Genomic DNA, 144,179 nt, shown 5'->3' on the forward strand with positions numbered 1-144,179 from the left:
CTTGGGTTAGATTTTTCCATGTTTCCCCAGCCCTTTTCCTTCTCTTCAGCCTTGGCAGTGGATTATTTCTGCCCATAGTGGGTGGTGCCTAGGCTACAACAGAGTCCCAAAGGTGGAAAGGATCTCAGAGGTCAGCTAGGCCGACCTTCTCCCTGAATAGGAATTCCTTTATAGCCTCCCCAAGTGGTTACCTAGTCTCCACTTTAATACCTCCAGCAGTGGGGAAATAACTCCCGGACCTTCTGAGGCAATCCGTTACATTGTTGGAGGTTCTCCACATTTTAGAAAGTTTTCCCTTCCAATGGATCCATTTGCCTCCCAGTAACTCCCACCCATTGTTCTTAGTTCTGTCCTCCTGGTCAAGCAGAATCAATCTAATGCTTCCCCTGTATAACTATCCTTCAATTACTTGAAAAGAGCATGTTATTTTTCCTCTTCAGGCTGAACATTCCCAGTTCAATGTATGGCTTGGTCACCAGGCCTTCCACCCTGGTTGCTCCGCTCTGGACACATAGTTTAATTGATCTTGTCCTCCTTTAAATGTGAAGCTCAGAACTGAACACAGTACACCAGTGTGATCTAGGGCCTAAGCTGGCATTTGCTCTCTTGACTGCCCTGTCACACTGGTGTTCCTATTGCTGCTAATAGTTGTTTGGACCTCAGGCCTCCAAGGCTTCTTGGGTAACAGGGTACTTTGCTAGAAACTTCTATGTCAACACTACACAGAGAATTGGGGCTCAGACTTACAAAGCCCCATCAAAAATAGAAAAAAAGCCAGGAGCCAAGGTTCTACGGAGGTTAGGAAGTCAGGGGATTGTTGTTTGATAAACTCTAACCTAGAAAAGATACCAAAGCTCAGTTGCAGTGAGTATTTTCAATAGTTTAACAACCATTCCCTTGTCATAATACCAGTATCAAATTATGGGCGACAATACAGATAAAGAATGCTCACCTTCCCTAGTTTGACGAAAGAATGCCCTCTGGTGGCCAGGCTCTTAATAACTCTTAGTCGGGGAGGGAAATAAGAGACACTGGCCAAACCTATCATTGACCTTTTGGAAGTAGGCTATGTGGGAGGTGATCATGACTACCAATAAGCCATTAGAGCCTCAAAACTGGAATTAACTTTGCCAAGTCCTCACCCCATTCATTATTCTCTTACAGCATCCCTGATGGGGAGGGGGTCATTCAGCCTCTGCTCCCCCCACCTCCAGTAGGGAGCAGACATCTCTAGGGAGCTCATTATTGGATAACGCTAAGCATTAGAAAGGTCTTCCTTTTGAATTGAAGTAGTCTTCTTGTATCTTCTGTTCATCGATTCTTATTGTTTTCTGGGGCCAAGCAGGAGAATAATTCCTGAAACAGGAAAAGTTGGGGAGTGGGATGAATTACTAGGAGAGGGTGGAAGTGCTGGTGGGAAGGATCAGGGCACACAGGAAGTAGATGGTGATTGTAAGGTGTGGGGAAGGGTAGTAGGGGCTGGAATGGTAGTAAAAGGCAGAATCACCCCAAGCGCCCTCTGAGGGCAATACAGCAACCAGAATCACAGATTCACCCAGTCACATCGGCCTTGAAGGCTGCCTTTTGCTTCAGTGGCTCCCAAAAAAGGCTGCACGTACCACTTCTGACTCCAGAAAGCCAGCATTCTCACCTTCTTCCCCATGGCTTAGCACAGAAAACTCCCTGGGACCTACTGTAAAAAGTTTGGTGGGTATGATTGCTGTGATAAGGATAGAGGGCCTTTCCCAGTCACCCTTAATGCCAGTTCTATCTCTGAAGTTACCTCCAATTTATCCTATCTGTATCTTCTTTGTATGTAGTTGTTTGCATGTTGTTTCTTTCCACCATTAGATTGTAAGCTCTCTGAGGGCAAGGACTCCTTTTGCCCCCTCCCTTTTTTGTATCTCCAGCACTTGGTACAATGCCCGGCACATAGTAGGTGCATAGTAAATGCAGGAAATGTTGATTTGTCTTTTCTCCTTGTTCAAGATTCCTATAAATGTTGCCTACAGTTGTCTTGGGTTGGAGAGTCATATAAAGTGGGGCAAGGGGAGGAAGGGAGAGACTGACTATGCCAGTTTGAACATTTTTCTCTCCAAGATGCAAATGTCTTGGGTGTAGGTTAATAATAAATTAAGTTGTTTCTGGCAGACTAGCTCAAATTGCAGAATATAGTAATAGTATTAACACTTTTTCCTCAACATTTCCATTGCTACGAACCCTCCACTCCAGCAAGATCAACCTCCTTCCTCTTGTCCATACTCCTGCCTATATTCCCTGAAGCTCATTCACATATCTCCAGACCTGCTCCAGGGAAATGTTCCATCATTCTGTTCCCTTCTGCCAAAGTCTTCCCCCGCCCAAATCCTGCCTAAAGCTCACATTTCTATAGCACTTTAAGGTTTATGAAACTCTTTCCTCACGACCCTGTGATATAGTTAAGTATTGTTACCCCCATTTTATAGATGAAGGAACTGAGGCTCAGAAAAGGGACTCATCTGAGCCATACAGTGTAGATATAGGACCTTCTTTAGCCTTCCTTGCCCTAGCCCTCACACATCACTCCTCTGATCCATAGGCTTTTAGATTTAGAACTTGAAGGGATCTGAGAGGCCATCTAGTCTGATTCCCCCATTTCACAGGTGAAGAAACTGAGGCACAGAGAAGTTAAAAATGACATGCTCTATTTCACACTGGTGCAAAGTGGGCAGAGCCAGGATTCTAACTCCAAAGCCAGCATCCTCTCTACCCTGCTTCTCAGCCTTGGTCATTGGGCACTACCAGATACTGTTCTTTTCCTATTCATGATTTTATGCACTTGTATCCCTAGTGAGACTGTAGGCTCCCTGATCCTACAGACTGTCTTTTCCTTTTGCCTTCCTCATGGAGGGCAGCTAGGTGGTGCAGAGGATAGAACTTTGGGGTCTGGAGTCAGGAAGACTCATCTTCCTGAGTTCAAATCTAGCCTCGGACACTCACTAGCTGTGTGAGGCTGGCCGTGTCACTTCACCGTTTGCCTCAGTTTCCTCATCTATAAAATGAGCTGAAGAAAGAAATGCCAAACCGCTCCAGTATCTTTGCTAAGGAGACTCCAAATGACGTCACAAAGAGTCAAACATGACTGAAATGACTGAAGAACAACAAATCCCCCATGGAACCTGGCACAAGGTTGGGCCCACAAAAAGATTAAATGGATACTTATCAGACTGAAGGCAGACAGTGATGGTCCGGTGGAATCCACAGCATAAACCTTGTAGTCAACCAAGGAAGTTACATCATACTTGCCAGATCCCTCCCCATATACCCTCCCACCAGCACAACTCAAGACAGGCAGGAAAAGTCAAGAAATTCCAGAAAGTAAAATAAAAGTTCTCTTTTATTGTAAAAAAAAAAAAATCCATTCACACATGTCAACATCCACACTTCCACACGCCACATCCATTCCACTCAAGGTAGACTTCCACAGCTACACAGCAGCCAGTGCAAGATGCTCTGTGGAAGTCCCCAATTTTCTTCAACTCCAGAGACGACATAGGAAAAGGCAGTGGACCCTAGCAAGGGAGGGGACGGTGGGGGGCAGCCAGGGGCCTGAGTCCCCATCCCCACTCCCTCTCCCAGCTATATACATTTACTAGACACATATGAACACGTGTAAGCATACACACCCACACTGACACCTCCATGCATGGGTGTGGCATCACCTCACAGAATACTGGGATTGGCAGGCCTGGAGGAGGGGTTTGGGAACGGCGGGCAACTCTGGAGAGCCATCTGAGGCCTCAGAGCGGTGGGCGGATGGTGCAAACTACTGGCAGATCCCATGTGGCCATTCCTGTCCCAAGTGGGTGTCCTAGACCCTGTCTTCATGAATGGGGCAGGCCCCGGAAACTAAGGGCAGAGAAATATGACTCAATATGAAAGACTCTCTTTCTGGCTTCATGGCCCTCCTGAAGAAATGGACCTGCCTACTCACTCACCCCCAAGCCAGAAGGATGGTAGGCCTGTGGGCCCCTAGGCCATCTAGGCCCCCGAGCAGCTGTTGCCAGGCTCCACAGGGCCAACCCTGTCCTTGGAGAGTAGTATTTTCAGGCCTCTAAGGGCCCTGCTTTCTCAATGCCCTGCACCATGGCCCCAGAGGAATGATATTATTAGGGCCATGGACCTTCTAAAAATGTAGCCCTCGTTGAGCTAAACTGGAGACTCGGGGCCAGTCCTGTCTGCCTTAAGTTCTGAGGAGAAAAGCCTCATCTCCTCAGCTTGAATTCAAGACCAGTTTCTCCAACCCAGGCAAAGTCTTCCTGGGCAGCTGGTCCATGCTCTCCTGGTTAGCCAGGGGCTGGGGGCCGTCTCTGGAGCTGTAAAACATAGTACCCACAGTGCCACCCACACTTCCAGGAGAAATGCTGTGGCACCTGAAGTGCTGTCTGGGTGTCATCAGGAGGAGGAGGGGCATGGTTACTTCTCTGCCATGAGCCCCCTTGAGAAGAAGGAAGGGGTCCGAAGGGCCAAGTCCCTTTCTCTCTTCCTGTCCTGCTCTTGTCCTCCCCTGTGGCCCTGAGACTAAAACATGACCTCCTCACAGCTGCCGTAGTCGCTCTCCACCATGTCAGACCCCTCGTAATGCAGCGGGCGACCTGGTGGGCAGGGGACCCCCTCACAGTCTGCGTAGGAGGGTTGGGCCACGCTGAGCCTTACACTCACCCGTTTGTAGGCCCCCTCGGTGGGGTAGAGGGGGGCCCCGGGCTGCAGCAGGTGAGAGGGGTAGTAGCTAATGGCCGTGTACTCATTGGGGCAGGGACTGTGTGCACGTTCCCGCGGGTCTGGGCTGGGGGGTGGCAGGGGCAGGAAGTCCTCCAGGTTCTGGTTGCTGTATCGGGGCGGGATGGGGGCCCGCTTGTTGCTTGACTCTAGTGGGAAGGGGAACCCTCCATATAGGGTGGATGGCTCAGGTTCCACAGGAGGAGGTGGACCACGGTGGGACGAAGCTGGCAGTGGGGCCTGGATCACCTCATAACGGGGATACTCCTGAAGCTCAGCTGGCGCGTACGTAGGGGCCCAGAAGGTGGCTTCTGCTGGGTACACTGGAAGGGAAGGACAAGATAATCAGTTCAGGTCTCCCCCCACCCCCACAACCGTCCCCAAAAGAACTTTGGTGTGGTTAGCATGCTCTGGCCGCCGCAGAGAAAGGATACAAGATGCTGAGAGTGTGCATTGGGCCTGGCAGGGGTCCAGGGGAGCAGAGTGCTGAACAGACAGGTGGGCCAGACAGCTTCATGTCAATGAATCCACTTAGGAAACCAGGGTTTGGAACCAGAAAGAACCACAGAACTACAAGAGACCCACATCTTACAGACGAGGAAACTGAAGCCCAGAGAGACTTCTCTAAGTCGCTGTGGTAGTAAGGAAGAGACAGGATTCAAACTTTTTTTTTTTCCTGACTCTCATTGAAATGCCTTTCTTTCTTTCTTTCTTTCTTTCTTTCTTTCTTTCTTTCTTTCTTTCTTTCTTTCCTTTCCTTTCGTTTCCGTGCCTTTCCTTTCCTTTGCTTTTCCTTCCGTCCTGCGTTCATTCCTTCCTTCCTTCCTTCCTTCCTTCCTTCCTTCCTTCCTTCCTTCCTTCCTTCCTTCCTTCCTTCCTTCCTTCCTTTGTGACTCTCATTGAAATGCCCTTTCTTTCTTTCTTTTCTTTTCTTTCTTTTCTTTCTTCTTTCCTTTCCTTCCTTCCTTCCTTCCTTCCTTCCTTCCTTCCTTCCTTCCTTCCTTCCTTCCTTCCTTCCTTCCTTTGTGACTCTCATTGAAATGCCCTTTCTTTCTTTCTTTCTTTCTTTCTTTCTTTCTTTCTTTCTTTCTTTTCTTTCTTCTTTCCTTCCTTCCTTCCTTTCTGACTCTCATTGAAATGCACTTTCTTTCTTTTCTCTTTCTTTTTTTCTTTTTTTCTTTCTTTCTTTCTTTCTTTCTTTCTTTCTTTCTTTCTTTCTTTCTTTCTTTTCTTTCCTTCCTTCCTTCCTTTCTTCCTTCCTTCCTTCCTTCCTTCCTTCCTTCCTTCCTTCCTTCCTTCCTGACTCTCATTGAAATGCACTTTCTTTTCTTTCTTTCTTTTCTTTCTTTCTTTCTTTCTTTCTTTCTTTCTTTCTTTCTTTCTTTCTTCCTTCCTTCCTTCCTTCTTTCCTTCCTTCCTTCCTTTCTGACTCTCATTGAAATGCCCTTTCTTTCTTTTCTCTTTCTTTTCTTTTCTTTCTTTCTTTTCTTTCTTCTTTGCTTCCTTCCTTCCTTCCTTCCTTCCTTCCTTCCTTCCTTCCTTCCTTCCTTCCTTCCTTCCTTCCCTCCTTCCTTCTTTCCTTTCTGACTCTCATTGAAATGCACTTTTCTCTTTCTTTTCTTTCTTTCTTTCTTTCTTTCTTTCTTTCTCTTTCTTCCTTCCTTCCTTCCTTCTTTCCTTTCCTTCTTTCTTTCTTCCTTTCTCTCTTTCTTTCTTTCTTTCTTTCTTTCTTTCTTTCTTTCTTTCTTTCTCTTTCTTTCTTTCTTTCTTCCTTTCTTTCCCTCTTTACTTCTTTCTCTTTCTTTTCTTTTCTTTTTTTTTTTATTGTGGGCAATGAGGGTGAAGTGACTTGCTCAGGGTCACAGAGCTAGTAAGTGTCAAGTGTCTGAGCCCGGATTTGAACTCAGGTCCTCCTGAATCCAGGGCCAGTGCTTTATCCACTCCACAACCTAGTTGCCCCTGAAATTCCTTTTCAGCTATATGAGATGCTGCTTCTGCATCTGTCCTTGTCCCAGTCTAGGCTCCTATACCCAAGACCAAGGGGACAGGGGGATGAGGAGGGTGGGCCTTGTCATAGCCTATCCCCCTTGGTGATGTCTGAGACACTGGCTTTTCTGGTCAAAATGACTCTACCTTGGCCAGAGACCTAGGGCTGGCTGAAGCTTCGATGCCACAGAGGTCAGGCTGGAGCAGCTAGGACAAACATGAGGTGGGCAGGGCTGGAAGTAAGAAAGATCCAGACTACATTCCCTGGAGGACCAGGACCAACCCAAAGTCTCCTGGCAGAGTTCCCTTTCTCTTCCCTGCAGGAGTAAAGGCCTCTAGGAGGCATGGGAGCTAACTCTGGAGCAAAGGGCAGGAGAGGAGGGGGAAGCCTGCTGTCCTTCCCCTAGGCAGGGCAGGTGAGTGCCAGGCTAGAAGGAGAAGTAATAGGGGAGGAAAACCACCATCACCACCATAAGAAAGTCGAGCAGGGAAAGCCAAGAACTTTTCACTAGGCTTCTAGTGAAAAAGAATGAGACCGCCGCCCCCTGCCCACCGAACTCGTAGATTATCATCCCATTTTGTCCAGGAAATAGAGAATGAGGGGACCAGCCTGCAGAGGAGTCCTCCTCCAAGCAAACAAAGCTGTCAAACCCTTGCATCGCTCCCCCCTACGACTTCTGAGTCATAGATGTCCCCAACTCTACCATCTTCCCTCTCCCCCAGCCCCTCCTAACCAAACTGTGCTTGGCGGTTCCCTCCCACTTGCAGACTCCTCTGACCCAGACAATGAGTTAAGGTAGGACAAGCTACTAACCCATCTCTTCTCCAGCCCAGGTGTTCTTAATGACCGACTCGTTGTCTGAGTTGGAAGGGGGTGCGGCAGGCGGGAGGTTGGGAGCCACACTGCACACTATCATGCTGCGTGGCCTCTGGCCAGGGCCAGGACCAAAGGTGAGGAACTCGGGCGTCACCGAAGCCTTGTGTGACTCAGGTCCCACACAGTCCAGGTTGTTATGGGAGCCAGTGTCCAGAGGGTTGAGCTCAATGGGCATGGTCTGAGTGTCCACCCCAACACTCTTGGCAAAGAGGTCAGGATCATCCTTGGCCACAGGCCTGTGGGTCTTATCCAGGTGGCAGTGGTAGCAAAGGACCATGACGACGATGATGACGAACAAGAGGCACGCTGCCCCACCTGCTATCATCTTAATCTCTTGCTGCCCATAGCCCCACTCTTGGTGGGCTGTGGTCTGGGTTGTGGTCTCACAGGGCCCGTTTGGGCACTCAGTCATCTCCTCACACCTTGGGAAAAAGGAAAAGTTAGATCACTTCCCTTTAGTGGACTTCACGTACTACATCCTGTGCTCTTGAAAAGAGAGGTTACCTCCTCCATGAAGCCTACCCTGATCATTCCCAGAGTGAAGTGATCTCTCCTTCATCTGATCTCCTTACACTTTATGACCTTTTTTATGAATAGAAATGGGGTATGGACTTGTGATTTCATTGTTATAGAGAATTTCTAAGAGGAAACCCTCTACTAATATAGGTTGTCACCTTCTCTGCACTTTGTGGTCTTAGATTGCCTAAAGCATGGAGTAAGGTTAAGTGACCTCTCCAGGGTCACACAGACATTATGTGTCAGAAATAGGTCTTGGAGGGGCAGCTAGGTGGCACAGTGGATAAAGTATTGGCCCTGGATTCAGGAGTACCTGAGTTCAAATCCGGCCTCAGACACTTGACACTTACTAGCTTTGTGACCCTGGGCAAGTCACTTAACCCTCATTGCCCAGCAAAAAAAAAAAAAAAAACAACAACAACAAAAAACAAAGAAATAGGTCTTGGAGGGGCAGCTAGGTGGCACAGTAGATAAAGCACTGGTCCTGAATTCAGGAGGACCTGAGTTCAAATTGGGCCTTAGACACTTGACATTTACTATGTGACCCTGAGCAAGTCACTTAACCCTCATTGCCCCACCAAAAAAAAGAAAGAAAGAAAAGAAATAGGTCTTGGACCCTTCTTATTGTTGTTCAGTTGTTTTAGTTTTGTCTGACTCTTCATAAGCCAATTTGGGGTTTTCTCAGCAAAGATATTAGAGTTGGTTTGCCATTTTCCTTCTCCAGCTCATTTTACAGGTAAGGAAACTGGGGCAAACCAGGTGAAGTGACTTGCCCAGAGTCACACAGCTAATAAGTGTCTGAGGTCAGACTGAACTCAGGAAGATGAGTCTTCCTAACTCCAGACTCCTGGCACTCTATTCACTGCACAACCAAGGTGACCCTTCCTCATCTTTAAGGGACTTGAACCCAGGTCTTCTTCATTTCGAGACCAGCTTTATCCACTCCATCATGCAGTCTCTTTACATACTCACTGTAGTTGGCTTTATATTTCTCTGCTGGAGCTCTGACATATACTGGCTGTGTGTGACTGTAGGCACTTAACCACTCGATGGTCTAGGTGATTATCCCAGACTCCAAGCTTAGAGAAGATGACGACAGGTACTGATACTGGAAGCTCCTTGCTGGGAAGAAATCCCAGATCTGGTCCCTACCACAATCTGTATACTTGTCTGCCTACTAGATTGTGAGACCCTCAAAGGCAGCAGCTATGTTATTTATCTCTTCCTCCCCTTCCACTGCTTTGCACCTATAGTGAGCACTTACTATTTGCTGAATAGTTTATTGAATGAATGAACAAACGAATAGCCAACCATATTCCAAAAATGAAGACATAGTTTTCCTAGAGAACTGGGATTTGAGCCCTTATTTCCTGATTCCAAAGCTCTGTCCCCTAAACTCTACCCTTCCCTCTCTTCTGGGCAGCTGATGAGTGTCCCCTCCAGTAGGATGGGACTGGGACTAGGGGGGAGTCCTTGGTAAATTTCAGTGGAATAGTGTCTGGCTCTATCTAGTGTCAAGTCAGGAAAATAAAAAAGCATCAGTGAAAGAAGGTTAGTCATGAGAAGCAGATACCCCTGTTCTGCCAGTGCCTCATTATGTGACCTAAAGACTTCAGTTTTCCCATCTGTAAGCTGAGAGGGTTGGACTAAATTAGATCTGAGGTCCCTTCCAGCTCTGATGTTCTATATTCTAAGGACGCTTTCATCTTTTTTTTTTTTTAATCCTATGTTCTAAAGTCCTCTCATGTCATCGAGTAGTTTCAATTGTCTGACCCCATTTGGGGCTTTCTTAGCAAAGATACTAGAGTGGTTTGCCATTTTCTTCTCCAGATCATTTTACAGATAAGGAACTAAGGCAAAAGGGGTTCAGTGACTCGCCCAGGGTCATCTAGCTAGTAAGTGTCCGAGGCCAGATTTGAACTCAGGAAGATGAGTCTTCCTGATTCCAAGTCCAGTGCTTCATCCGTTGCTCCACTTAGTTGTCCTCTACAGCTTTAATAGTCTATATTTTTGCTTTCTTGTTTTCCCAATCCCAGCACAATGCTAAATAGGCACATGGTAGATGCTCAGTGACTCTTTGTACCGAGAGTACCAGGGACCACCCCCTCTGTTGTTGTTGTTTGTCCTTCGTTCCTAGAGAGGACCATGACATTGGGGTGATGTCATGACTTGCAGTGAACTGGATTTAAGTGAGGGAGGGCTGTGCAAGGTCACCAACCTCACTCTCTCTTCTAGAGCCATCTGGGTCCAGTGGCAAAATATATATCAGGACGACTGGAGACGGCCCTGGATGTTTTTTAAGGCAATTGGGGGTTAAGTGACTTGCCCAGGGTCACTTAGCCAGTAAGTGTCTGAGGTGAGATTTGAACTGAGGTCCTCCTGACTCCAGGGCCAGTCCTCTATCCACTGAGCCACCTAGCTGTCCCTCTAGATTGACAGGAATGCTAGTGTTAGAGTTAGAAGCACCTCCCCCAAGAAGACCAGCCCCAGGAGCAGTAGCAAGGGCTCAGCAAAGAGCTACTGCCATTCCATAAGGATTGGCCAATACAACAGGTTGGCCTCATGTGTCTGACCTCGCAGCAGATTCTCTCAACCCTCCAAGCTGCCCCTGCTCCCAGCCAAGGGACTGGCACTGATTCCCCCTTTCCCTGGGGAGTTAAGGGGGAAAGAGGGTGTCTGACTCCACTGGCCTTACCTGTCTCCTGTATATGGATAGAGACAACTGCAGGAGGCTCCTCCAGGCTTGGGGAGACAGTTTCCCCCATTCAGACAGGGTCTGGACTCACAGCTGCCTCCACTCAGCTCACAGTGAGCCCCAGAGAAAGCTGCTGGACACATGCACTTGTAGCCTGGATGAAAAGAGAAACGGTTCAATGGTCAAGAAGCCCAAGGCTGTGGACCTTCTAGGAACCCTCTATCTTGTCCATTCTAGTCAGGCCTCCCTCTGCATTTGATTCATGTACCCATGTCCAGATGTAGAGAGCTCGTCCCCTTCCTTTCCTGTCCCTGTCTCCTCCCCATACCTATACAAAATGATCTCTTTACTCCTACATTTCTCCTGAGGCACCTGGAGTCAGGAAGACTCATCTTCCTGGGTTCAAATTTGGCCTCAGACACTTAATAGCTGTGTGACCCTGGGAAAGTCATGTAACCCTATTTGCCTCTTTTTCCTCATCTGTAAAATGAGCTGGAGAAGGAAATGTCAAACCATTCCAATATCTCTACCAAGAAAACCCCAAATGGGGTCATGAAGAGTCAGACACGACTGAAAAATGACTCACCACCACCAAGAAAATTCCTAATTAGAACATTAGGGTTCTTGTTCCAAATCTACCACTTGTTAGCTGTACAGCACTGAGTGTATCACTTCCCCTCTCCAGGCCTCAGTTTCTTCATTTGTACCATAAGATGGTCTGACTAGACCATAGGCCCATATATTTTTATATATGGAAGGGAAGTGAGAGTCCACTGCGTCTAGCCCTCTTGTTTTACAAATGAGGAAACTGAGACTTGAGAGTGTTTGGGTGCCCTGCCCAGGGTCACACAGCTAGTAACTGTCAGAGGGGGGATTCAAATCCAGGTCTTTGTGACTCCTAGTCCAGCATTCCACTACACCAGGTCTCTAACATTCTATGTTTTATTTTCCAAGGTCCCTTCCAGATTTTCTATTCTATATTTGGAGGTCTCTTACAGTTCTAACATTCTATGTTCTGTAGTCTATGGGGAGGCCTTCAAGCACAGGTCTTTTCTGTGTCATGGACCCCTTTGGCAGTCTGGTGAAGCCCCTTCTTAGGATGATGTTTTTAAAAGCACAAAATAAAATGCACCGAATTACAAAGGAAACCCTTTATATTCTAATCCTATTACCAACTTTTTCTTACCTTCTCTGGAGGTCTCTGAGCATTGGCCACCATTAAGGCAGGGGTTCTGGCTACATTCACTACTCTGGGAGCAGCACTGGGTGAGAGCTACCCCCTTCAGAAAGCCTGCTCTCTTCTGGTTACTGGACAGCAGCTCCAAGTCTTCTCCATTGACTGTGACATCTTTCATACACCCTCGAAAGGCTCTGGAGGTCTGCTGAGGCAGGTGAGAGCCAATATGGCCACCCAGAAAAAGGTCCCCCCCGGCCCAAGGGTTCCTACAATGCTCTGGGAGTACAGTGGAGGCATTGCCCTTGTCATCAATCTGCAGACGGATGAACGTCCCTGTCACCACCAACAGGACTAAATGCCACTCTTGGTCGCTCACAAAGTATGTGGAGGAGAGGTTCCCTTGGAAATCACCCGGACAGTGGTACTCCAGATGCGGCATCCCATCAGTCAGCTACAAAGTAAACCCAGAGAGCCATGAGTGGGGGATCACAACAGCTGGCTCCATTGTCCAGCTTTGTAAATAGCTACCAGTCATCCAGTCAGAAGAGAGCAGCCTGTATGATGGGCCTTCTATACTCCCCTTGGATTGCAAATAGGAGCTGAAAGGAAGATGGTGCATAGTAGGTGCTTAATGCTTTCGAATTGATCAAGGCCTTAGAGTAAGTGTACACAGCTGATTTTCCTAACTGGTTCTCAGAGGTATTTTATATTTTGAATTTGTATGTAACAAGAAGGAGGGTTTGTTTTTATAATCTTGTCTGTTTCAGTGCTTTCATGTATATTTCATATTCACAGATGATATTGTATTGATTTCAGAGTTCCAGAAAACTAAAATCTTGGTAGTAAACTAATTAATTATTGGAAAAACTTTTCTCCATTCACACGGACAAAAAATGAAGCATATTTTTTTAGTTTTTTATATGCAAATGAACATATCCATAGAGTTGGTCTACCAATCTAATATCTTAGAGGAGTGAGGCCTACAAGAAGGCTTGAACCACATTTGAGAAATTATACATCAGTGGCCACAAGGACTCTGCTGCTGCACATGCCCAACCCTTTAAGCCCAGTGGTCTCCTGCTGGCATTATCTATAAGGCTGTGAATCACAGAAGACTGCAATTTCTGAAGCATCAAAATTACAAGTAACCCAGAGGGTTTTGGAATGATGCATGGTGCGTGTGAACAGGCCATGGTATATCACACATAAAGGACAGTCAAAAAAAAAAAGATATCATTATCCAGGACATGTGTAATCAGAAAAGGAGGTAGGTTAGTTATATAACAAAAATGAGTCAAAAAGAGTTGGACAGCCCAAGTTCCTGGCTTCACAGAGGAACCAGAAAAGGGCTTCTAATATAATAAGTGGATTTTCTGGGGAAGATTTTATGGAAAGATATAGACAAGAACTAAACAGGATGAGAAGAGTGTAGCAATTTGCAATCTGTACTGGTGTAGGCAGTAACCACACATTGGAAGTCATGGATTTCTTCAAAGTAATAATAAAAGTATAATACTTAATACTTTTCAAAACACTCACACATGTCATCTCCTTTGATCCATATAACAGTTTGGGGAGAGAATCAGGGCAGTGATTATTACACCCATTTTACAGATGGGAAATCTGAGGCCCAGAGAGAAATGACAGGCCCAAAGTCACACATCAAATGAGTAGCAGAACAAGAGGTAGAACTCAGGTTTCCTGATTCTAATCCAGGCCTCCTTCCACTGTACCACATTTCTTCCTGACATAGTGCAATCCTCAAAGGGTACAGTAAATGGTGGTTGTTTTCCTTTGTGCTGGAAGAGGACCAACAGTAAATGGTAAGGGGCTATCTATGTAAGTGTGAACTCTTTTGAATGCTTGAAGCCCCAAGTTAGTCTTTGTGGAGGATTTATGGGAAGAACACGGACACAGATCATGCAAGATAAGGAAGGTGGGAAGGTGGGTTGGTTGGGATCTATGTTGGTGGAAAGAGGGGGTATCTTCAGGAGCTTTCATCTTTGGTGAGACAAGAATGTCACACATGAGACCATGAGAGAACTAGGTAAAATGGCATGGAATAGAGGGAGACAGAAAGAGCTCAAGGAGTTGGAGGGGAGTGGCGGGAGTTTTCTTGGATTGGGAAGTCTTCCTGGAGGAAGTGGCTCTGGAACCAAGCCTTAAAGGATAGATAGAATTTGAATTGGTAGAAAGAAGGATCAAGAATATATCCAATAAGAAATATAAGAAACAATATGAACAAAAAAGTTACCATCAGGCAGGGAGCTATATTGCCCATAGCCAGCAATGCCTTAATATGAAACCATTCGTTGGCTTCAGGTACCTTGAAGCATCCTGAGAGGCTAGGTCCCAGAACCCTGTGAGATACCTTGCTTGGTGGGGAGAAATGAGACAATACAAAAGATGTTCAGAAGACAGACATGGATAGGAAGTTCAAGAAAGAAGGTCTGGACTTGAGCTCTGGGCACCTAGGTTAGTCAGTAGGGGACATGGGCTCTGCCAACTCTACCTGTTTACTTAGGGCAAACCATAACCATATACTCTTTGAGGGTAAAACTGAGGTTGTTTACTGTTCCCTGTAACCAAGATACATGCCTAAGACCTCACCAGGTGCCCTGTGCAGGGTCAATAATTATTTATGGTATGAGTATCTGAGAGACAGCTAGGGGTGGACAGTAGATAGGTGCTGGGGCTGACATTAGGAAGACTTGAGTTCAAATCCAGCCTCAGACACTTAGTAGCTATATGATCCTGGGCAAATGATTTAACTCCGTTTACCTCAATTTCCTCATCTGTAAAATGAGCTGGGAAAGGAAATGGCAAACCACTCCAATATCTTTGCCAAGAAAACCCCATGAGGTCACAAAGAGTTCAGGCATGACTGAAACAACTTAATAACAACAACAAAATAATTATCTCAACTTATTTCTCCTGAGTAGGTATACAGCACAACATTATTGTTGTTGTTTGTCCTTTGTTCTTGAAGAGGACTATGACATTGGGGTGATGTCATGACTTGCAGTGATTGGATGGCTGTGCAACTTCTCCTCCAGAGCCATCTGGATCCAGTGGCAAGATATAGATCAGGACTACTGGAGATGGCCCCAAATGTTTAAGTAAATTGGGTTAAGTGACTTGCTCAGGGTCACATCTGAGGTAAAATTTGAACTCAGGTCCTCCCAACTTCAGGGCCAGTACTCCATCCACTGTGCCACCTAGCTGCCCCACAGTACAAAGTAGGTACAGCACAAAGAACCCTATACTGGGAGATAGACGATCTCTGTTCAAGTCTTAGCTCTGTGACCCTCTGGCAGTCCCTGGACATGTCACTTAATTTCTCTGGGCCTCAGTTTCCTTCTCCGCATGATAAGTTGTTGAACAAGATAATGTTGGGGCCACCTGCCAGCCCTGTTACTGTAATCTGAATCCCTTCCACTTTCCATTCTAAAGTTCCCTCTAACGCTCACATCCTATCCAGCTCTAAAAACCTTCATAAGGCTCTCTTCCCCAGGAAGCAGATAGCCAGGAAGGACAGGCCCCTCCTCCCCCTACCTCCAGGAAGATCAGCCCTTACCTGCAGGAAGGCCACTGTGGACCAGTTGAGGAAGAGCAATGAAGTATGAGGCTGCTGGGTTTTCAGCTGGAGACGGATGCGCCAGTCCTGGGCAAAACGGTGTTGGTAGCGCACAGAGCTCTGACTGCCAAACCTGGTGGCCGTGTCTGCAACAACAAGTTTTATTACCTTAATCCCAGTCGAGTGAGTCAGGACTTCTTCTCTCTCCTCAGGGAAGTAGGGACCCCTGGTAGCTCAAGGCTTTCTCTGGGCCAGAGTTAGAGCTCCCACTAGAGCCAGGGTTAAGCAAAGACATGGACCAATGCTCAATGAGGGGCTGTTTGAGGGGCATTTCTTAGCAAGTCTTCAGGACAAGGGATGGGGGTCAGTCAGGGTCCATGGTTAGAGAGAAGTAACTATTCCATACTGGCATTAAACTGGCCTTTTCTACCGAGAAAAATGTGTCTACTTGCTGCCTCCACTGCCTTATCCCTCTATCCTTCCTCAGTCTCCTGCAAGTTGGCTTCCACTGCTACCACTGAACTAAAATTGCTGTCACCTATGTCCTAATCAGCAGATCCAAAGATGTTTTCTGTCCTCATCCTTCTTAACCTCTCTGTAGCCATTGGACATGATTTCCTTCCCCCCTTCTAGAAACATCACATTCTCCTGGCTCTCCTTTTGCTTCATTAACCACTCCCTCTATTTCCTTTGCTGGTTCCTCATCTCCTTCCCAACCCTTTGGAGAGGGGTCTTCTCTAATGTTCTATCCTTGGTCGTCTTCTCTTTCTCTCCACTCTCCCTGTGTGATTTCACTCCCATGGATTCAATTTCATATAGATGGAGATAATTCCTAAAGCTATATCTTCACCCTCTCCCCAGAGCTCCAGGACCATATTTCCAATTACCCACTAGATATCTTCATTGGCACTTAAACCTCAACATGTCCCAAATGGAACTATTCATCTTTCCCCATTCACAACACCTACCCTTCCTCCTAACTTCTCTATTTTTGCTTATGTCACCATCATCTTCCCAGTCACCCAGATTTATAATTTTGGATCCATCACTGACCCCTTTCTCTTCCTCACACCCCTTCCCTCATGTCCCATTCAATCTGTTACCATTTCTACCCCTGGCACAATATCTCTTCATGCTAGGAATAGGGGAAGCAAAGATGTTTTTGGACATGATGAGTTTGAAATGTCAATGGGATATATCCAGCAAGGTTTTTAGCTGTTAATGGGGTGGGGGAGAGTAGAGTTCAGGAAAGAAATTAGGACTGAATATGTTGATTTGGAAATTATCTGCGTAGAGTTCATTAAACCCATGGGGGCACCAAGGAAAAGAGTGAGAAGTAGGAGGTCTGAGACACAGCTTCGGGGACGTCCAAAGAGGGAGACTGATGATTCAGCAAAGGAAACTGAGGGGGAATGGTCAGAGAAGTAGGGGAGGAGGGAACCAGGAGAAAGGAGTGTCATGGAAGCTGAGGGGAGGAAAGAGTATCTAGGAAGGAGTGGGTGACAATGTCAGAAGTTGCAGAGGTCAAGAGGGATGGGGGATGATGAGCTTGAGCACTGAAGAAACAATTGGCAGCCTTGGTGAGGACAGTTTGAGTAGAGTACCAGACGGTCATGCTTTCTATCCATCCCCCAAATTCCCCACGTCCATGCCTTTCCTCACACTGCTCCCTCTCCCTGGAATGCCCTTTGCCCCATTCTTTGCTTTTTCAGTTTCTATCCATCCTTAAAAGCCCCCCTTTAGCAAAGTGGCCTAATGGTAACAGCCTTTCCCTTCTTAGTCTAGACCTCACATAGTGCCATGATCTCACTTTTCTAATATAATTGTTTCATTATCCTCTTTGTGTGTATCATAGCCACCAACCAGAACTTAAACTTGCATTAGGGCAGGGACTCTAAGCTTTGTCTCTCTTCCAGTATCCATCTCAGTGCTTTACCTGTAAGAGGAATTAAATAAATATCTATCCAGTTGACATGGATTCAATTCAATTAACACTGTTGTCTAGGGGCAGCTAGGCGGTGCAGTTGATAAAGCACCAGCCCTGGATTCAGGAGGACCTGAGTTCAAATCTGACCTCAGACACTTGACACTTACTAGCTGTGTGACCTTGGGCAAGTCACTTAATCCTCATAGCCCCATTTAAAAAAAAGTATCTGAGACAAAAAAAGTTTAAGACCTCCTAGTCTAGTAAAATTATTAAAATTACCCATAGAACACTGTTGTCTAACCGCTACAATGTAGGTGCAACAACCAGAATGTCATGGGATTAATATTAATGACTGACTGGGATTTAATCCTGGGAAATTAGGCCAGCTCCAGCCTTGCCCCAAGGACAAGGTGGTTTTCTCACCATTGCAAGAGCAGTTCAGTCTCAGGCTGTACTTAGGAGTCAGGATACTAATTCTGGCGGTGCTGTAGGTGGACATGGCTCCCGAATCCAGTTGAAGAGTCTCTGTGCAGATGTGTTCCTGGCAGCCTGGGCCCTGGCAAAGCACCACAGGAGTCACTTTGGTCATGTGGATTCCCACAGAGTGCTCCATCTCTTTGGCCCGGCGGGCAATGGAATCTGCAAGGCTTCGGGGTTCATGGAAAAAGCCAGGGGCCTCCTCAAAAGCGAGGAGAAGGTCTATTCCCACTGCATCTTCTGTAGGCTGCAGGCTGACAAGGTAGATGTGCTGACGCTCAAAACCCAGGGTGCTGCCCAGGAACCTCTGGAGGTTGCGCCAATGGTCACCCACAAACTCCTCTGGAGAGAGTTGATGAAACTGCAGTAGAATAGTCTGTGCCTGGGCTTCTGGAGATGCATGCCACACATAGACTTGGACTCCAGTCAAGGCCACAAAGGTCCCATCACTGACATTGATGTTGAGAATATAGTGGCCATGGGGCAGCCCCTCACTGGCAATGATCTTGCCATCAGCAATACCCACTGAAAAGTAGCCACGGGTGGGCTTTTTCTCCATTAACCTGTACGTTAGAATGTCACGGGGATCCCGGTCAGTGGCATGGATCTTCCCTACCACGCCTCCCTGAAATGTCTGCTCCCCTGTAGTGATGAAGATCTCTAGGGGAAGGGCAGAAGGTGGGTACTGGCTCTGCTCTGTGACTTGGGCATTGACAAAAGCTGAAGAAGAGAGGGGAGGAACTCCACTGTCTGATACCTGTCAAGGAAGACCAACCACACTCATTAGGAATGAATCTGATGGATGCAATGGATACAGAGAAGCATGGGAAGACTTATATGAAAGGATGCAAAACGGTGTAACCAGAGCCAAGTAACAATATGCACGATGCCTACAGGGATGTAAATGGAGAGAACAGCAGCAAAACTGAAACTGGAAGCTATTAAATGATCAAGTTTGTCCAAAAAGAAGAGACATAGGAAGACAGCTCTCTCCTTTCTTTGGAGAGATGGAAAACTCTGCAGAATACCAGACTTTTTGAAGTGTTGATTCATTTTGCTGAACTGTTGGAGTTCTTTTTCCCCCTCTTTTTAAATTCTTTTTTATGAGATGGTTCTCTTAGAAGGAAAAAGACAATGGGAAATATGAGTTGTGTCAATAGAAAATATATGAATACAATTTTATTTACCATTTCAAGAAAACAGCCAATACTTCCTGAATATCCAAGTACTTTTGTTCTATGCTAGCACAGACACAACGATAAAAATGTAGTCCCTGCTCTCACACAATCCCTCAATGTCTTCTACTGAGGTGATTTCCTTCTCCATCCATTTCTGCAATGTAGGAGCATGGATCCAACTTTGATCTCATCATCTCTTAGAACTGTATATGCCTCTTCCCAGATACAGAAGTTTAGATCTCTTGCCACAACTTCCTTTCTATCCATCTACTTAATTCACTTGTCTCCCTATTCATTCCTGGCCCCATGGTCCACCTAGTCTCACTAGTGACTACAATCCCATGTCTTCTGTCTTCTGTCTTCTGTGACTCCTCATTTCTGAGTATCCCCCTCTTCACACACCAATGTCCATTTCTCTTCTCCTGCTCACATGCTACTGAACATTGATGTATCCATCAATGAAAAATGCCTTCCCTTGATTCTTCTGTTTCATCTAACTACTATACCATCATCTCCCACTTTACTTCTTGAAAATATTATCTATGCCTTTCTTTCCATACCACCCACTCCTGCCTCAGTTCTTATAACCTAGCTCCCTTTAATTAGATATCCCTCTGTGACATCAGATATTGCTGACTACCTCTCCTATTGACTTCTCTCTTGTCTTCAAAGATACCACCACACTCTCCTGATTATCCACATATCCCTAAATGCTCCTTTAATTTTCTTTTCTTGGCTCCTTCTATTCTTAATCTCTTAATGTGAGTGCTTCTCAAAGTTCTATCCTTGCCCCCCTTCTTCTCCCCTCTGCGCTCTCTCTTCTATATGGAGTCTTGACCCCATGATCTGCCTCTTTGATCTCACTTTGCAGCTTCTGTAGCTACTACCCTAGAATCCTTTCCTTCCTTGACCTCCTTTCATCTACCACCACCACCCCTCGCCGCTTCCCCCACCCAGATTCAACTACAACTATTGTGCAGGTGACTCATAAAATCTAGATCCCTGGCTAAGACCTCTCTTTCTCAGCTCTGGACCTACATCTCCAGTTCCCTACAAGTCATCCCTACTTGAATATTTCACCAGCACCTCAATTCAATGTCTAGCAGCAGGCTTACTCCCTCCCCACAAAACCTGCTCTTGCTTCAAACTTTACTACATCTGCAAGTGTAACCACCCTTACTGTTCATAGCCTTGGGTTATCTTTGTCTCTTCCTTCTCCTTTATCATATGCTGTCAGTTACCATAGCCAGTCATTTCTGTATAGAATCTATCTCCTCCTAAACTATTGCATTAGATTCCTAACATTTTTTAATTCCTTAAATGTTTTTATTATGAATTTAATGAATAATATAAAGGAAATATTTTTCCTATACAAAGGCAAACAGAAAAGAGGATTATCTGTCATTTACAACTTGATTTTTTGAGTATATAATACATTTAACATACTACGTTTTTTGCAGGGCAATGAGGGTTAAATGACTTACCCAGGGTCACACTGCTAGTAAGTGTCAAGTGTCTGATGTTGGATTTGAACTCAGGTCCTCCTGAATCCAGGTCCAGAGTTTTATCCACTGTGCCATCTAGCCGCCCCCTATTTAACATACTACTTTCAAAGCTGTCCTGCTTATTTGTGTTTCGATAACCCTTTTTCTTTCTTTCTTTTTCTTTCTTTCTTTTTTTGGAGGGGACGGAGAGAAACATGATTATCCTTAGCTCCCCTTTTCCCTCCCAAATCTTTTCTCTCTCCCCAACAGTAACAAATACAATTCTTGTAAGAAAAAAGAAACAAAACAAAACAAGAAAACAAGTATAGTCAGGCAAAACAAATCCACATATTTGGCTTGGCCTAAAATGTATGTCTCATTGTGGATTTGAGTCCAGCAACTCTGTGTTTGGAGATGGGGAGCATGCTTCATCATCACTCCTCTGGAGCTGGGGTTCATCATTGCATTGAGCAAAGGTCTTATGTCTTTCAAAGTTTTTTACCTTACATTGTTATTGCCTAGTCCTTTTCATTTCCACACTCTCTCCAGTCCAATTTATTTCACAGCATGATCAGACTAATCTATCTTGTGCCATTTCTTGGCTCAAAAAAATTCAATGGCTTCCTATTCCTACCAAATAAAAGCTCTCAAACTGCTTTGCCTGGCATTGGAAGACATTCACAATTGAGAGTCACCCTCCCTTTTAGCCTTATCTCTACCTTTAAGTGATAGTCTTGTTTTTACCTTTCAAACATTCTACAATCAAGCCGAACTACTTTCTGTCCCTTGACCATCTCTCCTCAATTTTTGCTCATGCTATACCCCAAACCTGGAGTTTCTTCCCTGTCCCTCTTTTTAAAAAAATTTAACCTAATTTTATTCATGCTTGCTTTGAGATGGGAACTAGATAATTCAGTAAAAACAAGCAGTAAAAAACAAAAATGTCTTACCATATACAACATTTAACCTACAATAATGATATACCTTAATTATATCCACGCACACAAGTCTAACATTTCAATTTCTAAAAATAATAAACACAAGAAGACTTCTAGAAGCATTTTATAATAAAATAATTTCTAATTTTTTGTAGCACCCCCAAAAATACAAATTCCTATACAGTGTCCCTCTTTTTTTTGTTGAATTCCTACCCATTCTTTAAAGCCCAACTCAAAAGCCACCTCCTTTACAAAGCCTTCTTTGATTCCCCTGATCCATGATGTCCCTTCATATTTGAGTCTCTGATAGCACTTTATTTTGTTCCTCTCAAATAAATTTATCATGTATTAATATATTAGGTTTACCTGTATCTTTACTCATCTTTCCCTACTTTCTCCTTCCCTTGTGTCCAAAGAGAAGAAGGCATTATTGTGGACCTCCAGGTAAGGGAGGGGCTTTGGATCCTTGAGCACATGGGCCTGTTTTTGCTTTTCTTCTTGTGGTGTCTATCCTTTCCTACCCTTAGGTGGAGTATTGGAAATAGAATAGCCTCGTGAGATTTAAAAAGTCGGCAGTCCAGGGGTCTGAAAACAGGAGTCCATGATAAAGCAGCCTCACCAACACAGCCGCAAAGACCCAGCCCGGCATTTGATGGACCCCACAGCCAAGATGCCTGGTTCTAGAAGAGGAAGCAGCTCTTCCTTAGCATCTGATAAAATGCAGCATCCAGAAATGAACTGTGTGGGGGTGTGTTCGATAGAGTATCTGCCTATTCTTCACAGGGACTGGGGTGCTAGGGGGAGGGAATATTGGTGCTTCTGTTCTTGCTATATCTTCTTTTTAAATTTTTTTTTTAAGTGAAGCAATTGGGGTTAAGTGACTTGCCCAGGGTCACACAGCTAGTAAGTGTTAAGTGTCTGAGGCCAGATTTGAACTCAGGTACTCCTGACTCCAGGGCTGGTGCTCTATCCACTGCACCACCTAGCTGCCCCGCTATATCTTCTTAATAAATATCCTTTTTTAATAGCCAAAAATAAGTCCTCTTCTGGAATCTCATGCTGTGGACATAACCCTGGGCTCTCAAAGGTTATGCTCTCAATGCAAACTATGGAAGTTAAACTGGAAAAGCTTTGGTTATGGTCTATTGCCTGACTACATCTTTGTTTTCTTAGTCTAGCTAAATTTGGAGGCTACAGAATAGCAAATTCTTCAACCCTAACAATGCCTGAAGACTATTGTAGTTGTAGTGGGTTTACAATCGGCCTTGGTATACCTTCATCAACAAACTCACAGATCTCTTAAGTACTGACATTAAAATACAGTTTCTATGTATGTCTTATCCCATTACTAGACTGGAAATTCTGAGATGATGGGCTTGGCCTAGATGATACCTAAAGCCTCTTCTAAGTCTAAATCCTAAATCCTTCTACATGTGGGGAGGACACAACTGGATGACTGTATCCAGTTCTGAGGAATACATTTCACCAGCAAACTGGGATATGTCAAGAGAGTTGCCAGGATGATGAAGGGATACAGCACCACACTCTATGAGGGAAGGAGGGATTTCATTTATTCAGACCACAGCAGGCAAAAAATAGGAGCAAGGAGGGAGAATGCAGGGAGGAAGAATTCCGCTTCGTGTACTAACCATTAGATCTGTCCAAAAGAGGGATGGGCTCCATTACGACATTAAGAAACTGTAAGGACTGTTCTCACGGACACAGACAGACATACAGACAGACACAGATCTAAGGGGACTCTCACCTGGATCTGAAGCAGATACTGCTCTTTGAATCTTCGGTTCAAAGCTGCTGCTGTCACTAGCCAACCATCCTCTGTGACCCGGAAGGCAGAACCGTCATTGCCCTCAATGATATGGAATGAGTATGGTGGCCCATTCTTTGGGGAGTCTCGGTCACTTAGGATCAGCTCCAGAACTCTGCTGCCAAGTGGAACATTCTCCTGAGATAGTAGAAGACATTCAGTTAAGAGAGTGGGGCTTCTTTGTAAAGGAGCCTTCCCTTTTTGAGCCCCAGTTTCCACTTAGACACTAAGCCCTACCCCCTGACTGCCCCCATCACAAGGATCCTGAAAGGGACAATGAGTTTATGACTACTAGAAGCTCAAAGAGTATTTTTAAATAAAATAAGATAAAATCAACCAATATTTATATGATGCTTATTGTATGTACAGTTCAAGCTGTTGGGGAGACTTGGAAATTTAAGGTATAAGGAAGACTTGGGGACATGATCATTATATTCTTAAAGAATGGCCAATAGAATTAATAATACTTTGTACCTATCATAGAAACTTGAAGGTGTCTTAGAAGTCAAAAAGAATCTGCTTCCTTATTTTACAAGGAAGGTCCAGAGAGGGAGGTGACTTACCAGAGATAGTACAAAGATTAATTGGGTTGGTGGGGGTAGGGGGAGGTTTACACCAAGTCTCATCTCCCTAGTCAGGGCTCTTCCCGTTGTCCCACCCCACCTCTTTATAACTCTTTGTTTTACAATTTGAAAGTACAAAGTACTTGCACATTCATTATTTCATTTGATCATCATATTAGTTCTTAGTTTTTAATCAACATTTTCTAGATAAGAAAACTTAGACCCAGAGAGGGTCTCACAGTTATTAATTATCATGTATGAGTTATTACATAGTAATTACTGGCTGTGTGATCATGGGCAAGTCACTTAACCCTCTTTATCTCAGTTTCCTCTTCTGTAAAATGAGCTGGAGAAGACAATGACAGACCACTCTAGATCTTTTCCAAGAAAACCCCAAATGGGGTCACAGAGAGTCAGATATGACTGAACAAACACATTTGGGCAGGCCACATCTGGATGATTGTATCCAGTTCTAAGGACCACATTTCACTGACAAACTGGGATATGTAGAGAGAAGGATGGCTGGGATGATGAAGGGGTGTGACACCAACCAGCTGAAGGAACTGAGTTACCCTTAAGAGAAGAAAACTCAAGGGGAACATTATCCCTGCCTTAAGTTATCTAAAGACCTGTCATGTGAAGGAAGGATTCCATTTATTCTAATCCCAGAAGACAAAAAGTAGAAGCAATAGGTGAGAATGCAGAGAGGCAGAATTCAGCTTCTTATACTAACAACTGTTGTTCGTGTTTTTCCTTCATTCTCGAAGAGGACCATGACATCAGAGAGGTGATGTCATGACCTGCAGTGAACTGGATTTAAGTGAGGCAGGGCTGTGCAAAATCACCAACCTCACTCTCTCCTCCAGAGCCATCTAGATCCTGTGGCAAGATATATGTTAGGATGACTGGAGATGGCTCCAGATGTTTGAGGCAAGTGGGATCAAGTGACTTGCCCAGGGTCACATAGCTAGTGTCTGAGGTGAGATTTGAACTCAGATTCTTCCAACTTCAGGGCCAAGTGCTCTATCCACTGCACCATCTAGCTGCCCCATACTAACAATTAGATCTGTCCAAAAGAGGATTGGGACATGAGGAAGCAATAGTAAACTCCCACTTCTGGAAGTCTTATAGGAAGACCTGGACATACTGGAGAAACTCTAAGGGATTGATTCCTGCTTCAGGTCAGGAAGGGTTAGAAGAGATGACCTCAGAGAAACCTTCTAGCTCTGAGATCACAGGAGATGAGGTGAGTGGGGCCCTGGGCTCGGGGTAACCCAGAAGCTCATCCTTACCTGCACCACGATGCTATAGTTGAGTTGGAAGAAGCGCGGGGGGTTATCATTGACATCCACCACTTGTATGTCCACTTCCACATCCTGGTACAGTGCCGGCTGCCCGCTGTCAGTGGCCCGAAGTGTCAGGGAGTAGCTAGAAGTCTGGCCCAATGCAGGTATGGGTAGGGGACATTAGCCGGGGGATATAAGCCCTGCTAAGTGCTCTTTGTTTTTTAAAAAAAAAAAGGATATAACTGTCTACAGTGGGGATCAGCTTCTGGGACGTTAGTGCTGGGCGGACTCCCAGAACCAAAACCCAGAGCACTTGGTGTGTGGGGCTTCCTTAGGCCCATTTGGTGATTCCACCAAAGGACAGAACTCCCTAGAGATCATTTAGCCTATCTCCCTGCATCCACATCAGCATTGCTAACAGGCATGATGATGAATTGAGAATGGCCATGATGTTACCCTCTGGTCAAGGAACAGAGGCATTGGCCTTGCTCCAGATATTTGTATGGCCCAGCCCGGAATGTGTGATGTTAATTTCTCTTTGTCAGTTTCCCCAAAGGGTTCATTGCATTTGTGTGACTCACCTCCTCCCAGTCCAGATGCTTGGCAATTTGGAGCTCGCCCTTGTCAGGATGGACAGTGAAGTGGCCCGATAGATCCCCTGCCACCAGACTGTAGGTAATGGCGCTGTTTAGGGGTCCATCCCCATCAGTTGCTGACACCTGTAAGAAGGAAATGACTTCTTGGGAGGGAAGAGACTGACCACTTTCCACTTCCTCAGTTTCCTCACCTGTAAAATGGGGATCACAACAGTACCTACCTCATAGAGTTGTGAGGGTAGAATAAACAAATATTTGTAAAGCACTTAAGAGCTCCTGGCAGATAACGCAAGAATATTTATTCCTTCCCCTTCTCCCTTCCCAAGCCTGCCATGGAAACTAGGCTAGTTCTTCCCTCAAAGGCAGTAAAGCTGTTTCTGAAACTCAATTGGTTTGGTGTTCTAGGGCTCAAGCCCGTCACATCGCTTCCCAGCTACACCGGGCATCAAAAGTCTATCCCAGAGAAGTTAATGTCCTTCAGGTCTGATGGATGTTTTCATGGCTGTGTGAGTCAGTATGACTTTCTAACCAAACAAGTTTCCATATGGAGATGAGTAGGGTTGAGTATCCTTGGTGGGGACCCTCTCCATTCGATGGATAGATAAACACCTTTTTTTTTTTTTTTACCAGTCACACGGTCTATAAATGGTTCATTTCATTCCAGTCCCTGAACCTCAAGTACTAAATAGGCCTGAGACAGGCACAGCCTAAAAAAACAAGTGAGTCTTCCCAGCATGGTGAAGCTCAGGGCTAGACTGGGCTCCATTCTTTCGTTATAAGGGAGAGTTTTATTGGGAGGAGAAGCAGTTAATAGAACATGTCATCAATGTTTAAAAAGCATTGATAAACCATTTTTATTATCTCATTTTTAATTTTTTTTGGCAGGGAAATGAGGGTTAAGTGACTTGCTCAGGGTTACACATAGGAAGTGTCAAGTGTCTGAGGTTGGATTTAAACTCAGGTCCTCCTGAATCCAAGGCCAGTGCTTTATCCACTGCGCCACCTAGCTGCCTCTGATAAACCATTTTTAAAGAAAGAAACGTTCATACAATATCAATTTCTTTTCCTTTAAGAAAATGAAAATGATAGACATAATTTATGCTTTGTGTGTATACCATTCTTTACCTGGCCACATGTGTTCAAACACAGACACATTCAAGAAAACATCTGGTGTTCAAATATTACAATTATTATTTTTTTTTAATTTAATTTAATTTTTTTTTTAGTGCGGCAATTGGGGTTAAGTGACTTGCCCATGGTCACACAGCTAGTAAGTGTTAAGTGTCTGAGGCCGGATTTGAACTCAGGTACTCCTGACTTCAGGGCCGGTGCTCTATCCACTGTGCCACCTAGCTGCCCCTACAATTATTTTTAAAAGAATAATTGAAGAGTGTTTTGTGGTCCCTAGGCACTGAAACTATTGAATAACATAGACATGGTACAGTAGGAAGAGACTCCTAGACAATGAGACAGAAGGCCCGGGTTCAAGCCCAGAGTCCTTTACTTGCTGGCCTTGGACTATGGGCAAGTCACATTTAACTTCCTGCAGCCTCTCCTCTTTGTCTCTCTCTCTCTCTCTCTCTCTCTCTCTCTCTCTCTCTCTCTCTCTCTCTGTCTCTGTGTCTCTCTGTGTCTCTCTGTGTCTCTGTCTCTCTCTGTCTCTCTGTGTCTCTCTGTCTCTGTCTCTGTCTCTCTCTGTCTCTCTTTGTCTCTCTCTTGTTTTTCCCCTTCCTCCAGAGAGCATCACCACTCTTGGACTCTTAGCTTACTTCTTGATGCTTTGCACTACAAAGGCAGTTGGGTGTTGGCTGGCCTATAACAAAGAAGGTACCAGACATTACCCAACTAATACACTAGGACCTGCCACTCATACCGGCGCCATCTACCTTCTCCTAATCAAACTTTACAATTTCTTTGGCTCTTCTTGTCCTCTGATCTGCTAATCTACCTGGAGGTGTTAATGGCTAACCCAATGAGGGAATCTGGCTCCAAGCCTATGTACCCTAGGTCAGAGGTCAGGAGTAAAGGGTAAAGGGTAAAGGTAGGCTTACCGTGAGAATGGTCTCGCCCACAGCAGCATCTTCCTTAACTTCTATGCTATACAGATCCTGGGGAAACTTGGGTGAATGATCATTGACATCAGTAATGTTAATTATAACCATGGTCTCATCATTGAGGGAAGGAGAACCTTTTCGGATACACTCTATGGACAGGTAGTATTCTTGACCGGTTTCAAAGTCCAGACTCCCATTCACATACAGGATCCCTGTTAGGGGCAAGGGGAGACAAGGGTGATGAGACAAATGGAATCACGCAGAAGCAAGAGAGTGATTCCCCTCTGAAGACCAGACCAGCAACCTATAGATGCAAAGGGCCTTCCGGAGGTCCTTCTAGCTATTCCTCAGCTGGCTTCAGTTAAGCTGGTCTAAATATAGGTGTGCCTATCCCAACTTAGAAGACCTTCAGAGGGTGTTTCCCCATTTTACCAGATGAGGCAGCTGCGAGGCTCATATCTACATCCTTCCCTAAGTCCTCCAAAGGGAGGGATTTCCTCCAAGTTCTTTAAAATGATGTGGGCTGCAGTGAAGCGTGCAATCTGTCCATCTGTTATCCTCCACTTACACATGACTGACCCACCTCTTTTCCACCAATAAGCCACAGTCTCTTTACATCTCCCATATATCTCTCCATTGTCTTTGGTTACTTGATCTAGGGCACAAAAAATGTTCACTATGTCTGCATCAAATCTCTCCTGCTCCAATTTAAACTTTACAGGGAATGGACAACGGGCAAGGCAGTACATGATAATGGAGAAAGACTGAGACATAGAATTTAAGGACCTGGGTTCAAGTCCCAGCTCTTTCACTGACTAGCTATGAGATCTTGAGCAAGTCCTTGTTTCTTTATCTAGAAAATGTAGAAAATAATGCCTACACTACTTCCATCTCAAGCTATACTGAGGACAATTCCACATGAACATTAAAATGCTTTCTTCTGTGTTCTCTGTCCACCATGCCACCCCTCTGACACATGCTGGCTTAAAGAAACTTTCTAAGAATATAAATGGTGAAGAAGTTGGGGAAGGGAATTTCCTCACCAAGAATTCTCTAAACCAATGAAATCACAGGGCCTGTGATTCACTCTTTAACATTTCTTCTGGGAACTAAGCTAGGTGGTGCAGTGCATAAGAGCACCAGGCCTGGAGGCAAAAAGACCTGAGTTCAAGGGCAGCTAGGTGGCACAGTGGATAAAGCACTGGCCCTGGATTCAGGAGGACCTGAGTTCAAATCCGGCCTCAGACACTTGACACTCACTAGCTGTGTGACCTCGGGCAAGTCATTTAACCCTCATTGCCCCACCAAAAAAAAAAAAATCCCCAAAAAACAAACAAAAAAAAAGACCTGAGTTCAAATCCAGTCTCTGATATCTGCTAACTGGGTAATCCTGAGCAAGCCCTGTTTGCCTCAGTTTCCTCAACTGCGAAATGGGGATGATAAAAACATCTACCTCTCAAGGTTTTTGTGAGGATCAAATGAAATAATAATTACAAAGTGCTTAGCACCATGTCTGAAACATAATGAGAGCTATATAAATGTTAGCTAATTATTATTATTATTTTAAAATAACTCTCACTCTAGGGCAATGAAAAGCTGAGGTAATTATATAATAACGAATTTCCTTGTAGACAGGAGTCAATTCATTTGACTAGTTCAGTTTGGGTTGAGTTCAGTGTGCAGACTAATAGAACCATTAAGTTACATCCAGATCAAGAGAGGCAACAGTCCTATTGTCACCTGTCCTGTTCAAACACCATCCAGATGATTACATTCAAATCTGGGTACCACATTTCAGGAAGGACATTGGCAAACTGGAGAGTTCATCAAGAGGAAGACTCAGGTGGTGAAGGGCCTCACATTGGCCATTTATCTTCTGGTTCAGTAAGAGCTGTGAGGCTGAAGTGAAAGAAGAAAACAAGCCACCTCCTACCCTGAACTCTTCTGCCTTGGCCTCCCACAGGCCCAGAATTTCAGCCTTCCCAATGTGCTTAGGAGTGTGGGTAGGCTGAGGAGCAGCTGAAAGCCGCAGATGTGGCCACTATTTATTGTAGTATTTATGTATTCCTTTTTTTTGCGGGGCAATGAGGATTAAGTGACTTGCCCAGAGTCACACAGTATCAAGTGTCTGAGGCCAGATTTGAACTCAGGTCTTCCTGACTCCAGGGCCGGTGCTCTATCCACTGAGCTACCTAGCTGCCCTTATTTATTTATTTCTTAACCATTTAACATGTATAAAAACTGTGTTGCCATTTTTATTAAGTTCTTTCTTATCTTTTTCTAAATGTGTCACTAATACATTGTGTCCCAATTCCATTTTTCCCATCATTCCTGTGGTTTTTATTAGATGATTTTGCATAATGCACTCCTTTTGGGGAACACGTATGTTGTGTTATAGCAGAACTGACTATACCTTGAGAATACTCTTCATGTTAATGGGGAATCTAAACTCTAAATGGTTAGCTGAGAGGACAGAGGAGATAGGCTGTGTTCCCCAGGAAGCAGTATAAAGAAGAAAAAACCCCTAATCTCTCAGATGTGATGATGTGGTGACATCACCATCAATAATAATAATAATTAATAATAATAATAAATAGTGATGGTAATAATAATAACCACAACAATAATAATAATCAGCCCACATACACATATGTGCATTCTTCTTTTTTTGGTTTGTTTTTTGGTGGGGGGGGTTGGGGTTTTTTTGCGGGGCAATGGGGGTTAAGTGACTTGCCCAGGGTCACACAGCTAGTAAGTGTCAAGTGTCTGAGGCTGGATTTGAATCCAGGGCCGGTGCTTTATTCACTGCACTACCTAGCCGTCCCCACATATGTGCATTCTGTATGTGGCCACGCATATATGTACATGTATGTGAGACATATACCTCTATGTTATACATATATATATGCATTTTATCATGCACACAAATACATACCCTGTATATCCACATATATATGTATTTACCCCCTAAAGTTTATGAAGTGCTTTATATATCTTATCCCATTTGATATGCATTGGTGAATATGGGAACCTTCTATTTGAGGGTGCTCAGAGTGGCCTTCCTGCCTCACATAGAGAGGACATTTGTGGCCAAATCTGTCCTAGAGCTCTAGAATGTTAATTCCATACCCTTAAGAATCACAGAATAAGTGGATAGAGCACTGGCCCTGGATTCAGGAGGACCTGAGTTCAAATCCAGCCTCAGATACATAACACTTACTTGCTGTGTGACCCTGGGCAAGTCACTTAACCCCAATTGCCTCACCAAAAAAAAAAAAAAAATCACAGAATAGTAGAATGGTAGGTTCTATAAAGAACCTTCCATTCCAACTTTCTCTCTTGACAGTGGAGGAAACGTGGGCCCAAAGAGATCCAGTGACTTGCCCAAGTTGGCACAGCAGAGTTGGGACTAGAACCCAGATCTTGCATTCCCAGATCTTTCATTCTTCCCTGTACTTTCCAGACTGCCTCCTCCAGCAGGCGTAAAGAGGTGAAAGGTCCAGTGGGGTTGGAGGCTGTCTGGGTAACCTTCATATAGAAAGATGAACATGTCCCCTACCAGGGGAATGATTTCAGTAGCTTAGCCTAAAAAAGGGGGTGGGGGCTAAGATAGAGTAGATTGTGAGGTCCTTCAGGGAGGGACTATTTAATTTATCTGTGTGTCTGTCACACAACTTTACACAAAAGTAGATTCTTCCTAAGTGCTGGTTGACTCAGCAGACTGTGTTTAGTGCAGGGTGTGGAGCAGGGTGGAGTAGAGCACAGAAAGGAGCTCCTAGCTTTCTCTCTTTTTTTTTTTTTTAAGTGAGACAATTAGGGTTAAGTGACTTGCCCAGGGTCACACAGCTAGTAAGTGTTAAGTGTCTGAACTCAGGTACTCCTGACTCCAGGGCCGGTGCTCTATCCGCTGCACCACCTAGCTGCCCCCGAGCTCCTAGCTTTCAACAGTCAGTGTTGAGGGGTGAGGAGAGGCCCCAGCTTCAGGCTGCAGAAGAGGAGCAAGAGTCTTGCCCAAAGCAGGAGCACAGGAAGAAACCAAGAGGCCTGACTTCAGTGATGTGCTGCTAGATGCTAGTATTTCCTTTTCCTCATCCTTGGCCCCTGGACTCTGTTACTCTGAGGGGGGACTAACAGGAAAGAGTTAATAGACCATTGTACCCATTCCCTTCCCCCCTCCAAATGTAGGCTTAAGGCTTCTCAGTTACTTTCCTGTTCTAACTTGCTTCTCCATGCTCTGGGCTCTGTTCCCAGAAGATCTTGTAGTTAAGAAGGCAGCCAGGGCTGCCAAGAGGATGCCCCAAGTCTACAAGAGATCTGCCTCCTTTTCTCTTCTCTCAAGGTCCCAGGAATCTCTTCCCCCTCTCCCCACACCCCAAGCCTTCCCTTCACCCTCTTCAGGATAAGAAAACATAATATGAAGTCAAGGGGCCCCCTATTTTCTTAGGGAGCCGGTCAGGACTTCTCTGGCCTGGGGCACAGCCTCTCTATGCTCCACAAAATAGCTTCTTGCCTTTCTCCCAGGGGGATAGGGATAAATGATGGCTGTGGCACCAGGGGAGCACGGTACAGTAGCATGAGCACTAGATTTAAAGAAAAGAGCACCTGGGTTTGAATCCTGACTCCGTCACTTACTACCTGTGTGAGACTGGGCGAGCCACTTACCTCTCAGAGACTCATTTGCTCATCAATGAAATGAGGGGGTTGGAATAAATGATCTCTAAGGTCTCTTCCTGTTCCTATAAATAAGGGGACCCCTTCCCCACTCCCTGCTGTGCCCAATCCTTGCCTGAATGACACCTGCAGAGGCCTGCATTTGTTGTGAAATGCTCTGTGCTCTGAAATTTCTCTTCAGTTACTTGCCGATTTCTATCTCCCATCTCCTTTTCCCCAATCTACCTCTTATTTCTACCTTTCTCCCAACCAAATGCATTTGCCCCCACATCCTTATTTATACTCACTTCCTTGTGTTCTGACTACAGTCATATTAGTGCTGGGAATAGCTCGGGGTGGGGTTGTCCCTGGCTTATGAATTACCACCCACAGGTCACATACACCCCACCCCACCCTAGACCACCATTAAGGAAAACGAAAACCAAGCAAGATACTCTCTCATCAGCAGAGAAGATGATCAGTGAAATAGGAAGGCTGAGAAGCACTGAGTTAGGGCTGGAGAAGGGGCCTGATCCCGTTCCACCACCCAAGGCTTATTGGCCCTATGATACCTGTGGCTGGGACTTCACTTTTCTTCCCCTCAGCCCTCCTTTGACCCTCTCCTCTTCTCTTTCCTATTCTGTCTCCACTGCCTCTGATCTTCCTTTTCCCATCCTCCTCTCCAGTTCCCTCTCTTCTGCCTTTTTTTCATCCCTCCTCTTTCCCACCTTCCCTTCTCCCTTTCTTTCTCCTTCTTCTCTCCTCCTCCTCCTCTCTCCAGGCCAGTGGGTAACAAGGACCATGAGACCGAGAGAAGACATATATCATCTAATACAAACCTGCTGATTTGCAGGGGGAAGAAAATTGATCAAGGTCCACACTGAGTTAGAGGCAGAGTCCAGGCTAGAAGTCAAACCTCTAGACTCCCACTGTCTGTTTCCTTTCATGTCCCTGTCATAGAGAATCGAGCCCCCAATGGGACAGATCTCCAGGTCTCTATAAAGTGCTCCCATCCTATATTCTCACCAGTGTGGTAATCCAGCCGGAATTTCTCCTGCTCGTTTCCACTGACAATCTGGTAACCTGTTTTCTCAGCACCTTCGCGAGTGAGCGGACCCAACCGGACGACCTCAGTGCCTGGGCGGGCATCTTCAGGGACCTGCACGTTGTGCTCGGTGCTCAAGAACACAGGCAGGTAGTCAGCCAGGTCCACTACAGAGACTGTGACTGTGCCCAGTGTGGACAGTGGGTTTGGTGTCCCCTGGTCTGATGCCCTGACTGTCAGTTCCAGGACCTCCTGCTGCTTCGCACGCAGTGGCTTCTCCAGACGGATCACCCCTGTGGCAGCCTCTATGGAAAAGTGACCATCAGCTGAGCCCACCAGGGAATAGGACACCTGGGCATTAACACCTGTTGGGAGGGAAATAATATTTAAATCAAACGTCTAGGCTTGGCCTTCAAGACCTCTGTGAAAAAGAAAATTAGTTTTTCCAGATGTGGGGGATGGGGGATTCTTATTTATGTAGTGATTATATGAATGATAGAATCTTAGAGTTGAAAGTGACCTCAAAGGTAATTTGGCTCAATTCCTGTTTGAAGCATAAATCCCCTCTAAAAGATCCCCAGTAAGTGATCATCGAGCCTCTATTTTAAGACATCCAGTGTTGGGGAATTCAGTGAGAATTGTTAGGAAGTTTTTCCTATATTGAGCCCCGCCCCCCAATCATTCTTCTTTTGACTTTTACCCAGTGGTCCTATTTCTGCAGCTAGGGGCTTGAGCCAAACAAGTTTAATACCTTTCTGGAATGAAAGCCTTTTAAATACCCCCAATAGTCACATGGCAGGTATGTATCAGAAGCAGGATTTGAACCCAGGTTTTCCTGACTCTGAGGCTGGCTCTCTATTCATTATTCCACACTAATTCTCTGGTGTAGGCAATTATTGTTGTTCAGTTGTTTCAGTAATTTCTGACTTTTTGTGACCCCATTTGGGGCTTTCTGGGCAAAGATACTAGGGTGGTTTGCCATTTCCTTCTCCAACTTCATAAATGAGGGAACTAAGGCAAACAGGTTTAAGTGACTTGCCCAGGGTCACACAGATAGTAAGTATCTGAGGCCAGATTTAAATTCAGGATGATGAGTCTTCCTGACTTCAGTAACAACTCTATTCACTGAACCACCTATCTGCCCTGGTATAGGCATCCTGGGGAATAAAGAAAATCTCATCAAGATGGTCTGGGATTCAGCTATGAGAACCATTTCTTTTTACTTTCAGATCATTTCTCCATATAATCAAGGCTCTCCTAATTCTGCTCCCTCCCCCCCCCCGCCCGCCCAAGATGACTCCCATCTCATCTCTTCCTTCTTCCTCACTAAGGTCCCTCTATTCCAAACCAATCTGCTTGGCATCTCCCATACAAATTTTTTTTTCCATCCCATTTCCTTTGCACTAACCAGGTACCCTATTACAAGGCTTTTACCCCTTTACTCATGGCCCTCCCCAAAACCTAGCTCAATTGCCTCCTCTGGGAAGCCTTCCTAGAGTAATTCTACCTACTTCCTCTATCATTCCCTTACTCTGCAGCCCATTAACAATATGTCCTCAGGTTGTAGAACACAGTTTTCCATGTGTGAGTAATTTGTTAAGGCAGTGTGTGTGTGTGTGTGTGTGTGTGTGTGTGTGTGTGTGTGCGCGCGCGCGCGCACACGCGCACACGCACCTATATCTGTGTCTCCTCAAATATACTGTAACCCTCTTGAGATCAGGGCATCTGCCTAGCACAGTGCTAAGTACACAACTTCTGGCTTTTCTCTCCAGCTGTCCAGATCCTTAATAATCCAATTAGTTCCAAAGCTATTACTGCTTCTTTCAAATAAGGAATAAAGATGCTACTTGTCTATGTTGTGTATAAGTTGTCTGAACATGGGCATTTGGTTGTTCTCAATGGTTGGGATTGATGGTCTGCCCAAAAGGAGTGGCACTCTCCCCAACCCCCCTGCCCCCAGTCCTATTTATTTTAACTCACCTTCATCTGGATCCCGGGCAAAAACCACAGCCACCGGCGTCTTCACAGTGGTGTTGTCAAAGACAGCCACAGAGCAGTGATTTGGGAAGAACCTGGGTGCATTGTCATTCACATCCTCTACCTGGATGGTCACATCTGCTTGACACGACCGTCCCCCTCCATCTGTGGCCTTGGCCACCAGATGGTACACATCCTTCTCCTCTCGGTCCAGAGGCATTAGGGTGCTCAGCTCCCCTAGCAGGCAAAATTAGAACTGGTGAGCTTTCCCAGTGGTCCACAAAAAATCTGGGGAAGGAGGGGAAATGGCAACCAGCCCTACTGGTCTTTGTTCACGGTGAGACTGGCTGAAAGGCCAGGTACATTGTCTTTTGGGGAATGGGCCTAGATAATTTTGAGAAGAGCATTCTCCTTCCACTTGCCATCTCAAGACTCTGCTGGCCCACCTTAGCACTATCATCAACATTATTACACCAATAACTATAATAAAAGTAATACAAAATAAGTATATGAAGCATGAAAGCATGAATTGTTGCCTTAATTAGAAAAATGAGAACATCTGTAAGAGAAGATGAGAAAATATGCACTCGGCATAGAATGAGAATTTTTAAATTTTATTTTTGGACATGGCCAATTCAAGAATTACTTGACTATATCTATATCTATACATATATACATTTATATGTGTATATATATATTTGTTACAAGGGTTTTGTTTCCCTTTTTTTGAAAAAAGGGGTGAGAGAGAGAATATTTTGTTATTAAAAAACTAAATTGGGGGCAGTTAGGTGGCACAGTGGATAAAGCACTGGCCCTGGATTCAGGAGGACCTGAGTTCAAATCCAGCCTCAGACACTTGATACTTACTAGCTGTGTGACCCTGAGCAAGTCACTTAACCCTCATTGCCCCGCAAGGAAAAAAAAACTAAATTAAAATTTGAAAAATTTTAAAAAATAAACACTCCAGCTGGGGAAATAGTAGCACAGCAAGGATAACTTATTTAGACTAGCTAGCAAGCCCACACATTTGTTACAGGGGAAAGGACAAGGGGAAGAATTATGGTGTGAGATTAAAATTTCTGCAAAAATATTATTTGTTTGTTTATTCATTCATTCATTCATCCATTTATTTGTTTATTTGTTTCTTTGCTTATCCGTTTGTTGGTTTTGGTGAGGCAATTGGGGTTGTGACTTGTCTAGGGTCACACAGCTAGTAAGTGTCAAGTGTCTGAGGCCCGATTTGAACTCAGGTCCTCCTGACTCCGGGGCCAGTGCTCTATGCATTGCATCACCTAGCTGTCCCATTCATTCATAAATTCATTCATTTATTTAGGTGCTCCAGTGTCTTTGCCAAGAAAACTCCAAATGGGGTCGAGAAAAGTGAGACATAACTGAAATGACTTAACTACAACCAAACCACTGAACTCCTACTGGACATAAAATCTGTACCATCCAGCACTTAATAATATTTTGTCTTTGTGCTGTCTTGTACCATTAGGCAGCTAGGTGGCTCAGTGGATAGAATATTAAGCCTGAAGTCATGAAAACTTGAATTCAAATCTGGCCTCAGACACTTCCTGGCTGCGTGACCCTAAGCAAGTCGTTTCCCCTCTGTTTGCCTCAGTTTCCTCATCTATAATTGTTGTGAGGATCAAATGAGATATTTGTAAAAAGTGTTTAGCACAGTGCCCAACACATAGCAGATGCCATATAAATGCTGTTTATTATTGTTGTTGTTGTTGTTGTTATTGTTAATCTTTAACACATTCTTGTCTCATGTGTATTTCTCATCTGTCCAATTCAACAAATATTTATTAAGCAACTACCATATGACTCTGCATTGTTTTGGTTGCTAGGCTTGGGCTGAGGGTAGAGAACCAAAGGTTAGATAAAACATAGTCTCTGTCCTCAAGGAGCTCACAGTCTAACTAAAGAATAAAAGACAATGCACAGAAATAGACAATGTGCAAATCTTAAAATACTAAAGAAATATCAGCTACAATTATCCTTATCCTTATCATTACATCTGCATCAGTGGATGGAGTTTCTATAATAGCAGTTCCCTACAATGATAAAATCATAGGTCTGGAGAAAAAAATCTTTTTATAAATAATTGTCATGAAAAAGAATATATAGTGAATATATGGCAGCAATGACATAGGTCTGGATAAAAATATTTTTACAAATAATTATAATGAAAAATAGTATATGGTAAATGTATAAGGTAGCAAGGCAGCATAGTGGATAGAGTGCTAGAATTAAAGTCAAGAAGGCTTAAGTTTGAACCTATGCTCAGATATTGTTTAGTCGTGTGATCCTATAGAAGTCACTTAGCCATTCTCAACCTCATTTTTCCCCATCTGTGAAATGAGGATAATCATAGCACCTACCTCACAGAGCTGCAGGGATCAAATGAGATAATATATGGAAAGTTCTTTGCAAATTTTAAAGAGCCATATATATATATGTGTGTGTGTGTGTGTGTGTGTATGTGTGTTAGCTATTCTTTGTACAATTGTTAATCAAAGAAAAGTAGAAGCAAAGAAAGGTTGTGACTGACTAGGCAGTAAGTGGGGTTGAGGGGTAGCCACAAACAAGAGATAACATTTGAGCTGAGCTTTAGAAGGATGGATAGAATATCAAGAGACTGGGGAAAGAGGGAAGGTTATTAAGCATTCTATATAAGCATTCTAGGGATAAGGTCTAGGGTGAGAAAAGGCATAAAGGTGAGAAATAAGGGGAATTTATTAGGAAAATGAGTCATTTGGTTTGCCAGGAACATAGACAGATGGAGTTATGAGATAAGGCTAGAAAGATAGGGTAGTAACAGATATGAAGAACCTTGAATGCCGAGCAAAAGACTCTGAACTTTACTTGGTAGACAACAGGAAACTACTGAGCAGAGGAGTAACACGATGAAATCTGGGCATATAGCCAGGCCCCAACCACTCAAAGGCAGTGAACCTGTCTTATCCCCCTTTTCTGTTTTCCATGCAAAGTCTTGAATGGTTCTAAATACACGGCATGTGTTCAGTAAGTATTGATTCCGATCACTTCCCTCTAACACAGGGATCCCACCTGTATAAGGATCCAGCTTGAACTCATCAGCACCAGGCCCATGAAGAGAGTATGTGACCTGGGCATTGACACCAGCATCCAGGTCTGTCGCAGTAACTTGCAAAATAAAGCGTCCCGGGAGCATGTCTTCTGGAACTTTGCTAGAGTAGAGAATCTGAGATGAAGATAGAGAAAATGAAAGAGAAAAAGGAAGTGAAAGAGGAGGAGGAGGAAGAAGAGAAGAATGAGGAAAAAGAAGCAAAAGAAGGAGAAGAAGAAGAGAAGGAGGAAGACCATGATGATGAGAAAGAGGAGAAAAAAAGAGAAGGAAAAAGGAGAGAGAAAATGAGAGAGGAGAAAAAAGCAAGGAGAGAGAAGAGATTTTAAAAAGGAGAGAGAAGAGAAAAATTTTAAAGTAGAGAAAGAAAAGGAGTAAGAAAAGAAAGGAGAAGTGAGAAAAGAAGGGGAGGGGAGAGAAAGAGGAGAAAGAAGAAAATAGAGAAGATAATGGAGGAATGAAGAGAAAAGAGGAGAAAGCAAAAGACAGGAGATTACAAAGAAGAGAAGAAAGAGAAAGAGAGGAGAAAGAAAAGGGAGAGAAAAAGAAAGAAAGGAGAGAAGAGTCAGAATTGAGAGAAACAGTACAGAGAAAGAAGAAGGAGGAATGAGAGAGGGCAGACAAAGACAGAGAAGATGAGAGATTCAGAGGAGGAGGAGGAGAAATAGAGAATAAGAATAGAATCAGAGAATAGAGAAGGTAAAGATAAAGAAAGAGAGGAGAATAGAAGGAGATAGAAAGGCATTCATTACTGGCCCAGCCAACATGTCATGATGAACACATGACAGAATGCTCTGTCCAAGCGTGGGAGAAACACCCTCCAACCTACCCCACAAAAGGCCCTTTGAGAGTTGGGGAGAGGAGAGGGGAATGTAGGCAGTACCTCTAAGGTAGAGATGGAAATGATATGGAACTATACCTCATGGGAATGGGGACGAAGAAATTCCAAACCAAGCAACGCCCTTTCTCCAAGTCTCCAAGTCTCTCTCCCCACCCCATCCTCACTACCTCAGAATCTCAGCTGCTCAGGTCTACACCTTTCTCCAGGTCTGGTCCTTAGCAGTACCTATATGACAAAGCCAAATACTTGGCTAGCTGGCCCTGAGTTCCCACTCAGTGAACACCAGGAATTGGCACTGCCCAGGGAGATGCGGGTGACATCAGTATGGGATGGAGGCCAAACTTGGACAGAACCCAATTTTTTCTTGGACATCACCCCTCTGGCACAAATAGCCTTCCAGCCAGGCTCCTCTCCCATCTGCTAGGCATTGGGTGGTCACAAGGTGGACACCACCACTGCCTCTACACGCCCCATAGTTGTCAACTCCACGCCCAGTTAGGCTAGAGGTAGAGGCTCCTCATCAACAATAACTCAATAAATAAATCAACAACTCCATTGGGCCACCTTTCCAAAAGGAAGGTTGGATGTCTTCCCCAGGTTCCATTCCCTTCCACCCAAAAGGAACTGTTTGTTTTTCCCAGAGATTAATGGATGGGTGGCCTTGGAATCCCCCCACCCTCCAATCACAAAACTCTCCAAGATCAGGGAGGTGGGATGGGGAGGGGGGAGGGGGAGGGAGGAGGAGAGGCACTCAAGGCAAAACAAGGATTGGAGTACTTATTTAACATAGATTTAAAGGTTCAGGCAGATGATGAGGAAGGAATTCTGAAAAATACAATGTAGATAAATGGTTTGACTAGTGGAAAGCTGGTCAGGATTTCTTCAACTCCCCACCTACCCCTGCTCCCATCACTCAGGTATCCTCACCCGCTGTCAGGTGTGTCCCAGACTGAGTCTGACTGAAGAACAGGGAAGTAGCTTTAGATAGTGGGCAAAGGAGGCAACAGATAAGGACCCTAGACAACTGATCAGCAGATGGGTGACTGAGGAGAGGTTCCAGTGGGACAAAGGACCATGATCATTTTCCAAAGAATCCCCCAAAAAACTATGATTCCCCATTAGGTCAGACAAGATCAAGGAGTAATAAATAGGGCACAGAGTAAGTGATAACCAGACACTAAGGAAGGAGAGGGTTGTTTTGTTCTTCCTTTCTCTATCCCTCCCCTCTCTTCCTTTCTTTCTTTCCTTCCTGTTCCATTCTTCTTCCCTCCTTTCTCCCTTTTCCTTTCTCCTTTTCCCCTTCTCCTCTAAGTCTTCTCCTCTTCTTTGTCCCCCTTCTCCTCTCCTCTGGCCTCTCTCTCCTTTCTCTCCTGCTCTAGCTCCTCTCTCTTTCTCCCCCTCCTTTCCTCTCTTCTCCATCCTCATCTCCTCTCCTCTCCTCTCCTTTCCCCTCCCCCCTGCTCTCTCTTCTTTAGTCCTCTCTCCTTTCCAGTACTCTCTGCTGTGTCCATAACAATCATCTGATCTTTGAGTTGGAAGGGACTCCAGAGGCATGTAATCCAACAGGCACCTGAACGGGAATCCTCTCTACAATATCCCCATCAAATGATCATCCCCCCCAAAACATCACTTCATCTGGACCAGCAGTTCTTGAAGTGTGGTCTTTGAACCCCTGGGGTTCTCCAAGGCCCTTTTAGGGGATCCTCAAGATTCTTTCAGGAAGAAGTCATAACTATTTTTATAATAATACTAAAACATTATTTGCTTATTAAAATAGTCCTTTTTCCAACTGCCTGTCTGGGTAAGGCCAGATGTTCTTCATATACAGGGTGGGCCAAAAATCACAATGTTTTAATAACTTTTTGAAAATTATTTTTTCTTTCTTTTTCACCATTTATGAGATTTGATTTTTCACATGTAATGTAAATTCATTTCCTAAATACTGCATATGATGCTATGTTATTGTAAATGAAAAACAAATAAAGGAGCTATTAAATATTGAAACCCCTATATGACTTTTGCAACCATAATATATCCCAACAGATTGAATACAGTAGCAGATATGAAAATCTAGTTGTCTTCTATAAAGTAAAATATTAAAGAAATGAAAAAATATGTAAAAGAATGCTACTCCCCCTCATGAAATATTTTGGTTCATGGAAAATAGAATTATTTTTCATCAAAAATGTTAACATTACTGGGTTTATTAGTTATTTTAAAGTGAATTAATATTTTAGATTATCAGTTTTATTTTCTAATACAGTAAATATCAAGATATAATTTGCATCAACAAGAACTCTTTGGGGTCCTCAATAATTTTTTGTTTTGTTTTGTTATTTTTTGCCAGGTAATGAGGATTAAGTGATTTGCCCAGGGTCACATAGCTAGTAAGTGTCATGTGTCTGAGGATGGATTTGAACTCAGGTCCTCTGAATCCAGGGCTGATCCTTTATCCATTGTGCCACCTAGCTGCCCCCAGTCCTCAATAATTTTTAAGAGGATAATGAAGGGCAGCTAGGTGGTGCAGTAGATAGACCACTAGCCCTGAAATCAGGAGGACCTGAGTTCAAATCCAGCCTCAGACACTTAATAGCTATGTAACCTTGGGCAAGTCACTTAATCCTGATTGACTCTACACACACACACACACACAGAAAAGAGTATAATAGGTTCCTAAAACCAAAAAGTTAGAGCCACTGCTTTAGACAAAGCCACACAAGGGCAAGTTTTTCCTTATAATCAGTCAAAATATCTCTAGGTAACTGCCACCTGTCAGTCCTAGTTTGGCTCTTTGGGGCCTGATAGCCTTCAAAATATTTGAAGACAGCTATCAGGTCTTCCCTTTCCCATAAGGCCAAGTCTTTTCTTCTCTGGAATATTCCCAATTCCCTCGATCCACCTTTGTATGCCTTGGTGTCAAGTTCTCTCACCATTTTGGTATCCAGTCTTCTCACCATCCTAGTCACCCTTCTCTGGACCCATTCCAACTTATCAATTTCCTTGCTAAAATGTGGTACCAGAGCTAAACACAAGACTTCAGGTATGATGTGACCAGGGTGGAGGGCAGAGGGATGACTTGTTCTGAACAAATCTTTTTTTAATGGTCTAATATGTTAACATTTTGGTTTCCATGTCATTTTGTTTGGGGTTGCAGTTTTGTAGCGTGCCCACAACTTTTCCACATGAATTATTTATTGTCTACCCATGCCCTCCCCATCTTGCAGTGATCTATACAGTTGATTTTTTTTTATTTTTTTTTTTTTTGGTGAGGCAATTGGGGTTAAGTGACTTGCCCAGGGTCACACAGCTACTAAGTGTTAAGTGTCTGAGGCCGCATTTGAACTCAGGTCCTCCTGAGTCCAAAGCCAGTGCTCTATCCACTGTGCCACCTAGTTGCCCCAATACAGTTGATTTTTAAACCAAAGTGAGGACCTAAAATGTCCCTCTATTAAATTTCATCTTTATAGATCTGACTCATCATTCTAGGCTGTCAAGATCTTTTTGGACTAGATTGTGTCATCCAGCTTCATGTCACCTGCAAATCTAATAACCATGACATATCAATCTTCATCCAAATCATTGATAAAAATGAAAAAAAAATAGAACAGAGCCTGGCACTCCACCAGAGACCAACATCTTCCCCACTCTTACTCCCTATTCTCCTCGTTTATTTCCCCATCCTTTCCCATTTCCCCTTGCCCTTCCTCTGCCCATCTCCTCTTCCTTCTAGAGATTCTCACCTGTGTGCACTGGGGACTGTTGTCATTGATGTCTAGGACAAACACCTCCACAGGGGTGGAAGCCTGGAACTTGCCATCAGACGCTGTCACCTTAAGCAAATACTTGGCAATGTGTTCCCGGTCCAGGGCCTTCTTAGTAGAGATCTTCCATTCATCTCCGGTTCGGCTAATGCCAAACTGGCCCAATGGATCTCCCTCTGGTGAGGAAAGACAGAATTTCATGAGCCAGGAAGCAATGCTTGGTGACTGGCTACCATGACAGATTCCTGCTAATGGGAGATCTCAAGAGAAGGTCAAGTTCTCAACCAGAGCCCTTCCTTCTTTCTGAAGACAGATACCAGGCTGTATTATATCAGGATGATGGAGAGAGGAGCAAAATAGCCACAACTCATAGGTCTAGACAAACCCATCTGAGGTTTCCTAAGCACTGAATGTGCCCCTTTCTTCAAAGCCTATGTAATGGTGGAAAGAGGTAGGAGAAAGACTAAGGAGAATATCTTTAGGTCATGTTTGGTAATCAGGACCAGTGCTGGGAGGAGATCTCCTACTGCTGGGGAGGCTGAAGCTGTACATTGGGATATGTCCTCAATGGAACCATTAGGATGGTGGGGATGGGAAGGGGATGGAAAGGTACTTTAACTGAGCCAATATGGTGCAGTGGTGTAGAAAAAGCCATGATATGGGATTTTGGAGAACCCAGTTTGAGTTAGAATCACTAATTTACTGTGTGACTGTGGGAAAATCACTTCCCCTCTGTGGGTCTCAGTTTCTTTATATTAATAATGGGGATAATAATCTCTGTTCCATTTGATTCACATGAGTATTATAAGTATAAATGAGACCTTAAATAAAAAATAAGCTATACAAATAATGTAACACAAGGTTCCACTGTTAGTGAAGGACAAATTAGGGAGTGGAGGGGGGAGGAAGAGAGAGAAGCGGACGAAGGGAGTGGAAGGGAGAAAAGAGAAGATCTCAAGCAGGAGAAACACTATAAATAAAAACAGTAATAATGATGGGGGGATGGGGGGGTGCTATGTACATAGGATCTGTCCTAACTAGAATGAAGCAATGAAAGTGCTGTCACTTCCATTAATTGAATATATCCTCAATTATACACTTGTGAGGTGTCCAGGGCAGAGATTATTACCCTATTTTATAGAGAAAGAAACTGAGGCTCAGAGTTGCCTACCTCAGGTCCCATTATGAAGTAGTAGCAATAGTGGGTCTAGAACCCAGGTCACCTGGCTCCTAACACAAGGCTCTCTCTGCCACATTGCTGTATATCAAAGTCAGGCCTGATGACCTTACCTGTGATGTAACAGGTGACCTGCCTGTTCTGCTCTGAAATATCTGCATCCAGGGTCCTTAGGGTGACCACATGTTCTCCAGGGTCACCATTCTCAATCACCGATCCTTTGTAGACCTCAGAGGCAAACTGAGGGGCATTGTCATTCTCATCTGTGACAGTGACTTCCACCAAGGCTTGGGAAGACAGCTGAATGGTTCGACCATGGTCTGAGGCCACCACATAAAATCTATAGGTCTCCTGCACTTCACAGTCTAGTTCTCGTAGTGTGGTAATCCAGCCGTTCTCGCTGTTGATGGCAAAGAGGTCAGCAGCAGCATTTCCCTGTTCAAGAGCCAGGCTATAGGTTACCTCACCATTGACACCTGTGTCCTGGTCATTGGCAGTAACTTGTATGACTGTGGTTCCCACTGGCATGTTCTCTGTGAGGAAAGCCTTATATGGATCAGCTTCAAAGACAGGCTTATTATCATTGACATCTTTCACTTGAATGTTGACAGAAGCCAAGGTGATTAAGCCAGTCTCCTTGTGGGAGCAATTAGCCATCACATCAATCTGGTACCATTTTGTTGTCTCATAATCAATAGGCTTCCTCACCTTCAGAGCTCCCGTTTCCTGGTCCAAGGAGAAGACACCATCTTTATTACTTTCGGGGGTTGTACCTTTCACCAGACTATAAATGATAGGCTCTTCAGCAACTGCTTTAACTAATCCAACCTCAGACCCCTCAGGAAGATCTTCAGATACTGAGAAAGTATATGAAGGCTCAGAAAATTTGGGCAAAGTTACTTCATTAGGTACCACTTGAAGTCTCACTGGGATACGAGAGTCCCAGTGAGGAGGTCCGCCATCTTGGGCTTTGATTTTAAAGTTAAACGCCTGATTTTCCAACCCAACCAGACTCTCTTTGACCTTGACCACACCAGTGGCTGAATTGACCTCAATGACTCCCTCTGCCAAATCCTCCATTGAGTCAACTGAGTAGGTGACATCTGCATTAGCACCTTCATCTGCATCATATGCCAGCACTTGAATGACTGGGGAGCCTTTGCTGACATTGGACTGGATGGACACAGTATAATCAGAGGCCTTGAATTGTGGTGGGTTATCATTTTCATCTGTGAGGATGGTCTTCACAGAGCAAAAAGCCACTTTGCCCCCACCATCCCGGGCCATGACCTTAATGGGCATGAGTTTTTCTATTGGGTTTTCTCGGTCCAGTTTCTGAAGGGTGGTTATCTGGCCCCTGGAGTTGATAGAGAACTTTTCACTAGCCAGTTTGTTGATGATGGTGTAATCGATGGTGCCATAGGGCCCATCATCTGGGTCAACAGCCAACAGCTCAATCACTTTAGTTCCTATCTCAGCATTTTCTGCTAATTCAACCTCATAGATATGCTGACGAAACTCTGGGCTGTACTTGTTGGCATTCGTGGTATTGATATACACTGGTACAGCAGTCCTGAAGACCCCATCTGAAGCAGCCACCCTCAGGCGGTAAGCAGGATCTAGGTGCTTCCTGCAGAAGTTAAACATGGAAATAATTCCAGATGTGCGATTGATGATAAAATGCCGGTCCTCATTGCCTGAGAGAATCAGATACTCCAGTCGGGTGGTGTCCCCACTGTCAGGGTCCAGAGCCTGAACTTTAATCACCAGGTGTCCACAGGATGCCAGCTCACTTACATTGGCTTCATATTGAGGTTGCCTGAAAGCAGGTGGGTTGTCATTGACATCTGACACATTGACAATGACGAGGGTTTCGGCACTGAGTGGGGGTACCCCATTATCCACAGCTCTTACCTTCACATGGAATTGTTGCTGGGTTTCATAATCCAGCTCCTGAGCTGTGGACATCTTCCCTGTGCTTTTATCTATCTGGAAGAATGAGTAATCCTCTGAGTCATCCTCCATGATCCAGTAAGAGACATCCTTGTTCCTGCCAGAGTCCCGGTCAGAAGCCAATAGTTGAATCACAGGGGTCTGAGCAGGCAAGCCCTCTGAGACCAAAGCAGTGTAGACCAACTGGGAGAAAACAGGAGGATTATCATTGATATCTTCCACCTGGACTTCCACTGTAGCTTCAGAGAAGGACCCCAGAGCTGTATCGGTGGCTCTGACAGTAAATACATGCTTGGATTGGGATTCATAGTCCAATGGACCTGTCACAGTCAGTACACCAGTCTTGAAGTCAGCAGTAAACAGCGTCAATGACTCTTCTTCCATGATGTTATAGATCAGTCGCAGTCCCTCGGGGCTCCGAGCCTGGGTGTGAAGGATGGGGGTATACAGTGCAATGTTCTCAGGCACTTGGACTTTATAATGAAGACTCTGGAACAGAGGGTTGGATTTATTTCTCACTGTGACATGCACATTTTCTTCAGCTTGCAGGGATGGGTTACCTCCATCCTGAGCAATGACCCTCAGGGTATATTTATTTAAGGCTCGATAATCAAAAGGTTTCTTGAGTGAAATGTCACCGAGATAGGGATCAATCCAGAAATACACATAATCCTCTGCAAATGCATATGTGATGGCCCCATTGTCTCCCATATCCAAGTCTGTGGCAGACACTTGGAAAAGGACATCTCCTGGTTCTGTTCCATCTTGAATAGCTGTATAATATGGTAAATGCTTAAACTCAGGGGGATTGTCATTGACATCTTCAATGGAGACCCTAACTGCAGCTTGAGCCACCCTTGGGGGGTGTCGATCATCCCTCACTTCCACAGCCACTTCATAAGCATCCCGCTGCTCACGGTCAAATGCTACACCCCTTGTTTGTAGCACACCCACTGACTGGATCATTTGGAACATATCTGTTCCATTCAAGACCGAGTAAGAGAGGGTATCATTCAACTGACTGCCCTGAACACCCAGAATGATCAAAGCCTGTGTGTCCCAGGAGTTCTCTTTCACAGTTACTGTGTAGACATCATGGTCAAATTTTAATGTGGTAATAGGAGCTTCAGTCAGGTTAATTTTCACCACTGAGGTATCATGGTGTAAGCCATCAAAAGCCTTCACAATGAGGTCACAAGAATGACGCAGAAGATCCGCATCCACCACAGAGATGAGACCGGTGACTGGGTGAATGAAGACAGCATCATTGGCATTTCCGGCAATGATGCTATAAGTCACCTCAGAATCGGCATCAGTGGCCTGCACTTGGAGGAGCTTCATCCCCGGATGGATGGGCAACAAGACTGTCACCTCATACATAACCTCTGAAAACACTGGAGGAGAATCATTCACATCTGTAACATGGATTGTGACCCTGGCAGGCTTGGAGGCAAATAAGATGGGATTTCCTTGGTCATGGACATGGATACTGAAGCTGAAAGAGGGGATATGCTCATAATCCATCTCCATCACAGTGGTGAGGGTCCCCATGTTGGGATCAATTTTGAAAAACTTCAAGGCTTCCCGCTCAAGAATCTCATAGACCAACAAAGCATTGGTGTCTGTATCTGCATCAGTCGCACAGACCACAAGAGGGTGGTTGTATTCACCCAGAATCATGCTGTGGATTGGAGCAGCTTCACTGATATGGCCTACAAAAGAATTATTTATGAAAACAGGAGCATTGTCATTCTCATCAATTATGTATACAAGCACCGTGACATCGGCAAAGGCCCCCGCCATATTGCTGCCACGGATCTTTAGCTGGTAAGAGGAGACTTTTTCGTGGTCCAGATTCTTCTGTGTAGAAATGAGGCCAGAATAGGAGTTTATGGAAAACACACCATCCTTGTTTCCCTCTCTCATCTCATAGGTGACTTCAGAAGTACTCACAGCTGAGACTAAGAGGAGAGGAGAGCCAATGGCGACTGATTCAGGGATCTCCGCAAAATACTCAGCCATGGAGAAGACAGGGGCAGTGTGGTCAGAAGGGTGGATGTGGATTGTCACTGTGGCCACATCATGCAGTGGCGGGGATCCTTGGTCTTCAGCCCTCACGGTTAACATGTACTGGTCCTGTGGCATCAGGTCGAGTTTTTGAGCCACTGTGATGATGCCCAGGTGGGGGTCAATGCTGAAGAAGCTCTCACTGTTGCCTGAAATAAAAGATAAGACCACATGAAATTTACTGTGCCTTCAAAAGGCAGCTGTGAATTCTCTTTACAGAGGACACCAAAAGTAAACTGGGCCACTGAAGCATTCCCAGGTCCAATCAATATTCTGAGTTCCCTAAGTCTGTATCACAAGAATCTCGCCTACCTAAGAATGGCCTATACTTGGCTGCCTCCATGCCTTTGATAAAAACTATTCTCTATCTTTAGAATGCCTTCCTTCTTCTTCCTACCATCTCCAACTGGGGACAATTCATCTTTCCATCAGAGCCCAACTGAAGCAAGATGTCCTCCAAGACGCCTTGCATACTTCTCTTATGCATTGGTCATATTCTAATTTGTATTACATTTATCTCTAAACACTTTTCTCTCTACCTATAGGACCAGGATCCTAAGATCCCTGAGTGTCTCATCCATTCAAATCAACACAGTGTAACTTAACTTGACATACATTTGCCCTGTGGTTCAATGAGGCTGCTGTATGGTATAATAGAAAGAGCATTGAGCCTGTAGTCAGGAAGACATGAGTTCAAAACAGGCTTTAGGTATTTACTAGCTGTGTGACCCTGGACAAGTCACTTAACCTCTATTTGCCTCAGTGTTTTGTTTTTTGGGGGGTTTTGTTTTTGTTTGGTTTTTTTTTAGTGAGGCAATTGGGGTTAAGTGACTTGCCCAGGGTCACACAACTAGTAAGTGTTAAGTGTCTGAGGCCGGATTTGAACTCAGGTACTCCTGACTCCAGGGCTGGTGCTCTATCCACTGTGCCACCTAGCTGCCCCTTGCCTCAGTTTTTTCAACTGTAAAATGGAGATAATAACAGCACCTACCTCCCAAGGTTGTTGTGAGGATTGAATGAAGTGTTTGTAGCATTAGTAGGTGCTATAGGGATGGGACTAGGAAAAATGCAAAGCATGGTACAGGGACAGGAGACAAACCAAGATGCAGAACAGTACATGATAAGGGCACCAGGGAAGTTAAAAAAGAAAAGAAAAGAAAAGAAAAGTATATGTGAAGTCCAAGGAGAAATGGTTGGTAAAGGATGAGGAAGTATCCAACAGGAGAAGAGGAAGGGGTGGATATTCCAAGCACAAGTAGCAGCATAAACAAAGGTAGAGAATGGGAAGGGCCAGACAAAGCCACTGGCTGGCTGGATGAGGGTGGAGCAGATGGAGAAAAGAAATATGAAGTCAGGCTGGAAATGTCGAGAGTCACCAAACTGGGGAGGGTCTTGAATGCCAGCACACAGAATCTGACTTTTACTCATAGTACCTCTACTGCCTTGGCATAATTCCCTGCATGGAGTTGATATTTAATAAGTCCTGAACTAATCAATTGATTGATGTTGAAAAACCAAGGCTGTCATGAATCTTCATAACAAAGATAGGAAATTTATTAGTGTGAAAATCCCAACAACATAAGCATTTCAAACAGAAGGGATTAAGCATTTATATAGCACCTACTATGTGCCAGGCAATGTGCTAAATGCTTTACAAATATTATCTCATTTAATCCTCAAAACAACCCTGAGGTGCTATTATTATTCTCACTTTATAGTTGAAGAAACTGAGGGAAACAGAGGTTACGACTTTGCCCAGGATCATACAGCAGAAAAATGTTTGAAGTCAGATTTGAACTCAGGTCCAGGCTCAGAGCTCTATCCACTGTACCACCCTGCTGCTTTGACAGTGCCTACCTTTAGAAGAGCTCCAATGCATATATGTGTATGTATACGAGTATGTCCATGTTTTAAATTTATATTTTAAATACTTCAAGAATCTGTGATTCGGTGATGCTGTCACTGTGGCATTCTTTCTCTAACAAGGCCATTCATAGCCCATCTGAACTTACTTTGGCTGACCCTTCAGACAACTGACATAGCATCTGTCAACAGACCCATACTCATAGCCTTTCCAGACCCTCTGGCACCTACCAGGCCTTGTGTTCCACTGGAATAACCTTCAAGAGCTCAGGGTCACCTGCATGCCACAAGCAGGCATGATATAAATAAATGATATAAATCTGTGCCTACCTTAATACTTCAAGGATTTGTGATTTTATTGCTGTAGAAGTATTAATTCAAGTCCCTCTGGGTACCAAAGACTGGCTTGGTGTTATAATTTACTATTGGCTCAGAAATTTATTGATTTGCTCAATTCTGGCTCTAGTACTTGTAGTTGCCTTTAGTTCAAGGTAATTCTAGACTTGCTGCCAAGTCTGAGATTCTGAAGCAAGCAGAATGGCTTTCAGAATGGCGAGCAGAATGGTTGATTATCCAGGAATCCATCCACTCCTAAGCCTCCCATTAAGCTGCTCACCTGCCTGGAGAGAGTACTGAACTTGGCCGTTAAATCCTCGGTCGACATCCAGGGCTCTGACCTGCAACAGCTCTGTGCCCAGGGCAGCTATGTTGGAAGTAGTTGTCTCATAGTGGAGCTGGGTGAAGGTAGGTGGGTGGAGGTTATAATCTTCTATTTGGATAGTCACCCATACAAAATTCCTCTTGATGGGTATTTCCTGATCTCGAACCTATAAATCCAAAGAAAAAGCATCAGATTAATAGTAGGTAGCATGGGGAAAATCTCTTTCTGCCAGGCCACAAGAAAAGGAAGCAGGGAAATTAAAAAGGCTTTCCCTCTGAAAAGGTATAAATAGACAACTGAGAGCATGGAGAAAGAGAGAGAGAGAGAGAGAGAGAGAGAGAGAGAGAGAGAGAGAGAGAGAGAGAGAGAGAGAGAGAGAGAGATCAAAGACTGGATGGAAACCACTTGCAAGAGCTTGTGATACAAACTCTCTTAAGGAGTCCTTGAAGTAGCGATGAACAAATCTTAAAGAGGCTTGAAGTCAGAAAGTACATAGTGAATTAGAGTTATTAAAGCTTGGTGAAAACTAGGATTAAATTAAGCAGTGATTGATAAAAGTGAAAGGTTAGTGACAAAAGCCCTTATTTGTATCTAGGCTTTAAAAAATATCCTTTAGAACTTATTCTAATCCTTGTACTACATGACTCTGCTCATATAATTTCTCTGCTTAGAAATCTTCAGTGGCTCACCACTGACTAACTGCCTTTTCCTAATGTTCGAGGTCCTTCATAATTTGGCTCCAGCCAGCCAGTCTAGTCTTACTTTCATATACTGCTTACCTTCATGTACTCTATAGTTCAGTCAAACTGCAACATTTACTATCCCTATTGTTGTTCAATTGTTTCAGTCATGTCTGACTTTTTTGGACCTCTTTTAGGGTTTTCTTAGCAAAGATATTTTGGAGTAGTTTGCCATTTCTTTCTCCAGCTCATTTTATAGATGAATAAACTGAGGCAAGCAGGGTTAAGTGACTTGCCCAGGGTCACACAGCTAGTAAGTATCTGAGGCTAGATTTGAACTCTTCTTCCTGACTCTAGGCCCAAAGGTATATCCACTGCACCACCTAGCTGGCCACATATACTATCCCTACCCCCTTCTCATATAGCCTTGTTCTGTCTCTGCCTTTCTTCTTGCTGTCTTCAATACCTGGAAGGGGTGGGGGCGAAGGGTAGTAATGAGAGAGAATCTTTTCTCCTTATCTTTGTCTCTGAATTCTATGTGCAATATTTAATTTCCAATATTCCAACTCTGACATTGTATGTTTTTTTTTTTGTTAGAGAAGAAAAGAGGAGCAGATCAGACTATTTGCGTTTGACTTTGAAATGGAGTCAGAGGCGGTCTGATTTTGGGTTAAAAGAAGTCTTTCTTTCCTCACCCAACACAGCTTGGCACTGTATGTATTGAATACTTTGAGGGAGAAGGCAGAACTGTCTGTGATCACTTGGGAATTTCTGTTGGGGACTTATACAGTTCAAGCCTTAGGGTTTTAGGGGTGGAGAAGACAGAGGGTGGGGTAAAGACAGACTTGACTAACAGAGATCCTGGTTTTCCATGTGTTTCTTTTCTCTGTGTTGCCATGTGGGTCTATAGATTGGCTCACAAGCTTCATTCTTGCTATTTCACTCAAAGAGATAAAAAAAGTGTTTTAGACTGGAAGAAACTTTGCAGATCAACTATTTCTATCTCCTAATTTTACAAATGAGAAAACTGAAGCCCAGGGTTGGGGAAGAAAATGGGCAAGAATGGCAATATGCCCATGAGTCAAGCCCAGGCCTTTTGACTCAGATCTAATGATCTTTCCATTACATTCTGCTGCTTCAAGGCTTAGGAGTAACAGATCTGGGCCCCATCTGGCATATGTTGAAAGTCTTTGATGCCAGAGGTGGTGGTGGTGGTGGTGGTTGTTTAATCATGCATGACCCTTTGTGATCCCATCTGGGGTTTTCTTGGCAAAGATCCTGGAGGGGTTTGCCATTTTTTCCCCAACTTATTTTACAGATGAGGAAACTGAGGCAGGCAGAGGTTACATGACTTGCCCAGGGTCACACAGCTAGTAAGTGTTTGAAGCCAGATTTTAACTCAGTAAGATGAGTCTTCCTGATTCCAGGCCTGGTACTCTATCCACTGTACCACTAGCTGCTTGATACCACAAGAGACCCAACCAAACAAACCATCAGCCATAGGGATTCTGGAAGGTAGAGAACATCACTGGAAGTTCAAGGTACAGACACTATTGCCATCACTGCCTAAACAATCTGATTCCTGGGGTGGGGGGATATGCTAAAACTACTGAAACTTTCCTAAGAAACTTCAGCATCCCAGAAAGAAAATGGTACAAAGGCAATTGTCATTAGGCCTTCTAGATTGGGAAAGCCCCCTGCTGCAGTGAGAACCCCAGGAGGGGAGATATGGGCATGTTTGGATCTGGTCTCCATTTTTTCTCCTTTCTCCCAAGTGCTTCTTCTCATGTACAGACCACAACCTCCCCGTCCTGTTCCACAGAGGACAGAACGCAGACATGGTGTAACACAGCAATTTTCAGAGTGTGTTCTGGGAACCCATAAGGGCATCCTTGCAGGGGGTCTATAAGGTCAATACTATTTTCATAATACTGACATTTTAATTTCAAATACAGTAAATATTGATAGATATAGCCTATATAAACAAAAGCTGGGTGTGGAGTCCTCAAGATATATTTTTTTTGCAGGGCAATGAAGGTTAAGTGACTTGCCCAGGGTCACACAGCTAGTAAGTATCAAATGTCTAAATCTGGATTTGAACTCAGGTCCTCCTGAATTCAGGGATGGTATTTTATCCACTGTACCACCTAGCTGCCCCCTGAGTCCTCAATAATTTTAAAGAATGCAAAATGGTTCTGAAATAAAAAAGTTTGAGAACCACTGATGTCATGGAAAAAGTACTGGATTTGGAGTAGAAATCAAGCTCTTATCTATTTGAACTTGGGTAAATTAGTCCCCTTCTCTGAGTCTCAGTGTCTTCATTTGTAAAAATGAGGGGGTTGGGTTAGATGGCTCCCAAAGTCCCAATTGGACAGCTGGGTGGCTCAGTGGATAGTGCACTGGGCCTAGAGTCAGGAAGACCCGAGTTCAAATCCAGCCCCAAACACTTAATAGCTGTGTGATCCTGGGCAAGTCACTTAACCTCTGTTTGCCTTAATCCACTGAAGAAGGAAATGGCAAATCTCTGCAGTACCTTTGCCAAGAAAACCCCAGGGACAGTATTGGCCTATGGCCTGCAGAGTCATGAAGATTCAGACATGACTGAACAACAAAGATCTCTTCTAGTTCTAAATCCTATGAGATCTATGAGAAATACTCAACCCAGATGACGCCTCTTCCATAAAGTGTTTTCCCTGACTCTCTGAGCTAGGAGTGATTTCTCAGACTTCTCATAGCACTTTCCTAGGCCTTTCCCTCTAAAGTTCTCATACTGCCTCTTATTTGTGTGCATGCTTCATCCCCTTATTAGACTGCAAGCTACCTGAAGGCAGGATCTACTTCTTATTTAAGACAGGGCCATGTACTCTTCATCAATGTTGACTGAATTTCTGTTATTTTTTATAAATATGGTCATTAATGATTACTACAGAGGCAGTGGGGTATAGGAGATGAGAGCTTTGGATCCAGTAGAACCAGGGTAAGGTTTGACCTCTCTGGCTATTCTCAAAGGCTGCTTCAGAGAAGGTGCTGACCTGCAATGGTAGAGGGAGTTTCCTTACTTAGGAGTTCCCTATACCAGCAAAACCCCAAGTCTAGTCCCTCTCCTGCTCCCCTCCCTATGCTCAGTTGTTTTAATAGTTCTGCTTTCATATAAAAAGATGTCAACACAATGACTAACAACCATATAAAGTATAAAGCAAAAAAAGAAAAAAGAGAGACTGCAAACCTTTATGAGTACACAGATGGAAAAAGGACCAGACGGGCAAACAAATTGTTAATGTTCTTTTTCTGGGTTTGTTGTTGTTGTTGTTGTTGTTGTTGTTGTTGTTGTTGTTGTTGTTTGTGGGGCAGTGGGGGTTAAGTGACTTGCCCAGGGTCACACAGCTAGTAAGTGTCAAGTGTCTGAGGCCGGATTTGAACTCAGGTCCTCCTGAATCCAGGGCCGGTGCTTTATCCACTGTGCCACCTAGCTGCCCCCGTTAATGTTCTTTTGATAAAAGTTATTCTATTACTATTTTCCCAACTAAAATTGAAATAGTTTAGTTTTTATTATTTTACTTGAAGATTAACTCTATTTTCTATTTGCTTATTTGTAGATAATATCGATAAGTTTAAAAATCAATTTTAATATTTTACATGTTTCAGACTGCTTTAATATGCTACAAAATGTTCACCTCTCAACCAATCCCTGTATAAATTGAATCATCAGTTAATCACAACCTGGAAATCCTTATAAAGATCATATCATACCAGACAAATCTGTGTATACAGTTCTTGGCTTTATAAGATTTCATAGCATGATAATGAAACACAATACTTGCAATCAGGGTGTTATTACATAAATTGTAATTTAAAAAATTTAAATTAAAAATAAGATTTTTTTATTTTTAAAAGTTGACATGTTATTTGGTTATAGCTTGTGGTGACTTGTGCAAATTGCAGTTATCATGACTTGGAGAAAATGGTGGAAAATTTGTTCTTGTATACCTTAAGCTATACAATGACAGCAAACATCATAGGATCCCACTGTGGAGTCTTTATCTATCTCTCCTCTTCAGGTGGGAAGTTCTTGGGGAGCTAAGGCTGAGGCTGTTTCATTTGACATAAACAATAGTAAAAAATAATAGTAGCTAAGCATAGTGGATAGCGCGCCAGCCCTGGAGTCAGGAGGACCTGAATTCTAATTCGGCCTCAGACACCTACTAGCTGTTTGACTCTGGGCATTTCATTTAACCCCGATTGCCTCCAAAACAAATAAATGAATGAATGGATGAATTCTCACATTTATATAGCACTTTAAGGTTTGCAAAGCACTTTATAAATATTACTTCATTTGATCCTCACAACAACCCCAGAAGGTAGGTGCTATTATTATTCTTATTTTATAGATAAGGAAACTGAGGCAGGCAGAGTATAAATGACTTGCCCAGAATCACACAGCCAGTAAGTATCTGAATCTGGATTTGAACTCAGATCTTCTTGACTCCTAGCCCATGCTGTATCCATTCTGCCACCTAGCAGCCTAATTGTAAATCTTGGTAAATGCTAAGATTTCCCTACTTTTTGAGGAGGCTTATGTTCTGATCTATAGAGGAATTCTCAGATTAATCATTAAAGCTGTCGCTTTTCTTTGTGAAGATTAAAGATCCCCATCCCAAGACCCATTGCCTTGAACTAGATTAGGGCTCCGGACCCGACTGTTGCAAGTTCTCCTATTCACCACAAAGTCAGGAAAGTGTAGAAAAAGAAGTGCACTGGGGGACAGAAGACCTAGGCTTCCATCCTTGCTCCACCACTCATTCATCATTTCATCTCTCTGTGCCTCAGCTTCCTTGTTACTAAAATGAGGACAATCATACATATTCTTCCTCTCTCATAGAGGTGGTATAAGGATTAATAGGAGGAGATAATAGATGTGAAAACACTTTGTAAAGGATAAAATAGTTTAGTAAAATAATGAATTACATCATTATTACAACTGTTGTTATCAGGAAACACATCCTTCAGGGGTAAACAGTTCTCTGTAAGGCTCCTCTAGTAGTACTTTCAAATAAATTATCCTTAAATTTATGCCCACTTTCCTGAAGGACTCACCATGATGGTCAGAACGTGGTGGCTAAGCCCTGAGTCCAGATCCAATTTTCCCACAGTCACCAGCGAGCCGCTGCTTGGATCAAGCTGGAAAAGCTTGGTACTGCGGGCATCTAGGCTTCCCTGGATTGTGTAGACGAGGTTCTTGCCCTTGTCCTGGTCTGTGGCCTGGACTCGGAGGAGCTCTAACCCAGGGGGAGTGTCTTGGGGTACCTTCACCTCATATTGAGCTTCCAGGAACTGGGGTCGGTGCTGGTTGATGCTGATCAGGTGTATAAAGACCTGGGAAATTTGAAGAAGAGGGGGAAGAAATAGAGACAAATACTCATTATAGAATCTTAAGAGCCAAAAGAGACTTTATACAATTTCTAGCCCAACCTCCCAGCCGACGCAGAAATCCAGATTTTTTTTCACATACATCTCGTATCTACTACTCATCCAGTAGGTTTTTTGAACCCAGATAAGGACATTACATTTGTTCCTATTAAATTCCGTCTTATCACATTTGATCTGTCACTTTGAACTGATCATTTGGTTTCTTTGGATCCTAAATCTATCATCTGATGTGTTAGCTATCACTCCCAGCTTCATGTATGTATTCCATGAATCTGATAAGCATGCTATGTTTCCTTTTATCCAAGTCATTGATAAAATATTTGAGAACACATGGTTAAAAACATATTCTGGGCAAGTGACCTAACTTCTGCCTGCCTTGATTTCCTCAACTATAAAATGAGGATAATTCCAGCACCTACATTGCAGGGTTGTTGTGAGGATCAAATTAAATAATATTCATAAGAAGCACTTGGCACATAGTAGGTGCTAAATAAATGATTATTCCCCTCCCTTGGGACACAACACTAGAGACCTCCCTCTGACATAATACACTTACACTCAGTTATAAATGACTAATAATCACTTAGTGTGTGAGATAGACTACCCAGAGAAATTAGTGTTTTAATAGGGAACAAAGCATTCCCCATAAAGAAAGAATATCTAGTTGTAATAATTAATAATAATAATAAAAACATTTATATAGCTGTTTGATGTGTGTAAAGTGCTTCACAAATATTATTTCCTTTTATCCTCACAATAATCCTAGGAGGTAGGGAGCAGGTAGGTGGTGCAGTGTATGGAGCACCAGCCCTGGGTTCAGGAGGACCTGAGTTCAAATGTGACCTCAGACACTTGACACTTACTAGCTGTGTGACCCTGGGCAAGTCACTTAACCCTCATTTTCACACACACACAAAAAATAATCCTAGGAGGTAGGTAATATTATTATCTCCATTTTATATATAAGGAAACTGAAGTAGACAGAAGTTAAGAGACTTGCCCAGGGTCACATGGCTAATAAGTGTCACAGGTCACATTTGAACTCAGGTCTTCCTGATTCCAGGCACAGTGCTCGATCCACTAGCTGCCTCTAAGATTCTATCTCCAAGAAATTCTGGTAGAATTTTATGGGTTAGTGGCAGGTCAATAAGGGAAATGGTTTATGGGATACAGGAGTATTCCCTTTTACTCCTTCAGATCATGGGACCGAGTTGACTTACTTTTAGGGTCAGTACTAATGGCTAGGAAGTTAATGTGACCCCAGGCTGCATGGCCAGGAGCATGATCTCCAGTTATGAGGGAAGTAATAACCACCCACTGTACTCTGCCCTGCTCAACACACCTCAAATTCTTTGTTCAGTTCTTGGTACCACATTTTAGGAAAGGCATTTTGGTTTTTGGGGTTTTTTAAGTGAGGCAATTGGGGTTAAGTGACTTGCCCAGGGTCACACAGCTAGTAAGTGTTAAGTGTCTGAGGCCAGATTTGAACTCAGGTACTCCTGACTCCAGGGCCGGTGCTCTATCCACTGCGCCATCTAGCTGCCCAGGAAAGGCATTTTGTAGGAGGGGTGAACAGGATCATGAGAGGCCCGGAGACTCAGACATATGCCAATAACCCAGAGAAGGAAATAGAAACATTTAGCCTGGAAAAGAAAAGGCATAAGAGAAACATGGTCGATGCCCTATCTGAGGGGCTGTACTTGAGGGATTATAGATTTAGAACTAAAAGGGACCTTAGAGGTCATTGAGTCCAATCCCATTGTTTTAGCATTGTTTTTATAACATAGCTGGTTAAGTGGCAGAGCCCAGAATCAACCCAGGTATACTGACACTACTCTTTCTGCTGCACCATGCAGCCTCTCATCCAGCCTTAGACTTGTCTCATTCAGCCCTGGAGGACAGAACTAGAAATACCAAATGGAATTGGAAGTAGAGCAGATTTTCATTTCATATAAAGACAAAAAACAAAAACAAACTTTCCAACAATTGGTCCTGCAGTAGAATGGGCTGACTCAGGAGAAAAGGAGTTTCCCTTCATTAGAAGTCTTCTAATAGAAACTGGATGACTATATGCTAGGGATATTGTAGAGAGAGTTCCTGCTCCAGTATGGTTTGGACTAGATGAGCTAACTTGGGTCATAGGCAACTGGTGACACAGTAAATAGAATGTTAGACCAGGAGTCCAGAAGACCTGAGTTAAAATCCAGAGTCAGACACTTACTGGTTGTATGACCCTGGCCAAGTCATTTAACCTGTTTGCCTCAGTCTCCTCAAGTATAAATTGCAGATAATAATAGTACCTACCTCCCAGAGTTCTTATGAGAATCAAATGAGATAATATTTGTAAAGCACTAAACATAATTTCCTGCACATAGTAAGCAGGTACTATATAAATGCTAGTGATGGTGATGATGATGATGAAGAAGAAGTTGACAATGACAGTGATTTCTGAGGTCCCCACTAGCAGTAAGATTCTATGCTCTCTAGTCCACAATACATTCTAAATGAATACACAGCTTGGATGAGCAATGTATTCTTTTTCTCTTCTTTTTTTTTTTTTTGTTTTTTTGGCAAGGCACTGAGGGTTAAGTGACTTGTCCAAGGTTACACAGCTAGTAAGTATCAAGTGTCTGAGGCCAAATTTGAACTCAGGTCCTCCTGAATCCAGGGCCAGTGCTTTATCCATTGTGCCACCTAACTGCCCTGCCCACCTAGCTGCCCTACTGAGTAATGTATTCTTTTTTGTTTTGTTTTGTTTTTTTGAGGGGCAATTGGGGTTAAGTGACTTGCCCGGGGTCACACAGCTAGTAAGTGTTAAGTGTCTGAGGCCGGATTTGAACTCAGGTACTCCTGAATCCAGGGCCGGTGCTCTATCCACTGCGCCATCTAGCTGCCCCTGAGTAATGTATTCTTAACCAAATAAGGGATAGAGGAAATTACAAAAGATAAACTAGATAAAACTTGGATTACATGGAATTGAAAAGTTTCCACACAAACAAAATTAATACAAATAGGATAAGAAGAGAAATAGTCAAATGGAAAAAAAAAAACAAAAACCTTTGAATCAAATTTCTCTGATAAGAGTTTGGAATTTAAGGTATACAAAAATTAATATATGTATAAAACCATAAGCCATTCCCCAATATATAAGTGGTCAAAGGAGATGAACACATAATTCTCAAACGAAATGCAAATTATTAACCATAAGATAGAATATCCCAAATAGTCACTATTAAGAGAAAGGTAAATCAAAATAGCCCTGAAGTTTTACCTCACACACAACAAATTGGCAAAGATGGCAAAAATGTTAGTTATTATTAAAGATGGGGAAAAAATGGAAATAGTCCATGTTAGAGGGGTTATGGAAAGATAGACATACTAGTGCATTGTTGGTAAAGCTGTGAATCACTACAAACCTTTTGGAAAGCAATTTGGAATAAGACAGATCAAGTAACTAATTTGTCCATAACCTTGAACCTAGATATTCCCCCTAATAGGTATATGCCTCACAGAGGTCTTTGAGAAGAAAGTCTCTGTATACACCGAAATATTTATAGTAGCAGTTTTTGTGAGAGCAAAGAATTGGAAACAAAGCAGCGATCTATTGATTAGGAAATGACTACACTTGAATGTTATGAAAAATTACTATTCTATAATAAATAATGAATATGATGAAAATACAAACTCATGGGAAAATTTACATGGGCATCAGGCAAGCAGAGGACAATATGGAACCCCAAGAGAACATGAAGCCGCAGCAGGATGTTCCCAAATGGTCTAAGAGAGACTTAAGAATTGTGAAAGCTAAATTTAGAGCCAACACACCAGAAACTGAGCAGCTAAGTGGCACAATAGAGCACTGGGCCTAGGCGAGTGATAGAAGGAAGGATTACCCAGCTCTGCCTGTCAGGGAACCTGACCAGTTCTCACCTGGGTAGTGATTATTCGGGAACCATCCGTCACCTCCACAGTCAGGTTATAGCTTGTCTTTCTCCTGGAGTCCAGGTGCCTGGCAATGACCATGCTGCCTGTGGTCATCTCAATGTCAAAGTCCATGTCCTCATTACCACCTAGGTGTAAGGAGGGGGTGGGGAGTGAGACAGAAACAAGATCCATGGGCTTTGTTCAAGAATGAGCTAGGTTCCTCTCTACCACAGGATTCTACCCAACAAGCCCCAAGGGATGTGTGTGTGTGTGTGTGTGTGTGTGTGTGTGTGTTTTGTTATAAAAATGTGGAGGTGAGGAGTAGAGTAAGAAAAGAAGGGCCAACAACCTTTAGGAAATAATCTCTGACAGGGATTCTAGGTGCCCCCAGGGAGGCATTGTAATACAAAAGTACCCTTCCCAAGAGTCCAGAAAGCAGCAAGTTTACCCAGTAAAACTGTCCAATTGAGACTGAAATAATGGGACAGGGAGAAATCAAACCCGCTGACATCCCTTGGGTATGAGAGAGACAAATCCCTCCCTCCCAAACCCCAAGTCTATGGACGCCTTCTCTTAATGGAGTTAGCTCAGCTGCACCTTGAATAGCGTGGAGAGAAGTAACCCCTAGAAGTTTGGGGCTAGCTTGTAGAAAAGAGGCCCAAATCCCGCCTCACCAGAGATGTTGAACCACAGCAGGCCAGGTGGATCCTCAACACTGACCATGCCCACCATGTGGTTCACAGGGTCAGTCTCCATAGCAGCAAAGTTGTAGTGGGGCTCATCAAAGGCCCACAGCTTTCCTGAAGGGCTGGGCCGAGGGATCCATTCTATATGCAGTCTGACACTGGAGTGGCGTGGGGGCTGCCCACCGTCTACTGCCTGGATCTGCAAATCGAGCCATCAATCAATCAACAAATGTTTATTATAGTCCCTGTTATATGCCAGGTATGTGAAGGATATGACTCCAAGAAATAGAAAATTCCACAATTGAAAGGAGCTTACATTCTAATAGGGAAGACAACAAGGCCATATAAAAACACACGCAACTTAAATAAAAAATAACAAATACAAAATATATACAGGGCTGTTGGGGAGGGAAGACACTAGCAGTTGGAGGGAGTGGGGATCAGCAAAGGCAGGTTTCTTGCAGAAGATGGTGCAATAGTTGCATCGTAAAGAAAAAGAGGTTCTCTGTGAGGCAGAGGGAAGGAAGCAGTGGGTTCCAGGCATGGAGTGTCATTGATCAGGTTGCCTGTAGTATACAGTGCAGGAAGGGAAATAATGTTCAGTGAGGCTGGAAAGAAAGGAGGTTTTTTTTTTACTACAGGTACTAGAAAGCCCCTGGAGTTGCATAAGTAGGGGAGAGACAAAAAAAGACCAGAAGCTACTGGGAAGGCCTTGGAACTAATAGTGGGGATGGGGGTGGGATGGGTGAGATTCTTGAATCCCTAAGGGTCTAATCCTGACACCCAAGAACCCTGGCTTTTCTCTATTTCAGTTTCCTTATCCGTAACATGCAACCAATCACAAATTGAATGGATTATTATTCTCCAGAGAATGCTGGGACAGCTGAAAGAACCAGGTATCTGCTATACCCCCTCAATCTTCAATACCAGATTCACCTTTATTGGGATCTTTGGTGCTTTAATTCCTCCTTATTTTCCCAGGTCAAGGGACAAGAGATTCAAGGGTGGAGGAGGAGGGCTTATTGAAATAGCTGACCATAGGGTAAAGACTGATTATAGAGAAGAGCGAGGTCAGATCAGTCTTGATAGACTAGGAATTATTTCTGACCTTGCTATTTCAATAAGCCCTCCTCCTCCACCCTTGAATCTCTTGACTTTATTCATTTCTAATCTTCAAAGCTGTAGTTGTGATGGAGTCACTCATAAAATAATACTTGCCCAGTCCAGTGAAAATAGATGCTATCTGACCTCAACTGGCCTCTCTCTCTGCTACACAACTGTATTTTTGTTCATCTCTTATTTACTCTATCACATTTCTACTCCATAAGTTCCAAACCTCTTCCTGCCTAAGCCTCTATACCTGGAACATACCCCTTCCTTCCCTATTCCTCACAGAGAACTTCTTTAAAATGCAACTATTGGGGCAGCTAGGTGGCACAGTGGATAGAGCACCGACCCTGGATTTAGGAGGACCTGAGTTCAAATCCAGCCTCAGACACTTAACACTTACTAGCTGTGTGACCCTGGGCAAGTCACTTAACCCCAATTGCCCTGCCTCCTCCCTCCCCCAAAAAGATGCAACTATTGCTTCATCTTCTGCAAGAAACCTGTCTTTGCTGATCCTCACTCCCTCCAAGAGCAACTGCCTTCCCTCCCCAACTGTCTTGTATATATTTTGTATTTGTTATTTTTATTTATGTTGCATGCACTTCATTCCTTTCCACTTCCCTCTCATCATAATACTTCAATATCTACTTTGCTAATAGGTAATACATCTGAAATTATCCTCCCCAACTTGTTTCCTTTCATCCTCAAACTTCTCAGAATCCTTATTCCTTCTTTCTTTCTATCAAGTTTCAGAGGCTGTGGTCAAGAATTGTAGGATCATAGATTTAAAGCTAGAAGGCAACTCAGACACAACCTAGTCCAAACCTTTATTTTTGAAGGCCCAAGAGGGGTGAACCAGGTAGCCAAAAATGACACAGGTAGCAAATGGAAGAACTGGGATTCGAACTCAGGTCCTGAGATATAGTTAGACATTCTTTCCACTATGCCACAATGGTATCCCCTGAAGCACCTTTCCCTCCTGCCTGTTCTGTGACCTTCTCAATCAATTGCCCCCTTTTCTTTCTTTTTTCTTTTTCTTTCATTCTTTCTTTCTTTCTTCCTTTTTTTCTTTCTTTCTTTCTTTTTTTGCGGAACAATAAGGGTTAAGTGACTTGCCCAGGGTCACACAGCTAGTAAGTGTCAAGTGTCTAAGACTGGATTTGAACTCAAGTCCTCCTGACTCCAGGGCACTGTGCCACCTAGCTACCCCCAATTGCCCCTTTTTTCTCTGCATCTTCAATCTCTCTCTCTCTGTTGGTTCCTTCTCCTCAAGTATCAAACATCTTCAGGTCTCCACACCCTAAAATTACCTTCCTCTGACCCTTCCAGAGGTGTCAAACATACAGCCCATGGCACTCCTCAGTGCAGCCTGAACAAGATTAAAATGTAGTTCCTAACTGATTTTAATGGGTTGGTGTATTTTTCTAAAAAAAAAATAAATATATAAATGTGATTTTCTAAGTTCATGTTGGTCCACGGTAAACCTTGTATGCAGTGTAGCAGCTCCTGTTGTTATTGAATTTGACACCACTGCTTTAAGCTATCATCCTATTTCTCTCTTCACCTTTGCTGTCAAACCTCTAAAAAGAGTAGTCTATACTTGTCACTGTATTCTTCCACACCACCCATTCATTTCTCAACATTTGCAATCTGGCAAATGTCCCAACCATAGCATGGAAGCTGCCCTCTTCAGTTACCAATGGCCTTCCCAATGGCATTCTTCTGCCCTCATTTTCTTTTACCTCTCTCCAGCATTCAGCACTTAGAACCACCCCCTCCTTCTTGATACCCTCTCTTCTCTTGGCTTCAGAAACAGGACATCCTCATAGTTCTCTCCCTCTGACTACTCATCTTCCCTTTTTCTGGCTCTTCATACTACCTCTACACCTGGACGTGAATTCCTCCAAGGTTTAGTTCTTGGCTCCTCTCTCTGGATAATCCTTTCCTTGGTGATCTCATCTGCTTCCATAGATTCAATTATCACCTAGATGCAACTGACTCCCAAATTAATAACTCTAGCCCTGAACATTCCCCTAAGCTCAGGTTCCATAACTCTACCTGCCTGCTAAAAATCTCCACCTGGATTTCCCACTAACACCTTAAGCTATTATTGCAAGCTATTATTGGGTATTCTGACTCCACACCATCTCCCACATCTATACCTTTCTTTCCACTTCCATTAAAATCCATCTCCTAACCTGATGTCCTGCCTCTTTCTAGTTTATTCCTCACTACACTGTCAGAGTAGTTTTCTAACACATGGCTCTGAGGATGACACTCCCCCATTCAAAAATTTTCAGCAGTTCTCTACTTCCTACAAAAGAAAGTATAACCTTTTAAATAATAATCAACAATAATAATAATGATAATAGCTAGCACTTAGCATAACTTACATATTTATCTTCTTTAAACCTCACAATAACTCTGGGAGGTAGGTGCTATAAATATTCCCATTTTACATTTGAGGAAACTGAGGCTAAGAAGTTTAAATGACTTTCCCAGGGTCAAACAGCTAGCAAGTCTGAGGCCAGATTCAGGTCTTCTTGGCTTCAAGTCCAGCTTTCTATTCACCGTCTGGTAGATGTCCAGTAGACATTTTAAATTAAACATATCCAAAATGGAACTCATTATCTTTCCCTCTAAACTTTCCCTACCTACCACCTTCTCTATTACTGTAGTGTGCAAGACCACCCTCTTGGTCCCTCAGGCTGGTAACGTAGGTATCATCTTTGATGCTCACTATCTCTCACCTCCCCCATATCCAATTTCACCTGTCAATTTCACCTCTACAATGTCTCTCGAATATGCCCCCTTCTCTCCTTTCACATTGTCACTCTCTAGTTCAGACCTTCATCACCTCACACCTGGACTATCCAAAAGCCTGCTGGTGGGTCTGCCTACCTCAAATCTCTTCCCACTCAAATCTCTCCTCCATTTGGCCACTAAAATGATTTTCCTAAAGTGCAGGTCTGACTGTGTCACCTACTCAGTAAACTCCACTGGTTCCCTATCACTTCTAGGATCAAATAAAAAGCCCCATTTGTCCCCATCCTACCTTTCCAGTATTCTTATACCTTATCCCCCACTACATAGTCTTTAATGCAGAGACGCTGGCCTCCTAGCTGTTTCATGAACAAAGACACTCCATCTCTTCTCTAGCTGCCCTCATGCCTAGAATGCTCTATCTCCTCATCGCCAGCTGCTGGCTTCTCTGGCTTCCTTTAAGTCCCAGTTAAAACCCCATCTTCGGGGCAGCTAGGTGGCGCAGTAGATAGAGCACTGGCCTTGGATTCAGGAGGACCTGAGTTCAAATACAGCCTCAGACACTTTACACTTACTAGCTGTGTGACCCTGGGCAAGTCACTTAACCCCAATTGCCTCACAAACAAACAAAAAACCCCATCTTCTACAGGAAGCCTTTTCCAACTCATCTTAGTTCTAGTGCCTTCCCTCTGTTAATTATTTCCTCTTTATCCTGTATATAGCTTGGTTGTACATATCTGTTTACATGTTGTCTTCACCATTAGATTACAAGTTCCTTGAGGGCAGGAGTTGTCCTTTGCCTCTTTTTGTATCCCCAGCACTTAGTATAGTGCTTGACACATAGTAGGCACTTAGTGTTTACTGACTGACTATGCATGCACTAAATAGCTCTTAATGCCATCTACAATTTAGGTTCCAGGCTTCCTTTACAGTCTCGCCTCAGATTATTTCCCTATCTGTACTGTACAGTGCCTAGAATACAATAAATAAATGCTTGTTGCCTGACTGAAATTCCAACCAAACTAAACTACTTTTTCCCCCTCGTTCTCCTCCAGATCTGTTCCATCTTGTTACCTTTACTCATTCAGTCCCTACCCCTCTTCCCTTGAATGGATTCTACTCCTTATCTCCATCTGTTGCCCATAAAGTGGGCAGCTAAGTGGTGCAGTGGATAGAGTGCTGGGCCTGGAGTCAAGAAGACCTGTGTTTAAATGTGGCCTTAGACACTTACTAGCTGTGTGACCCTAGACAAATCACTTAATCCTGTTGGCCTCAGTTTCCTCATTTGTAAAATGAGCTAGAGAAGAAAATGGCAAATGCTGACCTTCAGGATTATCCTCCCTGGTGAATTTTTTAGAGCAGTGGTGTCAAACTCAGAAGTAAGGGTCATAAGGATGTCTATGAGCAGCATATTGATTTTAAAAACCACATATTTTTTTCCATAAAAGTATTTTATTATTTTCCAGTTACATATAGATAGTTTTCAACATTTGTTTTTATAAGATTACTCAATGCTCTTTTTTTTTTTTGCAGGGAAATGAGGGTTAAGTGACTTGCCCAGGGTCACACAGCTAGTAAATGTCAAGTGTCTGAGGCTGGATTTGAACTTAGGTCCTCCTAATCCAGGGTCAATGCTTTATCCACTGTGCCACCTAGCTGTCCCTCTAAAAACCACATATTAACATTATCTATTTTCGATTGTATCTTTATTTATTTTTGTTAAATATTTTCCAATTACCTTTTCATCTGGTATTAGCCACATTTGGGAGTGTTGCCACTGCATTTGATACCTCTGGTTCAGGGTCAATTTTGAGGTGTTTGGGGCCCATACTTCCTGGGATGAGTGTTTGAGACTTCCACCCTAAACTAATGAAATCACAGGCCCAGTCGCTATCTCTGTCTCAGTAATAACAGGTCACATTATTTGTATATCACCTTAAAGTTTCCAAAGCACTTTATAACAAACCTATAAGGTAGGCAGTGTAAAGATTTATTATTATTATTATTATTATTATTATTCCCATTTTACAGATGAAGAAACTGTGGCTCAGAGAATTGAAGTGATTTGCCAAATGTCACAGAGCTAATGAGTGACCAAGCCAGGATTTTAACAAGGGAGAAGATCTTAACCCAAGGGTCAGCAAAGACAAACTTGAGAGTCACATGCAGTTCTTTAAATACACTTAGACTAACCCTAATTTGTCCTTTATGTACCTTATTTGTACATAGTTGTTTGCATGCTGTCTCCCCCAACAGAATGTGAACTTGAAAGCAAGGACTGTTTTTGCATTTCTTTGTATCCCCAGTGATTAACAAAGTGCCTGGCTCATAGTAGGTGCTTAATAAATGCTGGCCAATTGATGTACATACTACCCTTAGCCAAAATACATATTTGAATGAGTCTTTACCAGTCTGTTGATTCATTTCTTTAATACACAAATATGCTCTAAGTTGCTAGCCCAGGCCCGGAGAGCTAAATCCCTTTGCCAACAAGCATTGCCCCAAACACAAATTCTGACAAATTCTTCTCTATAGTCATCTCTCAGCATTTAGCAACCATTCCCCCAGGGTTTATGGCTGAGTGCTTCCCTCCTCCTCTTGCCTCAGCCCCCATCCCTCATCTCCCCAGGGCTAGGTTCTCACAGCCTTCCTAGGTGATAAATAGATAATCTGTTCCACTTACTGTATAAACATGCCAATGAGAAAGGCAGTAGGAGCTCTTCAGTGCCCTCTTTTCAATTTCTAAGCCACCAAGGAGCCTCAGCTTTATTAGAGTAGAAAGGTTCAAGTTCTAATCCTAACTCCAATATTGATCTATGTGAACTTGTACAAATCATTCCCCCTCTTTTAAACCTCAATAATTGTTATCTGTTCCTTCTACTATGCCATTGGAATCTCTAAAAGCTTATATTAAGTGCCAACTTGTATAAATGAAATAGAATAATGAAGATGAACTGGTACTAACAGAATCTGTGTAAAATCTCTTGAGTATCCATGGAAAACTATTAAGTATAAAGTAGAATGTGTCTGTTCAAAAAAGTATGTTCTGGGGCAGCTAGGTGGTGCAGTGGATAGAGCACTGGCCCTGGAGTCAAGAGGACCTGAGTTCAGACCCAGGCTCAGATACTTGACACTTGCTAGCTGTGTGACCCTGGGCAAGTCACTTAACCCCAATTGCCACACCAAAAAAAAAAAAAAAAGTATGTTCTGGTTAAAAAAAAAAGGAAGAGAAGTTACTTGTACAAAATATTTATAGCATCTCTTTTTGTGGTGGCTAAGAATTAGAAAGTGAAGAAATGTCTATAAATTGGGGAAAGTTGAATAAGCTGTGGTATATGACTTTGATGGAATATTACTGTGCTACAAGAAATAACAAACAGGTTGATTTCAGAAAAACCTAGAAAGACTTAAATGAACTGATCCAAAGTGAAGTGAGCAGAACTAGGACAACATTATACATTAACAGCAACATTGTACAACGAACAATTATGAATGATTTAGCTCTTCTCAGAACTATTATGATCTAAGACAATACCAATGCTACCTTTGGAAAAAGAACTGATGTGGTCTGAATACAGACCGAAGTATACTATTTTTCCCTTCATTCCTTCCTTCCCCCTTTCCTTTCCTTTCCTTTCCTTTCCTTTCCTTTCCTTTCCTTTCCTTTCCTTTCCTTTCCTTTCCTTTCCTTTCCTTTCCTTTCCTTTCCTTTCCTTTCCTTTCCTTTCCTTTCCTTTCCTTTCCTTTCCTTTCCTTTCCTTTCCTTTCCTTTCCTTTCCTTTCCTTTCCTTTCCTTTCCTTTCCTTTCCTTTCCTTTCCTTTCCTTTCCTTTCCTTTCCTTTCCTCTTTCCTTTCCTTTCTTTTCTTCCTTCCTTCTTTCCTTCCTTCCTTCCTTCCTTCCTTCCTTCCTTCCTTCCTTCCTTCCTTCCTTCCTTCCTTCCTTCCTTCCTTCCTTCCTTCTTTCTTTCCTTCTTTCTTACTTTCCTTCCTTCTTTTTTCCTTCTTTCCTCTTTTTTTTCCCTTTGAGTCTTCTTACACAAAATGACTGATGTAGAAATGTTTTACATGACTGCATACATATAACCTATATCAAATTGCTTACTGTCTTGGGGGGATGAGAGCGAGAGATAGAATTTGAACTTCAAAACTTAAAAAAAATGTTAAACATTGTTTTTACTATAATTGGGGAGAAAATAAAACATTACTTTAAAAAAGTCTATTTTAATATTATTACACACAATGGATCTTCTCCCATTAAAAAGCATGCCAACCTTTCTGCCTTAACCCAAAGGAGAAAGCTCTAAAAAATATAATTTCAGACCTTTGTGGGGGCAAGAATGAGGTTTTGATTTGGTCTATGCACAAGGCTCTTTTTCTCCCCCTTTTAAATGTCTTTCAGGTCTGATTGGCTAGGCTTCTTCCTCCCCTCCCCCACCTCAGCGGTTCTTTGTGGGTAGACTAAGATTAGGGCCTGTAACTATCCCTCCTGTCCTCCTGTAACTACCCCTCCTGTCCTCTCACCGTGAGGATATTGTACACGCCAGCAGGGAAGTTGACACTGGTAGACACCACGCCTGTCTCAGGGTCAATGGTGAAGGCCTCCTCATCATTCTCCTCAATGCTATAGGTCACCTGGCCATTGGGGCCTTCATCACGGTCTGAAGCCACCAATCTGTACACAGGTCTTGGTACAGTGGCTCCTTGCCGCTCTGGGAGACGGATTTTGAAGCGTTTGTGGGAGAAAGTGGGTGAGTTGTCATTGACATCCAAGATGCGCACCACCACTCTGGAAGTGGACTGCAGGCCTGGTTTGCCATTGTCTTGTACGGCCACCTGGAAGCAGATAGTCATGTGATTACTGAGTACCTATGGTTCAAAAGCAGTAAGCTTATCCTGTATCATTCTCAAATCTACAATGACTATTTACAATTTGCAACTAGGAAGCAAGAACCGAGAAAGAAAGAAGGGTGAGGCATAGAGGAAACTACATAGGATCAAAGACTCTTAGACATGGAAAGAGTCTTTGAGTTCATCTAGTCCAATCTTCCAGCCAGTGAATGGATTCCCCACCTCCACTTGAAAAACTTTAGTGATGGGGATCTCAATATGATAAACCATTGCATTGACAGATAGCTTCATTTTTAGGAAGAGGCTTATTGAGCCTCTCTGCTTCATTGGAAGAACTCCAGTGATGGAAAACATGCCACTTTCCAACACAGTCCATTTCCCTTTTTGATTGCTGGTTATTAAGAAGGCTTTCTTTATATCGAGTACCAATATGGCCCTCTGTACTTTTGCCCTCTGTACTTCTGCCTAATTTTACTCTCCAGAGAATTTGGGTTCAAGTACTGCCTGTATCTCAACTGTGTGACTTGACACAAGTCCCTTTACCTCTCTGACTTCCAGTTTTATACAGTTGGACTCAGTGACCCCTAAGGTCTCTCCTACTGCTGGATTTAGCATCCTAAATATAATCTAAATTTTTTTAAATACTTCAAGACAAGTTATCATGTTTCTCTCCCATCCCAAGTCTTCTCCAGGGAAATCCTTACTAGTGCCTTTAACAGATTCTCATAGGGAATGGTTTTCAGTCTCTTCACCATCCATCACTTAGCATGGTATGTGGCACATAATAAGTTTTTAATAAAACACTTGTTGACTTGGCCTTCCCAGATGCTCTGCTCTGATTTCCCTCCACTTTATCAACATCTTTTCTAAAATGTAGCACCCACCCAAGAACTGGGCATAAAGCACTCCTGACCAGGAGCTTAGTCTAGCATAGAGGAGAGTGATGCTGCAACTTCCTTTTTCCTGAAAACTGTGCTTCAATTCACACAGCCTAGTAAAAAAATCTCATTAACTTTTTTGGCTGCCATTACAGTTGACTCATACTGACCTTATGGCCAACTTACTATTTCTTATATACCTGTGATTACTAAAAATAACCCATGCTTTCTGTAAATGAAAAGATGCATCAGTTCTAGCTTTGCCACTGTCATTTTTCCTCTCTGGGTCTCAGTTTCTTCTTTTATAAAATATCCAGGTCGGACAAGATGATTTCTAAAGTCCTCTCCAGCTGTTAGTCCATGTTCCTATAATAAGGAAGAATTTTCTTTTTTTTTTTTTTCTTTAAATAGAATTTTGTTTTCCAAAATATATGTAAAAACAAATTTTGACATCAAATTTTTAAAACTTTGTGTTCCAACTTCTCTTTAAGGAAGAATTTTCCAACAGGGCAGACCAACAGTAGAATAGGTTGTCTTTTTTTTTTTTAGTCTCCTTAGCTTTCACCTTTTTTCATTTTTACAGTTTAGTCTATTAATGTGCCTTGTTTTTACATTACAAACATTTACATATTACTCCCATTTTGTGAGAAGTCTTGTGTAACAAAAGTAAGTGAACTAAGTGTTCTCATCTAAAAGTGCATTCAACATCTATGTAGAACCTTCCACTTCTCAATTTTTTTAATTAACAGAAATCTATCTTCTCTCCCTCCTATCCTCTTCCCCACTGAAAAAAAGCAAATTTCTTGTAACAAGCATGCATAATTAATATTAATTGCTCATGGATAGGGCAAGCCAATATAATAAATATTACATACTATGTTAATTTGCTTATTCAGTGTCTTTTGCAATGGTAAGGTCCTCATCACTGTACATATTCAAGCTTTTGTAACAGGTGTTCTGCTTGTACAGGGATTGAACTAGATGACCTCTGAGGTCCCTTCCAACTTTGTGATTTTATGATTCTAGGAGACAGTTGGATGGGGAGCCGTGAAGAAAGAGGAAAGAGAATTCTACTTGCTAAAGGGATCCCAGGATATTCCAGGTAAAAGAAAAAGGTCGTTATGGGTAGAGAGGGAAGAGAAAATCAGTGGAGATCACATGGGGATGGGTTGTATTCCCCTCCCAAATTTTCCTCTGCTTTGGGGTCCCTCCCAAGAGATCCAATTCCTTGGCCTCCAGGGTACCTGGTCCCAGTCCTTCCTCCTTCCCATCTAGGGGCTCCTAAGGATCCAGCCTAGTTGTGATGATTCAGGACCTGCATGACCCCACTCTAGGTTCCAACATGTCCTAGCCTGGCCCCTTCTTTTACATCCCCTGGCGAATCCTACAAATCAATCCTACATAATTACTCTCCTGCTATTACCTACCTCGAGGATATGTTCAGCCTTGTTCTCACGATCCAGCTGCCGAGCTGTGGAGAGGAGACCTGGTGGGGAAGAGATGGGGGAAAAGGGTAATCCTGAGAGCACTGGGGCTTCCCAGGGACCTTCACAGAGGTACTGCTGGGGGAGCCAGACCAAGTTCTAACGTGAAATTCTGCTGGTGTGCCAGTGCTGGCAGGAGGCAGAGAAAAAAGAAGGAAAAGGGGGAAAGGGGAAACTCCCCAAGGAGTCCTTATAATGTACTATTATCAGGAGTGCACATTAAAAAATCTCTACTTCTACTCACTAAACAATACACCAGAAGGAGGGCAAATGATTGGGACAGTGGATTCTGGGCCAAATAGGGAGAGGTGAGAATAGGTCATGGACCAGAGAGTCCAGAAGAAATAGCGACTATACCCCTTTGACCGTGCCCTACTGCTAAGGAGAGTTTTCATCCCCAGAAAAGTAATAGAGACCTGAAAATATGGATATGGGTACATGTGTATATTTCATGTACATGTTATATCTGAATGCAAGCCTATGTATGGGTATGTATCTACATGTATACATGCATATACTCTGAAAACTCCCCAAGAATTTATTTTGCATGGATATACAGATTTGTAATGGGTTTTATTTTTCTTGCTTTTGCTATGGATTAGGAGAGGGAGGAAGGAGAGAATTCAGAATTGAAAATAAAATTTTTTTAAATTGAATTAAAAAAGATGCCCAATTTCCCAGGTTTGAGACATCCCTCCACTAGTACATATTGCAATCCCTTCATACCATCTCATTCTATTTTATTCTTTTCTGTGCTTTCCCATATATGCTCCACAGAGGATCATCCAACAAGATAGAGGTCTTTCTTCATCTTGGTCTTTTGTTTTGTTTTGGTTTTGGTGAGGCAATTGGGGTTAAGTGACTTGCCCAGGGTCACAAAACTAGTAAGTGTCAAATGTCTGAGGCAGGATTTGAACTCCTGAATCCAGGTCCTCCTGAATCCAGGTCCAGTGCTTTATCCACTGTGCCACCCAACTGCCCCCTCATCTTGGTCTTTTAATGTCTTGGGGTTACCAGTCAAACACTTGGCTGTCCATCTACTATCTCTCACAACATGAACTGTTCATCTCTGCATTCTTGCTCCATGAAGAGCACCTACCTCTCTAGTCAGAGCTGGCATTTGGTTTCCAAAGGGTACCATTTCTTCCTCCAATTTCATGAGAACTGGAGCTTTTCCTGGAGCTACTCAGGGTTGCCAGTGCTTCTCAAAGCCCATCCAGAGGACCTGCCTTCATGCCCAAGGCTCTGTCTCCTTCTACTCCATTGATCCTTGAAATCCAACTAGACTGCAAGCCTACCAGATGGACTTTCTTGGACCTAGAATCAACTTAGTTCTCCGATTATGGGACATGTTATACCCAACCCTAACTGCATCTTTCCTCTTCCATTACCTTCACTCTAGGTTCCCTTTCCTAATACCCAATAATTCCTAGTTTCCATCCATTCAAAGCCACAAGAGTGCATTCTCTAGGTTTTAGTCACAGGAGAAAAAAGAATATATAAGCTCAGAATGAAGATACCGGGAGGTGGGCAGCTAGGTGGCGCAGTGGATAGAGCACCAGCCCTGGATTCAGGAGTACCTGAGTTCAAATCCGGCCTCAGACACTTAACACTTACTAGCTGTGTGACCCTGGGCATGTCACTTAACCCCAATTGCCTCACTAAAAAAAAGAAAAAAAAAATACCAGGTGGTCATTAGAAATACATGTATTAAAAATTCCACTTAATCTCAAAGCATGAAGCCCCAACCTTTCTAAAGAGCCTCTGCTAAAGTTTCTCTAGGGCTTAGCCTGGAAATCTTGATTTCCCTTAGGGGATGATTAAGCCAATGTGACAGATACATTTTCTTCCCTAAAGTAAATTTAGGATTCACCCACCTAGGCTCTCAGAAGGCAGGTCATTAGTCCAATGACTAATTCTTCCAATTGCAGGCTGATGCTTAGCCACTCAAGAAGGGTGTGTGGATCCACCCCATATTTCTAAGCAAACTCTTAGCTAACTAGAAATCTAACTGCGGCTGCCCCATCAAGGGACAAAGAAGGAAATGCAAATGAAAAAATTATTTTCAAGGCCATTTCCCATGACCTCGAAATCAAAATAATGTAACCTAATCAGGTAACTTCTCCAAATTCACAAAACAAAGACAGCCCCATTCCTTACAACCTTTCAGTTTGTTGTATGTCCTAAAGGAGGTGGTCAGCTATAGAAAATCACCTGTGAAAACTTGTAAGTCCCCAGAGGTCATCCTCCTCAAAAACATTTTATATTGATGAGAAACAGACCTGTGAATGGGAAAATGCTTTCTATCTTAGATGCCTTCTTTCTTTTATAAGTTTATTGATACATTTTGTTTCAATATAACAAACAATCCCCTAATAAGCACTCAAACACATCTCTGCCCCTGCCCACACTATTGCCCCAATATTTAACAGAAAGGAGGGATGTGTCCTTTGACTTCAGTAGTATGCTACTAAAATTAACCATTGTATTCAATTAGAATTGTGTGGCCATTTAATGCTGACTATATTGGAGTTGTTGAAGTTTTAGCAGCCTTGCTGGAGCATTGTTTTGCAGCTTATTAAAAGCATAGCTATGATTTTTTTTCCCTATTCTTTGAGAATCTTCCCTCTTTGAGAGTGCTTTCAAATATCTGAGTGCCTTTGAAATTCTGTTGCCTCCACCAAGGATTTCTTCTGTAAGCAGGTCCAGACATTTCCTCCTAACTTAATCTCCTTAAATGTGTCCTAATAACGTTTGCATAATACTCCTTTATCACTGCATGAATGTGCTGTGTACTTGTACGTGTCTATGGACACATGCGGGCATGCACATGCATATTGCATGAATATATTTGGTTACCTATACATGTGGGTATCTATGTGAACATGTGTATTTACAAGGTATGACTATAAAGGAATAAGACTGATGTTAGTTTCACATGCATATGCATGTACATATGTATACTGTGTGAACAAGGAAGCTAGGTGGCATAGTAGATAGAGTGATAGACCTAGAGTCAGGAGGACCTGAGTTCAAATCCAGAACCAGAAATTTGCTCTGTGACCCTAGGCAAATCACTTAATCTCTATCTGCCTCAGTTTCCTCATCTGTAAAATATTTTTTTTTAAATAGCATTTACCTCCTAGGATTGTTGTGAGAATCAAATGAGATAATATAAAGTGTAAAGTGTTTGGCAAACCTTAAAGTCCTATATAAATACTAGTGACTATATAGATATGTATATACACACATATTTATGTGTGTATATACATATATTACTTCAGATCATAGATTTAAAGCTGGAAGGAACCTGAGAGGCCATCTTGTCAAACCTTCTCATTTTGTAGATAAGGAAACTGAGGCTGAGAGGGCTCTTATCACAAGGTCACATATCTAGATACTTATCTGAGATGGGATTTGAATTCAAGTCTTCCTGACTCCACACCCACCACTCCATCCACTGTGTCATTTAGCTTCTGATGCCTTGGGATCATAAACTACGGATGAGCTCTACATGTAGAGTTCATGTACACATGGACGAAGAGTCTATAAGCATGTCTAGTATTTTTGTACTAAGGGAAAAAAGATGAGGCAGAATGCCCTCTTATCTTCAGCCTGAAAGTGCTGAGTCTGTGAATAAATGAGCCTATTTCCTTATTTCTCTGACAACAGTGACACAGAGAGTACCACTTCTTCATGCCTCTGTCTCCAAGCATACTGTGTGCCTGGGTGTATGTAGCTGTGAGGGCGAATGGTAGTGCATGCATGTACTCGCTCAGGCAGCATCAGGCACCAAGGGAAAGGCCCCAGGGAGGTTGGCTCAGTGCTCCCAATTTTGGCCTGTTTTCAATACAACCAGCCCAGGCAATTTGCAACCCCATTCAAATGCCCCCAGAGAGCAAGCTAAGCCTGTAAGAGTGTTGAACTTGGGGATGTTATCTTGGCCAGTGAAGAAGAGGGAAAACTCTCAGGGTATTTCTCAGCAATTGAGGTTGACTGGCCTCCAGGGAGGCCTTTGACATAACCAAACGGCCCCTGTTTTAGGTAGAGCTTGGAACTCCTTATTCTGGTGGTCCCTTCCAACTCTGAGAGTCCATATTTGATCAGTTTTGGGATCCAAGGAGCTCCTTTGATTCCAAGCAGAGTTGATACGAGCTCTCAACACAGATGTAATAGAAAGCATGGAAGGAAAATCATCTGCCCATACCCAACACCCTTTGCTTTACAACTGACCTTAACTTCCCTGCTGAACAACAGTAGTCCATGAACCTGAGAATGGTCAGGATGACCAGTGTCCCCATGGCTAAGAAGAGAACAGGAAACTAATAAATGATAACAGGAGGCCAACTGGTTAACTACACTTTTTTTTTTTTTAACAGTCCAGAGTCCCAGGAGTGGGCACGTAAATATCAAGGATGAAAAGATTAAATGCTAAGAACAGAAGAATCCACCCCCCGCCCCAGAAGGACAGAGATGAAAGCAGGAGTATGGGCAAGGGGACTCAGTGAGAGAAAGGAACTTAATGAATAATAATAATAATAATAGCTCAAATCTATATGGCACATTAAGACTTACAAAGTAATTTATATACATTACCTGATTTGATCCCCACAGCAGTCCTATGCAGGAAATGCTATTGTTAGCTCCATTTCACAGATGAAGATACTGAGGCAGAAAGGTTAAAAGACTTGGCCAGGCTCACACAGCTATTTAGTGCCTGAAGTAGGCTTCAACCCCAGGTCTTATTGACTCTCAGCTCAGCACTCTATCCCCCAAGTCACAATGATAAAAGTTCAATAAAGGGGAGCAATGGGGGATTCAATACCAAACCATAGAGGCTAAGTGTTAAGGGTGGGATTTATTTATATCTCAAGATGAGAATCCTCTAATTCTTTTTGCCCTCAAGACTGATAGGGCCCAGGGGCAGCTAGGTGGCGCAGTGGATAAAGTACCAATTCTGGATTCAGGAGGACCTGAGTTCAAATCCCAGAGATACTTGACACTTGCTAGCTATATGACCCTGGGCAAATCACTTAACCTTCATTGCCCTACTCTCCCCCCCCCCCCAAAAAAAGACTGATAGAGCCCACTACCACCACTGTTTCCAGTTTTAAGGGGCCTGGGCCCTCCATACTTGGGTCCAAGGTGAAGAAGGCAGTGGGAAAGGGAAGGTCCTGGCTCTCTGCCAACCCCATGGCCTTGGAGTCACTGTTACAGGAGGAGGAAGAAGTACGGAAAAGGAAGAAATTATCAAGTTGAAACAGGTCAGGCCTATTGTTCTCAGCTAACCTAACCCAACCCAGCCCATCTCTGAGCACAGCAGAAGGAGACAGGAGGGAAAAGAGAAGGCTGATAGAGGGATCATGGAAGCTTCACAATTGTAGCCCAGGAAGAAAGGCCACAAAAGGGATTCACAGGGGGGTCACATATGTCTCCTTCCTCCCCGGGGCCCGTTCTTTCTTCTCTCCCTCTCTCCCCACCTTTCTCTCTCCTACGTTATCTCTTTCTCTTCATCTCCCTCTTTTTCTCTATAACCTAAGTTTGGGCCACTGGTCCCTCCTCTTTTTTCATCTCTTTTCTCCTCCTTCCCTATCTTCATCTTACTTTTTTCTTCCTTTTCCTCCTTTTGTTTCCTTCCCTCTTCCTCTTCTTTCTTCCCACTCTCCTTCCTTCTCTCCCTTCCCCTTTCCCCTTTTCTTTCCTCCCAATCTCCCTTCTTTGCTTCCTTCCCTTTACCCCTTCTCTTTTCTCCCATTCTTCCTTTTTCACTCCCTTTCTCCCCACACACTTCCCTCATGTTTTTTGTCTATCACTCAGGTAATACCATCTGGACTTGCTTACAACTCCCAGAAAGGGGTATGTTCATGGTTATCCCTGTGAGGGAAAAGGACTTAGTTTTTTTGTAGGGGATGGGGAAAGGAACAGGGATTAGGCTAAAAGTAATAGGATGCCTGTACTGTGGGAATCCTCTGCCTTTTGAGAATAAGCTGCCAAACTCAGGGGGAGCTTCCTCTCTGCCCCCCCCCCAAGAGCAAGGCTCTAAAGGGCACCATTTTCACTCTCCTCCGCTCTCTCTAGCTTTGCCCCTCTTTGCTTTCCTCAGACTTCTAATTGAAAACCCTTTGCGGGGGGCAGCTGGGTGGCACAGTGGATAGAGCACCGGCTCTGGATTCAGGAGGACCTGAGTTCAAATCCAGCCTCAGACCCTTGACACTTACTAGCTGTGTGACCCTGGGCAAGTCACAACCCCAATTGCCTCACAAAAAAAAGAAAGAAAACCCTTTGCCTCCTGTTTCTTATGGGAAGGGGATGTCTTCAGGTCCCAGTAGGACCAACCTCGTGGAACATGTAGGGGTCACAAGGCCTCTGTTTCCTCAGATTACATCAGAATCACATTCAGACTCACAAGAATCCTCTGCACCTCTCATGGTTTCTTTGATACAGATGAGGAAACAGGCCCAGCCAGATGATTTTATTTATCATTCTTGAGTGAATTTGCAGCAAAAATAGAACTAAAACTCAGATCTTTTGAATCTCAGCCTGGCGATCTTTCTACTAAAACCATCCTGAATTTATGTGACATTATATATTTTATGAGGTGTCTTCTCCATCCTGGAGCCAGAAGCTGGGCCATCCTCGTTTGGAAGACAGAGGACCTGCCTGATATTTCTTTAATCACAGGTGCAAGAATAAAATGTACTTTGGAGATGCTGTTTGACATTCATAAATACTGCTGTAAGAACAATGCACATGCCTAGCCACGCCAGGGGTATAAAGGACCATCACCATGACCATCTAAGAGCTCCAAGCCTTTGTCTGCATTCAGGGTCTAATGTTTATGGCACTAGATGGGCAAAGGGCAAAGACCACAGCCCTTGCCACCCCCTGACCCTCAAATCAAGCACCTACCTGTCCATTCATTCCAGCTTTATGTTTAACCACATCATATACAGAGAGATACACCTGCATACGAATCTACATACCACCTCACTCCCTACAGATATACACAGAATTGTAGCATGTCAGATTCCCAAAGGACTTTCAAGGCTTAGTTCTCACTCCATGTTTTACAGATGAGGGGAGAAAAGCAAAGAGATTGTAAGTGAGATGGCCAAAATCACCCGACTAGAACTAGGACTGTCTAAAGAGCCCTCATCTGGAAAAGAAATTGGATTTGTTTTTGTTGGGTCCCAGATGGAAAGACTAGGACCAGTGGACAGAATAATAATCTCAGAAACTTGGGGTTAGAAGAGACTTTAGATGCCGCTGAGTCTAAACCCCTCATTTTATACATGAGGAACTAAGGCTCAGAAAGGTTTAAGTGATTTACCCATGGTTGCACAGCAAAGTTACTACAAAGCACGGAATAATTTGGCTCTTTTAAAGGGAAAAGTTCCTAATGTAGATATTCAAAAATAGAATGGTTTATCCATCTCAGAGGGTAATGGATCTCTAGTCATCAGAGACTAGTTAACCATTTAGTGGTGTCTGAGGGAATCATAGCTCAGGCACAAATCAGACTACAATCTTGGAGGTCCCTCCCAACCCTGGGATTCTCCAAGTCCATGGCCTCCAAAACATTTTGATTTCTGCTTCTTTAATGGCACTTCAGAATCACAAAAACACAGAATTTCAGAGTTGGAAGGGACCCAAAATTTAAGAAATAACATCCCCCCCAATAAGATAGCTAACAACTGGTTGGTTCAAGCTTTGGCTTGAAGGCCTCCAATGAGCACCCTCCGAGTTATCCCATTCTGCTCTGGGACAGCTCTAATGCTTAGGAAGGCTTTTCCTGATTTCAAGACTAAATTTGCTTCCTCTCAACTTTTAAAAAATGATTTATTTTATTCTGAACTCAAGAAATAAAACAAGTATTTCCATAACATAATAGAATGAAAAAGATGATTGTACATGAAATTGCAAATCTATTAGGCATAATTTGCTATTTCTTCTAAATGTATGATAAAGTTATCATGTAAATTTATTTTTTCCCTTTTTTCTTCCCTCCCCCCACCACCCTAGAGATGGCTACCATTAGACACAAATATGTATATAAGTGTACATATATGTACATGTATACATATATGCATATATACATAATGTAAAATCATTCTATACATACTTCTATTTATCAGTTCTTTTGTTGCTGTTGTTGTGTGGTGGGGTTTTTTGTGTGTGAGGCAATTGGGGTTGAGTGACTTGCCCAGGGTCACACAGCTAGTAAGTGTCAAGGGTCTGAGGCTGGATTTGAACTCAGGTCCTCCTGAATCCAGGGCCAGTGCTATATGCACTGTGCCACCTAGCTGCCCCTATTTATCAGTTCTTTATCTTCATCTTTTGATATATGAGGGCTCTGAGGCCCTCATATATCAAACATAGCATAAGTTGCCCAAAGTCACATAAACTGTAAAAAGTAGAGCTGGAACACTCTATATAGAACTTGAAGGGATCTCGGAGGCCATCTGGTACAAACTCTTCAATTTATAAGAGAACCGAGAACCGAGAACCGAGGCCTTCAGAGGTTAAATGACATGTTGATAGTCACACAAATCGCAGGTAAGCAACCAGAGGAGGGAATGTGACCCATGTTCTCTGACTGTAGAACCAATGCTCTTCCCACTCTTCCACAAAGCCTCCAAAGGGATGTATAGGGTATTTAAGGACCAATTAGTCCAAGAGCTGCCTTCTCAGGACAAGCAATAAACACCTAATTTCCCTTACCCATGGTAACCCTTCCACTACCTAAAGCCAGTAATCATGTCCTGCCGAAGTGTTCTAGATCACTGTCTTGTATTATACTTATTGTACACACAGCTTATCCTTCCTCCTTGACCAACGGTTCTTAACATGGGATCCATGAATTTTTAAAAAATATATTTTTATAACTATTCAATATAATAAGCATCCTTTGTAATCCTATGTATTTTATTTAATAGATTTAAAAACATTATTCTGAGGAGGGATCCATAGATTTCATCATACTGCCAAAGAAGCTCATGATGCACAAAAGGGAAAGACCCCCTGTCCTAGACCAAAGCTTCTCGAACTGTGAGTCACAACCCCATATGGGGTCGTGTAACTGAATGTGGGGGTTGCAAAAAATTTGGTAGTAAATGTTTGATTTGCATATCTATTTTATATACCTATATACCTGGGGTAGTAAAAAGGAATCACAAGTGGAAAAAGTTTAAGAAGCCCTGTCCTAGACCATGAGGGATCATGTCCAACTGATTTTTACATCCCCCTCACAGGGCTCACACATAGTATGTGTTTGACATAAGCTTGATGGATATTTAATAAAGGATTTTGAATCATTATGACGATAGGGAAGATGGATGGGAACACGTTCCTTTATGTCAGCCCCTAGGCACAGGCAACGAATCTTCCAACTGTTTTTTTGGTGCTTTGTTGGGTTTTTTTGTACCTAGGCAATTCTATTGCATTTTTAAATACACGCTCTTCTGAAGATTACCTCTTCTCACTTCAGTTAGGTGGGAAGAGGAAGACCAGGAACATCTCTACCCTGCAGGGAACTGTGCCAAACACCCCTGTCAGGAAGCTGTTGACAATAAACAGAACCTGGCCCTGGAGGGAGTTGAGCAGAATGAATGGCCCCCAGTTCCACAAGTAAGAGAAATCTCCCCCGCCCCCGAGAGGAAGAGGAGGTGTAGGGTAAGACTGGCAATGGGCCTGGCAGAACCCAAAGGGCCTGTTCCAAACCGAGCTGATTACCTTTCCCTTCCAAAGCTCCCCTTTCAAACTTTCTCATTTATGATTAAAAAAAAAAAAAGAAAAGAAAAAAGAAAAATGCTGTCTGCCTGCAGAGAAAGAAATGATGGCATCTGAATACAGACTGAAGCATACTCTCCCTTACTTTTGACTTCTTTCCCCAAAAGTGACTAATATGGAAATGCTTTAAATGATTATTCATAAGGGGCAGCTAGGTGGTGCAGTGGATAGAGTACCGGCCCTGGATTCAGGAGGACCTGAGTCCAAATCCGGCCTCAGGCACTTAACACTTACTAGCTGTGTGACTCTGGGCAAGTCACTTAACCCCAATTGCCTCACCAAAATTTAAAAAATAATGATTATTCATATAATCTATATCAGATTGCTTACTGTCTCAGGAAGAGGTTAGCGGAGGGAGGCAGGGATAGAATTTGGAATTCAAAACTTTAACAATGGATGTTAAAAATTGTTTTTACAAGGGCAGCTAGGTGGAATAGTGGATAAAGCACTGGCCCTGGATTCAGGAGGACCTGAGTTTAAATCCAGCCTTGGCCACTTGACACTTACTAGCTGTGTGACCCTGGGCAAGTCATTTAACCCTCACTGCCCTGCCCCAAAAAACCCAACTTAAAAAATTGTTTTTACATGTAACTGGAAAAAGAAATATTAAATTTTTTTAAAGTCAAACTTTCTCATTTCTGTTCCTGGTGGCACTATTCACCAGGTCTCCCATATTTTTGTCTTCTCTTGAAGTCTAATATGCAGTAGTAAGTTACTAAATCCTAGTAATTGTATTTCTAAAGTATCTTTAGCATCTATCCCCTCCCCTGTATTCCTCCTGCCACCATCCTGACACAAGTCCTCTTTGACACCTGCCTTCACTATTGCAGTAACCTCCTTTATAGATCTTATTGCCTCCAGGCTTTCCCCCCATCCACCTCCCTTTCAATTCATCTTTTAAACTGCTGCCAGACAGAAAGCTGGGAAACAATTTTTATGGCCAGTACTTCTGATAAAGGCCTCATTTCTAAAATATATAGGGAACTAAATCAAATTTATAAGAATCCAAGTCATTCTCCAATTGAGAAATGGTCAAAGGATATGAACAGGCAGTTTTCTGATGAAGAAACCAAAGCTATCTATTCCCATATGAAAAAAATGCTCTAAATCTCTGATTAGAGAGATGCAAATTAAAACAACTCTGAGGTACCACCTGACACCTATCAGATTGGCTAAAATTACAAAAAAGGAAAATAATAAATGTTGGAGAAGCTGTGGAAAAATTGGAACACTAATGCATTGTTGGTGGAGCTGTGAACTGATCCAACCATTCTGGAGAGCAATTTGGAATTATGCCCAAAGGGTGATAAAGCTGTGCATACCCTTTGACCCAGCAATACCACGTTTGGGTCTTTTTCCCAAAGAAACCATGGAAAGGGGAAAGGGACCCACATGTACAAAAATATTTATAGTTGCTCTTTATGTGGTGGCAAGGAATTGGAAGTTGAGGGGATGTCCATCAATTGGGGAATGGCTGGACAAGTTGTGGTATAAGAATACAATGGAATACTATTGTACTGTAAGAAACGATGAGCAGGAGGAGTTCAGAGAAACCTGGAGGGTCTTGCGTGGGCTGATGATGAGTGAGATGAGCAGAACCAGAAGAACATTGTACACAGTATCATCAACATTGTGTGTTGACCTACTGTGATAGACTAGATTCTTCTCACCAATGCAATGGTACAGAAGAGTTCCAGGGAACTCATGATGGAAGAGGATATCCAAATCCAGGAAAAAAAAGAACTGTGGAGTATAGATGCTGAATGAACCGTACTACTTCTTTTGTTTTTGGTGCTGATGTTTATCTATTTTGAGGTTTGTCGTCATTGCTCTGATTTTTCTCTTATAACATGACTAATGTAGAAATATGTTTAATGTTATTATGTATATGTGTATATATATATATATATATATATATATATATATAAAACCTATATCAGATTGCCTGCTGTCTAGGGGAGGGGGGAGGGAGGGGAGGGAGGGAGAAAAAAATCTGAAATTGGAGAGCTTGTATAAACAAAAGTTGAGAACTATCTTTACATGTAACGGAAAAAAAATAAAATACCTTATTAATTAAAAAGATAAAATAAACTGCTGCCAGAATAATATTTTTTATACATAGGTTACTCCTCTGCTCACAAATCTCCAGTGGCTCCCTATTACCTACTGAGTAAAATTATTATTTTTGCCAACCTACTTTCTACCAATCTTTTCATATTACTCTTCTATGTTCCTCTAGAGAAAGACCTAGAGGAGGACATTAATTCAGTCCCTGAAACAGATGAGCCCAGGAGAGGCTAGAGGAAAGTGGAGGGAGTCCTTCCCCTCAGGAGATCTTGGCTCTACTACTCACTACCTGTGTGACCTTATATGCAGAGTAAAACATGTAAAAGACCAGGCTAGATGAATCAAAAGCCAAAATTAAGGTTGTCACAAGAAACATCAACCATCTCAGATATGCAGATGATACCATTCTGATGGCAGAAAGGGAAGAGGAATTAAGAAGCCTTTTGATAAGGGTAAAAGAGGAAAGTATAAAAACTGTCTGGAAGTTTAACATCAAAAAAACTAAGATCTTGGCAACTTGTCCCATCACTTCCTGACAAACAGAGGGAGAAGAAATGAAAGCAGTGTCAGATTTCATATTCTTGGGTTCAAAGATCATGGCAGACAACAACTGCAAACGTTAAATGAAGACACTTGCTCCTTGGAAGGACAGCTATGGCAATTCTGGACAGCCTACTAAAAAGCAGAGACATTACTTTGCCAGCAAAGGCATATATAGTCAAAGCTATGGTTTTTCACATGGCTATGAGAGGTGGACTCTAAGTTGAGCATGCAGAATCATCACTTTTGAACTGTGGTGCTAGAAAAGACTTTTGCGAGTCCCTTGGTCAGCAAGTAGATTAATTTAGTCAATATATTAAAAAAAATTAATTCAGGGTATTCAATGGAAGGTCAAATACTGAAGTGGAAGCTTAAATACTTTGGTCACATAATGAGAATATGGGACTCATTGGGATAGACTCTGATGTTGGGAAAGATTAGGGACAAAAAGAAAAGGGGACAACAGAGGATGAGATGAATGAAAACAATGGAAACAACAAACACAAACTTGTACAGGCTTCAAGAGATAGTGAAGGATGAAAGGGCCTGGTGTGCTATGGTGTAAGAGCCGGACACAACTGAACAATTAAAAAACACTAATGATATACTTGAGCATAATGGCCAGGGTTAAGGGGTCTAGGTTTAGGAGTCAATCTGAAACAATGGTTAGGGTTCATTCTGAGACACAAGTTAGGGTTCATTCCTAGAGTTCAGTATAAGGTCACAGTTTATACCTTAGTCAGGATCCAGGGCCTATAGTTCAGGCTAGGATAAGGATCATGGATTCGGGCTCAGCCTCAGACAAGGGTCTGCACTAACTCACTGGGTTTGGTGTCTTATTTTCATTTAAATTTAGACAAGTTATTTAACTTTGCTGAATTCCTAAAGAGAACAATGGAATGTGCCATCTTACCCTCCCCTAGAAAAGATATATGCCCTGAGGATCTCAAAGATTTTAGCTAGACTGGTAGATATAAGGCTAGCTTTCTAGGGTCCTTACCTGTCAGAGAGTTGATGACAAAGAATCCTAAATTATTTCCACTAATGATGTGGAATGTCAGTTTCCCTTTGGAGACAGTGTCTGGGTCCCAGGCATCCAGCTGAAGGACAGAAGTATTCATAGGGGCATCTTCTTTGACTGAAGGGTAGTAGACAGGCCTTGACATCTGGGGTGGGTTGTCATTAGTATCCATGACTTCAATATAGACTTCAGTCACAGAAGAGAGGGGCACAGACCCCTGATCCACAGCCAATACTGTCAACCAGTAGTATGGGGTGAACTCTCGGTCCAGAGGCATCATGGTCTGGATCGTCCCTAGGAAATAAGTGAAGTCTTCAACCAGGGACCTAGACTTACATTAGGTATCCTGGAATCACAAAGCTAAGAGGGACCTTAGATTATAAAGTGCCGGAATTGAAAGGAACCTTGGAATTAGAACATAGAATGCTACATCTGGGAGAGACCTTATGAGATAGATTGTCAGAGCTTTAGCTCCTTTTAAGGAGCCTTAGAATACAGAACACAGACTGCTAGAACATAGAATATTAGCACTGGGAAGGACCTCTGAATACACAACAACAGAGCTGGAAGGGACTTGGAAAACAGAGAACACGGTTAGAACTGAAAGGGCCCTTAGAGACAAATGCCCTCACATCTCAAAGATGAGAAAACTAAGGCCCACAGTCACCTGACAAAACCAGGCCTCTTAACTTCCAGTCCAGGGCTCCTTCTAGAATATTGTGACACTTACCTGTGTCCTGATCAATGCTGAAAGTGGCAAGGTCAGTACCATCACGCAAGAAGTACTGGATTACCCCATCCTGGCCACGGTCAGCATCCTGGGCAGTGACTGACATCACTAGTGTCCCTGGGAGGCTGTTCTCTTCCACCTGACCCTGGTATATGAAGGAGGTAAAGTGAGGAGGGTGCAAGTTCTCATTCACATCCAGAACTGTTACTTGTATATGGCAGGATGCCCCACGGGCCACAGGCTTTCCACCATCACTGGCCCACAGGCTCAAATTATACCAGGTCCTCTTTTCAAAGTCCAGCTCCCGCTCCAGGCTCAATGCTCCTGTTAATGGATCCAGTCCAAAAGTTCCCTGAGCACCATCCACCAATGTATACTTCACCTCTCCCCCAGGACCCAGGTCTGGGTCAAAGGCTTCCAGAAAGGTCAGGATAGTCCCCAGGGGCAAATCCTCAGGGACCTTCACTTGACTCAGTTCTGGGATGCATTGTGGAGTATTGTCATTAACATCACTTAGTGTTATCACTAGGTTTGTGATAGAAAAGAGCTGATGACCCACCTTTGCCTGGTCTCGTGCCTCTACCTTGAGCACATACTGAGCCTGTGATTCCCTATCCAAAGACCCTGTGACCACCACCTCACCAGTGAGAGCATGAAGGGAAAATTTATCTGTGGGGCTAAGTAGGGTATAGAAGACTCTTCCATTATCATCCTTGTCAGCATCTTCTGCTTTCATCTGTGCTATTGTGGTCCCCACTTCAGTATTCTCTCGGATCTCTACCTGGTATCCACCAGGAGGGAATCTTGGTGTGTTATCATTCTCATCCCCAACATTCACTGCCAACTGCTTCCAGGATGATTTCTGGGGAGTGCCAAGATCATACACAGTCACATTGAGGATATAGAAACTGGTGGCCTCATGATCCAAAGGAGCAGCCACTTTTAGCAGTCCTGTCTCCAATTCAATATCAAAGCGGCTCTCTTCATTGCCCCCTGCAAGGACATAGACAAGTTTTCCATTGAAGCCAGTGTCAAGGTCAGAAGCAGCCAGGTGTGCAACAGTGGTATTGATGGGGACACCCTCCAAGATGTCAATGGACTGAGGGAAGTGGTCCTCAAACTGAGGGGTATAGTGGTTGATGTGATATGTGCTTAAGGAGGTGAACTCCTCAGAACCAGGTTGCTGAATCTGAGACCCAACAGAGTGGATGATGGCCTCTGTGAGATGCTTCAGCACACCTGTTTCCTCACATTTCACATGGACTGAAGAGCCTGAGGCCACTACAGTGACATTCAAAGATGTAGGCAAAGCATAGTTTTCCCCATCTGAGGCGGTGATTTCCAAGGAATAATGCTGACCAGGAGGAAGGCTCTTAAAGGATCGCTTGAGGGAAACCACTCCAGAAAAATGGTTCAGGTCAAAATACTCCAACTCATTGCCAGACACAATCTCATACCTCAGGTTCAAAAGCTCATCCATGTCTATGGCTGAGAGAGTCACTACTGTCTCTCCCACCCGTAGGTCCCAAGGGACAGTACCACTGCAGTTGGCATTCTCAAACATTGGTTGGTTGTCATTTAGATTGTTGAGCATGAGTGAGATGGAAACTTCACTCTCCCGGCGGAATGGGGATCCCCAGTCTGACGCCCAGACCCGGAAGGTATAAAGCCTTTGCATGAGCTCGTAGTCCATCAGTTTGGAAGTGGAGATAACACCCAAGTAGGGATCTATGGTGAAAGGGACAGTTTTGGGGCTAATGATAGAATAAGTGACAAAGCCATTCTCCCCGTGGTCTTGGTCTGTGGCAGTAACTGTTAGGACACGGGTCCCAGGAGAAAGATTTTCATCGAATGTGCCATGGTAAGAAGATTGCGAAAAGACAGGGGCGTGATTGTTACAGTCAATGATGTCAATGATCACAGTAGTGGAAGCCTGGCCCAAAGTGGTTCCAATGTGTAGCTGATATCTGGCTCGATCATGGAAGTCCATCAACTTTGTGGTGGTTATCAGCCCAGTTCGAGAATTAATCTTGAACCCTGAGCTCTCTGAGGTAGACTTCAGAATATATTGCAGACTTGGGAAAGTTGGGGTGACTTTAACCACCACCACATGACTGCCTGGAGGAGAAACTTCACTGAGCTGGACTCTATAAGTGGTCTTCTCAAACCTGGCAGAGGCTATTTTGGAAGGAGGTAAGTGGATTCCTCTGATCTGGGAATACAAAGGTGGCTTTCCTCCACCTTTGGCCTGAAGACTAAGGTTGAATCCATGGCGATATTCCAACCAATCAATGTCTTTGATGGATACTAATATAAACTTATTGCTCCCAACATAGGATTTGATCACTTTGAAATGCTTCCCTGGGTCTCCATCCACAATGTTCACTACTTCGACCCCAGCCTCTGAGCCATTTGAATCCACCATGAGTGTGGCATAGGCATTGTCCTCAGTGTCAAGCTGTGGTGTCACCACTACTGAAGAAATAGCCGGTGGCTTCTTGGGAGATGGGTCCACTTGGATTACCAGAGAGGCCAGGTTGCCAAATCCATTGCCCTCAGAGATCTTCCGCATGCGGTCCACAGCCAGCACTTGAAGCTCATGCCTCCCCTTCCAGGTGGCATTGAGTTTTCGGGTCACGGTCACGATGCCACTGGTGGGATGGACTGTGAATAGCTCTGACCGGGCATTGAAGGCATAATAGAAGTCAGCATTCTGGCCAAGGTCAGCATCAGTAGCACTTACCATGCAGATGGCACTTTTGAGAGGGGTGTCTTCAGGAATGGCAACTTTATAGGATGGGGGAGAGAACAACGGCTTTAAGTCATTTTGATCTAAGATGTGGACCAGCACATGAGTTGAAGCTTCATACCCCAAAGTCTGTTCTGTGGCTTGAATGACAAGTGTGTAGCTGTCACACACCTCCCGGTTCAGAATTGCTGTGTTGCCACTTTTGGTCCTTATCCTTAGAAAGCAGAAGCTGCCTACCACGTGCTCCTCTGTTTTAAATACATTAGCCAGATCTCCTGAGATGATGCGGTATCTCACCACCATCTGGGGCTCTGCCAAGTACACGCCCATCTTGCCAAGACTCTCCACGTAGGTCTTGGGAGCTGAGTTCTCATAGATGGTGGCATTGTACACAGTGTGGGTGAAACGCAAGGACGATGGACTGGGGCTCTCCTGGAGCCTCTCACAGGACAAGCCACGAAGCAGGAGAAGCACAAAACCTGACACTATGATGGCCATTGTGAGGAATCACCTGAGTGGAAACAGAAATAGGTATGAGTCAATTGGAAAGAGCCCCAGTGGTAAAAAGAATTAGCACGAAATTACATGCAATAAAGAGAAAGAAAAATGTTATAGACAAGAACATTCAATATCTGTCACTACAAAATCCATTTGAACAACTTGGCTCCACTGCCTACGGGATAAAATATTAACTCTGGTTTCACATTCAAAACCCTCCACAGTCTACTTCTCATCTACCTGTCCAGATTTATCTCCCAAGTACTCTTCACAGACTTATTCTCCGCTCAAGTCACATTAGTGTTTCTCAGTCTTGTCCTGCAATGTCCTGCTTCTTTAAATTTGCAGAGAATATCCGTGAGAAACAACTGTATTTGGCAACAACACCAACAATAACAAATCCCTCAATTTTTTGTTTGTTTCATTGGTTTTTTTTTTTTTTTTTTTTTTTTTTTAGTGAGGCAATTGGGGTTAAATGACTTGCCCAGGGTCACACAGCTAGTAAGTGTCAAGTGTCTGAGGCTGGATTTGAACTCAGGTACTCCTGACTCCAGGGCCATTGCTTTATCCACTCTGCCACCTAGCTGCCCCCAAATCCCTCAGTTTTTAATGAGTCAAGATGCCATGTTCAACCAAACATTTACTTGTTCAACTAGCAGCAAAAGAGAAGGTATAGAGGAAAGGACCAAGAATTAAGAGGCCTGGATTCGAGTAAAGGTTCTGTCACTTAGTCATTAGATGACCTCGGGCAAGTCTCTCTGCTTCCCTGAACCTCAGTTTCCCCATCTCTGTAAAATGTTTAATCTCTGTAAAATGAAGGGTTAGAATTAAATGTCTTCTGGGCTCCTTTCAGTCTTAGTCTACAATTCTGTGAATACACTCCCATATGCTGACGCGTAGATATACTTAAAGCATGCAGATGCCTAAAATGCCCTGTCTCCATTCATCTTTCCCTCCAAGGCTCAGCTCCAGGTGCCACTTCCTCCAGGAAACTTTCCTTGATCACACCAAGTGAAAGCAATCTCTTCCTCCTCAAATTGTCTCAGACACCTTTTGTCTGAATCCCTCTTTTCCCCCTCCCATTACTTTCTACTTGGTATCATACTTATTTATGTAGATTGCATCTCCCCCTTATCAGGTTATAAGGGAAGTGACTGGGTAGTTGTTGAGCTTAAAAAAAAATAAGAAGAATCCCCACTGTCTAGAACAGGCTTGGCATATGGTGAGCACTTAATTAATATTTGTGGAACTGAATTCCTGAGCAATGCCACTTAAACCTATTCCCCAAATAAAATCAAAGTCTTAAGGGAAACCTGGCAAATATTAAGATGGTAGAATCCTGGGGCTGGAAAATTTGGAAGCTATCCTGCTCCTGTCTCCAGGCAGGACCACACCTAATCCTGGGTTGAAAAGAACTCAGGGACAAAGATTTTATCTTCCTTGTTCATACTCCGCATCTCCATCTCTGAAATGTTTTCCTTCAGTATAAGGGAAAGGAGCATCAGACCAGGACTTCTAGTCTGTGTAATCTGTGATAAATCACAGTCTCGGCACCTATTGCCTCACCTGTAAAAAGGAAATAAAAATATCTACCCCGCCAAGCTTGCAGAGTTGCTGTGAGAATCAAATGTGATAACGAAACTGTTTTGACAAGGTATCCCAGTATAAAGGGCTGTTGTTATTATCTAGCCAAGGTCATACAACCAGTAAGTGACAGAACCAAGATTAGGATCTAGTTCTCCAGTCCTTGGCAGCTGAGTGTGAGAATTGGGTTAAATATCCCTGGGGCAATGTCTCGGGGGATACTTTCAATGGAAGTCCCAGGGTGGGTGCTGCCTCTGAGTATGATCTGACATTTATCCAGGTTGGCACGGAGTGGCCTTCCAGGTGTTAAATGCATTCCTGGGTAAAACAGGAAGGACTTGTTTCTCCAGGTGCTTCTAGTCTCCAGAGATCAGGAAGAGTTAAACTTCCAGGGTAGAGAGACTGGAGAGCCTCAAGTCCAGGAGGCTGCTGGCAGTGACCGTCTCCCCAAGAACATGCCATAGAAAGTGGGGGCGGGGGGCGGCTAGGTGGTGCAGTGGATAGAGCACCGGCCCTGGAGTCAGGAGGACCTGAGTTCAAATCCGGCCTCAGACACTTAACACTGACTAGCTGTGTGACCCTGGGCAAGTCACTTAACCCCAATTGCCTCACTAAAAAAAAAAAGAAAAGAAAAGAAAGTGGGGGCAGGGGTTAGGGTAGAGACAGTCCTACAAAGATGCTCTGGAGCCTGTGGCATGGCTGGATTTCTTCTGTGCACCTTCCCCTTCCCCTCAAATACATAAACACCACCACCCTCACTCTGTACTTAGGACCCCCCTCTGGAAACCCCCAACCTCAGGAGAATCAGTAGGGACAAAGTCTATATTCATATTAACCACCCCCACCCCCACCACCGCATGGCCCAAACTCAACTCATAGCAGTACCGGCTCATCTCTAAGTCCCAGGATGGGAGGAGATCCCCCAGCTGCAGTTACTACCCTGTCTCATGGCACAACGGAAGCAGATGTTTCTTCCATTCATCAGATTCTGGGGGCGAGGTCCTTAGCCTTTGGGCACCGTCCCTCTGCTCCTCAAAGTCTTAGGCACACTCTCACCAGCTCAGGATAGAACTTGGCCCATGTACAGCCTCCTCCTTGGTATGCAGAAAATCTTCCCACTCACCCAGGTCAGCAGCAGTAAGGGGCAGGCTTCAACAGGCTCACCCTTCCAGCTGCTGCTGCAGCAAACCCACCTTGCTGAGCAATTCCTACAAGGATGAGGGTGTAGGAAGGTGGGGACAGGGGAGAGGGGCTCAGCAGAAGACGGGAGGGGAGAGGACACAGTGCCTGGGACTGCAGAGCTGCACGTACATATAAGCCTCCGTCTGTGAATATATATATATGTCCAACCTCTTAGTAACCATGTCTAGGCTCGATGAAAGTAGGCAGGCAGATATACCTCTAACTCTCTGTATAATATATGAAGGCCACTAGCCCCTTAGTAACTAGAACATATCAGAGCAGGTAGCCTTGGGGAGCTCCAGGCCTATCTGAACCTTGGACAAGGGGTAGGGTCAGGCTAGTGCTCTATGACCAGAGTTTAAGTTGGCAAGTGGCCCCCACACAGCTGCTAATAACACAAGGAAACAAAGCCTGCCTGGTGCAGCAACACGCAAAAGCTTGTCAGAAGTTGTGCCTAAGGCTCAGTCTGCTTTTCAGACCCCAAAAAGAAAGGTGAGCATAGGTAAACATGAACCTTTATGCATGTATGTTGGTATTTTTATATGCACGTGTGTGGAGGTATTTCATCTGACCATATACATGTGTGTGAATGTACCTCTAAGTATAGGCATGTGCAGCTAAAGGCCTTAAGACATCCACATGTAAGTATGTGGGAATATATTTGATGAATTATAGACTCAGAGGTTAAAAGGTGCTCAGACAATGTTTAATCCAACCCTTCTGTTTTACAGATGGAAAAACTGAGTCCCAGAGAAGCAGAGAGACTTGACCAAGGTTACATAGTGATGTTAAGTGACATGGTCAGTACTCAATTCCAGATCTCCTAATTCCTGGTCCTTTCTACTGCACCTTCTCTTCGCCTTTAAAATATCCTTATTCGAGGGGGCAGCTAGGTGGTCCACTGGATAAAGCACCGGCCCTGGATTCAGGAGTACCTGAGTTCAAATCCGGCCTCAGACACTTGACACTTACTAGCTGTGTGACCCTGGGCAAGTCACTTAACCCTCATTGCCCTGCCAGAAACAAAACAAAACAAATCTAGCCTCAGACACTTGACACTTACTAGCTGTGTGACCCTGGGCAAGTCACTTACCCTCATTGCCCTGCAAAAAAACAAACAAAAAACAACAACATCCTTATTCCATCCCTCCCTCACAAATCCAATTCACTGCAAGTCATGACATCACCCCAATGTCATGGTCCTCTTAGAGAATGAAGGACAAACAGCAACAAAACACCCTTATTGATCTCTGTTTGTTTAGCAAGTAAATGATTGAACATAGCATCTCAACCAATTAAAAACTTGGAGATTTTTTTCAGTTGAACATTTATTTCTCACAGTAATTCCTGGGCAGTAGACACAGACAGCTATGTCTGTAAACTGTCCTACAAGAGACAGGAATTTACACAGTCCCACTCTCCACTACGCATCCTGAACCCCTCAGTCACTACCCAAACACCAGGCCTGTTAATTCGGCCAGAAGGGATATAGAATGACAGGAGTTAGCTAGCACTGGAAGGGACCTTAATTAATATCTTATCCAATCCCCTTATTCTACAGAGGAAGAAACTGGGGCCCAAATTCATTGACTAACTTTTTTAAGGTGACACGGGGAACAAAATATGAAGCCAGGATTTGAAACAAGTCAGAAGACTTCTAATGCACTGTTCTTGATTTAAGGACAAACTTGGCTTATGTTACAGATGCCTCTTACCAAATATTTTAGAAATCTTGAATACCGGTCCGAGCAAAGACATTCTTATCCATCACTCACATGAGTGCCAAGGAACAGCTAGGTCATTCTCAGCTTCACCAGTAATAACAGCCTCTCCTCTATCCTCAGAGCTTTCCTATTTCCCAGGCATTAATTAGTAACCCACACAATACCTCTGGGAAACATCTGCCCTTCTATGCCCATTTCACAGATAAGGAAACTGTGATTCGAATGGCTTGCCCAAGGCCACCCATAGAGTCACTAAGATCAGACACTTAGGGTTTCCTGAAACGTGGGTTCCTCCAAGTTTCCCAGGCTGTAGTATCAATGAGATAAGATATTTAAGGCGAGGAGATACTGTCATGAAAGTAGCTGAAGTAAAAAACGCATTAGTGGCCTTAATCCCCTACTAGATAGACCAGGAAAAGGCTATTCTCCCTTCCCTCAATCAGGGTGAAGCTGGTCTTCCACAACCTTAAACCTCCCTTTCTGTGCCTTTTTTTTTCCATGCAATCCCAGTGGTCCAGGCCCTTCCTATACTCTCCTACCCAGCCCCTAGCAAATCTTGCCTTAGAAAAAGAGTTGATAAATTCATTTACATTGAGATATCAATGACATAATGCTTTAATGGGTGACCTTTCCTGGCATTCAAAGCTCTACAATGTGACTCCAATCTCCCTTTCCCATCTTATCTCACTGCTCTTCCCTTAAGAGAGATCCAGTATGGAATATTAGACCATTGGACTTGGAATTCAAAGGCTTGAATTTAAATCCTTTATCTTCCATTATTTGTGTCATCCTGAGCAAATCAGCTTTTCTCTCTAAGCTTCAGTTCTTCATCTGTAAAATCAAAGGACATTTCCCTAGGGGAAATAATCATATTTATGCTACTTGAGGCCTCATGAAGTTGTTGAGAAGAGTGTTGTAAACCTGAAGGTTATGGAAATCTGAACTAACAAGTAATACCACAGACACTTTATGCTCTAGTGAAATTGGGCTGTCATCATCCCATTCTTAGATTGCCATCTCCCATCTTTCTCCCTTTTCTCACGTAAGCCACACAGTCACATAAGGTGGATTATATGGAGCATACACAGATATTCTGATTGTTTTCTGCTGAACATATGTCTGTGACTTGGCCCTTGAGCCCTTTGGGGATGACAAACTTCCTGGCTGCTTCTGGCCATGCGGCCCTGCACTGAATGGACTTGTCATTTTGGTATAGTGCTGAAAATCTCAGGGGTTACTTGGTCTTCCCTTGCCTGGTGACCTCATGAGTTCCAGAGGTCCAGGTATTGTGGGTCCAACAAATAGAACTCACCAGTAACTAGGTAAGCTTTTGCATCAGACAATTGCAAACAAGAGAAAGAGGCCAAGCCCTTATTCTGCCTTGGTCAAAGATGTAGACTTTGAAGAATACAGAATGGAGCTGTGAAATGTAAACTGCCTAGTCAGCAGTACTGCAAACTGCTTCATGCTTAAATGAGATTAAACAGAATAGTCTCTTAGTAAATTATAACAGTAGTTATGTCAAATTACTAAATCCAGTTTTAAGTCATTCTGTCAATGTGTGATGTCTTTTGTATCTTTTAGCATTTCTTGGTATGTAGGAAATAAATGTCTGTCTCATACCTGATTTGAATTGTATATTACACACAAATATACACACACCACCACCACCTTCCACATGAGCCAGAACCCAGGCTTTAAATACCCAAGACAATGGAGTAGGAGTTTAATGAGCCAGATTTCAGATGTGGTCACACTCCCCCCTCCCCCCCACCCCCCACCCCCCGAACTGAACCTGATGCTGATTGGATATGTGCATCCACTCTATTTGTGGAGAAAGGAGTGGGCACAGTGCCCCAGACACTAAGGACCAACAGCAGTTCCATATTGTTAGACCGAAGATACATTGTCCCTTCCCCTATTGAAATCCCTTCCTTCATGCCCTCCTCAGTCACTACCTCCTTCCTCATGCCTTCCCTGACCACCCCTTCCCAACTTACTCCACCCCTCCTTCTTCCCCATCCCCCACATACACACCCATAGCTGGAGATGCTCTCTGTGTGACCAGGGACAAGTCACCCCACTCTCTGAGCCTCAGTTTTATGTCTGTAAAATTTCACTATGTCACTGGGTTTTTGCAGAGGAAATGTTTGATTGACTGTAAAGTGCTTTAAAACTATAACTTATGATGATGAGATTTATTATTCTTAAATTTCTCATAGCACTTTGCCTGGACTCCTCCTTTCTACTCATCCATCTGCCTCTTCTCCCACTCATACTCAGAACTAATATTTAGAAGTTACCTTAAAGAACTTCTTCCCCTAACTGGTGGAACTTACCGCCACTCAGTTTCCTCATCAGCAAAAAGAGTCAATGAAAAGTTCTGGGGCAGCTAGGTGGCGCTGTGGATTGAGCACCAACCCTAAAGTCAGGAGGACCTAAAATCAAATCCAGCCTCAGACACTTGACACTTATTAGCTGTGTGACCCTGGGCAAGTCACAACCCCAACTGCCTCACCAAAAAAAAAAATTTTAAATGCTATGTTCTGCTATGCTCTCTCTTTCCTCCAACAAATACTACTTTCACAAAAAGATCCTAAAGTCAATCACAATGAGATGTAGATGACTAAGAACAGTTTCTAGCAGAAGTAGGAGAGATGAGAGATGGATATGCATTTTAACTAGAATCAAAGACTATACTATATTTGTAGGGCATTTTAGAGCCTTCTCACACTGATAAGGTAGTTGTTGTAGCTATTTGTCCTTCATTCTCAAAGAGGACCAATGACATCATGAGGGTGATGTCTTGGCTTTCCAGTGAATTGAATTTAAGTGAGGCAGAGCTGTGCAAAGTCATCAGCCTCACTCCTCCAGAGTCTCACAACTCTCATGAGGTAAGTAGTACAAATATTATATTCCCTGGTTTAAATAAGAAGAAACTGACCATCAAAGAAGTTAGGGACTTGCCCAAAATTTTGTAGCTAGTTAAGTGTCTGAGCCCAAACTGGAATCAAGTTTTCTGACTCCAAGCCCAGGATGACCATCATCTAACAGTGAATAATTCATTTGAGCTTTTTTCCCCCCAAAATAAACAGGAATACAAAGTTCACAGAGCTCAGTATAACATCAAATGTAGAAAAGGGAGAATTTCCAACCCTTAAGTTAGATTGTGTGGGTAGGTGGTAGATATATTCCAAGAAATTTCCCAAACCCCTTAAATCCTACCCTGATCAAGGCTATGCCCAGGTCTTGCCCTAATACCACTTCCCACACCTCTGTCTTTAGGAAACCAATGGAGAAGTCTCAAGTTCCCTCTGCATTGGGCTCCCTGGCAGGGAAGGGCTGGCTCTACCTTCCACCCAAAGAGCACATCCCAATTAGTCTTGTACAGAGTCAATGAAAGGTCACCCCACTAGATAAAAAGGAGCCAATCTTCGGTTTCCAGATAAGTTTGTCTCTCTCATCTAAACTCCCTAGCTTATTACCATTCACACTGCCTGTTATTTCTCCTTGTCACCAAATTCATGGAATTCAAAGACACCTCAAAGATCATAAAGTCTGACCTCCTAATGACATACCATATGTAAAGCATGATGTAATCATAAGCATATTAAAGGAACAAGGAAGAAATTACTTTCATATCTATGGATAGGGGAAAAATTCATGTCCCAACAAGCGAAAGAGATTCAGAGAAGATAAAATAGATGATTCTGATTAAATTAAATAAAAAAGGTTTTGCATAAACAAAACCAATGCAAGTGAGATTAGAAAGGAAATAGTTAACTGGGGGAGGGGGGAATCCTTGCATCAAGTTTTTCTAATAAAGTTCTCATTTGCAAAATATATAGGGAAATTATTCAAATTTACAAGAATCATTCCCCAAATGATAAACAAAGGGTATTTATAACCATAGGCAGTTTTCAAAGCAAGAAATTCAATTTAGGAATAGACATGAAAAAATTCTCAAATCACTAATAATTAGAAAAATGCAAACTAAAATAACTAAGGTACTACCTTCCAACCCATTAGATTGGCAAAATTAAATTTTTTTTAAATGACAAAAGCTGGAGAGTCTGTGGGAAATTAGACATACTGATGCACCTGTGGTGGGCCTCTGAATTAGTACAGTTATTCTGAAAAGCAATTTGGAACTATGGCCCCAAAGTCACTAAACCAGTATATAAAATGTTACTTACCCTTTGACTCAGTGATACTACTGCAATTCCTCGAAAGAGATCAGAGAAAGAGGAAAAGGTCCTATAAGTACAAAAATATTTCTTTTTGTAGTAGCAATGATCTGGAAACCAAGATTGGCACAGCTGTGTGGCACAATGGATAGAGTGTGAAGACTCGAGTCAAGAAGATTCATCTTCCTGAGTTCAAATCTGGCTTCAGATACTAACTAGCTGTGTGACTTTGGGCAAGTCACTTAACCCTGTTTGCCTCAGTTCCTCATCTGTAAAATGAACTGGAGGAGAAAATGGCAAACCACTCTGGTATCTTTGCCAAGAAACCCCCAAATGAGGTCACAAAGCATCAGACACCATTGAATGACACAACAACCACCTATCCCTTGAGGAAGGGATGAACAAATAATGGCATATGAATGTGAGGCAATACTGCTGTGACAAAAGAAATAATAAAAATAGATGATTTCAAAGAAACCTGGGAAAATGTGTATGAAATGATGCAGAGGGAAGTGAGTAGAACCATAAGAACAAATTCTATTACAACAAAAATATTGTAAAAATGAACATTTTAAATGACTTAAGATCAATGTAATAATCAATGATAATTACATAGAACTAATGAAGAATACTACTCACCTCCTGAGAGGTTTTAATACTCTCATCATCCTCATCATCATACTCTCTTACTTCAGCTTGTCAATGCCCTTCCTAAAATATGGTACCCAAAACTGAACATAGTGCTATCAATTGCCTCATACTAGATATTAACTTTTTACTAACGCAGACTAAGGTCCTTACCACCCTTTTTGGCTGTCACCTCTCACTACTGACTCATTTTAAGGTTGGAGCCACTGAAACTCCCATGTCTTTTTCACATGAACTTCTCTCTAAGCATGCCTCCTCTATCTTGTACAATTGATTTTGGGGACCCAAGTACTTAATATTTATCCCTAATTAAATTTCATCTTTTTATCATTGGATCATTGTTAGAAATCTTTTGATGTTTCTGAGGATCCTGATTCCATGACATAAGGCATTAGCTAACCCACTGAGCTCCTTGTCATTGGAAATCTGAGAAGTCGGCCATCTATGTCTTCATCTAAGGCATTGGTGAAAAAGTTGGCCATCACTGGGCCAAGTACAAATAGCCCTGTGGTTGCCATTAGAAACCTTCTCCCAGGTTGACATCTATCCATTAATTAATAATCTTTGGGTCCAACCTTTTAGCTAGTTCAGTAGACACTAAACATGTGTCCAGCCCACATCTCTCCACCTTATATTCAAGAATATTGTGATTCATCCCACCCACATACCATATCACCTTTGCCACTCCAGAGAGTTCTTCTCCCTTCTCAGATCCACTGTCCTGCCCTAGTTGGTAGTTCTAGGTTTTCAGAGACAGAACATAAAAGCTAGAAAATTTCTTTTCTTGGGTTGCCCAAGACTAGGTCAGTTTTTATGGAGGTTACCTATGGCAAGGGTCTGAAAGCAGAGGGGGTTCAATAGAAAGAGAAGGCCTCTCTAGTCTTTTAGATGAGACATAAGATGGAGGATTTACTCTGGCTGTGACAGTGATCAGCCAGATGTGTTGGATGGTCGTGAGTATGAAACAGAAATAGATTGTTAAATGTCATACAGGATATCACTAGGGAGCACTCATACTGGAGACAAGAACAACATGTGCTACCCTTTCTTCTTTATACTACTTCCCTACACACACACCCTTTTACCCAGGTGAAATCGGGTTACAATAGCAATCTTAAAGAGTAAATTTAGTCACAAAAGGGAAATTTGAGGAGACTGCGGAGATGGGGGAGATGTAAGGCAAAACTCAGGAAGAATAGGGATTAACAATCACCAGCCAAACCACAGACCACTCCCAGTGAGAATTATTTTATGCTTTTTGTATCGTACTGGATGGGACCTCAGAGCACAGCAGGAACCTACCTCCCAACACAGTGTCAGATTCGGAAATGTTCCTAGAACATAGAACGCTTCTCTTCCCTATACCCTCTCCAGTCCTGCTCTTCTTCCTGTGCCCCTAACACCCAGAGCTCCAAGCAACAACATCTCCTTGCCTGCTCTGTGCTTCCACAAAGCAAAGGCAAAACTCATGCTGAGACTTGAGGCAATATTAAAATAATGAGAATAATTTCTATTCATCTCACTCCTTCCTTCCAAATGGGTTCAGAAAGGTAACAGACATGATCTCACTCACACCTCAAGGAAGGGGGAAGAGGGGTGGAAGAAAAACAGTCGCGGAGTGGAATGACACCTAAGCCAATGGGATAGAGCCCTGGCCCCCTAATCAGTTCAGTCACTGACCTGCTAACAACGGGAAATGTCACTTAAAGGGGAGAAATTTCCTTCTTCTTGAGCCAGCAATAAGCTCACGTTACTGGTTCCTACCTTTGATGCCGGCCACTGACTCCTTGAGCAAGTTGTTTCACCCCCTGAGGCTCAGTTTTCTTTTCAAGAAAACTGGTAGAATAGTATTTCTATGAGAGAAAGCATATCCTGATGGAGGGCAAATGCTGGAACTGGGAAGACCTGAGTTCAGGTCCTGCTTCTGACTCACAAAGCTGTGAGACCATGAATGCCATTTAACTTCTCAACACATCAGGTCACTCTTGCACAGGTCTGTTGATTTTACCTTTGCAACATCTCTTGAATATGCCCCCCTGACACTGCTACCACCTTAAGACAGGTCCTCATCACCTCATACCTGGATTATTGCAATAGCCCACTGGTGGGTCTACCTGCTTCATCTCTCTCCACTCCAAGCCATCCTCCACTCAGCCACTAAAGTGATTTTTTTTGGCAGGACAATGAGGGTTAAATGACTTGCCCAGGGTCACACAGCTAGTAAGTGTCAAGTGTCTGAGGTCTCATTTGAACTCAGGTCCTCCTGAATCCAGGGTCGGTGCTTTATCCACTGTGCCACCTAGCTGCCCCCTTAAGTGATTTTCTTAAAGTCTGATCATCTCTCTCTCTCTCTCTCTCTCTCTCTCTCTCTCTCACACACACACACACACACACACACACACACACACACACACACACACACACACTAACTCCTCTAGTTTCCTATTATCTCCGGGAGCAAACAATACAAAAGGCTCAGTTTGGCCTTCAAAGCCCTTCATAACCTAGCTCTCTCCAGCCTTTCCAGTTTTCTTATGTCTTCCTCCCTGACCATACTCTTTGATCCAGTGACACTAGCCACCTGGCTGTTCCATGAACAAGACACTCTATCTCTCAGCTTCAGGTATTTTTTCTGCCTCTCCCCCATACCGGGAATACTCTCCCTTTTTATCTCCAATTACTAACCTCCCTGGCTTCCTTTAAGTCTCAACTAAAATCTCACCTCCTACAGGAAGCTTTTCCCTTCTTAATTTTGGTGCCTTCCCTGTTAATTATTTCCTTTTTATCCTGTATTTAGCTTGCTTTGTATATATTTGATTGAATGGTGTCTCCCCCATTAGATTGTAAACTCCTTAAGGGCAGGCACTGTCTTTGCATCACCAGTGCTTAGCACAGTGCCTGGCACACAGAGTAGGTGCTCAATAAGTGTTTACTGATTGATTGAGACAAGTTACCAAATTTCATCAGTGAATGCAACTACACTGGGAGTGTATGAAATTACAAGTCTGGACAAAATGATACTTAGACATCAAACTCAAGGGGTTGTTATAAGGATAGCTACAGAAACAGATGTCCCTTTAATATTACAGATCTCTACAAATCAATTCACAAGGCTCTTTCATCACAGACTTGTATTATTAAATCCCAAGTATTATTAAACCTTATTTTATATCTAAAAGGTAAAAGAGCTCCCAAATAATGGAACTGAGAACAGCAAAAGTAAAATGATTTGCACAAGGTCATAGGACCATAGATTTAGCAATAGAAGATACCTTAGAGGTCTAACCCAACCCCACCATTTCACAGAGAAGTAAACTGAAGACCCAAGAGATTGCTTGACCCACCCAAGGTCAAATAGGTGGATCAGAGGTAAGATTTGAACCCAGATCCTCTGACTCCCAAGCCTGTGTTCTTCACAAGGTCACCTAGCTTATTGTTGGCAGAGTGTGGAGTAGAACCTAGTCTAAGACTCTAGACACTATACCAGACTACTACTTCCCCAGCAACTCCAATGAAAATTGAGCCAAATTTACAGTCAAAGAAGCTATATACAAATCCTGCCTCTGCCCCTTCTTATTTGTACGACCTTGGATACTCACTCACCCTTTCTAGGTCTTCCTCCTGACATCTCTAAGATGAAGTAGCTGAACTATTAGCTTCCAAGTTTCCTTTCAGCTCCATAGCTAATATCTAGGATCTTCCCTGGCCACTGGCATCACATTGATAAATGGATCAAAGAAGTCTCTGCTCTGAGTCAAATATGAACTAGTCTGCTTCAGCAAGGATTGAGCCTGGTAAGCTGCATCTCAGGTAGGCGTCTAACCTGCCTCCTTCCCATACATCATCCCAGGCCAAGATAGTAGCTGAGCAGAATAACAACAGCATGCTGGCCGGCCGATAGATAGCATGAGGGTGGGAGGAGGAAGTAGAGTTCCATCTGACTCAAAAGAGTCCAGAGGCAGGAAAGTAAGAATATTATTCTGCCCTGTTACTCAGGGATCCACTGCACCCTTCTTCTCTTGGGATAGTGCTAAAAGAGCAGGGTCTGCCCCCCAGGCCCTCCCCGCCACATTCTTCAGGAGTGATCAGAACCATAGAATTTCAGAGCTGCCAATCGGCCTTGTGTTGTTCAGTCGTTTTAGTCATGTCCAACTCTTCACGACCCCATTTGGGTTTTTCTTGGCAAAGATCCCAGAGTAGTTTGCCATTTCCTTCTCCAGCTCATTTTACAGATGAGGAAACTAAGGGAAACAGGGTAAAGTGACTTGCTCAGGGTCACACAGTTAGTAGGTGTCTGAGGCCCTATTTGCACTCAGAAAGATGAGTCTCCCTGCCTCTAGGACCCAGGGTCTCTCCACTCTGCCACCTGGCTGCCCATGCCAATCGCCTTTAGGACACTGAATAACTAGAAGGGTCCTTGGAAAACAAAACACAACACATTAAAAGCTGGGGGTTGCCTAGGAATCATGACCTTCTGTGTGCAGACCATTGTACTTGATATAGGTGAAACATAGAGTTTCCCATACTAGATAAGATGGGAACTCAGAGCTAGCATAAGATAGTCACAAAACAAAGAGCTGAGATGTGGGGGGCAAGTTTGTCTCTACCTGGGAGCCATCGAGGCTACAGGAAGCAGCTTTGGAATTGGATTTTAAGGAATGGATAGGAGTTCAACAGGTAAAGATCAGGCAGGTGAACCTATCAAACATAGACAACAGACTGAAAAGAAGGACGGAGGTATTCAAGGGCAGGTCATCTTCAAAAGGCAGAGAGTTTTCCACTTTGGAGAGTTCATAGGGAGCATTCATTTATAGAAACCCTTTAAGGTTCACAGAGCACTTTACAAATATTGTTTCATTTGATCCTCACAACAACTGTAGGATATAGCTCTTATTATTATCTCATTTTACAGATGAGGAAATGGAGGCAGATAGAGGTTAAGTCACTTGCCCAGATCACAGAGCTGGCAAGCGTCTGAGGCTGAATTTGAACTCAGGTCTTGCTGACTCCAGATTCAGTGGTCTATCCACTGGGCCACTCAGCTGCCTGCAGACCTTGCATTGAAGGGAATAATATGAAATAAGATTAGAAAAAGAGGCTGTTGGGGGAAGCTAGGTGGAGCAGTGGATAAAGCTCTGGCCCTGGATTCAGTAGGACCTGAGTTAAAATCCAGCCTCAGACACTTGACACTTACTAGCTGTGTGACCCTGGGCAAGTCACTTAACCCTCACTGCCCTGCAAAAAAGCAAACAAACAAACAAAAATGTTAAAAACTATCTTTACATGTAAATGGAAAAAATACTTTAAAAAAAAAAGAAAGAAAAAGAGGCTAGTGCTAGTCTATGGAGGGTCTTGAATACCAGGCAAAGGAGTCTGAATTTCATCAGGGAGGCATTAGGGAACCGCTGAAGCTTTTTAAGGAGAAGTGACATGGCCAAAAATATGAAAAGATGATTCTGGCAGCAATAGGAAGCATGTGTCAGTGACAAAGAAGGGCAGAAGCAGACCCAAAGCTCGGTATGAACATTCATGAGTCATTTTTTTTAATGTTCTCTCAGTGGCCATGAAAGTTCCTGGGGAGAGGACAGCCTGGTATAACAAAAACAGCCGAGATCATGAGTCAAGAGACCTGTATTCTAAAACAAATCACTTGACTTCTTCCTTTTCAGATAGAGAAACTGAGGACCAGAGAGAGGAGGTGACTTGCCCGAGGTCACACAGCCTATCAGTGGTAGACCAGCACTAGAACTCAGGTCCCAGTTCTTTCTGCTCCTGACTCCCAGGCTAAGCCCAGTTTTACTAGATTACAGTTAGAGCTTTGGAGGCCCTGCTTCCTCTCCGTCTCCCTGGACTGTACCTCCACTTCTCAGAAGGAGATACAGGGGCAGCTGGGTGGCGCAATGGATAGAGCACCGGCCCTGAAGTCAGGAGTACCTGAGTTCAAATCCGGCCTCAGACACTTAACACTTACTAGCTGTGTGACCCTGAGCAAGTCGCTTAACCCCAATTGCCTCACTGAAAAAAAAAAAAAATTAAAAAAAAAAAAAGAACGAAAGGGAGATACAGAAGAAGGGAAGAGGAGGAAAGTGGAAGTGGAACCCCTGGGCCCCTCAACAAGTTCTCCCTCCTTCCCCACCCTCCCCCTTCAGCTTTCTCCAGTTCTGCCTATGGGCTCCCCTTTGCCAGGATGTAGCAGAGCCAGGACAGCTCAGGGCAAACCCCAGGCAAACAAACAGGTTGAGGCAGGCTGAAACAGCTTTCCAATCAGGCGATCCCTAGGCTGGATTCCCAGCTCTATCGATGTAAAGAGGGAGGAAGGGCAGGGTGGAAGAGCCCCTCTCAACCCTGGCCCTCGGAATGCCCCCCACACCCCACTGACACTCCTTCCTCTGCCTATAGAAATACTCACAAGCTTCTACACAAAGTCCGGCTCACATCCCATCTCCCCATGAAAGCCCTCTCAGACCAGGACAGCCCACAGTGACTGCTCCTGTTTGAAACATTTTCTGGGATTTGTATCTAGCAATTAAAGCACAAACAGGAATTAAGCAGGTCTTTTCTACCTTCACATCTCCCTGATAAGACCCCTTTCCTCCGCTCACAGACACAGCCCTGGTCCAGACCTTTATCCCCTCTTGCCCAGGCTGCAATAAGAGCCTCCTAACTGGTCTGTCTCAAGTCTCTTAAGTCTCTTCCCCCTTTAAATCCCTTTTCCATCCATCTACTGAGTTGCTTTTTCTATAAAAATGTCATACCTCCCTCTCTCTCCCCATGAACTCCAGGAGCTCCCTATTACCTGCAGAATCAAACGTAAACTCCTCTCTATGGCATTTAAAACTCTTCAAGACCCCTTCCTGCCTTTCCAGGCTCCTTAAACCTTCTTCTCTTCTAAAAACTCCACATTCCAGCAATCTTAGCCTACTTGTAACTTTGCCAATGTGACACTCCATCTCCATCTCCGTGTCTTTGTGAAAGCTGTCCCCCATGCCTACAATGCTCCAGTCCCCATCTCCACTTCTTCCTTCCCCTGGCTGCTTTCAAGACCACCTCAAACCCCACATTATGCAAGAGACTTTTTCTGGCTCTTTTCTCTCAGTCATTTAAGCCTTCCCTTCCCTGACCTGCCCTTCCTTTCCCTTCCCTTTCCTGCCCTGCCCTCCCCTGCCCTTCCCTTCCTCCCTTCCCTTCTTCCTTTCCCTTCTTCCCTTCCCTTCCCTGAGTAACTCCCACTTCTACTCTATAGATCTTGTATTTATCTAGTTGGTATCATTGCCTCCCCTATTAGAATGTGAGCCTCCTGAGGGCAAAGACTGTGTTTTTTGTCTTTCTTTGTATCCTTAGCCCTTAGCACAGTTCCTGACACATAGCCAGTGGAAGCAGAGGTTCCATGGATAGAGCACAGCACTGCGCCAGAAAAAAGGAAGAGGACCTATAGTCAAATTTCACCTCACACACTTCTGGCTATGTGACCCATGAACAAGTCATTTAACCTCCTCCTGCCTCAGTTTCCCCAAATGTAAAATGAAGATAATAATGGCATCCAGCTCCTAGGGTTGTTATGAGGGTCAAATGAGATAGAATTTGTAAAGTTCTTGGTGCACAGTAGGGTCTATATAAATGTTAGCTGTAATGATTATTATTACTAATAAATGTTTGTTTACTTATTGACTTGACTTGCTAGTCTCAAAGACTTCTTTGTTGGCATCAGAACCCCCATCCTCACCCCAAGACTTCAGATGAATAAAAACCTGTTCTTTCCCTCAAAAAAAAATCAGGGTGGTATAATGGGATGAACAAAGAACTGGAGTCAGAAGCTGTTGTTGTTGAATCATTTCAGTCATATACGACTCTTCATGACCCCATTAAGGGTTTTCTTGGCAAAGATACTGCAGTGGTTTACTTCTCCAGCTCATTTTACAGATGATGAACTTGCCCAAGGTCACACAGTTAATAAGTGTCGGAGGCCACATTTGAACTCAGGTCCTCCTGACTCCAGGCCTGGTGCTCTATACACTGCCCCACCTGGCTGGCCAAGAGTCAGAAGATATTGGCTCTAAAACATGATAGCTTGTGGAGCTATGTGGCCTGACTGGACAAATTACTTCCTTTGTCGGGGCCCAGATTTCCTTATGTGAAAATGAGACGGTTGTACTCTCTAATTTTTATAATACCTTCCAGCTCTCAATGCTATAATCCTAAACCACTTTAGCTACTGTTTCCTCATCTGTAAAGTGGAGATAATAATTCTTGTACTACCTACTTACATGATGAGAATATCATTGAAAACTACTCCGTATACTGTCAAGCACTATAGAAACAGGTGTCATTATTTATAGCTCCACTTCTTTATTCTTTCATTCATTCAACTATCCAACAAACATTTAATGAGTGCATATTGTGGTCTGAGGAAGTCAGCACTAGGTGATGGGGAAAGATATAAAGTATGAATAAAATGTAGTTCTTGCCCTCGTGGAGTTTATAATCTAATAGGAGATACCCTGTCTACAACAATAATTAATAGGATCCTCTCTTCGGGGCCCCAACACTGGTCACCCAGGTACAGAGGTGGGGAGAAGTGGGGGAGGAGGGGAAAAAAAGAAATATTTTAAATATATACTTGGGGGCAGCTAGGTGGCGCAGTCAATAAAGCACCGGCCCTGGATTCAGGAGGACCTGAATTCAAATCCAGCCTTGACACGTACTAGCTATGTGACCCTGGGCAAGTCACTTAACCCTCATTGCCCTGCCCCCAAAAAATATTTTAAAATTTTAAAAAAGAAATCACTATCCAGGGGTCATGTAACAAAAGGATTCTGATTATAGCTTTCTTGGTCTAAAACCTAGGAAGAAGAAATATTTTGGTGTCAGGAACAACAATAAAAAAATCCAGACCTATACCAAACTGGGCCAAGAGTCCAGAAAAGGGAAGATGATCCAAATGGTGGAAGAAAGATTAGAATGGTTCTGGTGGCCCCCTGAAGGGAAAACTAAAAAAGTGGATGAAAGTTGTAAGAAGACAAATTTGGGAAAAGTGGAGCAGCTAGGTGGTGCAATGAATAGAGTCCTTGGCCTGGAGTTAGGAAGACCTGCATTCAAATCTGTCCCCAAATACTTACTAGCTGTGTGACCCTGGACAAGTCACTTAACCCTGTGTGCTTTAGTCTCCTCATCTATAAAATGAGCTGGAGAAGAAAATGGCAAAGCACTCTAGTATCTTGGCCAAGAAAAGCCCAGATGGGGTCACAGAGAGTCAGACAGAACTGAACAATAACAAAAAGGGGGAAGTATTTTAACAATTCAAGCTGTTCCAAAGTGGAATGGGGTGCCTGGTAAGATAATGAGCTCCCTGTTAGTGGAGATCTTCAAGAAGCTAAATGGTCACTCCTGGGGAATGTTGTAAAGTAGGTTCCTTCTCAGGCAGAGGTTGAATTTAAGGTCCTCCAACGTCCCTTATGACCCTGAGACACTGTGATTCTAGGATTCTACAACTACCTCCTTGGCAGTTTCCTCTCCCACACTTAGGATCCCAGGGCTGAATTACAGTGAACTGGCTTTCTGAAAGACCCTAGTGACTTGCTGGTTCTTCAGATGATTAGGAGGGACTTGAGGGGAAACCCAGCTGCTTGGATGCACGTGGACACACAAGCCCATATGCACATGCTAACATCAGCACACAGCTGGCACAAACAGTCCTGTGTAGAACAGGAGGCTAACAGCCATGGGCTTTGGAGTGTCATGTGAATTCCCCTGGATTCTTTCCTGTGAGCCTATCCAACCTTTCTTCCCTTTCCCCACTATACACACACACACACATACATATATATATATATATATGTATATATATACACATACACACATGCATACACACACACATACATATATATATACATATATATATATATATATATGTACACACATACACACATACTCCTTTGCATACACATACTCAGAAACGTAACCCTGCAGGTAAGGAATTAGCCATATGGCCTCTCTTATTCAGTGAGGCTCCAGTAACTAGAAAAAGGATGGCCCATTATTGCCCCTCCCTCTCTCTGAGCCTCAGTTTCTTCATATGCAAAATGAGGGGGTGGAATGATTTCTAAGGTCCCTTAGTAAACAGGACTAAGGATACAGAGATGAAAAATAACCCCATCCCTTGCCAAGTCAACAACCATTTATTAAGAACCAACTATGTGTCAGGCACTTTGCTACTCTCAGGCCCTGGAAATGAAGTCCAAAGACATGGCTTGGAATCCTAGCTTCACCATTTGCTAGCTATGTAACCCTAGGCAAATCACTTAACTTCTCCAAGCCTCAGTTTTCTCATCTATAAAATGTGGATAATGATATTTGTACTACCTTCCCCACAAGGTTATAATGAGGATGTTGTAAACTTTAAAGCACTATGTAAATGTCATCTACAATTATTGTCATTACTACTATAAATATTAATAGGAGAAAAGACATGTAGGCAAACAAAACATGCTAGATAAATGAGAGGGCAGAGAGGCCTGAAAAATTGAGAAAGGATCATTTTGAGCTAAGAGATGAGAACTGGAATCAAGCATAGGTCCATGAAAGAACTGGTTACCTGAGCAAGGCTGCAAAGGAAGAGAAAGGTATCAGCAATTAGAGATGCAGGATGAATATAGTCTAGGCACAGAAAATGGGTTACACAAATACATGGAGGCAGGAGAAAACAGAATGAACCCAAGGAGTAGCAAATAGTTCAGTTTAACTAGAATGTAGAGTATGCAAAGGGGAGTAATATGAGATATGGTAGTAATATGGAAAGGTAGTTTCAGGCCAGGCCATGAAGGGGCTTGAATGTCAGAGCAAGGAGTTTGTCTTTTATCCTATAAGCTGAACAGGGAGCCAGTGATAGTGTTTGAGCAGGAAAGTAGCATTAGGAAAATTACTTTGGTAGGATATACAGGGTGAACTGGAAGTAGGCAGTATGGAAAGCGGGAGATTATGCCCAAAGGAATATAAAACTGGGGCAGCTAGGTGGAGCAGTGGATAAAGTGCCGGCCTCAGGAGTACCTGAGTTCAAATCTGGCCTCAGACACTTGACTAGCTGTGTGACCCTGGGCAAGTCACTTAACCCACATTGTCCTGCAAAAAACAAAAACAAAAACAAAACAAACAAAGGAATATAAAACTGTGTGGCCTTTGACTCAGCAATATCACTACTAAGTCTGTACCCCCCCAAAGAAATTTTTAAAAAAAGGAAAAGGACCTATATGTATGAAAAGATTTGCAGCAGCTCTTTTTGTGGTTGCAAAGAATTAGAAATCGAGTGGATGCCCATTATTGCGGAATGGCTAAACAAGTTGCTAAAAGAAGAAAACACATTTCTAAAATGGCTGTAGACGCTTAATGAGGAGTTAAAGTACCAAGTCATAAAATGAAATAATCTTGGACTGAGAAGAGATCCCAGAGGTTGTCTAGTTCAAAACTTTGTGAAATAACGATGAGTATTTGTTTCAAAAAGGAAGCAATTCCACATAGTCCCTGACCTCAGCAAACAAAAACCACAGGCATCAGAAATGAAGCTGTTCCCCAGCTACAGTGGGGTGACGGTGGGGTGACTCACCTCCAGGATGAACCAAGCCCATTTAAGAAATGGGCAAGTCTTGAAGGAACTGGGTTAGGAAGAAAGGGGCTAAAGAGAATCCAAGTATCTTGGTGCACACCACATCTTAAGCTCACTTTGAGAACAACTTAAAGGAGGATTTGGGAAGGATGGCCATGAGTTCGGCAAGAGGCATAGGAAAAGCCATCCCACAATGACAATAGCAGTAATACTCTGCATTCTTATAGGGCTTTATGTTTTCCACCTTGATTTCCTATCCATTATCTTGTTTAAACTACACAGCTTCCCTGGGGAAGTAAGGGCCTTATTTTTCAGGGGAAAAGCGAAGGCTCAGAGAAGGGAAGCAGCTGGCAAATTATCACAAAGTAAGTCATCTGAAGGACCTGGATTCAGACCTAGGTCTCCTGTCTCCCAGTTCAATAAATTTTCCACTATAGAGCATCTCAATTAGAATCTCACCATTTTTAACCTAGTTCATTCTCTGAAACTTTTGCACCTTTCCTCCTGTCACCCTTGCCCCCACCCCAAACCTTGCCTTGAGTGTCAATTTTGATACAACTAACCCTGAGTGAAAAGACTCACAGAGCCAGTCCAGAGACCATTACCTAGCTATGCCTCCAATTGCCTGAGGCTAGGGACTGGCCTCCCTCTAAGTCCCCGGTTAATGATTGGTTACAATCAAAACTGTGGAATGGCTACCCACTATGCCCAAACCATGTCAAGAAACTATGAGGAATAGAGAGGGGGGGTAGGGAGGGGGAGAGGTCTTGCTATCACTTTCAGGATAGTCCTGGAGAAGTTGGGCAAGGCAAGAGGGAGCTGAAGGAAGCCCAAGCTTCCTGATGCACACCAGGTCTTAAGCTTACTCTGAGAATATCTGAGAGGAGATGGTGGGAAGGATGATCACAAACACATCAGAAAACATGGGGAAAGTGATCCCACAGTGACAAAAATAGTAATAGTAAGCCCTTTTCTGGATCTCAGTTTCCTCTTCTGTAGAAGGGGTTGAGGTGAATGGATTTAATGATCTCTTAGGTCCTTTCTAGCCCTGCTCTATAAATACCCAACCCCCCAACCCCAGCTCCCAAGAGACTGAACATAGGCTGCTAAGTCCAATGGCTCAGGATAGAGAAAAGGCCATCTGAGTCATTAGTGAACCCAGTGGGTGTGCTTCTTCTAGGGCAGCCCCATGACATGAACCAGCCCAGACAACTTGCCCAGGTAATAGCAAGACTGAATAAGTCCTATCCAATAGCCCAACTTATTCCATAAAATCTCCCACCTTGGGAAGAAACTGATCTGACCCTGTGATTGCAGGCTGCTCCCTCCCTCCATCAGACATAAAGGAGATACACATCAGTGCTCAAAAGGCATAATCAGCCCAGTTGGACAAAGCAAGCAGTTCTACCTAGTATCATAAATGCAGGTATACTTTCTGCATCTCACCTGCCCCCAAGCTGGTATTATCTTACACACAGGAGGCACTCAATAAATATTGGTTGTATTCATTGGCATTATAAGCCTCAGTAGTTTCCAATATGGCCCCCACCTACCAACAGCACCTAGAGTTGAAGCACATTTCTCCACTGACTCATCCCCTGGACACTTTCCCCAGCCACATTTACTGCAGATAACCCTCCAAGGACACAAGGACACAAGTTAACAATCCCCCCCCCCCCATAGAGCCCCACCCTGAGTGCTTGTCTCAGTTAAGACAAGTAATTTCATGCATGTTCAAACTCAGGTCTAGCATTAGATGTTTCCTGGTCCTTTCCAGGTCTAACAGTCTATGTTCTGTGTTCTAACGTCCCTTCTAAATTTAACATTCCATGTTCTAATATTCCTTCAAGCTCTGACACTCTATGTTCTAAGGTGTCTTCCAGTTCTGACATTAAATTTTCCTTTCTCCCTACCAGGTATACAAAGCCTAATCTTATCCAAAAAGAGTGTCTGTTTAAGATATCAACAACATGATAGAGCTGACTTTAAAGTCAGGAAGACCTGGATCCAACGCTTACTTCTGAGATATACATATACACACGTATGTGTATGTGTATGTGTGTATGGTATATATGTGATGTAATTGTGTACATATACATACACATACACACATATAGATGTATACACACACCTATATGTGTGTATATATGTATGTACATATATAAATTGGGTAAATCACTTAACTCTAGGCAACTGTATAAGACTATAAGTTGCAGACAAGGTGCTGCTGACCTGCATTTGTAGGAGTTTCCTCATGAGAATTCCCTGTATCAATGAAAGCAGAGACCCAGTCTCTATCCTTAAGTACTTACTACTTGCACTATACCGTGCAAGTCAATTTCAATATAAACCAAAAAATCTAAACAATGTCTTGCCCTCAAGGAGCTCACATCCAGCTAAAAGATCCCAACTTCTTTTCTTCCAGGAAAGGCGCCCCAATCCTGCGGGGTTGGGGAGGGAGGAAAAAAGGGGGAAAAACCACACCAAACCCCAGAGAAACAGACCCCGCCCCCAACATTGAACCCTTTCTGATCCCAACCATAACCTCATGTTCCTACGGGGAGCCTACATTTTCTTTTTTTTCCTTACCCCTCCCCCAATTCATCTGACAGGGACCATAGATTTAGAGCTGTAAGGGTTCAGTCCAACACCCTCATTTTATAGATGAGCAACTAAGGCCAAAAGAAGTGACTTATCCAGGGTCGCACAAGTAGTGAGTGTGAGTCAGAATGTGAACCCAAGTCTTTCTGACCAAATCCAGTACTCTGTGGCACAAAAAAACTACTTAAGAGAACAATTCCCCTGCAAAGTTTCCAAACGTTTCAGAGAGAGAGAGAGAGAGAGAGAGAGAGAGAGAGAGAGAGAGAGAGAGAGAGAGAGAGAGAGAGAGAGAGAGAGAGTTCTTTGAGTTTTTTTTCTATCACATCCTCACCCTCAACCCTCATATCTTCACAGAATCCTAGTATGTCAAGGCTAAAAGGATCTACAAAACCTGATATCGGACCTGGAAGAGCCCTTAGAACTCAGGATATCCGAATTGGCATAGAAGTTAGAGCACATCCACTCCGATTCCTTCACTTTAAGGATGAGGAAACTGAGGCAGGGGTGGGAGGTGGGAAGTGGGGGTGGAAGTGGTGCCTTGCTTAAGCTCGCAAGGCTAGTAAGTAGTAGCCCCAGGACCAGAACCAGAACCCAGTTTTCTGACACCTGCCCGAAACCAGCTCTTTCCATGCCCTAAGAAGTGCCTGCCTAACTCCTCTAGCCCCTATGTTCAACCCTTCAAGCCCATTTGTCACCCTCACCGCCCCCCACCCCGAGCCCCGACCCCGCACGCGCGCACACCTTGATGGCGCAGGTATGCCCGCCCGGTCCGAGGCTATTACCTACCGGCGGGTGCCCAGCGTAGGGAGGGGGTCTCCTCGGAGCAGTTCTGTGCTGACTCTTCAGACCCAGAGTGGCAGGACGGGCCGGGCCTCCTCCATGGGAGGGGGGGAGGGGGGAGGCGAGCTCCGAGGGGCGAGCGGGGCCGGGGTGGGGGGCGCCGAGGGCTAGGAGGCGCAGGCAGCGGCGGCCAGCGCGGGGAGAAGCAAGAACAGGCTGAGAAAGTTGGAGGAGGTGTGTCCCCGCCGGAGAGAAGGCGGAGGAAAGGGAGGAAGGGAGGAAGGGAGAGCGCGAGGAGGAGGAGGAGACAGGGCTGCTCCCGGCTCCCCGCCTCGGCTCTCGGGAGAGGCGAACCGGTTTGTCGCCCGCTGGGGTCCCCAACACCGTTCCCTCCCCCGCTAGCCCGCGCTCTCCACCCCCACCCCCAGCCCGGGCCTCAGGGTGGCTAGGCGGGAGGCCCGCGCTGGGGAGGAGGGTCTTGGGAGTGCACTCTAGTGTCTGCTGGTGGAGAGGAGTGGTGGGCAGCCCGGCAGCCGGACTGTGTCGGGATCGGGGCGGGGGGTGGGGGGTGAGGCACAGCCTCTGGCCCCAGCCCAGAGGACATTCACCTGGCAGGGCTGCACAGATGTCCAAACAGATCTGCCACTCTCCCAGTCTGGACAGGGCTTTAGAGGTTATCTACGCCCCCTCTCCCCATTTTACAGATGAGGAAAATGAGGCCCACAGATTAAAAGCGACCCAAGGGCACACGGCTAGCAAGTAGCTGTCGGAGTTTGAGCCCGAATTCCAAATCTAATACTCGTTCCACTGCTCCACAAAATCTTACAGACAAAGCCCCCTCCTCCACCTTCTGAAGCCTTCGTTTTTGAAGGGAATTTTGCTGTGGCTGAGGAGCGGGATGAGAAGTGGTGGTGTTAACCTAGGCGTTGGCCAGAACTTGGCTGTGTGAATTGAAGGACACTGCAAGGGATGTTTTATCCGGGGATCGTTTAGAGGGGGCTTTGAGTGGAGGAAAATGGTTTGAGTTCAGTCCTCATCGGAAAGGGGGAGAAAATAGTCCCTAGCATTCAGATAGCGCTTTGAGGTTTGCAAATTATTTCATTTTATTCTCACAACAACTCTATGAGGTGCTATTATTATCCCCATTTTTACAGATGAGGAAACTAAGTCACGCATTAACTGACTTTCCCAGAGCCATATGTCCGAGGCTGAATTTGAAGACAGGTGTTCTTAACTCCAGGTCCATCGCTATCCACTGCTGCACCTCAATGGTTGCACTAGAATACAATGAAATGTCCAACTCCAGCCAAATGGGTGTATTGCAGAGAGTGTAAAAAATGTGGAAGTACTTCACAAAATACACGGGGATAGATAGGAGGGACGTCCAGCTGTAAAGACAGAAGAGTACGGGGTGAAAAGTAGTCCAGACAAACCATCAGAAGAAAATTTGAAAAGTGAGAAGGCAGTTTCAAATCAGAAAAGGTTTCATAGAAGGATAGGGTGGGAGGGGGGTAGATCTTAGAAGAGATTACTAAAGGAAGAAAATAGGGAGCACATTCCAGACAGAAGGAATGGCTTTTGTGACTGCACTGATTTAGGAAGGAATAGGGGATAACTAGTAGTCCAGTAAGGCCCAAGGTAAAGTGTATGTCAATCAATAAGCATTTATTAAGCACCTAGAATATGCCAGGCACCAGGGATACAAAGAGGAAGGGAATAAGCTTTTATATTGTGCCTATTATGTGCCATACTATGTTAAGTGCTTTTTACAAATATTAACTCATTGGAGCCTCATAACAGCTCAGTAAGGTAGGTACTATTATAATCCTCATTTTTAGTTGAGGAAACTAAGACAAATAGAAGTTAAGTGACTTTCCCAGGGTCACATAGCTAGTAAGTGTCTGAGATGGGATTTGAACTCAGATCTTACTGATTCCATGTCCAGCATTGTGACCCCAGTTCCTTCTCAAATACAAACTATGAAAAAGTGGGAGATCTTACATTTTAACAGCAGAAACAAGTAGGTGTGCATACATAAATATATACACACACACATATAAGTTCATATATACATATACATGCAGAACAAATACTAAGAGAATAAGCACAATTAAATGCAAAGTTGTTAAATACAAGGTATCTTGGAAAGGAGAGCACTAGCAGCTGGGGAGATCAGGAAAGGCTAGTTCTTGAACTACATCTTAAAGGAAGAAAGATTCTATGAGGCAAAGGTGATGAGGGAGTGAATTCCAGGCATGGAAAACAGCCAAAGAGAAGGCAGAGATGGGAGATGAGAGTCCTAGGTAAGGAACAGAAAGAAAGCCAGTTTGGCCAGATCACAGAGTATGGGAGGGGAGTAGAATATAATGAGGCTGGATATATGTGTAAATTGGGACCACATTGTGAAGCCAAGTTAACAAGCATTTATTAAGCACCTACTATGTGCCAGGAACTGTGCTTACATGCCAAATAGAAAGATAATATTTTTAAACTAGAGGCAATAAAGGGACAGGTTGAAATAAGAGTGCAAAGATAGTTTGGAGTCATATTGTGAAGGGCCTTAAATATCATAATGAAGTTATGTTATTCTTTGGCTATAGGAAGCCAATGAGAGTTTGTTTGGGGTTTTTCTGGGCAATGAGGGTTAAGTGACTTTCCCAGGGTCACACAGCTAGTAAGTGTCAAGTGTCTGAGGTCATATTTGAACTCGGGTCCTCCTGAATCCAGGGTTGGTGTTCTAACCACTGCACCACATAGCTGCCCCCAGTGGGGGGTTTTGAGCTGACAAGTGATATAATCAAAGCAATCAGGGCATTTGAAAGATTGTTTTGGGGGGAAATACACAAAGAGACAGAGACAGAGACAGAGAGACAGAGAAAAACAGAGACACAGACACGCAGAGTAGAATGCTGGGACTTAGAGTCTTAAATCTTAGGTTCAAAGCCTACGTGATATACTTGTTAGCTGTGAGACCCTGGGCAAATCACTTAATGTCTCCAAGCTTCAATTTCTTCATCTGTAAAGTGAGAATGATAATGGCTAGCTCACAGGGTTGTTGTGAGGAATAAATGAGATTGCACGTGTGAAGAATTTGCGAAATTAAAATACTTTATAGACATGAACTATTTGTATAAGGATAGATAGACAGGAAACCAGCTTATTTTAATAGTTTAGGTGAGAGGTGAAGAGGGACTGAACTAAGGTGACAGCACTATGAGTGGAGAAAAGGGGACAGGTAAGAGAGATACTGTGGAGGTATAATCAGTAGGATTTGGCAACTGATTGGATGTAGCAGGTGAGGGAGAGAGAAGAGCCAAAGATGATTCTGAGGTTTCCAGCCTAGCTAACTGGTGGTGCCAAGAATGGTGATGCCACAAATAAAAGTAGGGAAGTTGGGAGAGAGGGCAGTTTTGGGGAAGAAAATTATGAATTCATCATTTGGAGTATGCTGAGTCTGAGTTGTTAGCAAGGTGTCACTGTGAAGATATAAAAGCGAGCAATTGGAAATGTTGAACTGGAGCTCAGAGGGGTCATTTGGGGACTTAAATGAGTATGTCTCTTTCACATACCTTTATTCATCTAATGATGAATACACACAATTATGTATATGTATACACACATATAATATACACACATATACATGCAGAACAAATAACACATATGTATAATATACATACATAAACATGCAGAACAAAAAACAGAGATAACACAAATGTACGTAGTTAAATACAAGGTATCTTGGAAAGGAGAGCACTAGCATTTGGGGAGACCAAGAAAGGCTTCATGAAAAAGTTAGTGCTTGAATATATCTTAAAGGAAGAGAGAAGGGGGCAGCTAGGTGGCACAGTGAATAAAGCACCAGCCCTGGATTCAGGGGGACCTGAGTTCAAATCCAGTCTCAGACACTTGACACTTACTAGCTGTGTGACCCTGGGCAAGTCACTTAACCTTCATTGCCCCTCAAAAAAAAAAAGGAAAAAAGAAAAGGAAGAGAGATTTTATGCTGCAGAGGTGAGAGAGAATGCATTCCAGGCATTATTCATCAACCTTGTGAAATTCATCAGGCAGTTATCATTGTCCTTCTTTTATAAAGGAAGGAGACTCAATAAGACCAAGTGACTTGCCCAAGATACCACCAGCATATTTGTGACAGAGCTGGGCTAGCATTGCCATCAAGAGAGAAAGGAGGGAAGCCGGTGTCCAAGTGAAGTTGGGTATATCCAAAGTTAGAGGGCTAGATGCATTTGCCAAGGCACAAGAGGGGCAAGGGCAGGGGAGTCAGATAGTGGTCCCAGGCTGAGACCCAGGAACAACCTGGCCAAGAGTCAATAGGGATGCAGCAGCTAGGATGGAGGAGCTAATGAAGTTGCCATACAAAGGCAATTACCTGCTCCACTGAGCCCACCTACTGAGGTCCCTGGGTTACAGCCTGATGAATGATTAACCTGCATGCCCCAAGTGTCATGGTGCAAACCCACTGGGCCTTTGACTATTCAAGTGCAGACCTGAGACAATTTTCCTTCTGGGCTTGCCCTTGTCTGATTGTAGTATAGTAGTACATGGGGACTATCTGCTCCTCTGGAGGTGTTCACTGAACATGATTTCGAGATGGTTAATGAAGTTAGGGAGGGCTTTATCTAATTTCAAAATATTCCAACTGGAAAGGATCTGTATGTAAACCATAGACTATCAAAGGTTTGGAGGGATTTCTGGGGTCCTACCTGCAATTCAAAACTTTTAGCAACAGGAAGCTCACTATCTCCTAGGAAATAATGCTCTATTGTGGGACAGCTCTAATGATTAGAAAATTACCATTTAAAAATATTCTGCTTCCCTGACTCTAACAGTCTAACATATTCTAAGCTCCCTTCCAACTCTGACATTCTGTGTCTGTGTTCTCTAGTTTTCATATTGTTTCTATTACTGTCTGTCTCCTATTGCAGTGAGAAAACACTGCCTCATATTATTGTTTAACTGACTTTTATATCTGGTTTTATCACTCCAACTAGAAAATGAGCTGCCTGAGGGCAGGCACTGTGTCTTTTTCTCTTGTCACTTTGACAATGTCTGGCACAGGGCTGTCTGCATATTAGAAAAAAGAATTGATTTTCTAATGAATTTGATTTTGTTTTTAAATCCACTATATAAAAGGAAAAATGTTAATTCAAAGCTGAGTCTCCAAGAGAGAAGAATGGGGAAGGGAGAGACAAAGGCATGCTTGGGAGCAGAAAGGATTCCCTAAGCTCAAAGGGTGATCTACAATAGAGTTCATCTAATGTGAATAGTATAATCTAGAGTAAGACTGGAAGGAAAACACTACAACTCTGAGTGGTCATCTTAGGTGATTGGGCTAGTACCTGTTTGCAAAGCAGCTTTGAAGTGGGCATCACTGGTGTGACCCACAATGCCCCAAGGAACAAATTCCCTGGCACAGCAAATCCTTGAAGACCATAGGCTAGCTGCTAGAGAGATGGTATGCCTTTAAGGGAGATGAAGTAATCGAGGCTTGAGGCCATCTGGCTTAACCAAAGTGGGGTGAGCAGAAGGTGGGCAGCAGGGGCCGGGGAAGGGGGATGTCAGCACTCAGGCTGACAGAAGGCCTGAAGGGGTGGGGAAGGCAAGGACCTGGGGGGGAGGCCAGGAATGCAATCAACCACTCAGCGGACCTGCTGGCTGTGGGCATCTGGGCACCTCCCATCCTTCCATCTCATCCGGACCCCCAACTGTCAGATCTGACAGGACAGGCTGTCGTGTGCCAGAAGGAGCAAGGCTGGGCCCAGGAACCCACTATCCACTGGCTTGATTCTACAGTGAGCTCACTTTTGACTAATCCAATGACTCCATTTCCCTGTCTCCTACATGCCAACTCTTTCCAACTCCAACCATTGTCTCTTGTGCCCCAAAGAAGGTGGGCTGGTTCTGAAGTGGCAGTATGTTGACCACCACACAGATATCAAGTGGATGGGATAGGACCTAGAGCAGCGAGAGCTGTATGTGGCCACCATGGCTTTTGCTGATGCTACCAAACACTTTGGGGCCATACCTTACAGCCATCTATTTCAGGGTGATGAATTTCTAATACCCACAGATCACTATGCTACAGTAGTGAGCATGTGAGAAGATATCAAATCTATCCAGGTCAGTGGTCCCAGGTACACAGTGTACATTCAGAGTCCCAATTGGTCCAGCTAAGTCAGTGACAGATTCAGATCTTGTGGTGCCCTAAGGCAAGACTTTGGCAACCCTTCCTCACAATCTATAGTATTTGTTCTGTGGTATCATAGTGTAAAATGCTTGTTTTTAAATCTGACAACTCTTTTTAAAAAAATTAAAAACAAATTCTCCCAAGTTTTTCTAGAATTAACCATCCATAGTCCAAGTCCCTCTCCTGCTCTGGCATTGTTTTGTCCCTATCTTTCTATGTTCTAGGGTCCCTTCTAGATCTGGCATTGCTTTCTTTTAAGCATTTCTACATTCCGTTTTAAAGTCCCTTCCAACTTTCCTTCTCTAGATTAATAAGAACATAATTACCCCTGGTTATTTGCATTTTAACTAAGGAAAACACTTATCCAAAGTTATAAACATCTAATGATGGAATTGGGGGCAGTATGCTTTCTCAGGGACCTTGTTGCCATTTCGCTTTTCTTTAAAATTGCCAAATTTGTTCTTTCTGCTGGATTTTGGACTCTTTCCTAGGCTGAGCATCCAATCAAAGATGTTTCCTATGGGAAAGCCTAGACTAGCTACCTCCTGGCATAGTGAGCTCCCCATTATTGGGGGTGGAGATGAGATGACCATTTATCCGGGGAATGGTAGAGAACATTCCTATTCATGGATGTCAGCTTAAATAACCACTAAAATTCACTTCCAGCTTTGAGATTTCGTGATTCTATGAATTTAACTCCTGTCCTGGTCAATACTTGGCAGCTTGACCTGTGCCTTCATTCTGCTAGGATTCCTTTTCCTGGCCTAAGTGTTCTGCTGAGAATTGTATGGTCCCCTTTTCCTCCCTGCCCCCACAACTAATAACTCTGGAGCCACTCCCTACCTCAGTCCCAGCAGGTAGCTGGCTAGCCTGATGTCATTCAGGGGAGGATTGACTCACTAACTAGCTTCCCTGACTCCTGGGAAGGTGAGTTTCCCCAGGCCCAAAATGGAGCTTGGTTGGTCTAACAGGTGAGGTAGCCCTTGGATTTAGGCTACTCCTCCTGTCTGGAGACCTTAAAACACTTACACAGGCACTCTTAAGAATACAGACACAATGTTCAATGAAATAGAGGGTGGACCTTGAAGGTTAAGTAAGATTTGGCTAGGCAGAGAAGATCATAGTGGGGGAGGGAGGAAGGGAGGGGCAGGAGTAGAGGAGGGAAAATGGGAATAAGTATGGTATATAGAGGGTTAGCAGCGTGGGGGTTATAGTAAAGAAACAGCTATAGTGTATGGAGAAAAAGTGGGAATGTAGTAATGGGGAAAATGCTTCTCCCTCTTTAGGCCTCTTTGGTAAAATCAGGTTGTTGGATTAAATATTCTCTCTAAGGGCACTCTAGCTCTGATACTGCATGACTTGATGATTCTACTGTGTATACCCAGTCCCATATTAGAAGCTGGGGGGAAGTAAGAAAAGAGGAGGTCCCTGTCCAAAGGAAACTCCCTGGCTGGTGCGGAAAGAAACCTCAGGGATCTGGTACAATTAGAGAACCAGGCAGAATGAAATTGAGGTTGAAATTACATAATACAGAATAAGCACTGGAGGAATTAGGGAAGAAAGATTAGTGTGGGCTGAAGTACAGCAAACACCGAACATAAACTATACAGAGCTGGAAGAGGTCTTAGAATATAAAACTCTGTGACATAGAACACAAGCAAGAATGGATGTTACTGACCATCTAGTCCAACCACCCTCATTTTCAGAGGAGGAAACAGAGGCCCAGAAAGTTGCTCAAGGTCACATAGCATATTGGTGGCAGAACTGGGACTAGAACCCAAGTCTCCTAATTCCCAACTCCTTCTCTGTCCAGATGCAGGGGGGTGCTGGAATTGACCTCATGGGCCACCAGACTATTTCTAGTCTGAGAATTCTGGTTTGAGTTGGGTTTTTTTTTTCCTCCACTCCTTGCACACAGTAGGTACTAAGTAAAGATGTGTTCAATTGAATTAAATGGAAAATTCCAAGGCAAGCGTTCCAAATTGCCTGGGGATTTCAAGCTAAGCTGTCTGGCTTATATAAGGCTGGTTAAGAGATTCTTTCAGAATTAGGCTATCATTTACATCTAATAAGATTCTCACTCTTCTATGAAGTTGGCCCCAGACCCAAGTGATAGAAGCTCTGTTACTGACACCTAGCCAGAGGCAGCAAATCCTGGAGGGCTCCCAGGGCTAAAAATTTCTACAGAAAAAAATGGGGTGCTTTGGGAAAACTGTTTTCTCCACCTTCCTGGAGGCAATTCCATTTCTTTCAAGCCAGCTGCAAAAAGTTTCTGAACCTCTGTTCCCTTGTGCTGTAAGAGCCCTTCCCATGAGGTTGTGGGGCTAGACCATACATACCAGCTGGACCAGCAAGGAAATCCATAAAATCCGATGAACAGGATAAGAAAGGACTTCAAGGACACAATCTCTACCTGAGCAAAAATCTCCATGAATTCCCCAATAAGTGACCATCTTGCCTCCACCAGAGGCCCTCCAATGATGGGAAACTTCAAGGAAGCCCATCCCAAATTTGAAAAGCTTACTTTGTCAGGAAATGTCTCCTTATGTTAAGCTGAAATCAGCCACCATGTTGCTTCCATCCTGACCATTTGGCATCCTAGGACACATAGGGTAGAGGATAAAAGTCATCATGATAATAATGACTTTCTATAAAGTCATCCTCCAATAATTATAATAGTTAACATTTATATGACACTTTGAGGCTTGCAAAGCAACTTAAAAAGATCATCTTTGATCCTCAGAACAACCCTATGAGGTAAATACTATTATTATCCCCATTTTACAGATGAGAAAACTGAGGCAAATGGGGGGTAAGAGACTTGCCTAGGGTCACACAGATGGTAAGTATCTAATGAGGGATTTGGACTTGAGTCTTTCTGTTAAGTCCATTGCTCTAGGTACCATGATACCTAGCTGCTTCCAGTGTCATCTCTGATGCCTCTCTATGATAGAGTGGTGACTCTGGGTTCTCAAAGCCTATACCAGTGATATCCCACCAAGATGAGAAAGCTTCAACCAATTGTCTATCTGTCATTAGAAGGCCAATAAAACTAAGGAGAGGAAAGCTTATAGAAGTTTGACCACAGGGTGATGAATTATTTTCCACCACAGAAACTCATCAAGACAGTCTACTAAGGAATGAAGGGCCAGATCTTTAGTGATGAGCAGAGCCCTCACACAGATGAACCACACAGAGCTTTCTAATTATTAAAGTGATGATAATGATAATCCCTATGAAGAAGTGGAGTTCTTTTATGAACTTGAGAAATGCAGTTGGTGCCAGGTATTGTTTGTCATAATTTTGGTTTTGAAGCAACTGCCTATTAACCACTTTTCACTGAAAAGACACTGGATGTGGAGACAGAGGATCTAGATTTAAATTATGGTTCTGTTACTTATTCCTTGTGTAACCTTGGGCATGTCCTCTTTAGACTTCATTTCCCTCATCTGTAAAATGAAAAATTGGACTAAATGATCTCTAAGGTCCCCACGAACTCTACATCTTATAAACTGATTGGTTGAAATTTCGATCAGGTGCTGAGTGTAATGAGCAAAACCAGGAGAACATCATACACAGTAACAGCAGCATTGTGCCATGATCAACTGTGATAGACTTGGCTCTTCTCAGCAAGACAATGCCAAAAGACTCATAATGGAAAACGTTCTCCACACCCAAAGAAAGAATTATGGAATCTGAATGCAGATTGAGGCATATTGTTTTCACAGTTTTGTTTTTTGTTTTTTCTTTCTCATGGTTTTTCCCTTTCATTCTGATTTTCTTTCACAACATGACTAATGTGGAAATGTTTAACATGATTGTACTGTATAACCTTTATCAGATTGCTTGCTGTTTTGGGGAAGTGGAGCAAAGAGAGAGGGAGAAAAATTTGGTACTTAAAATCTTACAAAAATGAATGTTGAAAGCCATATTTAGGGGCAGCTAGGTGGCACCATGGATAGAGCACCAGCCCTGGATTCAGGAGGACCTGAGTTCAAATCTGACTTCAGACACTTGACACTTACTAGCTGTGTGACCCTGGGCAAGTCACTTAACCCCAATTGCCTCACCAAAATAAAAATAAAAAGCTATATTTACATGTAATTGGAAAAATAAAATACTATTGAGTGAATAAAAAGTTAAAATTTTTAAATTTAGATTAGGGATGACATAGATGCATATACAATGTACAAGGGTCTAGTCAGGTACGAAGGTGGCTTCTAGATCATTTAGGGGTGTGGTACTGATTATAAGCCTACAAATGATCTAAACTGAGAGAATTGGGAGCTGAGCCAAACCAAGGTGGGTGGTGAAAAATTTAAGGCTGAGAGTATTCTCAGGGGAAGGGAAAAGAACAAGGTCATTTTTTTCAGACCTACCTTAGGGGATCATTGTCCCTAATTTCCTCCCTATTATAATCTCTAAATATCTGAAACCTCAGGCTCTGTGTGTCCAAACTGACTCTTCGTGTATGGGTTGAACCAGATTGCACTGCCCACAGTAACTGTTCCAAACCTTCCCATCTCACCTCTAGCTTTCCACAGCAATCCCTTCCTCACACTCAGAAGAGGACATGTCTCATATTTAATGAAAAGGCGGGGGTGGGGGGGGATTTATCGTGATATCCTTCTTCTTCACCTACTTTATCTCAAAACTCTGACATCTCCCTGCATTATCTCCTACTTTAGTTTCCGATGAAGCCTTGACCTTTCTCCTTGACAAAGCAAAAAACCATTTTGTCTCCTCCAGTAGATGATCCTCTCAATTGTTCCTCCACTCTAGAGAAATTAGAATCTTTAATCTTTCCCTATCTACTGATTCATTTTCTGCTGCCTACAAACATACTCAAGTCTACCCCATTCTTGAAAACTCTCACTACACCCCACCATCTTTTTTTTTGTTTTGTTTTGTTTTTTGCAGGGCAATGAGGGTTAAGTGACTTGCCCAGGGTCACACAGCTAGTAAGTGTCAAGTGTCTGAGGCCGGATTTGAACTCAGGTACTCCTGAATCCAGGGCTGGTGCTTTACCACTGTGCTATCTAGCTGCCCCTACCCCACCATCTTTTAAAGGTATCATCCTGTATTTCTCCCTCCTTTCACAGTTAAACTTCTAGGAAAGCTATCAATTCTCCTTACCTCCACTCCTCTACCCTCAATTCTCAAACCCTTTCAGTCTGGCTTCCAAACTCACCACTCAAATGAAACCACTCTCTCAAAAACCACTAGTGATTTCTTCATTTCCATATTTCACTGCTTTTTCACAATAGTCTTCATTTTTCTTGACCTTTCTATGATTCCCCCCCCCCAACCTTAATAGTATTTTTTCTAGTTACATGTAAAGATAGTTTTCAACATTCTTTTTATAACATTTTGAATTCCAAATTTTTCTCCCTCCCTCCCTTCCCTCCCCCCAAGACAGAAAGAAATCTGATATAGGTTATATATGTATAATCACATTAAACATATTTCTGCATTAATCATGTTGTGAAAGAAGAATCAGAACAAAAGGGAAAAACCTCAAAAAAGAAAAAATAAACAAAAAAGTAGAAATAGTATGGTTCATTCTGCATTCAGATCCCGCATTTCTTTTTTCTGGATTTGGAATACATTTTCCATCATAAGTCCTTTATTATCTTGGACCATTGTATTGCTGAGAAAAGCTGTCTATCACAGTTGATCATGGTACAATGGTGCTGTTACTGTGTACAATGTTCTCCTGGTTCTGCTAACTTCACTCAGCATCCATTTACTTAAGTCTTTCCAGGTTTTTCTGAAATCTTTCTGCTCATCATTTCTTATCTCTCTATGATTCTTTACATTGTTGGTCACCATCCCTTCCTAGATACTATTTCCTCTTTCTATTTCTCCTCAGAGCTTCACTCCTGTATTCACCTCCCTATTGTACACTTTAAATTGGATGTTCTACACTAATGCATTGTTGGTGGAGTTGTGAACTGATCCAACCATTCTGTTTTTGTTTTTTGCAGGACAGTGGGGGTTAAGTGACTTGTCTGAGGCTGGATTTGAACTCAGGTCCTCCTGAATCCAGGGAAGGTGCTTTATCCACTGGGTCACCTAGCTGCCCCCTAATCCAACCATTCTGAAGAACAATTTGGAACTATGCCCAAAGGGCTATAAAACTATGCATACCCTTTAACCCAGCAATACTAATAGGTCTGTTTTCCAAGGATATCATAAAAGAGGGAAAAGTATCCACATGTACAAAATTATTTATAAGAACTCTTTTTTGTGGTGGCTAAGAATTTGAAAATATGGGAATGCCCATCAAGTGGGGAATGGCTGAACAAATTGGGCTATATAAATGTAATGGAATACTATTGTGCTCTAAGAAATAATGAGCAGGCAGATTTCAAAAAAACCTGGAATTCTTAAGTGGACTGATGCTAAGTGAAATGAGCAGAGCCAGGAGAACATTATGTACAGTAACAGCAATATTGTGCCATGATCAACTATGATAGACAGCCCTTCTCAGAAATACAATCATCTAAGGCAATCCCAAAAAACTCATGATGGGAAATGCTTTCCACATCCAGAGAAAGAACTATGGAGTCTGAGTGCAAATTGAGGCATACTTTTTTCACTTTTTTTCTTTCTTTTGTTTTTTTTTCCCTTTTGTTCTGATTTTCCTTTCACTACATGGCTAATGTGGAAATATGTTTAACATTATTGTAATGTATAATCTATATAAGATTGCTTGCTGTCTTGGGAAGGGGGAAGGAAGGGACAGAGGGAGAAAAATTTGGAACTCAAAATCTTACAAAAATGAATGTTGAAAACTATCTTTTCATGTAATTGGGGGAAAATACTATTATGTGAAAAAAAATAAATTGGATGTTCTATATGTCTAAAACATAACTTCTCTTTTTTCTCAAACTTAATCCCTTTTCTGAATTTCCCTATCAATGTGGAGGGCACTACTCTCTTTCCAGTTACCCAGGTTCTCAGACTCAGAGTCATTCTTGTTTTCTCACTCTTCCTTATATCCAATTAGGGAAAGGAATAAGCATTTATCAAGCACTTATTATGTGCCAGATGGGCAACTAGGTGACTCAGTGGATAGAGTGCTGGGCAGGGAGTCAGGAATACCTGAGTTCAAATCCAGCCTCAGACTCTTACTAGCTGCATGATCCTAGGAAAGCCATTTAACCCTGTTTACCTCAGTTTCCTCCTCTGTAAAATGAACTGAAAAAGGAAATGGCAAATCATTCTAGCATCTTTGCCAAGTTAACCCCAAAAGGGGTCACAAAGAGTCAGACATGACTGAAAAGGACTAAACAACAACAAAAAAGTGCAAGACATTGTCCTAAGCACTTTACAAATAAGATTTTATTTGATCTTCACAATAACTCTAGGAGGTAGGTTCTATTATGCATTTGACTGTTAAGGAAACTGGAACAAAGGTTAAGTGACTTACCCAGCATCACACAGCAAATTATATGAAGTAAAATTTGAACTCAAGTCTTTCTGACTCCAGGTCTAACACTATCCTCTCTATCACCTAACTGTATCTAGTATTAGTGGCCAATTCTTGTCAAATCTATCTGCACAAGATTTTCTTTTAAATTAGAAAGCATTTATTAGGTACCTACTATGTGCTTTGCTGCTGGAGTTACAAAAATAAAAGCCTTACAGACTCCTGAGAGTTTCTTTTTTGTATAAATAAAAATCCCTTGCATTACTTTGAAGACAAAAATTTGTTTCATCATCAGGTCCCTAAAAGAAAAATAATCTGAATTCTGATACCTTTTAGTGTTGTTTTCATTACGTGATTGTATTTATATTTCCACCACAGCAATCAGGTTTAGCTCTTTCTTTTATTTGTCATAAAACTAGCTATGGCTTTCTTTTTTTTAAGTTGAATTTTATTTTATTTTCAAAGGAAGATCCACCATCATTCCTTCCTATCTCCCTTTCCCACTCCCACCCCCAAAATGAGAAGGCAAGAAATACAAATGCCCCCAGTTTTAAAATATAGAGCCTAACAAAACAAATTCCTAGATTGACCATGTCAAAAAAAAAATATGTCTCAGTCTGCCCTCTGAGTCAATTGCCTCCCTCATGGGTAGCGTTTTTCATCTTGAGTTCTCGAGAATAGTGGTTGATTGTTGTGTTGATCAGAGTTCCAGAGTCTTTCAAAGTTGTCTTTATAATATTGGTGCTACTGTATAAAATGTTCTCCTTGTTCAGCTCACCTCCCTCAATGTTACACAAGTCTGAAATCATCTCCATCATTTCCTATGGAACAATAGTATTCTATCACATTCATATGCCATAAATTGTTTAGTTGGTCTCTAATTTATGGGCTCCCCCTCAGTTTCCAGTTCTTTACTGCCACAAAAAGAGTGGCCACAATATTTTTATACATAAGCATTCTTTTCCTCTTTCTTTGATCTCTTTGGGTGGCATAAATCTAGTCGTGATATCCCTGGGTCAAAGGATACACACAGTTTAACATTTTGAGGAACATAGTTCCAAGACACTTTCTAGAATAGCAGGAGCAGGTCACAGCTCCACCAACAGTACATTAATATACCAGTTTGTCCACAAGCCTTCCAGAATTTGTCATTTTTCTTTTTTGGTCATCTTTCCCAACCTATGGGGTGTGAAGTGGAACCTCAGAGTTGTCCTAATTTGCAGTTCTCTAATTATTAGTGATTTAGAGAATTTTTCATATGGCTATTAAAAGCTTGGATTTCTTCCGCTGAAGGGAAAAAACTACCTGTTCCTATCCTTGGATTACCAATTGGAGAAGAGCTATTATTCTTCCAATCCAATATCTACACAATAGGCATTCCTAAATCTCAACTCTGTCTACGACACTTCTTTATTCAGTAAACTCTAGTAGCTCCTTACAAACTACTTTGGCATTTAAAGCCCTTCACAACCCTACTCCAACCTACCTTTCCTGACTTATTATGAATTCCTCTCCTTTGCATGCTCTAAGATGCAACCAAACTCCCCTGGCTCTTCTTCATACACAGTATTCCATCTCCTGGCCCTGTGATTTTGTACAACCCATCCTGCTATCTAGAATGCATTTGCTCCTCATTTCCAGGTCTTAAAATCCCTAGTTTCCTTCCAAGCTCAGTTCGAGTATCACCTTCCACTTTCTTGATCTCCTCTAGAGGCTAGTACCCCCACTCCAAATTACCTTGTATTTTTTCTAGTATACATTTTATATACAGCATACTTATATGTGTACATATTATCTCCTCTAACAGAATGTAATCTCTTTGAGGGTAGTAATTGTTTCATTTTTGTCTTTGTATCACCAACACATCGCACAGTGCAGAGGGAGCATCTATCAAATTCTTGTTGATTGATTGATTGATTGACTGATGGCTTGAAAGGGCAAAGAACTGGATCTGAAGTCAAGGGACAGGAGTTTAAGCCCTACCCACCCCCACTCTGCCACCTACTACCTGTGTAACCTCCCACAAGTTATCTACTTTCTCTAAATCCAAGTTTTCTCATCTGTAAAATGGTGATAGTAACCTCTGCCCAGCCTATCTCAAAAGTTGCTGTTGTGAATATAGAAATATATTTTTGCAAGACTTCACACGTATAATGGGAATTGCTTGTCTTCTCAATGGCTGAGGGAGGAGCTGGAGGGAAGGAGAGAATTTGGGACTCAAAAGTTCAAAAATGAATGTTAAACATGCGTGTATTTGTAGTTTAAAGTTGGAATCAAATGAGATACACACCTTAGAAAATAAAATCTTAGAGCTGGAAGGAACGTAAGAACACAAAATATTAATGGTCTTGTAGCACTTATTTAAGGGGACCTTAGAACAGATGTCATCATACTAAAGCTGGGAGAGCCCTAGAGGTTTTGTAATTAGGCTCCCTCATTTTATAAAGAAGGAACAATACCAACAGCTCAAATTTATGGAGCACTTTTCCCCAAACCCTCTGAAGTAGATTGCTGTTGTTGTTGTTGAGTCATGTCTGACTCTTCATGACCCCATTTAGGGTTTTCTCGGCAGAGATATTAGAGTGGTTCGCCATTTCTTTCTCCAGCTCATTTTACAGATGAGGAAACTGAGGCAAACAGGGTGAAGTGACTAGCTCAGGGTCACATCACTAGTGTCTGAGGCTGAATTTGAACTCACAAAGATGAGTCTTCCTGACTCCCTTCCTGGCACTCTAACAACTGTGCCACTTCATTGCCCTTCTTTCTATCTTGCACATGAAGAAAGTGAGGCCCAGAGTGGGTCATAGAAGTTAATGGCAGGGGCAGCTAGGTGGCACAGTGGATAGATCACCAGCCCTGGAATCAGGAGGACCCGAGTTCAAATCTGACCTCAGACACTTGACACTTACTAGCTGTGTGACCTTGGGCAAGTCACTTAACCCCAATTGCTGCCCCCCCCCAAACACACACACACACACACACACACACACACACACACACACACAAAAGTTAATGTCAGAGCTGGGATCATAACATCTAGGACTCTTGATTTCCCTTCCGCTGCTCTTCCTAAAAAATGTTTTGCTTTTCCCAGGCCCACCTCAAACCCAACCTGGAGGTTAATGCCTTCCCCTCTGAACTCTCCTCTGCATATATCTTGTCTATACCTAATCATGTACATGTTTTCTCCCCTATTAGAATGTAAGCTCCTTAAAGGCAAGGGCTATTTTTTGCCTTTCTTTTTATCCCCAGTACTTAGCACAACTGCTGGCACATATTAGTGCTTAAGTGCTTATTGTCGGACTGACTCCCTCCTGACCCAACCTACTACCACACTTGGAGCAAGAAAGACTAACGAGGTATCATATCAGTGATAGGGAGGTGCATGGTGAGGATTTTGAAAGGGGGCTGCAGGCTAAGCATACAATCGACAGTTAAGTATGAAAACTACACATCCATGCCAAGTTGGTTAAAAAAGAATATAACAAAATCCCCACAACTTGCCTCTAATTGTTCCATTTAATTCATTAAAGGATTATCTCTGAGACGGGTTGGGATAAATATGAGGGAGGGAGATGAGAGGCTGGGTGTTCTGGCATCAGCGAGAAGGTCTCCTGAGGCACTGGAGAAAAACAAACCCTTGTAACAGACCCCACAGGCCCTGATCTCAATTGTCAAGAACATGGAGAGAGGATGGGGCTGACCTCTTCCTCTAGTTATTCCCTACCAAATAAATATGACTCCTCCACCCAGTGTAGCCCCTGAAGCAACCCCCTCTAATGTGAGCCCGCAAAGAAGCTACTCCAGATTCAAGACACTCATGAAAAAATATAGCCCCCCAAATCCCTAACCATGTGTTTATTTTGACAAAATATCCTATAACGAATTCAAATCATCAACATTTAATCAAACAACGTAGCAAATAAGGTGCCAAGATGCTAACTCCTTCCACCTCCCTGTTCACTTAAAGTCTACTTTAATTATTTTTAATTATCACGCCACCAGTGGAAGAGGACCCCTTCATGTAAAACAGTTGTGACACTGAAAAATTGAAGAACTCTGATAGATGCAGTGAACAGCCATGGTGACAGAGAGGCAATGGACTCAAGATACAGAAGAAGACATATGTGTGGGAATTTGTTTTGCTTGACGGTGCCTATTTTCTACAAGTTTTTTTTTCTTTTGTCTTTTCAGTGGGGTGGGGTGGGGTGAGGTGGGAGGAAGGGGCTAGGGCTCTCAGAAAAGGAGAAGAAAAGGTGTGCCAATAAGGAATCAAGTGATACATTGTTATAGTTTGCATGTTGGATTTATCATATGCTTAAAAAGAAAAGCACCCTGCGTGTAATAGAGATTCACAGTTCCAGGTACAATGCCCTTCTGTTCTCCAGTGCCTATGGAAATATCCATTTATTTAGTGTTTTTGAAGTTCAGAATTAAAAACAAAAAAGAAAACACTTCTGATCATGGAACATACATGGAAGGCATGTATAGATAACATGTCTGGTCAAGGACCATGAGGAAGAGGCATACATCAAAAACCTGTGCAACTAGGACTTAAGCCTGGAGGATGCACAGATATGGGACACACGTTGGGAAGGCAAGTCACACCTCAGTTGCTTCAGGGTTAAGAACAGGTACTCAGGGGCAGCTAGGTGGCGCAGTGGATAAAGCACCGGCCCTGGAGTCAGGAGTACCTGAGTTCAAATCCGGCCTCAGACACTTGACACTTACTAGCTGTGTGACCCTGGGCAAGTCACTTAACTCCCATTGCCCCACCAAAAAAAAAAAAAAGAACGGGTACTCAGCTACTCTCCTGAATGTTTTGTTTGATCTTGAAACTGCATGGGCATCTCCACAGATGTCCCAATCAAGAAGTTTTTTTTCATTATCACCAGCTAAGCTGCAGTAATAGAAAGGCCCTCTCTGCAAAGGAGTAGCTAACAGTTTTTTAGTCTGCAGCTGAGGTTATGGACTGTCACACTTAGCTAAGTTAGGAACCTGGCCAAAAAAGCTGACCACAGTACCCCAGATTAAGGTTTTTTGTTTGTTTGTTTTTTAGCATTTGCTTCTGGTGTGGCTCTAGACAACTCTTTGTATTAGAGTTAGAAAAGCCCATTTAAGCCCTGATAGGCCTCCTATTTTGAGGATTCTGCCTCTCCCCTACCCCCACCCCCACCCCCCAGGATTTTTTGTATGGACACTGTGGACATTAAGCCCTCCTCACTCCCATAAACCTTCCTGATTGGCATGAAAATTAATTTGAGGGGTAGCTAGGTGGCGCAGTGGATAGAGCACTGGCCCTGGATTCAGGAGGACCTAAGTTCAAATACAGCCTCAGATACTTAACACTTACTAGCTGTGTGGCCCTGGGCATGTCACTTAACCCCAATCGTATCACCAAAAAAAACAAACAAAAAAACTTCAAAACAAAAAGAAAATTAATTTGAGCAAGAGCAAAAGCTAAGCAAAAAAGGCAAGGTCATTGGCCTCCTGACCCATAGTCCTCCCCAATGCTCAGCAAAAACAAAAACAGAAACAAACCCCTGTCTTTTACTCTATTCTAGTCACTCTCTCCATGTTTGCATTTAAGGCCTTCTTCATTCTCATGTCATCCAACTTTCTATCCTTATTCTCCTTTACACATTCTCAGCTCCAGCCAAATTGGACATCTTTCTGCTTTCAGAAAGCACTCTCTGTTCTCCTGCCTTTGAGTCTTGCTATAGACTGTTTACTGTGACTAGAATGTCCTCTTCTTCCTCTTGGAATGCTGAATTCCTACCCAACTCAAATGCCACCTCCTTTCTGAAGCCTTGCCCAATCCTCTTAGTTATGAATGATTCCCCCCACCTTGGATTTCACATAGCACAAAGTTCGTATTTAAAGTTTGGCTTTCTAGTGCAAAGACCTCAAACCCAGCCTTTCATAGGTGCATACAGGCCCCAGGCCCAGCTCTCTGAAGCTCTTCTTCTGTACTCACCTTCCCCAGGCACAACTGGCATCTTCCAGCTCCTACCTCACCCCTCGTCCCTCAGCTCCAATTCCAAGTGATTGGAGTATATTTTTCCATGAGTAAGCTCTGTGCACCTGCATGACTTTGTTAGATAAGGGATTCTAGGTCAGTTAAGGAGAAAGGCTTAGGTGGAGGTTAGCAAGTATTTATTGGGACAGATGATCTCAGATTGAGATGCCTGGGGCATCTAGCTGCCAAACAGAGGCTTGACCTGGCAGCTGGCTTGAGTTTGGGGAAACATTCTTCCTTTTTTTTTCCAGTAGGCTTGATGGGAAACATGGTGAGGAATGGGGATGTTCTATCCCTTACTCTCCCATAGGTTTCTTTTGCCTCCTAGCTGGCCACTGGCCTCCAGCTTCTGCCCTCTCCTATCAATCCCTAGTAAATTAAGATGTGGGATTGAGGATAAAGTGGTCTTACACAGTCCAACCTGAAAATCACAGAATAATGTTACTGAAGTGACCTTGGAGACCACCTTGCATTACCGAAGGCTTCCTAGAGGACATAAAACTTGAACTGTATGAGACTTGTTCCAGGTTAGGTGGAGCCAAAAGGTAGTAGTTGGGGGGAAGGAGGGGAGGAATCAAGAGTAGGTAGGTTCATATACTACCAACCTGGAGGTATTGTTTCTGTAGCTGCTGCCACTGGAGAATCATTCTCAGTAAGGAGGAAGGTGTGGAAGCCTGAGCCCTCTTCCCACAGGCACTCGGGAGACCAGTCTGGAATGCCTTCTTTGTATGGATAAGTCAAGACTCAGAATCCCAGTCAGGGCTTGGCTCACAGAGGGACTACATTCCTTAATCTAATCAGAGTTCACTTTATAGATTCAGACAGTTCTTAGGAAAGGACCTAAGAATCCCGAACACAGAATTCCAGAGCTGTATGGGAGAAGAATAACAAAAACTCACATTTCAATAGCACGGTCATGTTTACAAAATGCTTTGCTACAATCTCAATGCAGTGTCCCGAAAACCCCATGTAGGAAAGAATGCAGAAATTATTATCCCCATTTTACAGATGAGAAAACTGAGGCACGGGGAGGTGACAGGGACTTGCCTAAATTCCCTCAGGTACTAAATGGGAGAGCGAATATTCCAGCCCAGGTCTTCTCATGTGAAAATGTAGAACAAAGAATTTCTGAACTAGAAAAGCCTTTAGAAACCATGGAATTCAGCTGCCCAATTTTACAGAGAAGGAAACTAAATCTCTGATCCAGAGCCAAGGATTTGTTCACGGTCATATAAATATAACAAAGTATAACAGACTGCCTTCCTATTCACCTCAAATCACTATTTGACATCTTGTATTTCAACAATAATAACTCACAGTTGTTGTAACATTCCATTATGTCATTTGATTTTCCAGATTATCCCTGTGAGGTCAGAAGCCCAAGTATTATTCTACCCATTTTATAGATGAGGAAACTAAGGTAGGTAGGAAGTGACTTTTTCAAGGTCACACAACTACTAAGTGAAACCTGAATCTAAGTATTGTCATTCCAAATTCAGGCCTCTTTCTATTCACCCAGGCCTAGAAAACATAGCTTGGTATTATGAGCCCTTCAGCTTTGGGGTGGAATCTCCTAAACTGAGAGCATGGCCTGATTGCTCAGACTCAGGTTGCCAGTTTCCTCCCCATCTTTTGACCTTTTTCTGCTGGTTGCTTGGTATTCAACCTGAGCCCTTGGTCCCAATTCCCAGATTCCCTCCAGCTCCTGATTCACACCTTTTTTCTAGGCTCTCAGCCTAAATGAGCAACCTCTCCTTGTTCCTGTGCTCCAACCTGCTGAAGCCTAGCTCTGTGCTGATTTGTAAATTCAGGCCTCAAAATTCCTGCTGCAACCCAGCCTCCTCCTGCGTAGAGCGAAGTAAGCTGTCAGGATCCTTGGAGGGGGACTGAGGCCGGCCAGAGTAGCTCCTTCTTCCTACCACTTGGCCCAAGTCAGCAACCCCAGCTAGGCTGGAGACTGAGGAGTCTCTAACCTAGTTCCTATCCCAGTGAAAATGGCCATTTTTAAGGTGGTGCAATAGATAGAGTGCTAGGCCTAGAGTCAGGAAGGCCTCAGTTCAAATATAGCCTCAGACACTAGCTAAATCACACTGGGCAAGTCTCTTCACCCTGATTGCCTTAGTTTCCTCATCTGTAAAATGAGCTAGAGAAGGAAATGGCAAACCATTCCAATATCTTTGCCAAGAAAATGCCAAATGGGGTCACAAAGGGTCTAGACAGGTCTGAAATGACTAAACAACAACACAAAATATCTCTCATTTCCTCAAGAACAGCATTTACTTATGGTCGATGGCACCCTCATTTAGAATGACATATATGTCTATATGTGTTTGCATTGTGCATGCACAAGTATGTCTATATCAGCTATGAGTATTGTATTGTGTACTCTGTATTTTTATATTGGTATATATGTGTATATTATATGTAGGGGGTGTAGGGTATGTTCAGGGATGTCTATCATCTCTGGTGTACACCTGATTCACCCAACTCTCACCTGTGGCTTCAAGAAGCCATAGCATGTAAAGTAGCCACACCTGGTAAACTATTTAGGCAGAAGAGCTAAAGCAAGTTGACCCAAGGAATCTTAAACCCATCAGTGAGTTAGGGAGGTGTCTACCTCAAGCATGTGAAGACTTCCCCCAGCAGAATGGGCAGATGGGAATAATTTGTTTCGATGGCCATGAAGGAGACTGAAGCTGACTCTATGGAGCCATTAGAGCTTGGTTAGATGTGAAAGCAGCCAAGCCATCGTCCCAAGCCATCACCAATTGTATTGATTTCTGTCTTGCCACTGCATATCGATCATTCCGGAAGAGAGAATGAGGCCAATGACTTTGAAATCCAACTTATGTGCAAGTCAAAAGACATTGCCCATACCACTTTGTCATTTTTACTAACCTCTGAGTCTGTGGTGACTGTCAAATGATGAAGTAGCAGGTGTGGCTACACTGGAAGATGTAGTCATAACCTTATACACAGGAAGCCCAGTCCATAGGGTCATCTTCTCACTGGCCTGAAGCACCAGTTGAATTAGGCATGTCCCTGCATGTTTGAGCAGCCTTTTTAAAGAACTGCAGTGTTCACCTCCTGCTGTGATGGAGGGGATAGAAAAGGTACCTTAAGAATTGTTTGCTTCACCCAATCCTGGCCTGCTTACTCTGATGGTCAGGTATCCCACACTCTGGTCAAAACACGCAAAAAAATGGACAAAAACTTTTGCAAAGATGATTCCACTCATCATCAGCACATGCAATGTGTGCATGCTTATGGACACCGTGAAATCCAGTAGACCTGAAAGATGAACAGTTCTTGTTGCAAGAGAACTCAGCTTGCATGGCATCCAAATAGCAGCCCTGAATAAAATAAAGATGGCAAATGTAGACCAGCTTACCAAAGTCAGAGCTAGATACACATTTTTCTGGACTGACTGCAGTGAAAGGGAGCACTATGAAGCTGGTGTAGCTTTTGCAATCAAAACTAATCTAATCAACAAGCTTGTATGCCTCCCAAAAGGAGTGAACAACAGACTCATGATGATGCTATTGTCACTTTCAGGAAAATGCCAGGCCACCATCATCAGCGCATATGTTCCCATCATGGTGAACACTGATGAGGTCAAAGAAAAATTTTATGAAGACCTGGAGACCCTTGTCATCAATGTGCCAAAAGAGGATAAGCTTATAATTCTGGGTGACATTAATGTAAGAGTAGACACAGACTACTGGACATGGCAGGGAATCCTTGGGAGGAATGCAGTCAGAAACAGCAACATTCTCTTACTACTGAATACTGAAGACTTAGGACAGCTAGATGGTTCATTCAACAGAGCACTGGCCCTGGAGTCAGGAGGATCCAAGTTCAAATCCTGGCCTCAGACGCTTGACAATACTAGTGGTGTGACCCTAGGCAAGTCACTTAACCCCGATTGCCTCAAACATCTGAGGCCATCTCCAGTCATCCTAATGTCTATCTTGCCACTGAACTCAGATGGCTCTGGAAGAGAGAGTGGGGCTGGTGAATTTACACAGCCCTGCCTCACTTAATTCCAGTTCACTGCAAGTCATGACATTACCTCCCAATGTCATGGTCCTCTTCAAGAACAAAAGACAAACAACTGAAGACTTATGTATCTCATGGCCTCATCACCAACTCTGTCTTCCATTTACCCAAATTCAATAAAATTTCATGCATATTCCCTTGAGGAAACACTGGCATTTAATAGACTATGTCATTGTAAGGAGAAGAGACAGATAGGATGTGAGAATGACAAAGGCAATGTTTGGTGCAGAGTGCTGCACTGATCATAGACTTATCCTCCCCAAACTAAATATTTGCATTCAACAACAGGGGCAGCCCCAGGGAAGATAACTACCAGAAGATTAGAGAACTTCTCCCAACAGGAACAGTTCACTGCTAATTTGGAGGGAAAGCTGAGCCCACACATGGTTGGCAACAGTGGAGCAAAAAAGGAGTGGGCAACTTTCAGAGATTTGATGTACAAAATTACATTTACCCATCTGGGCCAGAACACTTACAAGCATCAAGAATAGTTTGGAGAAAATGATGGGGAAGTTCAGAAGCTGTTAAACAACAAACAAGAACTCCACAGGGTTTACCAGCAAGATCATACATCCATCTCCAAGAAGGCAGCAAGAGTAAATTGCAAGAGAAGCTTAGAGAGATGCAGGATTCTTGGCTCAGTAAGAAGGCAGATGAAATTCAGTTTTACATTGATAGTAACAATCCAAAGTGTTTTTATGATGCTCTGAAAGCTATTTATGGACCAAAGACCTATGGTGCATCTCAACTATTCAGTGCTGAAGGAGCCACATTGATTAGTAATAAGGACATGATACTGGAGATCTGAGCTAAACCCTTCCATAGTGTTATCAACAAACTGTCATCAATAAATGCTGAATCCATTGACTGTATACCCAAGATTGAAGTCAATCCCTTTCTAGCCAAACTTCCAACTGAAAAAATAGTTTTGAATGCCATTTAGCTCTTTTGTGTGGCAAAGTGCCTGGTGCTGACTCTATTCCAGCTGTGATTTACAAGGCAAGGGGATCCACTGTTCATCAAAAAGCTGACCAAAATTTTCTAGGATATATGGCAAAAGGAAGTTACCCCTCAGGAGTTCAAGGATGGTTATATTGTCCATCTCTATAAAGGTAAAGGAAATAGATTGTCCAGTGACAATCATGGAGGGGCATGTTTGTGTGTGTGTGTGTGTGTGTGTGTGTGTGTGTGTGTGTTTTAGTCATTGCCAACAAGACTCTTGCCACAGTTCTCCTTTAATAGGTTATTCCTTCACTTGGAAGAAGGTCATCTAGCTGAGATCCAGTTTGACTTCAGAAAGGGCCAAGGAATGGTTAATGTGGTGTTTACTGCTCAACAAATCCAGGAGGAATGCTAGGAGCAGGAGGAGGTCTGTATACAATATTTGTTGATATGACCAAGGCATTTGATACCATCAGTCATGAGGGCTTATGGAAAATTATGGCACAAATTGAGTGCCTGGAGAAGTTGATCAATATTGTACATCAGTTTTATGACAGCATGATGGATGATGCTTTTGAACTTTCCCAGTCATCAGCGGAATGAAGCAGGACTGTATGCTTGTTCCCATACTTTTTAGCATGATGTTTTCAACCATATTGCCAGATGCCTTCAACAAGGACAAAAACAGCACTAAGGTTAGTGACTGCACAGAGGGAAATTTATTTAACTTGAAAAGGCTATAAGCCAAGACTAAAGTGGAGGAAGAATTGGTGCAGATGAGCATGCACTCAATGCTGCCTCTGAAACTGAGATGCAACAAAGTATGAATTGATTGTGCTCATTTTGGACTAACAATTAACACCAAGAAAACCACAGGTTCTCCACTAGCCAGCACCACACCATCCACATGTGGGATCATATATTGCATCAAATGGAGAAATTTTTAATACTGTGGATAAGTTCACTTATCTTGGTGGTTTACTTTCCAAGGATGTACACACAGATGATGAAGTTGATGTACACATTGCCAGAGCTAGCTCAGCATTTAAGAGGCTCTGAGGGAAAGTGTGGGAGAGAAGAGGTATAAGGCTACCTACAAACTGAAGACCTACAGAGCCATCATACTGACCTCATTGTTATATGCCTGTGAAACCTGGACAGTATACCAGCACTGTGCCAGGAAACTGAATTGCTTCCATTTGAATTCTTAGGAAGATTCTGAAGATCACCTGGCAGGATAAGGTACTGGATACTGAGCTAAATTGCCAATAATTCAAACTCTACTGGAGAGAGCGCAGTTCTCATAGGTTGGCCACGTTGTTCAAATGCCAAACATCCATTTGACTAAAAGACTATTTTACGGAGAACTCGCACAAGGCAAGCACTCACATGGGGGTCAGAAGAAAGGATACAAGGACACTCTCAAGGTTTCCCTGAAGAACTTTGGAATCTATTGAATGACATGGGAAAACACTGACAAAGGAACACACAGCATGGCAAGTCCACATCAAAGAGTGTGCTGTACTATGAGCGAAGCAGAATTTCAGTAACTCAAAAGAAACATGATTTGTACAAATTTAGAGACATCTCCCTCCCCAATGTTCATGTGGACTATATGTGCCCAACCTGTGGTAGAGCCTTCCAGGCTCAGTCAGAGTTGGACATACTGTACCTTAACCCCAACATAGTGATGTCATTTTGGTCTTCTTTGAGAATGAAGGACAAGAACTGACCAGATGTGTGTAAATTTTATTTATATAGACACACACATACATATATACATACACACATACATGCACATACATATGAAGAGGGAGAGAGAAAGTACGGATGCATTTGCAAACGTGCATATACATTTTGGACATAGGCATGTATGTTCACGTACATATGTAGGAATAAATTAGTGAAAAGGCATTTATTAAGCACTTACCATGTGCCAAGCACTGTGCTAAGAGCTGGGAATAGAAATAGAAAGTTGAACTAATCCTTACTCACAGGGAGCTCAGAGGTTCTGCTGTAGGGCAGTTTAAAAGGTCTGGGAGGGGGCAGCTAGATGGCGCAGTGGTTAAAGCACCAGCCCTGGATGCAGGAGTACCTGAGTTCAAATCCGGCCTCAGACACTTAACACTTACTAGCTGTGTGACCCTGGGCAAGTCACTTAACCCCCATTGCCCCGCAAAAAAAAAAAAAAAGAGAGAGAGAGAGAGAGAGAAGGAAGACAGATTCAGGGAGATAATAGACAAGCAAAAAAAAAAAAAAAAAAGGTCTGGGAGTCCTTAGGGTTCAGAGGCAGGGCAGATGGCTGTCCACAGTCTTACTAGAAGGGTCATAGGTGGTGACTTTATGCTCATCCAAGTGGTGGGAAAGGCCATATCTCCAACCCACTTTTGAGAGGGGGTAGTGGGTCCCAAAGACCAATTCTGGATTTCCTCCCTGAAGATGGGCACAAGGTCTCAGGATCCAGTCAGAATGGGTCCTCCCCTGCCTGATAGGACTTGGAGAATAGGGGCTGTGTGGAGGAAGGGAAGATTTCTCCAGAAAGAATCCTGATTGACCCCCTGACAGAATACATCTCTGTGTTTATAGATGTAGCATGTGTGTGTGCGTGTGTACATGTGTGTTGTGTATCTGGACATGTATGCATAGCACAACTGCATATGTATGCCAGTTCTGTTTTATGTGATACATATTGGTGCATTTGTACCTACATCTGTGCATGTTTGTCTGTACAATCATGAGGCAAATAAATATGTGTATAGTACTTGCTCATTTAGGCATGTTAGTGCATCTTCCTTGTGTATATGGACATATACATTCCCATGGACATAATATACTTCATTGGGGTGTATGTGTGTGTGTGTGTGTGCTGATGAAAAAACAGTGAAGCTTTTTGAAAGAGGAGGAAGTAGAGTGGGATAAGCCCTGCTACAAGTCAGCCCTGCTTCAAAATGCTAGCATTCTTGAGGTTAATTCTCACAATACCACAGCACAGGAACTTCTACTTCTTAAAAACAAAGTACAGTTTCCCTGGACCTGATGCCCCCGCCCCAGGTAGAACACAGGTCCAGTGCTCATTCCCAACACAGAGAGTAATTGGGGGATGGATTCTCTGATGAATGGGAGCATGAGGCAGCTCTGCTAGATGGTAAACCAGAGGAATTGGCCTTGAACATGGGTCAAGCCCAGGTTCCTATCTGCTGTGGGGAACAGGAGGGGAATAAATGTCTGTGTTCAAACATTCCATTTCTAACAGTCTTGTGTTCTCAGGTCTTTTTCCAGTTCTAAGCTCAATAACTTGAGGATGCCTGCCCACCCTCCTTTCCCTCTAACCCCCATTCCCCCACCCCTACCAAGTGTGGCAGCTTCAGGTTTCTTGCCGCAGGGAAGAGCTGGGGCATGTTGCTACAGTTTAGCTCTTTCCACACAAAGAAAGGAAAGGCTCACCTAACCTGAGCAGGCAGTGAACAGCCCTGGGAACCAAACTGGGGAGAAGCCACTGAGGGGTGGGGGCTGTCGCCAAAGAATGCTGACATAGGTATAGGGGAAGGGAAATTCTTTCTTGCCATTCCAGGAACCTATACCCAGGCAGAGTGAGGGCAGAGTCTGTGCCAGGAAAGAGTGGAGAACCATTGAGAGACGTTTTGTGGTGGGACATTAAGGAAAGGGTCTGGACACCTTGGAAGCAAAGGCTCGTGGGAAAAACCCCACCCCCACCCCTGATCTTTCAAATGAGACTTCCACAGAGCCACATTCAAATCCAATTATCTCAGGGGGAGCCTAGCTCCACAACAGCTAACAACTTGCCTTCAAGAGTCTGTGGCCTGGGTTCCCCAAATCCTAGCCTCCAACCCAAACCTGACGCATTCTGTCTCAGCCTGCTAACAAATTCATTATTTTAATGTGCAGCTAATTCCTTCAAAATTGTGGGATCAAACCTGCCGTTAAACTTGGCAGGCAAAAATGATGCTTTTGCACCTTGCTTCTGTAAGAGCAGTGCCAAAGATCCCACAGACCAAAGGTCCCAGGGATCCTAGGGAGAGAACCTCTTTCTCCCCCGAGCCTCTCCTCACCATCCCAGACATCCGGAGTCCTTTGGGAAACTGCCCGATTTGGTGGGAAAAGACCTGACCAGGCCTATCTATGCTTTAGTCCTAACAACCACCACTAACAACCTATATGGCTTTCGACAAGTTACTTCCTACCTCTCTTGTTCTATTTTCCTCTAAAACAAGAGGAAGGCGATAACTGTTCTGTACTCTTCCTTCCAGTTCTGACATGTCACATTCTACACTCTGAGGGCCCTTCTAGCTCTAACATTCCATGATCTGAAGTCTTTTCCAATTCTGACAGTCTATGCTTTAAAGTCCCTTACAGAGGTAAGGAGATTCCAGGAGGAACAAAATGAGTTATGACAATGCAGAAGCAAGAATACGAATTCAGTAGGAAGTTCTGGCTATTTCAAATGGTAGAGTGCCCTTTGGGTGTGGAAGAACATGAATACCAGACTGAAAGGTAAACAATGAGCAGTCAGTGAAAGTTCTTAAGCAGGGGAGTAACCTCAAACCTATGCATTTGGTAAATGCCTGTGCATCTGAAAGGTTGGAGAGGGGAAGAAAAAGTAGAGGTCCTCTGAGTACTCTAGTGTTTCTGAATACCTCCTCCTTCCCCACCCCACAAAGGAAGTTCTAAAGCTTCGCTGCTAGATTGACACCTACCAAAGTGGAATATTTGCCTGGATACAATGAACAATATCAAAGGCCTACTGTGCAATAGTATTGATCAACTCTCTATCATCAATCTAACGATAATACACATAGAGTTTTAATATCAAGGCAAGCACAAAGGGATGTCTTACCTGCAAAATAATTGAGTTACTGCCTACTAACCCCCTGCCAAATCACTGCACAGTTACTCATGCCCAAGCTTTGGGCCCAATTAAGTGAGAAAAGACAGTAGTTAATGAAGAGTAAACAATCAGAAAGCCAGTAATTACACCGCAGCT

At 43.3% G+C, this 144,179-nt stretch overlaps 1 protein-coding gene across 5 annotated transcripts; it reads right to left on the reverse strand.

The window, feature by feature from the left end:
- Positions 1-3,070: 3,070 nt before the first annotated feature.
- On the reverse strand, positions 3,071-114,609 carry FAT2 (FAT atypical cadherin 2). Of its 5 annotated transcripts, none has more exons than XM_043987581.1 (24): positions 114,524-114,609; positions 86,969-90,228; positions 86,218-86,532; positions 72,765-72,823; positions 70,133-70,444; positions 61,730-61,940; positions 61,062-61,201; positions 56,799-57,077; positions 50,980-51,190; positions 44,594-48,649; positions 43,283-43,479; positions 38,665-38,818; positions 35,590-35,823; positions 33,591-33,974; positions 27,912-28,126; positions 25,846-25,983; positions 25,271-25,414; positions 23,356-23,553; positions 17,937-18,747; positions 15,587-15,732; positions 12,019-12,460; positions 10,833-10,986; positions 7,559-8,043; positions 3,071-5,081 (listed from the first exon to the last, which is right to left on the reverse strand). In XM_043987581.1, the coding sequence occupies exons 2-24, from the start codon at positions 90,213-90,215 to the stop codon at positions 4,561-4,563; spliced, it is 13,053 nt and encodes a 4,350-aa protein (XP_043843516.1). In that variant the 5' UTR covers positions 90,216-90,228; positions 114,524-114,609; the 3' UTR covers positions 3,071-4,560. The 5 variants fall into 5 exon arrangements, with proteins under 5 accessions (XP_043843516.1, XP_043843515.1, XP_043843517.1 ...); XM_043987580.1 differs by lacking the exon at positions 114,524-114,609 and adding an exon at positions 103,144-103,252; XM_043987582.1 differs by lacking the exon at positions 114,524-114,609 and adding an exon at positions 98,902-98,960.
- Positions 114,610-144,179: the final 29,570 nt, after the last annotated feature.

This window comes from Dromiciops gliroides, chromosome 2 (assembly GCF_019393635.1).
Source record: "Dromiciops gliroides isolate mDroGli1 chromosome 2, mDroGli1.pri, whole genome shotgun sequence".
Classification (NCBI taxonomy): domain Eukaryota; kingdom Metazoa; phylum Chordata; class Mammalia; order Microbiotheria; family Microbiotheriidae; genus Dromiciops; species Dromiciops gliroides.

Coding starts and splice junctions, on each gene's coding strand:
- FAT2 (XM_043987581.1), bottom strand. CDS start 90,215: ATGGCCATCATAGTGTCAGGTTTTGTGCTTCTCCTGCTTCGTGGCTTG. Junction 48,650..50,979: donor TCAGTACTCTCTCCAGGCAG/GTGAGCAGCTTA, acceptor CTTTTATTTCAG/GCAACAGTGAGAGCTTCTTC. Junction 18,748..23,355: donor AGTATCTGCTTCAGATCCAG/GTGAGAGTCCCC, acceptor CTTCCTTGACAG/GTATCAGACAGTGGAGTTCC.